At 48.7% G+C, this 112,629-nt stretch overlaps 4 protein-coding genes across 9 annotated transcripts; 2 read left to right on the top strand and 2 right to left on the bottom strand.

Moving 5' to 3' along the window:
• Positions 1–2,550: 2,550 nt before the first annotated feature.
• On the top strand, positions 2,551–29,970 carry EWSR1 (EWS RNA binding protein 1; the record flags this gene model as incomplete). Its single annotated transcript, XM_084253216.1, has 19 exons — positions 2,551–2,563; positions 3,028–3,168; positions 6,343–6,472; positions 6,629–6,680; positions 7,852–7,975; positions 8,397–8,414; positions 12,653–12,833; positions 14,835–15,002; positions 16,731–16,942; positions 17,875–18,055; positions 20,816–20,853; positions 21,388–21,420; positions 22,046–22,164; positions 26,359–26,488; positions 28,057–28,179; positions 28,597–28,759; positions 29,073–29,170; positions 29,508–29,760; positions 29,931–29,970. 19 exons carry the CDS (start codon positions 2,551–2,553, stop codon positions 29,968–29,970), a joined length of 2,217 nt encoding a protein of 738 aa, XP_084109342.1.
• A 6,953-nt stretch (positions 29,971–36,923) lies between these two features.
• On the top strand, positions 36,924–40,992 carry GAS2L1 (growth arrest specific 2 like 1; the record flags this gene model as incomplete). 3 transcript variants are annotated; one of them, XM_084253021.1, is made up of 5 exons in its annotated part: positions 36,924–37,556; positions 38,859–38,966; positions 39,066–39,162; positions 39,245–39,416; positions 40,638–40,992. In XM_084253021.1, 5 exons carry the CDS (start codon positions 36,924–36,926, stop codon positions 40,990–40,992), a joined length of 1,365 nt encoding a protein of 454 aa, XP_084109147.1. The 3 variants fall into 3 exon arrangements, with proteins under 3 accessions (XP_084109147.1, XP_084109146.1, XP_084109145.1); XM_084253020.1 differs by having other exon boundaries at positions 39,963–40,992; XM_084253019.1 differs by having other exon boundaries at positions 39,066–39,177; positions 39,963–40,992.
• Positions 40,993–41,770: 778 nt separating this feature from the next.
• On the bottom strand, positions 41,771–43,583 carry RASL10A (RAS like family 10 member A; the record flags this gene model as incomplete). Its single annotated transcript, XM_084254455.1, has 3 exons — positions 41,771–42,038; positions 42,319–42,443; positions 43,365–43,583. 3 exons carry the CDS (start codon positions 43,581–43,583, stop codon positions 41,771–41,773), a joined length of 612 nt encoding a protein of 203 aa, XP_084110581.1.
• A 10,252-nt stretch (positions 43,584–53,835) lies between these two features.
• Positions 53,836–87,373, bottom strand: AP1B1 (adaptor related protein complex 1 subunit beta 1; the record flags this gene model as incomplete). 4 transcript variants are annotated; one of them, XM_084253620.1, is made up of 21 exons in its annotated part: positions 53,836–54,149; positions 55,693–55,847; positions 55,942–56,028; positions 56,630–56,714; positions 56,969–57,098; positions 59,144–59,289; positions 62,540–62,683; positions 63,260–63,280; positions 64,140–64,341; positions 64,972–65,231; positions 65,715–65,813; positions 72,047–72,212; positions 72,567–72,682; positions 73,649–73,744; positions 74,230–74,350; positions 76,854–77,075; positions 77,327–77,517; positions 79,294–79,539; positions 80,334–80,469; positions 83,077–83,182; positions 87,337–87,373. In XM_084253620.1, 21 exons carry the CDS (start codon positions 87,371–87,373, stop codon positions 54,075–54,077), a joined length of 2,841 nt encoding a protein of 946 aa, XP_084109746.1. In that variant the 3' UTR covers positions 53,836–54,074. The 4 variants fall into 4 exon arrangements, with proteins under 4 accessions (XP_084109746.1, XP_084109747.1, XP_084109748.1 ...); XM_084253621.1 differs by lacking the exon at positions 63,260–63,280; XM_084253622.1 differs by lacking the exon at positions 63,260–63,280 and having other exon boundaries at positions 59,144–59,229.
• Between the last annotated feature and the right edge of the window lie 25,256 nt (positions 87,374–112,629).

Raw genomic sequence — 112,629 nt, 5'->3', positions numbered from 1 at the left:
TCTTTAGTTTTCCTCAGTCTCCCTCTTTCTTGGGGCTATAGGCTAGCCACCTTCCCTTTTCTAGATGACCCAGAGGGATGAGGCCAATGTGCAAGCAAATTGGGGAGTGGGAGGGGCAGAAAGGTTAAAGAGCTAAAAGGAGGAGTCCCACACCACGAGCATAGACAAAGTGACAGCCAACTGAGACAACCCGTTCCTCCAGCCCTGACCACAGCATCTCTGGCCCTAGCTCTTTTCACAGGAAGTTTGCAGTACCTACTCTCTGCTGTATATCCCTGGGCAAGTTTCCCAACTTCTGAGTCTCTCCATCATGTGTAAAATGGGGGTTAAAAATATCTCATAGGATGAGAAAAAGGAATGGGTAAAAGCAGGGTCCAGTCCCAAGCTCCTACTCAATAAATTAGCCGGCCTGGCTAATTGTTGGGCCACAGGTGGCCCAACAAGAGGAGACTTCATGGGGCCTCCCTGGTGGCAAGGGGTTAAGTTTCAGCGCTAACATGCTCTCACCACTGCAGCCTGAGTTCGATCCCCTGCCAGGGAGCTGACCCACATATGGCACAGCAGACCTCTCCTGTCACACCCACTGCTCCCCTTAGCAGTGTATTTCAGCAAATCTGCCTGTTCTGCTCCCCATTATGTCTCTGATGAATTCTCTCACCACCTCCCTACTCCGAACCTCTGACCTACACCCCAGTTCTATGCATAAATAAATCTTTTAAAAAAGAGGAGACTTTAACAGTGGGGGGCAGCTGCTTCAGCCTAGCTATTCCACACTCAAATGTGCTTGTTCCCTTGTCCATAAGACAAAGCTGTCCAGCCTCTTCCCAGCCCTTCAGGAATTCCCTCACCAGTGCAGGCCTGTCTGTTCCAGGACTCCCACTGAGCTGATTTCACAGGGCTGGAAGCAGGGTGCAGAGCGCCATGAAGAATGCCTCATCTGCAACCTTGTCAAGGTATGAAAACCTATCCTGCAGGATAGGTAGTTTCCTGCAGGAAAAATGATGAAAGCTTCTCTATCTACAACATCCTTCCCTCCAATTCCCCCAACAGGTAAACTCCTACTCACCACTTAAAACCTACTTCAGATGTCCCCTTCCATTCCTCTAGTCCCCCCACATCATGGTTGTTTTCCTATTTTTTTGAGCATCTCCTAGGCAAGTGGTCTGAGCTGGGAAAGAGGTCAGGGCACTCTTCACCCTCATTCCCAAGTTCCCCAGGGTGCTGGCAACACATAACTGGTGCTTTAAAAGTGTTCGCTAAAGTACACTACCTTGGCTCCAAGTTCCAATGAGAAAACTGATGTGAGTCTTGCCACTCTTGGGCCTAGGAAACTGCCCAGGGAGATTGGGTTGATTCCAGGAAGGCAGACAGACAGGTACCAGCCTTACCCAGAGCCAAGCCTCCTCCTGCACCCTCATAACCATTCCTTCCCCTGGGTACCTTAGCAAGGGTGAAGGATTTGCCCATGGCCGGACAGACTGCAACTTGAACCCTCTGGGCCTCAGTCTCGTCATCTATAAAATGGGGTAATGAATCATCACACCCTGCCTACCTTACTAGGAAGCCAGGACAGAAGGGGAAGACTAGGATGGGGAAAGTCTTCCAGGTGGTGGAGAAAGTAGGGGTGTCAGGGTGTGGGTTGGACTCAGCTTAGTGACTTTAGGAAAAGTGTAACAGGGTGGTCCCCAGGAAAGGGGGAGGATCCAGGTTCCCTGCCCCACAAATGGAGGGTGGAGCTGGGCAGGGGGAGAAGAAGCTGCAGAGGTAACAAAAGTACCCCAAATTCTTTGGGCCTCAGTTTCCCCTTCTGTAAAAACAAGGTTATTGGATGAAGAATTATTAAAAGGCCTTCTCCACCCGGACCGTTACTGGGGGAATCTCGGGGCCAGGCGCCGAGTTCGAGGCCTCCGGCCGGCTCGCCCCTCCCCCGCTGGCCCGGGCCGAGCTCCCAGGGTACTCACTGCGGAGCGCGCACCCGCCCCCGGAAGGCCCGGCGGGGGCCCCCGGCTGGAAGTCGGGACTCTAGTTTCCCGCCGAGGTCTGAGCGCCCCGAACTCATTCTGCACGTACTCGGGCGCGTGACTCCGGCTGACCGGCCAGCACGCACCCCTCTTCCCCGCCGGCGGCGGATTAGTCAGCAGTTGTTCTAGGCCCCGATCCCTTCCCCCAGTCCTTTCGCCGGCCTCCGTTTCCCTCCAAGGCAGGCTCTTCAGAGACGGTCCCTGGAGTCGGCGGACGTAACCATTCCTCACTTGGCCTCGTGCGGACGGTCCCTCCGGCTTGACACGGACACCCGGTTGCCGGGCGCTCCGGCCTCTTCGGTGCTATTTTGAGCCGCGCGGCACGTCCGAGGCTCTTTAGAGCGAATCAGACAAGTGTTGCGGGCGGAAAAGACGAGAAAGCTGTGGTTCATCCTTCTTGCCCCCCACCCCCGTGGCCTGGGAGGATGGTAGCGCCCGAGGTTGTGGGCTTCGCGCCTGCGCAGTGCGGCGCCTAGAAGGCAAGCGAGAGGGAGACGGACGTTGAGAGAACGAGAAGGAAGGAGAGAAAATGGCGTCCACGGGTGAGTGTGGTGGAACTGCGGTCGCGTCGGCGACGGCCGGGACACCCAAACCGGGGGTCGCTTGTCTCAGGGGGTGGTCGGGGCGACTGAGTGGAGTTGCTGAGAAGGGTGTGAGGTACCCGCTGCGGCCCGACGAGTTCGAGGGCCCGCGTTCCCCTCCCCTCCCCCCACCGGGCAGACCGGTTCTGGAACCTTCCGGCGCGCGGGGGGCTCGCGGCAGCGGGGGCGCGCGGGGCCGGCCGAGTCCTCCATTGTGTGGCGGCCGCCGGGTCCCGCGCTCCGGGCCGCCCGCCACGTGGGCGGGGCGTACGGCCTCCCGGGCCCCGCGTGAAGAGGGGGTTTTGTCAGGTCTCGAGTCCGACACCCAGAAACCGGAGGTGGGGGGGGGGGGATTAGAGCCGGCAGCGGCTGCTCGAGAGCGGCGGGCCCAGAGCCCCTGTGAATCTCCCCTCCCCCATTTCCAGGGAGGCGGTTCGCCCAAGGCGACGGCCTGACGGAGAAGCCCGAGGGGAAAAAAGCAAATAAAAGAGCCAGAATAGACATCGCAGATTTGCGAGCCGAGGGGCGCCGACCTATGAACGGGAGCCCCGTCATTCTTACGGCCTGTTAGGCCCGGGCGTCCGTGCCTCGGAGCTGCCCCCTCGGCGGGTTCCCGCCCAGAGCCGAACTTCTGCCCGAGTGGGCTTTGGACGGAATGTACGCGTCCCCTTTTGATTCCCAGTCGGCTGCTTCCTCTGGCTCTTTGGTTTTTACTATTATTAACCCCATCTCCATCCCTCCCTAAAAAGCAATTAGGCGGCTTCCCAGGGCCTTTTTTTCTTTTTTCAGCAAACGCCGAGGGAAAGCCGTTGTATAATAAGGCCAGCCTGGATCGCGAGGCCAGAAATCCCTACCGGAATAAATTTTCGGCCCCGTTGGCCTAAGAGAAACAAAAGGCCCGGGTGGGCATTTGAATTATATGCTTAAGCAATCGTCTCGCACGTTTCTTCTCCCTGGGTTAGGCCCACAGGCTTGTTTATTTCGTGAACTGATAGGAAAAGAAGGCGCGTGGTGGACTTTGAAAGAAAGCCCGCGGTGGGAACTTGAAAGAGATATTTAGGGTAGTCCTTGCTGCGGGTCCTGTGGCCGAGACTTCACCGCTGTGTGCGGCTAGTTCCGGCCCGAACCTGCGGTTATTGGTAGGGTGGGGCATTTTTTGCATTTCGGGGTATTCTTAGGCGGCCTAACTGAGGCTTTACGAACGGGGAGGCGCGGGTTGGGGGGGGGGACGGGACTCTGGGCCCTTCGGAGTTTTTAACTTGAAAAGGGTCCATAATCCAGTAATTTAAGGACAGATGAAGAACTCTCCACATCCGTGGTCAGTAACAGGCAGATAAACACTGGCTGTTTCTGATACAGAGTGCTCCTGGAAGAGAGGACTCTGAGCCCAAGATGTATCCTGATGGGAAATGGTTTCCTCAGAGTCCTCTCCACCTTCCTCTACCCTGCAGTGTTTGAATTTTGTAAGAGGGAGTTCTCCCTTCCTGCCTTCCTTGGGGAGTCAAAATGTGTAAGTTGAAAGTTTGGTGTGACTGGACATGCCAGTTTTTCGGTCTATTTTGCTTAAATTGTTTATACTGGTAACCATCGTGTACTGTATTAGAATTACAGTTACAGTTTATGTAGACACACAGAGGCAGACCTGGCTGGGGGACCTTGGGGAAGTCATGTAATTTATCTGGACTTTGGATTCCTTTCTTTCAGGATGGAGAGGTTAGGTTAGGTTATTAAGGTTTTTTTTAAGCCCATAACTTTCGGCCTTACAGCAATGCATTTTGGCTCCCACAAAGTTGCCCCATACCAACTACTTAAGTAGTCTAAAGCTCTAATCTTTTGAGTTTGGCTAGTCACTGTCCTAACGTTTCTAAAAACCACCATCTTGGGTAATGTTAGCAGGTTTTTCCTCATGTGTGTAATATACACGTGTATGTTATACATGTGTGTATCATGTTACGTATATGTCCAGTTTAACGAAGAATTACAGTGCAAATGCTCACAAAACCACCATTCAGCTTAAGAAATAGAACATTGCCAGCACTCTAAGGACTCCCTGGATCATAGTCCCTTCTCTCCTCAACCTGTTTTGTATCCCTTGTGAAGTTGGGTGTGCAATTTAAAAGTAATTGACCAGTGTATAACTAGCATTTTTTGAAGCCATAGAATAGCTTCAAATAATATAAGGTGTGCTTATAGATAAGTGAACATAAATTGTCATGAAGTAAACGACTTTCCTCAACCAAGCCAATGTGGGGCTAAATCCTCTGGTTTCTTAGATCAATGTTCCTTGTTCCATATCTGCTTTGCCAATTTTATGTTTTACATAACTGTTCTTTGTAAAAGTCTTATTGCAAACGCTGAACTTATATTCAGATATGTGGAATCATTTTTCTCACAAAGCCTCAACAAAATGTAGGTTATTTAGTTTCTGATGTCTCATTGATGTGTTTATTTTTTCAATACTACATTGAAGAAGTGATTTGCATGTACTTTTTATTTGCCACATAGATAGCATGATTTGTATTGCTAATTGAAAAATCCCTTTAAGGTTTAACCTTAAATGCCGTAAGATTGTCTTGAACAAATCGACTTGCTCATTATACATAACTTTGGGGCGGTTGGTTTGATATTTCGGGCTTCTGAGTTAAGAAAGGAAAGTAGTCAAGTGCAGTGTAGAAAGGTAGATAGACGAGCCACAGTACCAAAATGGATTTAGCAAAATAATCGCAAGCCTAACAAATAGTTGTGAGGTGGACTTTGAAGTGGGGGTGGAACCCCTCTGAGAAGAGTTAAGGTATCAGCCATTGCTTTCAGTGAGGGACTATCTAATTGGAAAAGAAAGGACCCTTTTGTTTGAACCTATTGGCGGTACTGTCTTATAACAGAATAAGATGTGTTTCTTGTGAGGAACAAAGAATTGGTCACAACTTTTTAAATTAATTTATATATGTTTAATTCAGCAGTGTTGTGAAAACTTCTTAACCTTTTTATTTTCTATTTTCAGTACTTGCAGGCACTACAGTCGACCAGTTTTTAGTTGTTGCTGGTGCATTTTCAAATGAGAAGGAAAATTATGAATTATGGAACGGTTTATTTAGAAAAGAGAAGAAAAATTGTGGCATCTCTTTTTTAAGTTGAAATCATGTTGAGTTTTAAAAAATAAAACGGTGTTGCCTAAAATCAAATTATTCCTCCAAATATGAAATGCCTCTCTCTGCCAATCAGGATTCTCCCTATGCTGTGCTTCAGTGGGATTTATAACAAAACTAATGTTTGAGTTAATTTACAGTTAGAGCCCTGCTACAGTCAGCTTACCCTTTAAAACACTAGATTGAGATGATGGTCCTCTTATTTTCTGTCATTCCATTTCACAGTCCTGCCAGGGGATTATTGTTAGTCTAACTTGTTAACTTGTGAGGGAGTGATAGAAAAACTAGTTTTTGAGGAGACGAAAATACTTAACAGTCTCATGTTAAACATTGTGATATTGTTGCATGCATTCTCTTTATATGAAGGTAAAATATTTGCTCTTATTCTTAGTTTTATGATGATGATTATGTATTTGAAAGACAGCCTGCTGTTAAGTGGAGTTTGTGGTCATGGGAACATTCAAAATATGCCACATCAGCTGATCTTGACCTCATTAGTATATTCATACTTTGAGTTTAAGTGACTGAATTATTTTTTTGTTTGGGTGTTGAGAGGTAAGAGGTACTCATTTGATCCTGTATTGTCCCCTATAGACAGATTAAAAAATTGGTCTTTCTACTGCCTGAACTCCTTTCCCCCTTTTCCTCTGCTGATGTCACACAATTTTCTCTCCTTGTTTCCTCTAGATTATAGTACCTACAGCCAAGCAGCAGCCCAGCAGGGGTAAGTCAGTCTTTGCAACAGAATTTAGTGTGTGAGGTTTTGTGTTTTTTTTTTTTTTTTTTTTGATAGTATGGAGCCCTTCCTATAGTTGTAGAGGATTTAATAATGGGATTTGAATGTTCTGTATTCAATCATTGCATTTAATTTCCTTTACAGCTATAGTGCTTATACCGCCCAGCCCACTCAAGGATATGCACAGACCACCCAGGTAATCTTTAAGAGAATTATATAACTGCATCTCCAAGTGAAATATTTCTAGCAGCCATTAAAATAATAGCTACCAGAGATCTGTTTTAAAAAAATTTAAGGAAAGTGGAAGTGACATGATAAATAAACCATCCCCAAACTGGGAATTGCTAGCTCTTACACCTAACGTGTGAAAAGATATTGGAAAAGTATGGCTAGTTAGCAATTCCTACTATCATTTCCTAGGTTAAGTGCCCTGCTGCATGCTTAGTCTTTGTATTTTATTATGAATGAACTTACTTAACTTAATTACATGAGAGTTGTGCAGAAGGTGTTACAACATTTCACAGAGGAAAAGATTGCAGTTTATAGACAATTTTTTAATTTGCAAGTGGTCACACAGTAAGAGGTGGGGGGAGGTCAGCTCCTTTGGCTTCTTAGCTAAGGAACACCTGAGCTTTTTTTCAGTACATGAGACTTTTAAAAACCTAGACAAACAAATGCTAGTAATTAACCTTCTGGTGTTCTCTTAGGCGTACCTCAAATTTTGAAATGATCCGTGGCATAAAATGGTTGTTGATAACGGCCATGGAGACATTTTAGAAGTACAGTATGGTGTTTGGCACATAACTGGTCAATTAGATGTAGAATATGATCATGCTAATATGGGGGGCGGGGGAGATCATTCCTTGCCAGATTTTAAGTATTGCTGTTAACCAAACTCAGGAGCTAGTGCTTTTACATTAACCTTGGGGCGAAATGCAGTGTTCAGGTCATTTTCTTGAAATGGTATTAATGATTCGTAAATCTTTGTGTTCTGTGGATATTTAGTATTCAAAATTATCTGACAGATTTTAGCCCAGTTTGGGTTCTCTTTGTTCAATATATTTTCCTAACATTTCTTTCAGCTGCTACACTAAGTGCTAGCAATTATATACTTATTCCCTTGAGAGTGTCTTGTTAACCTGTATAGTTTGAGTTGAGATTTTGCCTAATTATTTCAGGAACTTTTAAGTTCAGAAAAATATGGGTGGATTAGATAAGGGCAAAAAGCATTCATAATAACTGTGGTAACTTGCTGCCTTTTTTTTTTTTTTTAATCTTTTTAACTTTTGTTCTCCATTTTGGAGACTTAGAAGTCAGTCCATTTTATTGCTAAAATGAAAGCTCTCCCATCTATTTTTTTGGAGCAGGCATATGGGCAACAAAGTTACGGAACCTATGGACAGCCCACTGATGTCAGCTATACCCAGGCTCAGACCACTGCAACCTATGGGCAGACCGCCTATGCAACTTCTTACGGACAGCCTCCCACTGGTAAGGCCTGCCTTGGAGAAACTTGGGTCACATCAGGTTTCTTAAGGGTGTTTGCTTAAGATCCTTGTTACTTGTGTTGTCAAGTATATATTCTGATCCTTATTTCAGCTTTTGGGGACCTTTTATTAGGAGGCGCTTGCCCTCCTCCCCTGCCCCTTCTCCTTGAGGGATCTCGAATAGGATGTGGGTGGGATAGATTCCAAGGGAGATTTAAAAAAAAAATTTCCTCTTAACTATTTTATATAGTATATTGAATTGCCTCACCACAAAATGAAGAATTTATGAAAGGTTGTGCTAATGCTAAGAACTGGGTAAGAATGAGCCTTCTTAAACTGAACTGCTTAGAAATCAAACTGATTTTCACATCTGTTTGCTTCATCTGATAGTGTGCCCTCTACTTTTTGTTTTGTGCTTTCCACAGTAGAAGGGACCAGTACAGGTTTGACTATCCTGCTCACTCTTGCATGGGAAATGCTTTCCATCTTGTCTAACCTTGTAATGTTAACCCTTTAGGTGTTTTCATTTGTTTAACCCTCAAACTTTATAACATCACACAACAATGTGCTAATGGAAAACTGCTTTAGGTGCCATTCACAGATCCATGACCTTTTCTTTATGTGATTTTGGAAAGGTTTTGTTTTGTTTTACATTATTTTGTGTCAAGTCTTAGTAATTGTTCGTCCTCCCAAAGGTACTTCAGATGACTACTACCCAGCTGATTTCCCCCTACTCCCTGAAGGCTAGATTGCATGATTAGATTTATTTAGAGGAGCAGACTGCTACCCTGCATGTATTATGTTTGTCTGTTGGTTGGTTTCCAGTCCAGACACGTTTTATTTTTGTGTCAGTGTTAATGAATTAATTTTAATCTATATTATGCCTTGACTATATGTAACAGCCATTCCAGGGAGCTGAAATATAAACTGTTCTAATAATCAGAGTAAATTGTATCCTGATAACTAGAGTTGAAAGTGGAATAAGTGAAAATCTTAAAACTTTTTGCTCACTGCTATTAACTTTTCAGAATCTTTACCACGCCCTATCCATTCATGCCCATTTTTATTATTATAAAGGAATAGTTACTACAAAACCTTTAAAGTTTAATTCTTATCTACAAACTATTTTCATTTTTTCCAAGTTCATATGTAGTCTACCAGCTTTCAGTAGGGGAAAACCCATCTGTAAATTACCGTATTGGCTATCCTGGATTTGATGGGAAGTACTTTCTAGTCAATCTAAGTGGTACATATCTTTTTAGGGTGGGAAGTGTTTCAACTTCCTGTTGGTATTAGTTGAAACTATAGGAAAAGTTGAAACCTTTGAATCTATGGTTTGGGTTTTTAGCACAGAATTTTGGAATTGTGAGATAAACTTTATATTCACATTATTTTATTGATTTAAAGAAGTGCATTTGTAATTGACTTAAGTTTCACGTATATAAAATACTAATTCAATGTTTATATATGTTCAAAGTGGTTATAGTAAGTGTGGTTACCATCAGTCACCACATATAGTTGTTGTTTTTTTTTTTCCTGAAGAGAATTTTAAGCTTTCTCATATCAACTTTCAAATTTACACAACACAGTATTATTAACCATAGTTATCCTGCTGTGCATTACACGCTCATAACTTATAGCAGGAATTTATACCTTTTAACTACCTAAGCCCATTTTTAAAAAAATATATATTTTTTAAATATATATATATTAGGAGGGCAAGCGCCTCCTAATAAAAGGTCCCCAAATATATATATTTTTTAAAATTTATTTTTTATTTATACAATAGCTGGAGTACAGGCCAGAGGCGCAGGAGGATGAGCGGATTCACCAGAGACAGAGTAGGGAGCAGAACAGGCATATGGGCTGAAAGCACTGCTGAGGGGAGCAGCGAGCGCGACAGGAGAGGTTTACTGTGCCATGTGGAAATGTCCCTGGCTGGCTGGGAATCTAACTGGTGCTGCAGAGGCTGTGGACAGCTTCACGGCGCTGGGCTCAACCCTAATGGGGCTTCGATCTAGCCTTTGGAGTTCCTAGTTTCTGTTACAGGGACTTGTCATTTATGGGGGACGCAGTGGTCTTGCAAGCTTTTGAGAGTCATATATTCACATCGTCAAGATGTGGGCACAACAAGTGTGGGACATTCTAACACCAAAACCAGTAGCTTTGATGAGCAAGAGAGGGCATTTAATAAGAAGGATTGTGTAGACTGTCTTCCTTAATCCTCCCATCAACGTTTGGCATAAAGGAGCCAAAATTAAACTTGATGAGCAAACTGAGGCTGAAACAAAGTGGAGAACCTAACTGATACTAAGTAGATTTTGCTACTTTTTCATTACCTTATACTCAGAAACGTCATTGGATGATTACTATAAGGAATGTAAAAAAAAATAATTTAAACTTCATGAGAAAAGTAGCTATAGAAAGCTCAATTGGAATATAGTTCCTAAATTTAAGCTTTTGCTGTTCAGATTGAGGAAAACTTTGGCTTTCATTTTGTATAAAGCTTCTTACTGCCTTTTTCCTTTCAGGAAAATGGTGTCAGCACCTAGTAGTTATGTTGTCCTTGCTGTTGGTGTTTTTATTATCATTAAATCATTTTGCTCTTAATTTTTGCACATTTTGCTTCACTGCTTATGGAGATACTACAGATCAATTATAGATGGTCATATGAGGGGGTGTCTGTGTAGGAGTACTAAGGTAGGCGCGGTTAGATTCCAGTCACATTTAAACACTTGAGTGTTTTATATGGTTGACCTTAGGACTCCACAAAAAACTTTCAAATTAAGCAGTTAAGGTGAACAGCATGCCAACTGTAAAAACTTCCATTGTTTGGGGCTCCATGTTTTGTGAAATATGCTTTCGGATACATTTGAACCCCATACATTTGAGAAGGAAATTACTGGTTTTGGGTATAATTATTTTTAGAATTTCCCTGAAGTATTTGGAATGGCCAAAATTTAGGCATTATACTCTGCTATGAAAGGTGACATTTCCAGCTGTACAAAAGGAAGTTGATATTTCTTTTTGACTAATAAGTTGTGTGTATTGAGGATATGTTAGTCTAATTGAAATTGAAAGCCTCAGTCTTAAATGAGAGATTTGTTTTAAATACTGAAACTAAAAATTTTAATTTCAGTGCAGTTAGGATTTTTCTTTCATGGATATAAATTCTGACATTAGCCCCAGTTTTTTTATTATGTATACTCACTGACCATGAGTAGGAAGCAGTAGTGAGCCTATCAGGGGAGTTTATAAAACGTTTTATGGGCAAAGGACTCCAGTTAGGAGCTGCAGATTGGGACGTTTTTGTCATATTCCAAGCCCAAGTTCTGGCAGAACCAGAACTAGGAAGAGAACTTACCTTGTTCTACACACTTGAGAGTAGGTCTTTGTGACACTTAGTTAGGGAAATAGCAAAGGGACTCTAGGATATACCAGTATTGCTTAGCTACCCCAAAAAAGACCCTTTTGCTTGTGGGGGTAGTTTGATGATCAGCTTAGAATCTGTTTTATTATGTGAAAAACACTTGACTTTTAAAGGTTTTTCTTGGGAACATTAAGTTAACAGTAACTTGCCAAAAAAATTAAATAGGCTAACCTTTATTGGTTATACTTAAAATATAATTTGTAGTATAGTGTATATTATTTACATGGCATTTCAAATCTTAGATACTGGTAATAAGCCTTTTTTTTCAGTAGTAGTTGCCTTTGACAAAATTAACAGTGCTTAGAGTGCTCAAGGTTTTTTTAAGCTTTTTTTTTTTTTTAAGATTTATTTATTTATGCATACTAGAGCTGGGGTACAGGCCAGAGGTGTGGGGGTAGGGGTGAGAGGATTCACCAGAGGCGGAGTGGGGAACAGAACAGGCAGATTGACCGAAGTATACTGCTGAGGGGAGCAGCAGGAGAGTCAGGAGAGGTCTGCTGTGCCATGTGGGTCACTCCCTGGCTGGCTGGGGAATTGAACTCCTGCTGCAGAGGCTGCGGACAGCTTCATAGGCTGTGTCTTAACCCCTTGTGCCACCAGGGAGGCCCTTCATTCAAGTTTTAACCTCTTCCACCAAAAATTAAATACACATTCTCCAGGAATTCCAGTTTCCTTAATTAAGCATGAACTACCCATGGTTTGGTGTTTGGAGCAAAAAACAAACAATTACAAATTACAGATTTCAATGCTAAAACTAATTCCAGGATCATTATTTTGTAGCTGTTCTAGGTACTGTGTCATTTACCATTTACTTCCTTTTTGGGGAAATTCTATTCCAGCTTGAGAGGTTTTTGGTGGTTGGTTTTGTTTCTTTGTTTTAGTACTTATGTAAAGAAACTTGCTTAAAAGGCCTGCTAACAAAACTGGCATAGAATTGGCAAAAGCACACTTACCTACTATTAAAGTGGGTAGTAGGAATCCTGTTTTCTGTAGCATCCTTGGTCCCTTGTTTGTGTTTGGTTGTTTTAGATAAAAGAGACAGCGCTTTGCTGAAAACTGATACTTTCAGACAATTTAGGCTTTAAATATTGTTTGTTGCTACTCCTACTAAAGGGGAACTATTAACACTTAAAGGGGTAAAATACTATGGTGGTTAAAAGTAAGTAGTTTACAAATTGTTTTGTTAATGAGTTTGTGAATAGGGAAATCTCTGAGGAGCCAGAAATCTGATGTAGCTCTTCCTTGTTCTAGGTTATACTACTCCAACTGCCCCCCAGGCATACAGTCAGCCCGTCCAAGGGTACGGCACTGGTGCTTATGATACCACCACTGCTACGGTCACTACCACCCAGGCCTCCTATGCAGCTCAGTCTGCCTACCAGCCTGCTTACCCAACCTATGGGCAGCAACCAGCAGCCACTGCACCTGCAAGGTAAGGACACATTCATGTACTCTTAACTGGATTGTGCAGCAGGCCTCATACTTGCAGGAAAGAGAAAAGTTTTTCCTATTTAAGAGAACCCTCGACTTAATTCCTTTTTAATGATTACTCCCACATACTTAGTTTCAGGTATTTATTGTTATAGTAATATGCTAGAACATACCACAGGTATTCATCACTCAGAAATGGTACCATCCAGGGGCCACTGATTGTAGGTATAGTTTCAGAAAAGTGGTCTTTTGGGATAGGAAGAGGCTGTTTATTTACTTTGCTACATCCAGAAGAAAATTCAGTGTGTGTGGCTTCCCTCAGAACAGAACAGCTGATAGAATTGTACCTTTGATGCTTTTACCTTTGGTTTTATTGACCCTGTAAATGAGTAACATCTTTCTCTTGGGGAAAAAAAACATGTAGTTCACATCTATAGGTGGGGGGAGGGGGTTGTCATTAGCATGATGTGATTTAAAAATGGTCATGTGGTCCACTTGTCAGTAAAGTATGTATCCATTTTGTGAAGTTAGACATTGCTATTTAGATTTAAGGAATTAACATGTTTTTTTCTGTGTTACGTAGTGGTTTGGTAATGTAAATATCAAAGGCAAGTACATATTCTTAACTGGCTACCCCCACTAAGGGGTGAATATTCTGATAGATAAAGTTCATACTTTATGATTGATCAACTGGTGAATAAAGTATTACTACTTAACAGAAAATTTCAGGCTTTGCTTTAGGCAAATGCACATAAGTGGCTTCTGCATACAGTCTTGAAGGAACTTTGAATTCTGATTTGAAAGAAGACTTTTTAGGGAATAAGCGAAATCAACTTGTAACCTAGAGTTTTTGTCTGCTGTAGAGGTAAGAAATTAGCTCTGGCAAACACTCATGAAATTACTTCTAAAGTGCACAGTGAGTAATCAGAGCTAGTTGGTAGTTTACATCTACTAGACAGCCTATGCAGTATTTAGGTTTAAACTGATTCCTAGTCGGTCTCTTTCTAGTTGTAAGCTTTTCAGAGTTGTTACCAAAGGTTCCACATCCCACTAGAACTTCCATTGCAAAGATATACCCAAGCCATAGCAGGAAAGTTTTATATATTTATTGGTTTCATGAATCCTTTTTTATTTTTCTAATTTTTCCATCCTTGCCACTTGAAAACAGTTGTCAGTGATCAGTAATAGCTGCTCCTTTTCCGCTAAGAGTTACCCATTTGCACTCTTAGAGAAACCAGTACTTCCACATCCATTCTAGTCTGCCTGCCAATTCTTAGGACTTTGCTTAAAATAACACAAGCTCTGCTACAACCCTAGAGCAAAGTATTAGGCTAAGAGGTATTACAAACACCTGTATTTATTCCTTTTGGGCCCAGGAATGATTTTATCACTTAGCAAGAATATATCAGTTCTTCTGAGCATGATAGGAAAGAGTGGATGTGTGTGTATCTCTTCTCTAGTGTGCTGTTCCCATTATAAAGACTTTGAGGCAAGGTATATTAATTTATGGTTGTCCAGGTTAGGAAATGTTCAGGTCTGTTCTTAATAAATGAGAGACATAAATCCACAAATAGTCCAGATTTATAAATGCCAGTTGTGTAAATGTTACCTTAACATAAAACACTATTATTGTTGAAGTTCTTACTTTCTTCAGTAGTCCTCTTTAAGGGGAAAAAAAAGCAATTTCTTCCCTAACAAAGTACCTGCCCTCCCAGATGAGTTAAATTTTGCAACATAAAGCATGACCACCTCTTAATAGCTGTTACGGAATGAATGGAGCACATTGATGTCTTTCTATAGATATGATTCCCTTTCTTTATAAGAGTGTTTACTTCCAGCAAATACAATTGGGCTAACACTGGGTTTAATGCAGTTTACAATTGTATTTCTTCACAGGCCGGTCCTAAAGTTACATACTGCTCATAGATTGTAGATTATAGTGTTTTTACCCAGGAATTTTCTGATGAGAAACAGAGTCTCACTTTTTCATTTCTCCTTTTAGACCACAAGATGGTAACAAACCTGCTGAGACTAGTCAACCTCAATCTAGCACAGGGGGTTACAACCAGCCCAGCCTAGGATATGGACAGAGTAACTACAGTTATCCCCAGGTACCTGGGAGCTATCCCATGCAGCCAGTCACGGCACCACCTTCTTATCCTCCTACCAGGTGAGTATCTTTGTTCTTGTAGCCAATAGAATAACGGCAGGGTTTTTTTGTTTTTGTTTTTGTTTTTTGCCTGTTTTTTTTTCCCCCCCAAAACTGTTTACATGCTTGATTAGACTTCCTCACATGAACACTGTTAGATATCCAGTGATTAGCTTGACTATATATATTGTTACATTAAAACCTCAGTCCTGGATTCACCATAGGCAGTACCTGGCAACAAATAATTCTGCAAACAGGAAAAAAAACAACCATGTTGTTTTATATTTAACATAAAGACCATTCATTCATGTACCAGGCTTTTAGCATTTAGGTCAGGGTCTTTCCTTTTACCTACAGATTTGTTCTGCAACTAGTGTCTAGTTTTGATTTCTTTAAAATAGAGGAAGAACTGAAAATTTTCTCATTTAATTTAAAGCAGATTTTCAAATGAATTGTCTTAGTTTTGCTAGAAATAAAAGTTCCCTCTTTTACACTCATTTCTTATACATTGTACAGTAGATGTGAACAGGTTTAGAAACATACAGCTGACTGGGTAAGTGTCTCCTGTATAGGTTGGAGTAGCAGTGGACAGGCTTATAGTTCTTCCATAGAACCAACCTATAAGACTGAGAACAGTTAATCTGACAGGTTGAATTAGGTGTTAGTGAAGAAACTGTGTAGAATTCATACAGTTGTGGTAAGAATGTGCTGATGGGGTTAGTTTAATTGCACTTTAAAACTTGTTATTTTTTGTTTCTGTTATTGTAGCTCATTAAGAGTTTAATAAGCAGTTCTTTCATGTTTTATTTCTACATAAGGCTGTATCTGGTTAGTTTTGCTGTTTTGTATTGACATATCAAAAGATGAATATGGATCTGATCTTTCATACAGTGCTTTGAATCTTTGTCTATCTGTAATGCCCAGATTTCATAGACTTCAGGAACATGTGAAAGTTGGAAATGATGTATATATACACACATACATAGCAAAGCAATCTGAAACTGGAGACAAGAAAATTGTTATGTTTGTGTAAACACATACACTAACATTGTAGCCTTGTATAGTGTGTCATCACTCAAGGGATTTATTGGAGGCAGTTTTAGAACTGAGCACTGCACTTAACTGCTTCCTTTTCTCAATTCCTTTTTTGCTGAATCAGTTTTCTCCATGTACATGTGTACATAGTTTCCTTCATACAGGAAGTACCTAATCCCCCAAATTTGCCTTGAAATAGTTGAAAATAACTTTTAATTGGGAGTGGGTAATATAAGGGGAGTCTGGGTTGTATGGGTCTGTCATTGTAATACTTACCTCCTTCCTCCCATTTAGAGGTTTATTTGTAGTACAAAAATATTTGCATTTTTTCCAAAGATTTATTTATGCATATAAGAACTGAGGTACAGGCCAGAGGTGCAGGGGGTGAGAGGATTCACCAGGGACAGAGTGGGAAACAGAACAGGCAGATCTGCTGAAATACACTGCTGAGGGGAGCAGTGGGTGAGTCAGGAGAGGTCTGGGCCATGTGGGCCACCTCCCTGGCCAGTGATGGACCAACCGAGTTCTGCAGTGGCTGCCGATTGCTTCATAGTGTTGGGACTTAACCCCTTGTGCCACCAGGGGGTGCACATTTTAAATTCCAATTGTTGATACATAAAAGCCAACTGGTATTAAGCGTTTGTTACATGCTGTGAATGTCTAGTAGCAAGCCTCTCCTTCTAAAAAACTGTTTCGTTTTGTTTTTTCTTTCAGCTATTCCTCTTCACAGCCGACTAGTTATGATCAGAGCAGTTACTCTCAGCAGAACACCTATGGGCAGCCGAGCAGCTATGGACAACAGAGTAGCTATGGTCAACAAAGCAGCTATGGGCAGCAGCCGCCCACTAGTTACCCCCCCCAAACTGGATCCTACAGCCAGGCTCCAAGTCAATATAGCCAACAGAGCAGCAGCTACGGGCAGCAGAGTGAGTTACTAAGAGAGAAAACCAATATAAGAATAATTGGAGTTTCTGAACATGGGGAAATGTTTACCAAATGTTGACCTTTATTTACTTTTGGACTCCAGGATGCAGCTTTAGGGTATAACATCCTGTCTAACAACTTGGATGTCCCAATAAAATGGTGCTTTTTTGCTCACCTTAAGTTTTGTTAGTGCGCCTTGCAGAAAAAGAAATGTAACTCACCAGAAAAAAATGTTTTAGACTGCCAGCCCTGCTCTCTGGGGGAGTTACATACAGCATCGTATATAATGAAGTCAGTATTCCTTATGGCTTACCCACTCTAGCTCATTGAGCATGAGCAAGTAGCTATTGAAGATTACTGCAAATTTATAATAGTTAAATAAATTCTGATTTTGGTTTACATCGTTAGAGTAAAAAAAAAAAGTTCAGAATACTTAGCTTTATTTGTATGGCGTAATCAAAAACTATCATCACAATTTCTTTTTGGGTTTTCTTTTAATTGACTTTCATCTGTGATTATATAATGAGCAATGCTACTTGGTAGAGCCCAACTCTTAACAATATGCTAAAGCCCTAAAAAAATTCTGATTTATTTCTTGAGTGTAGTTTGATTCAGCAACTTTGGGGGACATCTTAGGTTATAAAAACCCTGCCAGCTGTTAGCCAGGGGGGCTTGGGTTTTTTTTGTTTGTTTGTTTGTTTGTTTGGGAGTAGCTTGTTCTGGGTTAATGATGTAAGGTTAGTTCAATCTTGATGAATAGAAGTTTTTGTTGAACTTAAAAGAGCCTATTAATTAGGGTACCTTATCAGGTGTAAAGAAGATGGTACCTTGGTTAGTGCCTTGGCAATTGAGAAATATGTTATTCAAGGAGAAAATACTGCAGGCAGTGGTATAAATGCTGGTCCATGGCTTACAAATGTGACTCTTTCCTCAGGTTCATTCCGACAGGACCACCCCAGTAGCATGGGTGTTTATGGGCAGGAGTCTGGAGGATTTTCCGGACCAGGAGAGAACCGGAGCATGAGTGGCCCTGATAACCGGGGCAGGGGAAGAGGGGGATTTGATCGTGGAGGCATGAGCAGAGGTGGGCGGGGAGGAGGACGCGGTGGAATGGGGTAAGAGCAAACCTTTTCTCCTTTTACCTAATTTTGTTTCATCCATAGGATTTTCAATGGAAAGAAGGGACTGAAAGACATTAAGAAATTTATTTCTACATTTCCATGGACAATCTGTTGAGCCCAAGCCATCTTTTAAAACATGGAAATGTCATCTTTGTGGCATATATTAAGTGGCAGTTTGCTTTTTTTCCTGCCAGCCGTCTTGTTGGGTTGGGGAGAACAAAGAATGACTTTGAAACTAGAGCTTTCAGTTCCCTTCATGGTTTCCAGAGGTCAAAGGCCTCTGTGGGTTTTAGTCTTGGGATGGAACACACACAACCCTTCTAACAACCCTTGGTTTTAACTAATTGCTTCTGAATGGTTGTCTTGAAATACCTGGTGTATATACTGAAGAAAATACGACTGTTTTCCACAATGTTTGTCCACAACTTGTGTTTGTTCCAATTTCTTGGAACTGTTGACCGTAATGATGAAGATCTTGGTATTATAATCCTTGAACCTCTGACCTGAGGTGCACCTGCTACACAGAACAATCCAATAGTTTTTGCAGAGTAATATGTATATAATTACAGGATCGCTTCCCCTTGGAGATATTGTGAAGCCTAAATCGGTTTGACCATTTTGGTTGATGGCACAATCTGGTTTAGAAAATTCTGTTGAGATCAATAGCATAACCTCACTACCTGTGCCTGTGCCTGCCCTTTCCCTCCCTTCTCCCACCCCCTTTCCCTTCCTGGTGTTTGTACTTTGACGAAGGTGAGGTATAATGTTGATGGTTAACATAATCCAGAAGGCTTAGTTCTGTGTGTGTTCTGTCCCTATATGAATTAGTAAAAAAGTTATGCAGAATGATACTAAGTATAAATTGGATTTGGTACCACTGTGGGTTCAAGGAAAAATTAAATGGTTTTTTTTTTTAATGGAAATAGACTTAATTAAACAGATGAAAAGTTTTAACTTTTGTATTAGCATATCCAGTAGCTATTGAAAATACTCTTGCATATTCTGCATAACTTAAAGTCTTCAGTGAAATCTTTATTGGAAGAAAGTCATTGTACAACATGCAAAAATTTATGAATGATTTGGCATAAAGTAAATTCAGTCTTATGATTCAGAGAATATCATTCCATTATAAAGGTTTCACTTCTTTATGGGTGTTTTAAAATAGACGTAGACACTTGAAATTACTATCATCACGTCTCCAATCACCTAGAATTTTTAGTATTTTTCATTTGCAAAACCAATTTCAAGTTTAATCGTTTTAATATTTCAGAAGTAATAATTTTACTAATTATGCTAGACTTTGTTAGTAGAGGGGTCCCTTCTTCCTGGATGAGAACTCTCTCCTGGAGCCATAGAAAAAGATCATGGCTTTTTCTCCATAGGATTTTCAGCAGACTGTGCAGCAGTCTGTTGGATCCTTTGGGGGCAGGGCAGGGGCATTCTCCCTCCGCTCTTTTTTATTATGGTGTGGTGATGGTTTTCAGTGTCTTCTGCAGGTAAGGCACTCAATGTTGTTAACATGCCCTTTTTCATTGCCTCAGTATTTTGATATTTTCATTGGCTGTTAAACGTGGAAACTTTTTAACATGCTTTGTCGCATTTATATGCTACAGGTTACAAAGTGAGAGCCTTGTATACACTTCAATACTTAAAAAGTACCCGTACTCAGTACTCAGCCGGCAGCATAATGAAAAGTGGGACTAGACACGGTGTCCATATGGAGAGGAAAAATATACATAGAATATTTTTAACAAAATGTTTTCATTGTATAAATGGAATCCTTCTGTAACTTTGGTAACTGCATACTTGTTGTTTGGTAATGAACCAGAGGAGGTATAATAATCTAGAATTGTATAACATTAAAGTGTAAACTTCTGTGTTTAAAGAGAGAGAACATTTTATGGTGTGTACTTTTAAAAAGGAAAAAAAGCTGCATGCAACAGCTTGAAATTGTATATTCAGGTATTAAAGGTGCAATACTGGTTAGCAAAAGCTCAGGGCCTCCCACTGAGGAGCTACCTGTACTTAATTTAAAAAAAAAAAATGCCTGATTTATATTCCCTTCCCCTTTAAAATCTGTAAGGCAGTGATACTGTACTGCCACCGTCATCATTCTCAACCGATATGTCTATAAAGTTGCACCCCCAGTCTGTCGAGCCTTGGTATTTGTTGTAAATTCTCTTTTCACAGCGATTGTTAAATCCACTAGTGCCCTGAAATATGTATGGCTTTATGCTGAAGATTGGCTGGATGCGTCCTCTGATGTGTGTTGTAGGCATTTCATGTGGTTGTCTCCTGCTTTATTATACTGTGACTTGTTAGGAAGCCCAGGTCCTCACTTGGCTCTCCCCTGGGAGAGGTTGAGGGTGCACCTTTATGAACATGGAAAGGTTCATCAGCAGCAATTATCCTGAAACTCCTCTGTACACCAAGGTCTCCCTGTTTTTCCCCTGATGGGGTGGGTGTTTGGGATCTATTATTCCCCTCTCACTTGCCAAGTATTGCACTATTAATACCAGCCCCCGAAATGAAAGAAATCAACCACACTGGTGTGTACAATCAGACAAGCAAGGTTGTATATAAAGGAAATTTGAGCAAGCTGCCCTGAAGAAAGGCATAGTGACAAGATGAGAGAGATGCATTGTTTGGAGATGTGTTTAGCCAGTGCCCTTCTTCCCCACGAGCCCCCCCAAGGCTCAGAGCGGTACTGGCTTTTAAAGGGAAAGGCCTTCATTTCTTCGTTTATCCCCCCAGCAGCGCTGGAGAGCGAGGTGGCTTCAATAAGCCTGGTGGTAAGTTTTTGAGTATTACCATGGATAGTGTTTAAAAAAATACAGTCAGTTTTTAGAAAACTATAATTTTTTAATAGTTTTCATAAATGGTTTAAAAATGATCTATACAAAAGAGACTAATGGGTACTGCCGGCATTGTCTTAGGGGTAATAAGGTTAACCTATGGTTACAAAACAAAGGGTAACTTGAAGTATTGAGCAACTGCTTCTGTAATAATGGGGGAGAATACATTTTTTTAATTTGGTTTATTTGGAGGAAAAATTTTGACTTAAATTAACACTAATTTGGCACATAAGAATTGAGAGTGTATTTGGTTAATGGTTTAAAAGAAAACCAGCAAAGAAAAAGCAAACCCTAGCAAACCTTTCACAAATGTTAAAAGGAGCACTGCTCCATTTTAGCAGTGCGGGTCATTTTGAATTTAATGAAGCCCCATCAAATGGTGGTGTAGTAGATAGCTATGTGTGTTTGTAAGGTTTGTAGCTTGCTAGACGTGCACTAATAATATCTCATATGATCTTTCCTGGTTGGCAGGACCCATGGACGAAGGACCAGATCTTGATCTAGGTAATTCTGAATTATTGAATTTTATGAATTTTACGTTGTGCTTTATATAAACAGTGCAGAAGTGAGTGCATGCCAGAGTTCAGTACCCTAATAAATGAATGCAGTATTTTTATTGTTTAGGACAATAAAAGTCTGGGGCAGTTTGGGCTTTTTTTTTTTTTTACCGCACTGTCTACTCATGATAGCCTTTAACAAAAGTAGACCAAAAGTCCCATGATATTCTTGTCAGCATGGTTGGTAGTTCTTGTTTCTTTTGTGATGGGTACCAATGAGCAAGTGACCAGTGGGTTATTATTTTTTAAAGATTTATTTATTTATACATAACAAGAGCTGGGGTACAGGTCATAGTTGCCGGGGGAGGTGTTCAGAGGATTCACCAGAGACAGAGTGGGGAGCAGAACAGGCAGATCTACTGAAATAAACTGCTGAGGGGGAGCAGCGGGCAAGACAGAAGAGGTCTGCTGCACCATGTGGATTACCTCCCTGGCTGAGAATTGAACTCATGCTGCGGTGGCTGCACAGTGCTGCGTCTTACGCCCTTGCACCACCAGGGAGGCCCCCCCAGTGGGTTATTAATCCCTTATAGATACGTGGCAGTAATTCCCTGTCTTATTTTCTCTGGAAGGCCCACCTTTAGATCCAGATGAAGACTCTGACAACAGTGCGATTTATGTGCAAGGATTAAATGACAATGTAACTCTAGATGATCTGGCAGACTTTTTTAAGCAGTGTGGCGTTGTTAAGGTAAGTTAAAGCATAACCATATGATCTAACAGAACTTCTAACCACAGAGCATTGTAAAGATTTTGAATTGACGTTCAGAGTTCTGAAAATACCTCTGATTTCTGGACATTTTGTGGTATTAGCACCTTAAAGCCCTTTCTCCTCCATCCTACCCCGCCCCCCCAGGCTTTACTTTTTTTTTTTTTTAAAGACTTTAATTTTATTTATTTATACAAGCACTGGGTACAGTCAGAAGCACGGGAGGGTGAGAGAATTCACCAGAGCCAGAGTGGGGAGCAGAGCAGACAGGGGGACCGAAGTACACTGCTGAGGGGAGCAGCGAGCGGCAGGAGAAGTCTACGCGCCATGTGGGACCCTCCTCCGGTGGCCCAGGAGCAGCTGGGGATCGAACCAGCACTGCAGAAGCTGCGGGCAGCTTCACAACCCAGCGCTCAACCACTGTGCCACCAGGGAGGCCCCCACAAGGCTTTACTTTTTAATGAAATGCTAACTATAGTCTGAACATACGTGATATCAGCCCTTTTTTCATAATTATGCATTGTTAGTTCAGTATTTTCTGTGAAATATAGTGAGCATTTATATATATATTTATGTCCCACCATAAAAAGTAGAGCTTTATGGATACCTTTGAAGTAAATTTACCTGGCATACTTTTTTTTTTTTTTTAAACCTACAGCCAATATCATTCTTTTTTTTTTTTAAAGATTTATTTATTTATACAAGCACTGGGTACAGTCAGAAGCGCGGGAGGGTGAGAGAATTCACCAGAGCCTACCTGGCATACTTCTTCCCAGTTTTATTCCTTCTCCCCACTCCTATACTGAATTTCATCTTTCCCTTTCTTCACTGTGTGGATGTATCCACAAAAATAATACTTTGTTTCATGTAATTTTGAAGAGCGATTATTTTGGCACTATTCTGGGAATAAACCAGGAACAAACAGATAAGAACCTTTAGCGCATATGTAAGTGGGAAACGTAATAAAAATGAATGAGGTGCTAAGTCCTCTGGAGGAAAGCAAGAAAGGCAGGAATATCATGAGAAATGGAGGGAGCACAACTGGTATTTTACAATAGCGGAGATAACAGCAAGGCGCAGGGTCCTGGGGTAGGAGCTTGCCTAGCAAGTTCAAGGTAGGTGGTATGACTAGAATGTTTTGGCTAAGCTACTGGAATGGTGGTGGGCCTGTTAATAAGATGGGGAAAACAGACGACAGAGATGGGGGCGGTAAGGAGTTTAGATCAGAAGCTCAAAAGTTTGGGGAGTCCTGAACAGACCATTAAGTTGTTTCTAGGTTGTTACTATTTAAGCCATACTGAGTGCATGTTCTTACATTTATCTTTTGGTACATGTTTGCACTAGTTCCTCTAGAATATGTACGGTTGATTTTTGTTATTCACAGTATATGGTTGCTGGAGACACTGAACATTGGACCATTGCTGCCTTACAGATAATAACCTTAAGTTCCAAAAACAACTCACCCTGGTAGATTGTTTTTTTTTTTTTTTTTTTTACAAGAGAAAAGGAGGTTCAAATCTGTTATGTGATTTGTCTAAGTTGGTAGTCAGCTTGATCAGCTGACCCCAGGGCCATAAGTACTTGCCTTATATTCCTGTTCCCTACAATCTCCATCTTCTAGTCATCTCTGGAGAGGCTTGAACAAAAGGGTCGAGTGTTGTCTTGCTCAGTCTCAGCTGGGAACACATTTATCAGGCAACTTAAAATGTTTACACTCTGCATGTCTGTAAAATAACCACAAAAGTGCCACAAGTGGTTTTGGAGTTACAAAAAAAATTTAACAAGTAGGAAAATACTGAACTCACAAATGGTGGGGGTTGACTGTATCCTGGAGAATTGCTGGTTCTAGGGTATGTGCATATTTAACTTAACAAGATAATAGTAGGACTGGAGCTTAGACTCCAGCCAGCATTCCTGTGATACCACATTCATCACATCCCTACTGCTTCTGAGAATCAACTGACTTTTTAACTTCTGATACCCTGGTGGAAGAAAATGGAAATGGAGTTTTCATTTGCTTGTCTTTGTTAGCAGTGCAGTTTCTGTGAAATCCCTGCCTTGTGTTTTGTGCTCATTTTTCATTGGTTTACCATTTATTGATTTACATGTTGGAACTGTCGTCTCCCACTCTGTGGTTTGCTTTTTTGTTCATTTTGGTAAAGACATTCTTTTAGTGTAATTAATCTTTTCTCTCTTTTCCTTGCTGGCATTTGTTGTTGTTTTTTTCCTCTTTGCAAGACATTTTGTTCCAGCAACATTTATTGGAAGATCCACCCTTTCTCCAATGGTATATAATGTTCGGCACATAAAAAATTTCACCTCTACCTGGAGCTGTTATCTCCACTTATTTAAGACTATATCTCCTTAAAGATCCTACAAATCTTTCCTTTGTGCTTTTTCTCCTATTTGCAAATCTTTTTTTAGTTTAACTTTTTATTCTTATTTTTTGGTCGCTGTTGTTGTTTGTTTTAAATGACATTTCCTGATTGGTGCAATTACATAGAGTTGATTTGGGTAGATCTTAAATTATGACATCTTTTTTTACTTGTGATGTATATATGATGTTTTAATATTTATTTATGCATACAAGAGCTGGGGTACAGGCAGAGGTGCGGTGTGGGGGGCTGTGTATGAGAGAGGATTCACCAGAGACGGAGTGGGGAACAGAACAGGCAGGCTGACTAAAAATACACTGCTTGAGGGGAGTAGCGGACAAGATGTGGGTTGTTCCCTGGCTGCCAGGGATTGAACTCATACTTCAAAGGCTGTAGGTAGCTTCACAATGCTGTGTTTAACCATTGTGCCACCAGGGAGGCCCTACGTATGTTATCAAAGTTTTTTCCTAGTTAAGTGTTTACCCTCAAATTTTTGTCAAAGGCTATTTTTAAAAATGTGTATCCCATCACTTATACCATTATTTTGCTTATTACTTTTCCATCTTTTTTATATGTCTTTTTTAAAAGCCCTGTTATAAGTAGACTGTCACTAATTAGATAAACATATAAACTTGGAACATTTGCACATTTATTACCAAAGAAAACACTTGAGTCTCTGGTGGTGTAGAGGTTAAGTCTTAGCAATATCACCACTGTGGCCTGAGTTCAATTCCCAGGCAGGGAGCTAACCCACATAGGGCTCAACAGATGTCACCTGCCTCGACTACTGCTCCCCTCAGCATTATTTTTTTTTAGATTTTTTTTTGTTAATTTATACATGCAAGAACTGGAGTATAGTCTGGAGGTGCGGGGAGTGAGGGGGATGTGAGAGGGTTCACCAGAGACAGAGTTGGGAGCAGAGCAGGCAGAAGTACTGAAATGCACTGCTTAGGGGGCCAGCAGGCGAGACAGGAGATGTCTGCTGCGCCATGTGGGTCACCTCCCTGGCCAGGGATCAAACTCAGCTGCAGTGGCTGCCAATAGCTTCATGGTCCTAAGACTAAAACCCCTGTGTCACCAGGGAGGCCCCTCAGCAGTATAGTTCAGTAGATCTGCATGTTCTGCTCCCCACGCTCTCTGGTGAATCTTCTCTCCCCCCGTACCTCTGGACTACACCTCAGTTCCTGTAGGCATAAGTAAATATTTAAAAACAGAAATCACATGATGCTATATTCCAGTGTGTCTTCTCAATCCAAGCTAGCAGCATCTGGTATTCATATGAAAAACTACTGATCTGTTCTAGCTCTGGAGGAGAAACTGCATGTGTTGTACTTAATCAGAAATCCTTTAACACATAAACTCTGTGAGCTGTACTTAATAATTCAAGGGTAATTTTTACTTAAGTCTCACATTACAGCATCAAAGCCTGACTGCCTCCTAAGATGTGTGGCTGCTCCCACTGCATACCTATTAATCTTGGCTTTGAAAATATTGGGGCAAGGATACCGGGAGAAGATGGCTAGGGAAGAGGTAGAGCCCATGCTTTTTTATTTTGGATAAAACCTTTTTCCCCTTTATTAAATGGGAAATACAGCAAAGTGTGTTTTTGTTGTAGACATTTAGGAAATAAATCACCCATAATTCCATAACCCAGAGGTGAACTAATACCCTACTGAATGTGTGTGGAAAACTACACTGCTTTCTACAATTTGAGGGACAGCTTTGAATTTCATAGGGGCTTATTTAAAAAAAAAACCTCGTATGTTTTAGTCGCAGCCTAATTTTACTATCTTGTATCTAGATGAACAAGAGAACCGGACAACCCATGATCCATATCTACCTGGACAAAGAAACAGGAAAACCCAAAGGCGATGCCACAGTGTCCTATGAAGACCCACCAACTGCCAAGGCTGCCGTGGAATGGTTTGATGGTAGGAGTGATAGGCTAATGAGGATGTGCTCGCCACATCACTAATGCTGCTTGTTCAGGGGCACACAAAGGGGCTTGTCACGAGTATTGTATGTGTAAACCGGCAAGTTGATAATTTTTTGACTGTTAAAAACATCCCACTCTGAAGTCAGTCTCCAGGGACAAGGCACAGGTGTATTCTACCTGTGTGTGGCTGTTGGACATGGCAGGAAAGAACAACTTGAGTGTCATACAAGTGAGAAGACCATGCGCTGCGCTAAAGGAGCACTAACTAGGTGGCTGTTGGGAAGCCGGTCTCTGTCTTCCCTTGGTCATGTGAGGGTCTGGTTGCTCACCCTGTATTAGGGGAGCTCTCTTAGCCATTACTACAAACCTACCGTGCCTAAAGCTGTAGTTATTTCTCTAAGCACAGACATTAGAAGGTTCAGAAAACCTTAGTCAATATACAGTTGAGTTTAAATACCCATAAACGACACTGACGTTATGAATTTTGCTTCACAAAAAAAATATCTTGAAAATGAAATGGGGCCTCCCTGGTGGCCTACAGGTTTAGTCTCAGTGCTGCTACCAGAGGCCCACTGCAATGGCCTGAGTTCTTTACCCAGCCAGGGAGCTAACCCATGTGTCGCAGAAGACCGCTCTTGTCTCTCCCGCTGCTCCCTTTGGCAATGTATTTCAGTAGATCTGCCTGTTCTGCCCCCCATGCTTTAAAAAGAAAGTTAGTTCTGGTTCTGTCTCAAGTCATTGCCTGCTCCTTTTTTTTTTTTTTTAAGATTGATTGATTTATTTATTTATTTATTTATTTATTTATACAAGAACTGGGGTACAGACCAGATGCGTGGGAGGGTGAGAGGATTCGCCAGAGACAGAGAGGGAAACAGGCAGACAGACAAAATACACTGCTGAGGGAATAGCGGGTGAGACCGGAGAGGTCAACTCGCCATGTGGGACCCTCGCTGGCCGGCCAGGATCAAACCAGCGCTGCAGAGGCTGTGGACAGCTTCACAGAGCAGCGCTCAACCACCTGCGCCATTGGGGAGGCCCTGCCTGTTTTTTTTGTTTTTGTTTTGTTTTTTTAAAAAATTTTATTTATACAAGTACTGGGTATAGTCAGAAGGGCGGGAGGGTGAGAGAATTCACCAGAGCCAGGAACAGAACAGGCAGACTGACAAAATACACTGCTGAAGGGAGCAGCGAGTGCTGCAGGAGAGGTCTGCGCGCCATCCCTCACCGGCAGCCAGGGATCGAACAGGCTCTGCAGAGGAAGCTGCCCAGCGCTCAACCCCTGCACCACGGGCGGGGTGGGGGGGTGGGGTGTGCTGGGCAAGGGTATCAGTGCAGAGAGTTTACTTTCCTCTTTAGGGTAAAGAGGAAGGTTTTTCAATATCTTGTAGGACATTTTTCTCACCTTGCCAATGAAGATCTTGGAAGATTCTGGGAGGAACACATTTGTTGCTGTGGGGATAATTGAGTTTGATAGCATGGTGGCGTTGGTAATAATGGAGTAGTCTGACCTTGTCTAATACTTTTTGGAGTTGGAGTAATTAATGTTCTGTTAACTTGTTCCAGGGAAAGATTTTCAAGGGAGCAAACTTAAAGTTTCTCTTGCTCGGAAGAAGCCTCCAATGAATAGCATGCGTGGTGGTATGCCACCCCGTGAGGGCAGAGGGATGCCACCGCCTCTCCGTGGAGGTATTTACTGGACACTTTCTCTGAGTTACTTGTTACCTTGAAAGTTGTTTTGTTTTTTGTTTTTTGTTTACACTTATCTTTGAGAAGTTTGATTTCTAGAGTGAAGCAACCTTGTTAAAAATTTCTAAAGGGTATGTAGCATCAGTAGTGCTTACTGAGTGCTAACAATAATTGTGGGAGTAAAAGTGGAGAACGTCATCAGTTTGATTGGTCAGAGACTGGAATCCCCATGAAGCTGCTGTGCCTGGGTTGCCATTTATTCTGCTATGGTCTCTTCACCACCTGCAGTTGTGGGGACTGAGATAAAGTACTTGGAAAGCAGAGCTAGGCCTTTGATTCTTTGGTATCAAGAACCTCTGAGAATGTTGCTGAGACCATCTCTGTGAATGCTGTTAGTGATTTTTTTCCTTATTTCAGGTCCAGGAGGCCCAGGAGGTCCTGGGGGACCCATGGGTCGCATGGGAGGCCGAGGAGGAGACAGAGGAGGCTTCCCCCCGAGAGGACCCCGGGGTTCGCGAGGGAACCCGTCTGGGGGAGGAAATGTACAACACCGAGCTGGAGACTGGCAGTGCCCCAATCCGTATGTACTTCTTGTCAGATTTATACCCTACATCCCACTCTACCCTCTTTCTGGAGAGGGCTGTGATAAAGACTTTCATGGCTCTTTGGTGGGGTGTATGGTCTGGACTTCTGAAGGTTTACAGACACTTTGCCTTATCAAATTCTGGTCCTGCAGATGCATTGCTGCCTGAAGCTGTGGCTTTAAAGCCATTTTCTGTGGACCATACCTTCATTGTATTTTACTGGAACCTAACGTGGTGCTAGAGTATAGCTTAAGTGTCACCTTTTTTGTTTAATTTCTTTCGTTCACTTGGCGGTTTAATTTTATGCAGGGGGTGTGGAAACCAGAACTTTGCATGGAGAACAGAATGCAACCAGTGTAAGGCCCCAAAGCCTGAAGGCTTTCTCCCACCACCCTTTCCACCCCCAGGTAGGTACAGTTCTTCTGAGGCTCCCTCAGCTTCATGATACTAAGCTGCTTAACTTGGTGGGCTTCGTAAGCTGCAGCGGCTCTCTGCTGAGAACCAGATGAGTGGTTTCATTCAGTGCATCCCTGGCACTGGACATTCGTAAGGTTATGATTGTGTCCCCACATGTAAATTATGGCCCATATGTTCGGGTGAAGTAAAGTGTGTGTTTCTACGCTGAGAAAAGCAAGAGATCATTGAGCCTCCTGAACGCCCTTTGAGGCATGTCCACAGAGCCTGTGCATCTGCCCCGTTGTCTTGTCAATCACCTATCTTCTCCTGTCCTGTCCCTTACCTCAGGTGGTGACCGTGGCAGAGGTGGCCCTGGCGGCATGCGAGGAGGAAGAGGTGGCCTCATGGACCGTGGTGGTCCTGGTGGAATGTTCAGAGGTGGTCGTGGGGGAGACAGAGGTGGCTTCCGTGGCGGCCGGGGCATGGACCGAGGTGGCTTTGGTGGAGGAAGACGAGGTGGCCCTGGGGGGCCCCCTGGACCGTTGATGGAACAGATGGGAGGAAGAAGAGGCGGGCGTGGAGGACCTGGAAAAATGGATAAGTATGTGATGGTGAAAAGCAGGATGGGCTACTGTCCAGCTCTTGCTAGGAGAAAGCAGGAAGCTCAGCCCAGGGTTCGGGATTAGTCAGGAAGGGGGTGGGGGGGGCTCTGTGGAGGGGCTGCCTTTCTCCATTTTAACCCAGTGGCTCCCTTTCTCATTTGCCCTGCAGAGGGGAACACCGTCAGGAACGCAGAGACCGGCCCTACTAGACGCAGAGCCCCCCGCAGAGCTGCATTGACTACCAGATTTATTTTTTAAACCAGAAAATGTTTTAAATTTATAATTCCATATTTATAATGTTGGCCACAACATTATGATTATTCCTTGTCTGTACTTTAGTATTTTTCACCATTTGTGAAGAAACATTAAAACAAGTTAAAAGGTAGTGTGCCGAGTTCTTTTCTTTCCTTTTAAAGATGGCTGTTTAACTAAGACTAAACAATGGGAACCCCTTGTGAGCATGCTCAGTATCATTGTGGAGAACCAAGAGGGCCTCTAACTGTAACAATGTTCATGGTTGTGATGTTTTTTTTTTTTAAATAAAATTCCAAATGTTTATAAACAGTCATCCTTCTCGGCCTCTGTTCCACAGTCACTGCTTGTCTGCTTGGGGTGTGCGTTGACCTGCCCACCGTGGGTAAAAAAAATTCAAGTATCAAAGTTTGGCTGCGGTATGAAAACAAAGTTGAGACGGCAGTGTGGGTCGTCGTGTTGCCAGCGCGGAAGAGGGGCAGAAAGAGAAGTCTGTCTTAGGTGCAGTTCCGTATCCTGAAATCTTAATCCCTTTAGCCCTAGATGGCAAAGACTTGTCATTCTCAAAATGTGCCCACCCTGCTTGCTGTGGCCTCAGGCTGCCCTTCCAAGAAGCCAGTCACATCCACCTCACCCCTAACAACCATGGTGCACACCCCCGAAGTTTACCACAACATCGTTTGGCTGCAGGCTAGTCCAGCCAGCACCCAAGCTGCCCAGTACCAGGGCTGTGGCCTGCCGGTGAGAGCTTTGCATGGAGACCCTGGCTGCCAGACCGACAGTTGCAACCAAGGCTAGGCAGGCGGCTACCTAGCACCCAGCAGTAGGCGCAAGAGATCCAGCCATGTAGGCACTGGCCAAGGACTAGGCAGCCTGTGGGAGCTACAACATCGCATTCAGAGGGGATCTCTAGAGTCGGGTGAATCCAGGAACCATAACCCACCCATCCAGTAGTTGCTGCAGGGAACATTAGGGGTCACCACACAACGGAGGGTCAAAGCTAAGGCCGTCCACAACCTGGGCCGGGAGCCTGGCCTCACCAGTGGGCATCACACCTGCCGTGAGTCCTGGATTCAGAACGTTGGTGTCTGGTTTGAAGCGGGCTTCCCGTCACGGGCCACGCGGCACTGGAGAGAGGAACGAGGTCCCCATCGTCCCCTCCCCCCATGGTGGTAGAGGACACCTGCCCAGGCCCCCGGACTTCACTGAGCCAATGGCATCCTTCACAACTGTCACGTCACTACAGTTGGCCCTGAACACAGACGCGAACAGTACTCGGCTTTTTACAGGCAGATTCCACATTCACAGATTCAACCAACCACGGATCAAGGCGATCAAGGCGGGGGGCGGGGGTGGGGAGTGAAGGTGCGGTTCTAAAACCAATCCTCCCAGGATACCAAGGAACACACACTTGGCAGAAAGCCGAAAATTTCAAATTTCTCAACTGTAGGGCATCTGGCACATGGTAGGTCTCCGCAACAAAGATGCCTGACCTGGAGTCAGCGCATTCCCAGAACAGTCCTCCTCGAATCCCAGCTCCGCCACCCACTCTCCTGAGGACCCCAGTTTGGCCTTGGTAAGAGGGTGCTCCGAGGTGACTCTCCACTCCCTCAGGTCACACCCCTAGACTGCCTTGTCCAAGGGTCCACTGCACTTGTCCCATTTTACAGACGGTAACAGGCTCGAGGAGTTCAACCATCTTGCCCAATAACCAACAAACGGCCTGTGCTGAGTCTGACGCCTGTGTTCAGAGCCCTGCAGAGCAACAGAGCGGATAAAAGCAGGCCTCACGGTCCTGCGCGGTTGCTGAGCGCATACATCACTTACCCTCTCAGCCTTGGGTTCCCCGAATTGTAAAGAGCACGCAAAAGCAGCAGACCTCAGGATTATTTTAGGATCAAACCTCTTAGTATCCAGGCCAGCACTTAAGTGATCCATCCCAAAACCTGTGATCCCCGCCCCACCCGTGCTCCCCTCCCCTGGGGTCAGCAGTTCCGCACTTGGGAGTCAGTCTCGACTCTGCCCTCACCGTACATTCACACCTGATTGCTCAGAATCCAGTATCCTCACCACCCCCACTGCCACACCAGGCTGCCTCTCCTGGCCCGCCCCACCACATCGGCCTCCTAAGTCAGGTCACACCCCTCCTCCGCTCTACATCCTTCCGGGCCGAGGCCCCGGCCTCCCTCAAAAGAGGCGTGGCCCACAAAGCCTGCTCAAGCTGTCCCAATCCCCATCGCCGCCTCCCTCCCCCATCTTCCTCCACTCCAACCTCAGGGGTCTCCTCATTCTTTTTATTTTTTTTAAAGATGTATTCATTTATGCATACAAGAACTGGGGTGTAGGCCAGAGGTGCCAGGGGGTGAGAGGGTCCACCAGAGTGGGGAGCAGAACAGGCAGATTGACCGAAATACACTGCTGAGGGAGAAGCAGGCGAGGCAGGAGCCGTCTGCTGTGCCATGTGGGCAGCTCCCTGTCCGGGAATCGAACTTGTGCTGCAGTGGCTGCGGATAGCTTCATAGGTTGTTATAGAGCAGCCCCGATATTAAACGGGTTCCTGGCTATGGGTCCTCACCCGCGCGCTCTAAAGGGACTTATGAATACTCTACTACAGACACACATAAAAAAGGGTTAATAAAAGGTTTATTTACAAGAGAAAAGGAAATAAGGAAAATGTACAACTCAGGGAGAAAATAGGGAAATAAAGTCTTTAATGCGTCCTACCCGATCCGACGACCTGGAAACCCAAAGTCACTCTCAGAGCTGGCCGGACGCTGCGAGCTGGTGGAGAGCCAAAATCCACCTGGCTGCCTAACCCCACCCTCAGGTCCCAGCCACCTTCCCTTGGGTGGTGACGGGATTTGGAGTTCCCAGTGTCTGGCTTTGACCTGGGGTGGGGGTGGAGTCCACAAAGCCTGTATGGAATTAGCTTTGGGACATCCTTTTCCCCCTAATAATTCCCCCCTTTCACTTGTTGCCACCATTTCCATGGTGATGAAGATCGAATATATGGAGGTTGGGATGCAGTCTCAGATGAACATTTTGTCAGGTTTAAAAGGGGGGATTGTAACAGGGTGGTCCCCAGGAAAGGGGGAGGTTCCCTGCCCCACCCAAGGGAGGGTGGAGCTGAGCAGGAAGAGGAGAAGCAGCAGAAGAGACTGAGGAAGGAAGCAGGATGGAGCCAGGAGACCTGGAGGAGGCGCGTGGAGCCTAAAGACACGTGAAGAAACTGCGCTTGTCTTTTGGTCGTGGACTGGGTGACACAGATGTGGGTGAGACCCGTGGGGAGGTGACAATGGCAGCTTTTATCTTGATGTTGATTTTGCTCTTTTCCTTCCGGGCTTGTCCGCTTGTTTGTGACCCTTTTCTGTGGGTCCCCACTGGAAGATGCTTTAGACTTGTGGCAGGCTTTGGGGCCTTGCTCTGGGCCAGTCCCATTTGGATGGACTTTTACCCACGAGGGGACGGGTAACTTTGGGTGCTTGATTTAGAAACTAGACTCTTTGCCTTACCTGTATTGTTTCCTAGTTTTATTAAAGTTCCTTCCCATTAAAGTCTCACGTGTTTTGTGTTGATGCGGCGGATGGCAGAACCCATTCAGAATAGACAGGTTTGCGGGGTTTGGGCTGCCCCTCTCCCTGCCCTATAACAGTTGCATCTTAACCCCTTGCACCACCAGGGAGGCCCTGCTCTTATTCTTGAACACACCAGTTTCGTGCCCACCTCAGGATCTTTACACTAGCTGTTCCCTCTGACGGAAATATTCTTCCACAGAACCACATTACCCTTCCTCACATCCTTTCCTGGTCACTGATTCCAAACTGCAGTCCCATTCCAGACCCTCCTTTACACCCCACTTGTCCCCCTCACCTGATCCCACCCCGCTCTTGTCCCCAGTAATTTTTTCCTGTTTTCAGGCCAGGTGCAGCCTTCCCACCAGACTGAATCCCGAAAGCTGGTTTTGTTTCGCTCCCTGCTTTTTGTTCTTGGTTTCCAGTGCCCAAAAAGACTCAGCGCACAGGTTCCAAAAAGTATATTATTCCGATCACAAATTAGCGGCTTTCCGGGCCTCCCAGGTGGCGCAGCGGTTGAGCGCTGGGTTGCGAAGCTGCCCGCAGCCTCTGCAGCGTCGGTTCAATCCCCGGCTGCTCCCCGGCCACCGGAGGAGGGTCCCACATGGCGCGCAGACCTCTCCTGCCGCCCGCTGCTCCCCTCAGCAGTGTACTTCGGTCCTTCTGCCTGCTCTGCTCCCTGCTCTGGCGCTGGTGAATTCTCTCACCCTCCTGCGCTTCTGACTGTACCCAGTGCTTGTATAAATAAATAAATAAACCTTTTTTTTTAAAAAAAAAAACAAATTAGCGGCTTTCCCCACTCTGCAGTGAGGGGAGACGCTGCAGCACGACCTGTATCACCTGGGCACCCCGGGCACTGGGCGAGAGCACATCTTTTGAAAGATCGTGAGGAATCTGTGAGATCACACATGTGCGCATCCTGTCACCAGGAGGTCTGGCACACAGTAGGTCTGCTCCACAAAGATCCATGATCCTTGAATCTGAGTATTCCCACAACCGGCACTCAAATCCCAGCTGCACCAGCTGCTCTCCTGGCTGAATGCCAGTTTGGGCTTTATAAGAATGTCCCTCATAGAAGTGACTCATCAGTTTCTTCAGATCAAGGTCACAGAGCAAGACCGGCACACAGTAAGAGCTTCATTAAAGCTCTCAGCCCTAGGCTATTGTTTGGCAGTACCCCTGCACCCCACCCCCAAGGCCCCTCCTGACAAGCAAGGCTGCCACCCAACCAAGCCTGGCTTTCCAGTCCCGCCCAGCCAGCAGCAGCAGGGGGGCAGGATTTCCCTCTCCGCCTGCTCAGCAACCTCCTTTGCAGTTTGAAAACAAAGCGGGTACAGGGTATTAACCCTCCCACTCCGACCAGGCCTGGCTGCTGCTTATTCTCACCCCCTATTCTGGATCCCACAGGGCACCAAAGTGGGACCACGAGAGTGGTCTCCTGGCCTTGCAGGCCAGAGGCCCAGGTGGCAGACTAGCGGGCCTTGCCACCTGTCTGTCTACTCCGCTGAGCCTCAGTGTCCTCATCTGAGAAATGGGTTCCCTTAACTTCAGGGTTAAAAATAAACCTTCAGGGGGCCTCCCTGGTGGCTCAAGGGGTTAAGCATCAGCATGACAAAGCTGTCCACAGCCACTGCTGCGCGAGTTCGATCCCTGGCCAGGGAGGTGACCCACCCGCGCAGCAGACCTCTCCTGTCTCTCCCCTCAGCTGTGTATTTCTGCCTGTTCTGCTCCCCACTCTGTCTCTGGTGAATCCTCTCACCCCTGCATCTCTGGCCTGTACCCCAGCTCTTGCACGCATAAATAAACAATCTTTAAAAAAGAATCAAAAATAAATAAACCTTCAGTGAGAGCTGCAGGCTGAGTGGGCATAACAGGGGCCGCCCTCCCCTCGCCCCGAGGCCGCAATACCAGGAGAAAGGTCGCCACCCTCCTTTATCTGGCCTAGCAAGGGCCACACCAGCCGGAGGTGACTTGGCAGCCCCTGACCCCTATCGCTTCCTGAGCGCATTTTGGGTACAGGCCATGCGGGCCACCCCCAGCCCCCCTCCCACCCCGAGGCCCCTGCTGGGGAAGGGTGTGCAATTAAAAGGGCCCAACACGCCCCTGCCGCCGCCGCCGCCCCGCCCAGCCCAGGAGCCCGGAGGTGGACGGGACCGCGGGGAACAGCCTGGCGGGGAGGGCCGGGCCCGCCCCTGGGTCTGCGGCTCCGGCTCCTCCTCCATCCCCGCCCGGCCGGCCGGCGCGGCGGCCCCTTTAAGAGCCCTTGGCCCCGCCCGCCCCTCCGGGCCCGGATCCGAATTCCAGGGAGGCGGGGCGGAGACGCGGGCGGGCGCCGGCAGCGGCGGGACCCGGAGCGCCGAGACTCGGGCGGCGCCTCCCGACGGCGGCCCGGCCCGGCTCCGGCCCCCGCCGGGGCGATGCTCCCCGAGGCCGCGGGATGAGCCAGGTGAGCCCGCGACCCCCAGCACCCCTGCCCGCGCGCGCTGCGGGGGCCCGGGCGGCCGCGCCGGGCTCGGGGCCGGCTGTGTGACCTTGGGCGGCGCGCGCCCTCTCTGGGCCCCGACCCCGCGCCCGGCCCGGCCCGGCGGAGGCCGCGCTGCGCCCGCGCCGCTCCCGCGTCTACGGCCGGGAGCGCCGGGGAGGCTTCTCGGAGGAGGCGGGGCCTGGCCCCTGCCCGGAATCAGCTGCGTGGCCCGGGGGCCGGACTCTGCCCCCATCGCCCCGCGGGGCCCGGCGAGCTCTGGCCGGGCCGCGCCTCGGTCTCCTCATCTGCGCAATGGCCTCTCACGGCGCCCCCAGCCCCGGCCGCGGCCTGGCCTCACTGTTGTGACGCTGTGATCATGACCGTCCTGCGGGGGGCTCAGGGCGCACCTGGGAACTTGCAGGAGGAGGTGGGAACCGCTCCGGCCCTGCGCAAGGGCGCGCACCCCCCGGGAAGGCGGGACCCCCACTTGCTCTCCAGTCTTCGGGGAGGCGCGGCGCTCTGGGGCTCAGCTCCTCACCGCTCACGTAGGGCAACCAGAATGGGGGCCTCCCTCCTGCAAGTTACCCAGAGTCCCCAGCCCTCAAAAAAGCCAAAGAGCAAACACCTGTGACACTAAGCCGCTGATGACAACTGCCGTCGCGTCCCAGGAGAAAGGTAAACCGTACCCGTTCACAGACCAGACGGAGCCCTGAGCCACAGGGGCGCCGACCGCGTGTGCTCTGGCCCGGCGTTTGGCACCAAGTGGCCCGCAGGTGCAGGTGGTCAAGAGCTTAGTCTGATCTGAGCGCTCGCTCCCGTCTCATGGCAACCCTGACCCGTGTCCCTCCCCACAGTGACTCCGCCCGGCCTGGGCATGGCGGACCCAGTGGCGGGCATCGCAGGCTCGGCGGCTAAGAGCGTGCGGCCATTCCGTTCAAGCGAGGCCTACGTGGAGGCCATGAAGGAGGACCTGGCCGAGTGGCTCAATGCCTTGTATGGCCTCGGTCTGCCCAGCGGTGGGGATGGCTTCCTGACAGGACTGGCCACGGGCACCACCCTGTGCCAACATGCCAACGCCGTCACGGAGGCTGCCCAAGCTCTGGCTGCTGCCCGCCCGGCCCGAGGGGTGGCCTTCCAGGCACACAGCGTGGCGCCCGGATCCTTCATGGCCCGAGACAACGTGGCCACCTTTATCGGCTGGTGCCGAGCGGAGCTGGGTGTGCCCGAAGTGCTCATGTTCGAGACGGAGGACCTGGTGCTGCGAAAGAACGAGAAGAGCGTGGTGCTGTGCCTGCTGGAGGTGGCGCGGCGCGGGGCCCGCCTGGGCCTGCTTGCTCCCCGACTCGTGCAGTTTGAACAGGAGATTGAACGAGAGCTCCGCGCCGCACCCCCGGCCCCCCAGTCCCCCAATGCTGGGGAGGACACCGCCGAGACTGCCACTGCACCAGGGGCCCCCGCCCGCGGGCCCCGCATGACACCCAGCGACCTGCGTAACCTCGACGAGCTGGTGAGTCCCCTGCGGTGGCTGCTCTTTCGGGGGCCCCTGCTGCTGTGCACTGGGAACGGGACAGCGGACCAGGTGCCCGAAACTGATTCGTGAACCTCTTAGGGCCTACCCTGGTATCTGCAGGACAGCCTGCCCCCGGAAAGGGCGCACGACTTGAGCTACAAGGGAATGTCCGGCCCTAAGGACACATGTAGGCCAGAGAGGGGGAGGTGCTAGGTGAGGCCACACAGCACAACTAGCCTGGGATAGAACCGGGGCTCCACTGCATGATCTCCCCCGCTTTTGTGTGCATAATCCAGATAAACGCCGCGCATTCCTTCGTCCAGGGGGGCACGATTTGAGCCCCTCTTCTATGCCTCCCTGCCAGACAGCTGCATCCCCATCACGGGGTTCAAGGTTGAGTGGGCACCTATGCCCAGGACAAGCTGCCAGGCTCCCAGAATGCCTAGCGAGCCCCCAGGGCTCTGCACACATCACTTATCTGGGAAGCCAAGCCCAGAGGCGCTGCTGCTGGGAGTGAGAAGCCCCGTGAGGAGCTGAGCTATCAGCTCTCCCCTGAGCAGAGGAGCTGCTGGACCACCTACTCCCCCAGGACCGAGGTGTCCCTGACACCCCGGCAGCCGGGCCAACAGTTTCCTTCTTATCAGGCGATTAGGACTATGATGTGCCTGTCCTGGAGGGGGGTAGCCAGATGCCTGTGGGCAGAGGCTGCCAACCCCCCGGCCGCCCTGGGCCAGGGTCACTTGAGGCTCCACCTGCTCATTTTCTCCGCCTCGGCTGTGGTGAGGAGGTGGGTAGAGCCGCCCACTTTGCCAGCCTGGCAGCTTCCGGCTTGGAGACTATGTTGGCAGATGTGGGCTCTCAGGGCAGGTGGCCTGTGTGTGCATGTTGTGCCCACGTGTCTGTGGCACCCCCGCCTGGATGTAATCCTGCCCTTGGCACTCATGTCCCGTGACCTGCTTCCTGTGGGTCTCAGCCTCATCCGCGGAGTCGGGGAAGGGGAGTGAGGGCAGCTGCGGGGCTCCTCCCGGCCCACGGGCTGCCGGATGTACCTCATCAGGGGCCCAGACCTTGGCCTGCCTCTGCCTACCTGCCCGCCATTGGTCAGCTCCCTGTCTCCCCACAGCCGAAGGGAAAGGAAAGCTGGTGAAAGGTCGAGTGTGGAGGCCGGACCCAAGTCTGGGGCAACAGTCCATGCCCCTGTTCCCCAGAAGTTACTTCCTCCTGACTCAGAGTTGCTGATATCAGGCCCCAGGCGGAGGGACTTGACCCTGACCTCTGAACTCTCTTCTCTGTTCCCAGGTGAGGGAGATCTTAGGCCACTGCACCTGCCCAGACCAGTTTCCCATGATCAAAGTCTCGGAGGGGAAATACCGCGTGGGCGACTCCAGCCTGCTCATCTTCGTGCGGGTAAGAGCAGGGGCTGCTCCAGCAGGCAGGCGGCAGCCCCCGCAGTGGGGCTGTGCGCCCACAGAACGGGCCGTGACCTGTTCCCGGCGGCTCCCGCAGGTGCTGAGGAGCCACGTGATGGTGCGCGTGGGTGGCGGCTGGGACACCCTGGAGCACTACCTGGACAAGCACGACCCTTGCCGCTGCTCCTCCACAGGTCGGGGCCGGTGGGGTGGGGGCCGGCAGGGGGCGCCCTCTGCGGTTCCCCTCCTCATAGGCCGCCTGTCCTCTCCCCACAGCCCACCGCCCTGCCCAGCAGAGGGCCCGCACCTTCTCCCCACAGAGGGTGTCGCCCGTCCCCAGCCCCCGACCTGGTAGCCCGGTCCCCGGGGGTGAGCGTCGGGGCTCCCGACCGGAGTTGCCACCCGGTAGCTCCCGCGCCTCCAAGGACGGGCCCGACACACCACTCAGGTGAGAAGCAGGACATGAGGTCCCAAGATGGGGATGGGGGCGTCTGCCCTGGCCTGGATGACAAAGGAGCCTGCGCTCCGGAGTGACTCACACCCTGGGAAAAGTTCCCGTGGGTGGGGGCGGCCTGGCTTCCCATCTCCATGGCAACGCAGCCAAACCAACAACACAGCTAGGGCGGGGCTCAGGGGCTGGGCGACGGCCAGTCCAACCCCGCTTCCTTCTGGCCTGCCCAGGGGAAGCCAGAGGCCTGGCCAGGGGAGCTTAGGGCCTGGGAGGCCTTGCTGCTTCCGCTGCCTTGGCGTGGGGGTGGCCTGGCTGCAGGAAGCTGCTGCAGAATCTCTCACTTCTCCCTGGAAGTCCCCAGGAAGGGCAGAAGCCCAGGACGGCCCCCACCAGCCGCCCCCCACCACCACAGGTGTCTTCCCACCCCCGCTAACCACACCACACCCCCGCCTGCTCGCTGTTCCTCTCCCTGCCCCCGCCGCAGGCCCAGGCCCATCCTCTTTCCGTGATTCCCCATCTCTCTCTCTTGTTTCCCTACCCCAGGCCCCGGGACCAGCTGCCCCCTCACCCCCGCTCCCGCCGATACTCCGGGGACAGCGACTCCTCAGCCTCCTCAGCCCAGAGCGGCCCCCTCGGTGCCCGCAGTGACGACCTAGGCACTGCCTCTCAGAGAGAACGGACCAGCCGGCGGCTGACCACAGGCACCCCGGTCTCCCCGAGAAGGCCCCCAGCCCCACGCAGCCAGTCCCGAGACCGCCTGGATCGGGGGCGGCCCCGTGGGGCCCCAGGAGGCAGGGGAGCCCGGCTCTCAGCCCCCAGCCCTGCCCGGCGTGCCCGCAGCCAGAGCCGCGAGGAGCAGGCTGTGCTGCTGGTTCGAAGAGACCGAGACGGGCAGCACTCGTGGGTAGCACGGGGCGGGCGGGGCTCAGGCAGGAGCAGCCCCCAGACTCCCCGTTCCCACAGTCCCGCAGCCCTCCGGCCTCCCCAGGGCTCCAGCCCCAGTCCAGAGCTGGGCACCACACCGGCCAGCGTCTTCCGCACACCCCTGCAGCTGGACCCGCAGCAGGAGCAGCAGCTGTTCCAGCGCCTGGAAGAGGAGTTTTTGGCCAACGCCCGGGCCCTTGAGGCTGCAGCTGGCAGGACCCCCACTGGGCCGGCCCCTGACCCGGCTCGGGCCCCAGACCCTCCAGCTCCTGACTCGGCCTACTGTTCCTCAAGCTCCTCCTCTTCGTCCCTCAGTGTCCTGGGTGGCAAGTGTGGCCAGCCCGGGGACTCCTGCCGGATGGCCAACGGGCTCCCTGCGCCCCGAGGCCCAGCCCTGTCTAGCTCTTCCGATGAAGGCAGCCCCTGTCCTGGTGCAGGAGGCCCGCCAGACACACCTGGGAACTTCCTTGCCGGCCTGGAGCCCCCGCGGACCTGGGCACGGGGCCGGATGGACACACAACCAGACCGAAAACCCTCACGCATTCCCACACCTCGGGGCCCCCGACGCCCATCTGGACCCATGGACCCCGGGGCCTGGCATGCCCTGCACTCAGTTACCCCCAGGAGCGAGCCAGACTCCTGGATGTGATGGACCAGTTCAACTGCCCCCCGAGTCCCCGGCCTTCTCCTTCTCCTTGTGGCCTTAACCCCTCTGCATCAGGGAACCGCCCCCCCTTCCCTCTTGGGGACCAGACCTCACGGGACTAGAACCCTCGGGACCACGGCACAACGGGACTTCCTCTGTACATTCCGGTTGGGGGTGAGCGTTGCTATTTAATTACTAATATTATTGAATGCCTTAGAGGAGGCGGGGCGCCTGGTGAGGCCCCCGCCTATGGGCCCACGGCCCTGCAGAGCCTGACAGTAAAGTTTTGTTCCAGTCCCTTGTGTCTGCTTCTTGGGGCCATCACACTCTTTGGGGGGCCCTTATTTCACAATGGGTTAACTGCCAGGGGCAACACTGGCAGCTCTCCACACCGCCCATTCCTGGAAGGCGAGGGACACTTGAACTGTTTCCCCTTTTATTACCTCCTGGGAGGTGCGACTTAAGAGTCTGTGCAGCGAAGCCCCAGGAGCCATCTGGGAACCTCCAGGTTCATTGCCAAGTCCCTTCCGCGCCACGTGTCTTGCCCCAGTGAGGTTCCAGAAAGCTCTGATCTTGTCCAATGGGGCCGAGGGCCTGATGGGGCCCAAAGAGGTTCCAACAAAGGCCCGTAGCCGCGGGCGGGACTTGCTTCAAGCAGGGCGGAGACTCTGCCCCGTCCAATCCGAGAGAAGTTGGGCAACCTTGTCCAATCCGGGGCCCGGGTTATTCAATCAAATGCCCACAAACCTCCCCCCGCCTCGGGCGGCGGCGTCCAATTCGGTCACATGAGGCTGCAGCGCGCCGGGTGCAGAGCCCCCTGCAGGCGCAGGGCCGGGTGTGCGGGGCGCGCGCGCACCAGGGCGCAGCGGAGCAGCTCGCGGAACAGCCGAAGCACGTGCCAATTGTACTTGGCGGAGCACTCGAGGTAGCCGCAGCGCCAGCCCCTGCGCACCAGGGCGGCCAGGGCGCGCCGAGGTCCAAAGCGTAGTCGCTGCCGGTCCCTCTTGTTGCCCACCACGAGGATGGGCGCCTCAGGCGCGCCTGCCGGCCTGGGGGCCAGAGAGGGGCGAGAACAGCTCTGCCGGGGGTCCCGACGCCGGAGAATCCCCCCAGTGGGTCTGTGCGCTCGGGAGCCTCCCCCCTGTGGCCAGCAAACACCTGAGCCGCGCGGCCCGAGGACCCTACACGGCTGCAGCCTCACCAAGCACAAAGGCCGGACCAGGCAGGCGGAAGCCCACGAAGAAACACCCACCCACGCTCCTCGGGCCAAGGCCGGGCGGCGCGGCCGGGCAGGCGCCCCGCTTCTCCCCACCCCAGGCTGCCCCCTACCTGTTCTCCGCGATGCGCTGCCGCAGCGCCTTCACGTAGTCGAAACTGTCGGGGCTGCAGATGTCGTAGACCAGCACGAAGGCGTCCGTGTCCTGCAGGCTCCAGCCCTTCGGGTCTGTGCACTCCTGGGGGCGGGAAGCCGAGTTTGCTGGAGCCCCCAGCGATGGCGCCGGCACGGTGCGGCGCCCGGACGCTGAGCCCGCACTCCTCGTTGGCCTCGGGCGCGCCCCCCGACCCCGGTGTGCTCGCTTCCCCAAGCGCTGCGGTCCTCGTGGCCGCCAGGGGGAAAATGACCGAGCGGCCTGAAGCCCACAGCCCTCTTGGCGCGGGGTGTCCACGCCGCGCGCCTGCTACCTCCCCCCGCGTGCCCCTCCAGCTTTCCACGGCGCAGCGCCGGCCAGGCCCCGCCCCCCCCGACGCCCGCTGGCGACCACCCCTGAGGCTGGTCGGGGCTCGCCGCGCCGGGCCCTGATGGGCGGCAGCTGTGCGCCTCAGGCGCCCGGGCCCCCGCGCGCGGGGCTCTGCGCCTGGAACGCGCTCGCCGCTCCTTGAAATTGAAAACCTCATCCATCCTGCCCGGCTCGGGTTAAATGGCAGCCCCTCCAGGAAGCCCTGCTAAATCCTGTCTTCTCGGTCTTCGTCTCTCGGGGGGACCCAGTTCCAAGGACTCGAGGTCTATCCTGAACTTCGCAGATTATTAATAAAGTGGTTTTTTTGCCCCAGGTCATGGGAAGGAGAGAATGGCCTCCCTTGAAAGGATCCCCTTGAGTCGGGCCCTAATTTTTGCCCCTCTGCTCAAGGGGTGTCCGAACACACCTCAGGGCGCAGGCAAATATAGAGGCTTCCCTGAGAAAAGCCACCTTGCAAAAGCACCCCTGGCAAGAGGGGGTGAAACACACACACACCAGGACACGCATTCACCCTCCAGTCCGTGAGCAGGTGGGCACCTGCGGCCTCTGCGTGGTCACACACGTGTGCGCCGCGTGCACACCTCCCCAACACACACGTTGCCACACGCCCCTGCCCACCCCTAGAGCCGCTGCTACCTCCAGACCCCCGGGGCTGGGACCGGTCCCAGCCCCGTCGCCGTCGCGGATGCTCAGGTCGTACACTGCGCCGTCGAGGAGCACCGCGGGCCGGTAGAGGCGCGGCCCGTCCGTGGGCCGGTGGCGCTCCGGGTAGTCACCGAACAGGAACTGGCGGATGATGGCCGTCTTGCCCACCCCCGGGGCGCCCAGCACGGCCACCCGCAGGCTGCCGCCCATGGCCCGCGCGCCCCGCGTTGGGAAGCCTCATGGGCCGGCGCCGCGCGGAGCGCCCCGCGCGCTCTGCCCCTTGCGCCCGGGCCTCGCCGCGCCCCCTCCCCCCGCCGCGCTCGGGCGCCCCCGGAGTCCGCAGAGGCCGGGCCCGAGGAGGGGACGGGCGGCCGGAGGGCAGGCGGCCCGCTGAGCAGGCTGGCGGCCGGCGGCGGGCGCGGGAGCTGCTCCGGCGGGAGCCGAGGCTCGGGCGAGAACAGACCCTGCGCGCCCGCGCACGCACCGCCTCCGGCCCGCAGCGCCACTGAGGGCGCCGCCTGCAGCACCAGCGCCGGGGCCCGACCTCCCAGCCCCGCGGGTCCCGCGGCGGAACGGGGCACCCGGGCGATGCTGCCTCTCAGCGTCTCGGTCCCTCCGTCCCTCAGGCGCCTGGAGTCGCCGCCCCTGTCGGCGGCGGGAGCGAGCGAGCGAGCGAGCGGAGCCTCCTGGAGGCGGCGATGAGGTAACCGCCCGCCCCTCCCGCCTCCCCGCTACCCGCCGGGACGCCCCTCCCGGGAGGGGTCGTGGGAAGGGAGGGCGGCTGGGGCTCCGGGAGCCGGGGAGGGACCCAGCCCCCTCTGCGAACCGCGCCCCTCTCACCCGCTCCAAAATAGAAGTGCCCGCCGCCCGCGCCGCGCCGCGCCCGCGCCCGCGCGCTGCTCCCAGGCCGGCACCAGACAAAGCCCGGCCTGCTGGAGCCGGGCCGCCGGGGTCGCGGGCGCCCCGGCTGTGTGACCTTGGCTGAGTCGCCGCACTGCGCTGGCTCTGCTCCGGCATCCATCGTCCAGCAAAGGCGGACACCGTTTCCTGAAAGCCTACTACGTGCCTGTTCTAAGTTGTGCCTTAGTAATGTCTGTAGCATTACGTGATCCTTGAATCTGCAGCCTCAACCTGGTATCTCCTTTTGAGAAGCGAGAAAACCGGCCAGAGGGAACTCTTCAAGATTGGGGGTGGGGCTGTGGCCCCTCACCCCCAAACTTGTGATCCCCAGACCTCCTATCTTCCTCCTGCCCACAGGGTAAATGGCCATCATTAGTGGGCAAGGAGGGGGCACAGGCCCCAGTTCACACCAGATCACAGCAGCCGGGCTCCAGCTCAGCCCCTCTTCTCTTTCCCAAGAAGACAGAAGATGCAGACATTGGTCAGCACCACCTGCGTCTCTGCTAAGGCCAAGATTTCTGCCTGAGGCTTCACCTGTAGCTTTCCTCAAAGCCATGCTGCCCCCAGATGAGACTCCCCAAACTCAAATCCCCTCTCCTTGGAGCCAGTGAAGTTCTTTCCCTGTCACAGCTTGGGAGTCTGGGTCTGCCCAGTGCCCCCATCCTCTGCCTCTGCTTGCTGCCTCCCCTTTAGCAGAGGCCCCCACATCTCTCACCAGATGCGCAGATGCTGGGTGAAATGCACACACATCTCTGTTTCTGTGCTGACCAAGTGAGACCAAGAGTCTCACTTATTTCTCTCTTCAACAAATATTCCTAGTGTCACTGCTAGCCAGGATACTAAAATGGATTACTAAACAGTCCTGCCTTAGGAGAGAAGGTTCTAGAACACATGGGATCCAGGAACTATAAAGGCACAGTCCACATGCAGGAAGCAGAGGAAGAGCTGAACCATGAAGTGGGGAGGGGCGCTTTTTCCAGCGAGAGATGGTGGCAACCAGAGCGTGTGTCTCCAGTGTGTCTCCAGGTGTGTTGTCATCCTCCCATGCTGGATCAGGACACTGGTGTTCTCTCTCCTTCTCAGCCACTAGGGAACTCAGAGCCACACCTACGACAGCCTCTGGCAGGCGTTCCAGGTCCCAGTAAGTCAGGACCAACTGGCTTCAGCTTCTTTACCTGCTGCGGTTTTTTCCTTCACCTGATTTTCACCCACACTTTTTATCTTCCCAGACTTCTATGTTTTGGAAGCTACCTCAGTACCTCTGGGGAGCAAGGCAGAGAGTAAACTAAGCCCCCATCCCTTTTGATCCTCAGCAGGCTGTGGGGCTGACATTAAGATGGGGATGGTCTTCCCTTAGGCTCGTGTAGGGCCAGTCCCCTGCCTGGAGCGCCCTCTCTTATTGCTCCTGACCATTCTCGAGTACCCGTTTCAGGTGCCCTCCCTCTGGAAAGCCTTCCTAGCTTCACTTTCTGACAGAGTGCCCCCTTCTTGGACAACAGGGCTTTGGGAACTGCAGACATGGTGGTGCGTGAGGCATCTCAGGTCCCAGCATGATTTCTCAGTGTGTCGTTCCAGGGTGACAGAGGACACTGTGGACAGGGATTGTCCTACAGCCTCCACAAAGTCCTGTGAACTCCTCAGGTTGGAAAGTCTTGCATTAGCTTCACTAGCATGGGTTCCATTTATGAAGGACCTGTGGTGTGCCAAGTCCTGACCACAGCTGTGTGCTCAGTGAGGCTCAGAGGGATGCAACCCTTTGCCCCAAACTGTCAAGCAGGAGAGAGGCAACACAGGGCCAGAAACTTGGGCCAGCAACCCAAATTCTTGAGGAGCCCAGCTTCATCTGGGCTTCAGGGTGTGGTCAGTGGAGACTGTGGCCCTCTGGGGAGGAAGTCCTTGTCACCATCGCGGGCTGAGCTGAACTGTGACAAAACTAGATAGCGCTCGTGCCAGGCTCCCCGAAGACCAGCAAGCCAGAGAACTTAAGCTGCCTATCTGCCTAGGAGGTAAATTCTGAAGTTTCTCTCATTGGCCCCCTCACTCCATTTGCCAAGGAGAGGCAGCCAGGATGCTCCCATGCCCTTTGCCTGCTCCCCCCCAGTGCTCAGAGAACACCCACCCCACGAGCAGCCAGGCATCTCCTTCAGCACGCAGGGACCGGCTCTGGGTACCCTGCCTGCTCCCCACGGCTTATGAGGGAGACAGATGTGCAGCCAGGCCCAGACAGGTGGAAAGAGCAGCACTGAGCCAGTTCAGACCTGGGGGCTGAGGACACCCAGGGGAGGCACCAGCCTGTCTACAGATGGGCAGTCAGGAAGGGCCTGGTGACACACCTAAGCCGATTCCTGAGGGATTAAGCTGCAGAGGGTGGGTTTGGCAGTGGTTGAGGAATGGGTGGGGCAGGTACCAAGTGGAGGATTGTGCATCCCCCACTTCATTGCCCACGCAGCACCAGCCAGCTGGACATCCCCCACCATCTGACCTTGGCCACGCAGCTTCTTCCCAACTGGCCTGGTGCTGCCCCTTCCCTGGGTCTAAGCACCCTGGACTCTCCCAGCTCCCAGGGCACTCACTCTGGACTGAGTCCTGGTGGTCTTTCCCAATTGTTCAAGCTCCTCACCATTGCCCCCGCCCCAGTATCTCCCCTCCCCGAGTCCCGGGTGGGAGGTTTTCCTACCGCTCAGGTGCTTGGCACCTCATGGGTCCATGGTCAGCGTCCTAATGTCACCAGCTGAGTGCAGCTGGTCAGCCTCCCAAAGGCCAGGAGTGTCTTCCTTATAGCCGTCAGTAACAAGAAGGCAGCACAAGGCGGGGCTTCCAGGCCTCTGAAGCAAGATTTCTTGCAGTGAAATCTCTGGGGGAGAGTCATCTGTGCAAGCTAGTGAATCACCTGAAGACTCAGTTTCCTTATTGTAAAGGGGATGACAATGGTCTTGGCTTCATAGAGTTGTGAAATGAAATGAAAAAATAAGACAATTTAGCTGAAAGGTGGACAAAATTTGTACCTATAAAAATTTCATTTTTATATGCAAATAGACCCAAGGTGCACAGCCTGAGGGAGGAGCAGGCATGTTTCAGGGTGCAGATGCTGGAACGTGCACATCTCCTAGCTCTGTCCACTGAGAGGGGCCAGAAGTGCCACCCATGAGCGACAAGCACCCCCCATGCCCAGATCTTAGTCACCGAAAAAGGGAACGAGGCTACTTGGAGAAATGGCTGCTGTAGGGCTGGGGCAGGACAAAGCTGACCCGGAGTACCGCATGTGCTGGGAAGTGCACAAAAGAAAGAAGGATGTGGGCCTCCCCGATGGCGCAGCGGTTGAGCGCTGGGTTGCGAAGCTGCCCGCAGCCTCTGCGATGCCGGTTCGATCCCCGGCTGCTCCCCGGCCACCAGAGGAGGGTCCCACATGGCGCGCAGACCTCTCCTGCCGCCGGCTGCTCCCCTCAGCAGTGTACTTCGGTCCTTCTGCCTGCTCTGCTCCCCGCTCTGGCTCTGGTGAATTCTCTCGCCCTCCCGCACTTCTTTTTTTTTTTTTTTTTAATATTATCTTTATTTATTTATTGACATGCTTTATTTATTTATTTGTTTGTTTGTTTGTTTTGTTTATACATGCACTGGGTACAGTCAGAAGCGCGGGAGGGTGAGAGAATTCACCAGAGCCAGAGCGGGGAGCAGAGCAGGCAGAAGGACTGAAGTACACTGCTGAGGGGAGCAGCGGGCGGCAGGAGAGGTCTGCACGTCATGTGGGACCCTCCTCCGGTGGCTGGGGAGCAGCCGGGATTGAACCAGCGCCGCAGAGGTCGCGGGCAGCTTCGCAACCCAGCGCTCAACCGCTGCGCCACCGGGGAGGCCCCCTCCCGCACTTCTGACTGTACCCAGTGCATGTATGAACAAAACAAACAAACAAATAAATAAATAAATAAACATGCCTCTATAAAAAAAAAAAAAAAAGAAAGAAGGATGTGGGAATGTCAGAGGGACTCAGCCTCCTGAAAGCGCTCCCGATGGCCAAAGCTGGAACAATTTCAACAAAATAATGTATTTTTGGATTAAACCCAAATTATAAAATAAATATCCATGAGTCCAAATGGATATAAATGACTGAATAAATTAATAAAAGCAAAGCTTCCTTACAGAGTCCCACATAGTTCAGGGAGCTTCTCCTTCCCCCCCCCCACTGTCTCCTGCGGTGGGAAGAAGCTGCTGACCCACAGCAGCGGGCCAGGCTGCAAGGGGGTGCGAGCTACAGGACGGTGACAAGTCATGCTGCCAGCACGTGCTGGTGGGCAGGGAGCGTGGAAGGGCCCCTCCTCGGTCCTCTTCCCAATCCCTCATAATCCCGGCCTAAGGTCATGAGAAGAGATCAAACAAACCCAAATTGAGAAATGGCCCATGAAGTACTGACTGGCACTCCTAGACATTGTCAAGGTCACGAAAAACAGTATCTAAGAAACTGACTCAGACCAGAGGAGACTGAGACAGGATGACAACATGGGACGTGGGATCTGGGAACAGAAGGAGTGAAACAAGTGAAAGCTGAATCAAGTCTAGAGTTTTGTTTCACAATTATACATTATGTAATTTGTTATTTTACAACACAAATATATTTCTCCTTTTTTGATGTATCATAAAAAGTAATATTGGTATCCTAAATGTATTTTACACATAAATGGAAAAGAGCCCATTTACAATAGGAAGCCAAAAGAGTAAATATTCATGAACATATATAAGAAGAGTCATGCAGGAACTTGTACATTAAGAAAACAAAATATTACAAAGACCTAAAAGAAAGCATGAATCATGAATCACTAGAAGATCTATTCCTGTATGGGGATATAAAGATTGATATTATTATTGGCCTCTTTATAAGGATGTCAACTCCCCATCAGTTATTATAAAGTTGATGTGATCCAAATAAAAATAAAACCGTCAATTAAAAAGGACAAATTAGTTCTAAAGTTCAAATGGGACAAAGCAGGTGAAGAGAGCATTGGCACTATGAATTATGAAGATTTAAAAGCTCAATATATTTTTAAAAACATGATGTCTAAAGAATAGACAAATTCCCTGTTCAGAACAGAGTGCAGAAAAGCACTCACATAGAAGTGGAAATTTAGTGTGTGTGATAAAAATGACATTTCAAGTTTGTGGGAAAAGATGAATTATTCAGTAAATGGTGTGGAGACAACTGGGTAACCATCTGGGAAAAAGAGAGTTGGATTCCTATCTCACTCCTAGCATAAAGCCCAGATGGAACAGGACAGAAATGCAAAACTAAGATCACACAAGTATTAGAAAGATTAAAAGAAAACTATATAAAAAATAATTCCAGTATGGAAAAATACAAAGAAATAATAAGACAAGGAGAAAGGATGATAAATCGGTAAGAACCCGGCCTCTCTGGTGGTGCAAGGGATTGAGATGCAAGCTGTGAAGCTATTGCAGCCACTGCAGTAAGAGTTCAATCCCCCGGCTGGCCAGGGAGCTACCCCCATGGCACAGCAGACCTCTCCTGACTCAGTTGCTGCTCCCCTCAGCAGTATACCTCAGTCAGTCTGCCTGTTCTGTTCCCCACTCTATCTCTGGTGAATCCTCTCACCTCCCTGCACCTCTGGCCTGAACCCCAGTTCTTGTATGCATAAATAAATAAATCTAAAAAAAAAAAATCAGTAAGAACCAATAACCATATCCAAAAATGGACAAACTATGTAGACTGCTCACAGAAAAGGACACACAAATGGCTCAGAAGCACAGAGGCGTGTTTAAGACACAGATAACGCCAGTTTCCACCCGTCAGTTTGGGGCTCATAGATACACGGGGGTGGGGGGCGCGGGGGATCAGGTATCTCATTCCTAGCTGGTGGGAATATAAATTGGAGAATTTTTAGCAACGGTTATCAAAATGCCAGATGCATCTACATTTGATCTAGTACTTTCCACCTGAGGAGTTTCCATAGGTACACGTCTGCTTTGCAGCGTCACCGAGACAAAGCACGCTGGGCGTTACGGGACACGGTACATGATGGCAGCTGTTTTCCTGCCTTGGAAAACCACTCAGCTGTAACCAAAATGCACAGGGATGCTCCCTGCAATGGATTGAAAGTGAAAAAAGCTCCAAGATGATGTATCCCATGTTGCTATGAAATGGACAAAAAGGATGAAAAGGAAAAAAACCGTAATAGATCTTTGAAAAGTAATGTTGATTCCTTTGGGTAGAGGGATAGAATTTTCACTTTTTTTTTTTTTTTTGCCTTTTGGATTTTGAATACATTACCTTTTCAAAACAAGAACTAACATTTAAAATGTAAGACGGGGTCTCCCTGGTGGCACAAGGGGTTGAGTCGCAGCACTATGAAGCTATTCACAGCCACTGCAGCACAAGTTTGATCCCTGACCAGCCAGGGAGCTACCCACATGGTGCAGCAGACCTCTCCTGTCTCACCCACTGCTCCCCTCAGCAGTGTGTTTCAGTCAGTCTGCCTGTTCTGCAGCTCACTCTCTCTCTGGTGAACACTCTCAACCCCTGCACTTCTAGCCTGTACCCCACCTCTTGTGTGCATAAAGAAATCCTTAAAAAAAGATAAAATGTAAGATGCTTATGTTTTCTACTCCAGCAACTCTGGGGCTGGATCCTAAGCTACATTTGTGCCCAGGAGCAAGGCCATATGTAGGACTGAGCACCGATGCTTGCATCCAAAGTGGATGGAAAAGCCTTGTCCATCAGCCGGCACTGGCTAATGGCAGCTCACGTGCACTGGGGGCGTAGGGGGGCGCTTTTTCTATGAGGGAGCCAAGAAATGCAAATGCTGGCAGCACATCGAGTGGGAGTATGTCCCCACCTGTTTGGTAAATATCTCCATGAATTTGCTTGTATACATGCATGGAATATTACTGAAAATCAAAGTCTAGAAACAAATTCTGCCTCTAGAGAGGAAAACAGAACTTTCTGCGAGAAGGGTGGGTAAACTCTATTCTTGGTATGGCTTCTCTTCTAAATTCTTAAATCACTCTCTCCAACCCCATCCCTCAAACCCAACAAAAACAAAGCCAGCAAACCGTTAGTCAAAGATAAAAGATGTAAAATGCAGTCACACCGCAGATGCAGTGTCTGGCACAGAGGGAACCAATCGGGTCCCTGGGTATTTGCTGGACCCTCAAGAAATAACTGGTTACTGTTTTGAATTCCGAGACTGGGGGCCGGGGTTGATGCTGGTGATTGGTCAAGAGGTGTTAGGCCCCGAGAGCCCTGAGGCCTGAAAACATCAGGACGAGCAGTGCCACATGAGGGGGAGGAGGCACACGATAGGGCCACTCTGAGGTGAGGTGGGGACAGGGAAGCTGAAGGGCACAGATGGACACCGCCACAACACTTCTGCTGCAGGCCTGGCTCCATTTCCTTGTTTGCCTGACACAGTGATGTGGTAAGACCTGGGTAACTGGGGCGAGGAGGCTCTCTGCCTCAGGTTCTGAGTATACTAACACTTGGCTGGGTTTCCTCACAACTGGTATGTGGGAGGGAGAGGGGCAAAGCTCTGGCAATGTCCCTCCCTCCATCCCGAGGCCAAGCACAGCTCAGAGGGTGAAACTAGTCTTCCCATGACTGTCCAAGGTCCCATCTGACCAGCCTTGCTCATCAGCTCTCCTCCTTGAGCCACAGGCTTGCTCTCAGGCCTCAATCTGCCCGCTATCACACCACTGGGGACAGCTATCCTACAATTAAACTGTTCCGCCCTCAGAGGCAGAGTGGTGGGGACAGTAAGTTCCCAGAGGCCCTAGATCGCTGAGTGGGAAGGGGCGGGGGTGGGAGGTGATGCGGCAGTGTACTCACTGGGTGTTTGAAGAGGGAGCAAGGCCCCCAGCAGGTCAGGGGTGGCAGGCAACACAGCAGGCCAGGGTGAGAGTCTTTCTTTCCAAATGCTCAAAAGCCTGCTCCTCTAGTTCATAGCGGAGGGGATTCCAGCTGCATCAATACAGGGTCTTCTGAGTCAGGAACTTTCAGAGTGCTGAGAACTGGGGTTGTCCCATCAAGGGCCTTGGTTCATTCTAGACTGGTCCCTAAGACAGCAGGGTCATACCCCAGGGATCACAGGTGGGGCAGTAAAGGATCAGGTACCCCTGCTGGCATCCAGCAGGAGGGTCAGGCCCTTTTCTTTTTATTGCCTGGGCAACTCAGAAGGCAGCAGTGGCGTTGAGCTGGGTGCAGGGAGCAGCTGAGGCTGAAATAGGGTCAGGGCTCCTAGCATAAGGCTGAGAGACACCAGCCAGAGTCCTGAAACACTTAGAACCTGCTGGCAGCTCGGCCAGTGGAGCCCATCCCAGGGTTTGTCTGCCCTCCCTGGGAGCTAGGCTAATGCTGGGATGGGGAATACATGGGTGTCCTCAGTGGAGACTGGGAAGCAGTCAGCTAAGTACCCACACCCAGTCAGCCACAGATGCAGAGTGGGAAAGAGCCTGCTCAGACAGGCCTGCCCACTCCACCTCCCCCACAAGTGCCCCCATCACAGCACCTCCCATCGCTCTCAGGAGCCTCCCCAAGAAAGGAGCTGTGGAAAACCCCTCCCATCCTGGCCAACATCAAAGACTGGGGTGGAATTAGATCAAGGGCAGGAGGCCACTCAGCCCCAGAAGTCAGTTCTCCAGAACAGAAGGGAAGGCTCAGTCCCCAGAGTGCTAGGGAGGTGCCGGGCTCCTGAGCCCTTGACCAGAGGGGACCCAGAACCACCACCCGGAAGAGCCTCAGGACCTGACACACTGGCTTGGGACACACTTGATGTCATCATTTTTATTCAGTTTCTCTTTTTGAAAATAAGAGTAAACATACAATATATATTCTCTATTTTTATATATTAGATATAGTGACTGCAAGGCTCAGAAAACCACCCTCAACCACTTGGAGGCAGTTTTCAATTCTGACATTTGGTGGTGGGGGGGAAAAAAGTGTCCATGATTGCCAAAAGCAGAATCTTTCTTTATTATTAAACAGCAGTAACAGGAAAACCTAATGCTCGGTCAGACACAACTGAAACTGGGGAGGCCAGGAGAAGGGCAGCAGTCACTAAGGAGAAATCCCAAAGAAACCCCAGGCGGGAAGCACCCCGCTTGCCCCGTGCCCATCCCTCAGCCCCATCTCTGCTCCAGAAGCCCAGGGGACACCAGGGAGTATCACAGGCAATGCCAGTCCTCAGGGGCGGGCAGGGGCTGTGTGTAACTGTCAGGGGAGGAGCCTGGCAGGGGCTCCGGGAGCTTCGCCTAGTCTCTCCCAGCCCAATCAGCACTTGGGAGGCTGCAGCCCAACTGGAGGGACTGCAGCCTGGTGGATGCAGGGAGGGAGGCTAGGGGTACAGGCCCTGGGCTACCCAGTCCCTGACAAAACAGCTCTCCTAGAACCACACCAGTGGGGCCTGGCACGGATCATGCCACAGGAGGGGGCAGTGAGGAGGGCCCCTGACACCAACCCCAGGGAGTCTGAACAGCAGAGGGGCTTCCCAGATGGGGAGCCCTGGGCTTTCCCCTTCAGCTTCTGCGGCTGTTCTGACTCTGTCTCCTTTGGTTCCAGCCTCACCTGACCCTAAATGTCAGCAGCAATGGAAGAGGGGAGTCTGTGACAGGTACACTGAGATTTCACTCTAGGAAGGGTGCCGCCCAGCCCTGAGGACCCACGTGGGCCCTTTAGTCAGGACCAGGGAGCCCTGGGGTGGCTAGGAGCCTTGCCCGCCCTCCCAGGAGGAGGAGGTGATGCTACCCCACAGGGGCTCCTCGACAGGGCTGGTAGAAGGCTGGGGCAGGTGCTGGGCAGGGGTCTCAGTTCTTGAGGATGGTCTCATAGGCCTGGTACACATGCTGGGACACCTCCGACGCTCGACACTTCAGGGACAGCTGCAGGGGAAGACAGGTGGGGGACAGAATGCTCATTCCCAGGGCTCCTGGATGGGGAAAGTATTTACCGGACCGGGAAGGAACTCAGGGGAGAGATGGGGGAGAAATGGGGGAGCGTGTTGTGCACACGTGGCCTGGTGGCAGCAGCAGCTGTGCCTTCGGCAGGTGTGTGGTGGAGCAGAGGCGGCCGCCACAGCAGCCGGGTGTGAAGCAAATATACTTGCAGCCCACACACCAGCTGTCAGCCTAGCACCCAGCGCTAAGGCAAGCAGCGTGAATCATGAGGGAGGCTGTCAGAGAGAGCCCTGTCCCCCACACTCCCCGGGGTGGGCTGGGGTCCCTGAGAAGGCACAGGGGCTAAGAGGTAGTCTCTGCTTGGGAGATGCCGGGGTGCTGAGGGTTCTTCCTGGTTTCCTGTACAGGAAGCAGGCATGTCAGAGACTTGGCTTCAGCTCTCACTGCGATGTGAGCCTGGAGAGCACAGGCAGAGAGACAAGTGCCACCACCCTTCTGCCAAGATCACTGCTTCTGGAGGGTGCAACTGGGAAGGGGGAAGGGCAAATGGAGCTCAGGAAGTCAGCAGCGGTGGCCACAGGGGGTCCCTGGTCTCCCTTTAAAGACCTCTGCACTGTGTGTGTGTTGGGAAGTTGGGATTCAGCTCCTCAGTCAGGGCCTCCTGGTGAGGGAACACTGGGGTATCAGCAGTTTGCCCTCCTGCGAGCATTTGTGTCTGCCTAGTCTGGGGAGAAGCGGGGAGGAGGTAAGGCCAGAGTGTCAGGGTCCACTGGAGCCAGGCCAGAAGATGGGGTGTCTAAAGTATGGCTGGGTAGGGATGGACGGGAAAGAGGAAGAGAAAAGCAATTGCTAACCTCTAAGTCCTGCACCGCGGGCACCAGCGGGGAAGGTGGGCATGCAGCAACCAAACACAGGGAGACGGAAATTACCACCACCGAAGCCACCGCCGCAGCCTCCACCCACTGCAGTGCCAATGCTGCCTGCGGGGCCCAGGGAGCAGCATCTGGAGGGCCATGCCTGCCAGAAACTTGGGTGCAGGGGGGAAAAAGCAAAGCCCGGGGCTCTCCGGGGGGCTGGAACAGTATCACGGCCTCCAGGACAACCACCAGCTATTGAGGTCATGTCCTGACTGGGGCCTGACTCAAAGGCTCGAAGGATGAGCTGCTCAGGATCCCAGGCAGGGACTGAGTCAGGGGGCAGCAGGAGGAGGGCAGCCTGAGTCCAGCGATGCCACCTCACAGGTCCCAATTTTACAGAATCTTCTAGTCCAACTCACTACCCTGAGATGCCGTTTGGTGTCTTATCTGAGTACCTTGACAGAACCGAGTGGGACTACTTGTAAGGTCCCTTCCAGGGACAGAATTCTGACACTCATTTGTGCCAAATTTGAAGGGACCCCAGCCTAACTGGGCTGGTGGTGTCCCTCAACTGAGCCTACCCCAGGCCTGGGAGGTGGGGAGCAGGGAAGACTTCCCAGAATAGGAAGCCAGAGGCCCAGGGCTGGCAGGGCAGGAGTGGGGGCCCTCACCGTGAAGCTGGGGTTGCCTGGCTGGATGCGCAACTCTGCCAGCACCCAGATGCCATTGGTCAGCTTCAGGGACTGGTACAGCATGTCCTGGCCCTCCACGTTCCTCTTGGCAACCGTGAAGATGTTGCTGCTCTGCAGTCTGCTGCTCACGGCCTCTGGGGGTCAGACAGCCTCCCCGTCAGTGATGGGGGAGGGTTGGGGGCACAGGCAAGGGGCAGTGTGGCCAGAGGTGGAGTGGGGGATTCTCACCCGCATTGAGAGGGCAGTCTCTGATCTGGAATTGAGCTTCATTTTCATTGGGAATGTCCTTCCACGTGGCCAGGAACATCTGTCGGTCTGGAGGGTGAGTGAGGTGCGGGAGGAGACAGGACCCTGATAAGCCTGTGGCCTCACTTCACAACACTCAGAAAGTAAAGGGTCTGAGGTGGGAGATGCCACCTTCAAGTTGAGGACAGGCATGGGCTCCTCAGTCCCTCCTCAGTTCCCAAAGACCCAGAGCTTCCAGCCTCTGGGCATGAGACTTCACCTCCCCAGCACCTGCAGCTGTCCTCCCGCTCTGTGCTGAGCAGTCTGCCTTACAGGACTTCTGTGGTGACCGAGGGAAGAGGTGACCAAAGTGCTCCATGAAGCACAGGAGTGAGCCGTCCACACTGAGATGACAGGACCCTCAGGGGTTCCAACCAGGGCACAAGAGATGAATACCAGGCATATGGCATGGCATTGAGGCAGAGAGCCCGTGGGACAACTGTAGAGGCTACAGGCAAGTGAGATGCAGGGCAGGAGAAAACCTAGACAGCCTCTCTGCCAGGCCAGAGCTGGCTAGACAAGGTCCAGGTAAGTTGCCGCTCGCTGCAGGCTCTGCAGAGACTCACAGATCCATAGTGGGGCAAGCCAATCCATGTGTTCCAGGGACCTCAGAGGCACGCATATTACTCACCCATCTTCCCATCTTCCCCAAAGAGGATGTGCAGCGGGTACAAGGTACTGAAGTAGAAGACATCAATGTTGTTCTTCACAGCCACCTAGGAAGAAGGGATTCGAGGTCCCTGGGTCCTCTGAGGTCCTGGGAAGGGCCTGCTCCCTAAATCCCCCACCTCAACAGGTTTCCTCACACTCCCTCCCTAGCAACCACATCCATCATTCCCTCTGACAGGGTCTCTCCTGCCAAGAACAGTCCTCTGATGACACCAGCTGGACCCCAGGCATTTCTACCTGGTCCCTCTCCTGGGTTGACAGCAGGTAAGGACTCGGGTATTGGGCCCTGCCCAGTACACACCTGGAGGTTGTTCAGAGGCTCCATCTTCATGACTGAGCCCACTGTGGTGAGAGGCAAGGAGATCTCCACAGTCTGGTTAGGGCTGAGTGGCGCATGGACCTGGAGGGGGGCGGCGGGAGCCAGGCCAAAGCTGGGGAGAGAGAAGCCCCACAGGGATGGCAGGGAGAGCAAGCGCTGACATAGGATGGCAGGCTCCTCTGGCTTCAGACTGAGGTAATAAACCTCTCCAGCAAATCGGCCTCACCCCAGCCCTGGGCCCATGTCAGAAAGACCTCCTCTCCCAGCCCTCAATAGCCATGTGAACATGAGGAAAGACGGCTGTAGGCCTGAAGCCCATCTCTGCTCTTCTCTCTCCTCTGGGCTAGGTGTTGGGCAGGCCCAGGTGAGCAGTTTTCGTTTTTTTTAAGACTTATTTATTTATGCATATAAGAGCTGGGGTGTAGGCCAGATATATGGGGGTGGGGAGGGGTGAGAGGATTCACCAGAGACAGAGCTGGGAACAGAATAAGTGGATGTACTGAAATACACTGGTGAGGGGAACAGCGGGTGGGACAAGTCTGCTGAGCCATGTGGGTCTGCACCCTGGCCGGGGATCAAACTCGCTGCAGTGGCTGCGGATAGCTTCATAGTGCTGAGATTTAACTCCTTGAGCCACCAGGGAGGCCCCCCAGGTGACCAGTCTTATTTTGTCCTGCCCCTAAGGGGCTCCATCTAATACCATGGGCCTATAAGGTGCTTCTAAGTCAAGAACTCTGTGACTGCCCAAGTCTCTGTTGCCAGTCCCCTTCTCCTGGGACGGATCCGAACACTCCAAGTGAGAGAGCCACTAGGTTTGACTGTTCAGGCCAGAAATGGCGAGGCCACATGAATGCCAGAGAAAGGTTCAGAAAGTCTTGTTTCTCAGAACACAGTACATGGGCAAGTGAGGAAGGTCCCCATGAGCATGAGAGACACCCAGCCATAGGCTTTAGGAAGATAAGTCACAACAGCATTGACTGGGGCCATGAACTGAAAAATGAATGCTCACTGTACCAAGCTGGGCATTTGATATTATACCAACTCTTATCCTCATAAAAACAGCAACGGGTCTACATTCTCTCATCTTTCAGGAGATGGAGACTCAGGAAGGGGCAGCCCATGCCCAGACCCTATGGGGTGAGTGGCACTGCTGAGATATGAAGCTTAAGTTGCAGACCCAGGGTGTGCTCTGCCCATGATGGCAGCCGGGCCCACCTGCGAGACAACATGGGAGTCAGACCCTTGTGGCCCAGGACTCCAGGTGTTCCTGCAAGCTACATCACAGCCCACAGTGTGACCTGGGGCAAAGCACTTGCCTTCTTTGAGCCCAGGTGTCATTACCCCTGAAAAGGGAATAATGGTATAGACCTCACTGGGTCATCACATGGCTCAAGTGAGGCAACACTTCTAAAGCCCTTGGCACAGGGCCTGCTACCCAGCAAGTTTCCAATACACACTAAGTTTGTTATGAATGATCATGGGTGTCACTCCTTAGAGCCTGGAGTGCTTCTGTGGCCTCTAGGGCCACTTGCAGTAAGTGGCTGCTGCCATCCTCTCTGGTCTGAGGGTTAGGTAGGACCCTCTGGCCCACAGGGTCTCCCTGAGGAAGCAGCCCCTTCAGTCAACTTCTTAGAGGCTAAGTTTGCTCATCACTAGAGCCGCTCAGGAAGAAGAATCATCAGGAGGGGCTGCTTGGGTTCCCCAGAGAGCCCTACCCTAGTTCACCTGGTCCAAGAAGACCATGATGGTGCCAGACAGGAGACCTTCCCCACTGACCCCTGGTGCAGGGGAGCTGGTGAGGTGAGAAGCCAAACCTGCCACCACTCTGAGGCCGTGTGTCATGGTTTACTCTTTGGCCACATGGAGGAAGCCAGCAGGTAGGGCCCTGAGATGAAGAGGAGGATCGGAGCTCCTGTCAATGTGGGGTGCTTGCCAAAGGTGGGTTCCTAGAATGGCGCTGGGATTTTTGTCAGTAAAACACTACTTTGTAGTGGAGGAAGGCAAAATAAGGACAGATGCGCTAGAGGTCGGGGGAGGATGGAAGGAGTGGGAGAGGCAGGGGAATGAGTACTTTAGAGGTCTGGCCTGAGTTGGGGTTGTGAGCAGTACCCATCTTCACCAGAAAAAGAGACACCAGGCTGGCCTGGGGGAGCTCACCTATTGCGATTGAACTGGATGGCAAAGTCAGTCATGACCTGTAGGGCCTTGTTGGTCAGCTGTAGGTCCATGGAGATGGAGCCCACTTGGCGGGTGAAGGTACCCGAGATCTCCAACCCCTTGGCCTTCATGGCCGGGAGCCAGACCTGCAGGGAAGAGAGTGAAGAAGGGGCTGGGATGTGTCTCTTTCTCTCAACTCAGCAGCCTCCTGAGTGTCCTTTACCTCAATCTCTCTCTCCTAAAGGGGACTCCTGGATTTGCTGCACCTGCCTTTTCTCCCAGGGGACGAGGAACAATCCTACATGACCCTCCCAGGGACACTGCCACAGTGTAGCTGTGTATGGTATGTCCAAGGATCGAGCTGAGTCTTTGGAGGTCAAAGAAGGAACTCAGGAAGTAGGACTGAGGAGAGCAGCGAGACAAGTGGCCCTGCCAGCTTTCTGATGACCCAAGGAGAGTTGAGGGCCCAAAGGCATCCTGGGCTTGGGCCAGAGTCTGAAGCCACTCTGGCTGTCACAGTCTGTCCTCTCCCGCAGAAGGCAGAGCTGGCTTGAATTGTACACACTGACCTGACCAATGATAAGTGCCTAAGAGGACCCCTTGTCTGGCAGGCTCTTAACTGCTTGGTTACCCTTGTGATCTGACTCAGCTCCAGAGCCACGGCCTCCAGGAAGCTTACCTGACTCCCTCCCTATGTTCCTGCCACAATGATGTGACAGCAGATAAATGGCAGCTTGTGTGTCTGTCTCCCCTGTACCCAGTCAGCTCTTTGTGGAAAGGGTTCTATTTTTCTGCCTTTACATCTTTTGACTTGGAATTTGGTAAGGAACCAGTACCAGGTAGTGTTTGCTGAGCAACACCGTAAAAGATTCTTACAGAAGTGGCTCTGTTACCCTGCCTGACTACTAAGGTGGAGACCTTGCCTCTCAGAGAGGGTGGGTGCATAGGGTCCAGTGTAAGTTCTTAGACACAACTAACCCTCAATTCTACTGCAGGAACCAGTGAACTGTCATCATCTACCAGTCCAAACACTCGAGTAACTACAAGGTCTTGCACAGAGTGCCTCACCCCCCCCACCCCCGACCAGAAGGGCTGGAGAATGTATTTACCCCACAGGTGAGGTGGGAATGTGTACAATATGAGACTATCAAGAAATGCAGATGACATACCTACACTTCTGAAGGGGGAGTACACTCACGTCCTGGAACCCTCCCGTGACTAAAGCAGTAATCCTGCCAACGCTGCAAATACTCCTCCTCCGGGGCAGCTTGCCCTGATTACTCCTGACCTGGGGATCCCCTCAACTCTCACTTTCAGCTCTCACTGTAGGTACAATCACCTGGCCACCACTAAGACAAAGTAGCAATGATATCTGCTAAGATGAACACACAAGCAGAGGGCCAGCTGATTCTGACAACCTATGACACTAAGGCAGGCACATAGAAAGTTCTCAAACACTTCGTGTCAGAGTCATGCAGGAGTCAGGAGTGGAGGCTTTGGTACAACTGCCTGCTTTCAGTTCCAGATGCTGTCAGTTAACAACAATGTGACTTTAGGCAAAAGCACTCAGATTTCTCAATTTCAAAACGGAATTAATAGCACCACAGCTGCCAGGAGGGTTTAGTAGGATGGTGGCTGTGCCACACTCATGCAGCCCCTGGCCCAGAAGTGTGCAGCTGCTAGCATCAGGCCCGGGATCTGGCCACCACTGCTGCAGGTGCAGTAGGCATACCCAGCGAGGTCAGGGCAGGGCACTGACTCATAGCTCCCTAGTCGAAATGAGGTATCACTGCGTCCCTGAATCACAGCTGCATCCTGCTCTGGGAAGGGGACCTCAGAAGAGAAAGAAGGGCTCTAGCTAGAAACGAAGATCCAGAAGAGACAGATACAGTGTCTGACCTGAGTGCTGTGAGGTGATCTGGCCAGGCCCATCTACTCTGGCAGCTTCCTTATTGCTGAGGGTATGACCCACACCGTGCCCTCCTTATGCCAGGCCTCATGTTCTCACAGCCCAAACTCAGTTCATCTTCCTCTAATCTCAACAAATGGCCCCTCCCTCATTACCACAGCCAGAATCCCCTAAATCATCAACCCCTAAAAGTTGCCATGCCTACCGTCCAACCTCGCCTCCACTTCTAAAGGTGTCCTCCCTGTCCAGCACACATCAATTCCTGCCAGTCTCTTCTCCAGGCTCCTTGCTCTACCCTTTCCAGCCTGCCCTCTACATTGTAGTCAGAGTGATCTATCTCAACTGCAAATATGTTTTGTGTCTGCTTAAAACCCAAGGTCTCCGCGGCATCAGGACAGAAAGCAAAACCTCACATCCTGGTGGTGGTCAACCTCACAGCTGGTCCACCGGCTTCCTTCTCCCTACTCTACCCAGGAGTCTCAAGAGGTACTGCCCCTAGTAGCGCAGGGGGCACTTACAAGGTGTTTATATTGCCCAATGAGGGGAGGCACTATGGTTAGTGGGCTGGGGTCAAGGGTGCTGGATGTACTGCCTTGGGAACAATGGTTCCCATAAGGAGTAAGTGTCCAGCATTCCCTCAAGTATTTTCTGCATGTTTTCAATATGCCCTGAAATTGCCAGGCACCCAACCATGTTGAAAATCAAGGGATGCCTGTTCTTTATTTTGTTCGGAACTTTCCTGAGGGCCAGTCATCAGGAGGTACCACTGGTCACAGCACTCAAGACACACCAGTTACAAACACCAGCTGTAGGTGTGGTGTCATGGTGACTCTGCACTGCTGCCCATACCTGACGACCCCATCACATTTCCTGGGGCGGGCATACCAAGCCTTCACCACACTGAAACACATGACCCAACTTTCTTCCTTTCATGGGTCCTTTATATGCAGCGATAGCATCTTACTGATTGTCTTTAACTTTACATGCACAGGTAGGTTGTGTAGTCCACAAGGTGCATTTAAGGACAGGGAAGGAAGGGGGCAGCATTACCCATTATCAACAGGGGCAGTGTGTTGTTGGCACCGAGAATCACTGTTCTAACTAGACAGGCCTTTTGCCAGCTACCTGGAAGGTGCTGGGGGCTCTTCCTCCCTTATCTCCAGGCCTCTCCATAGGTTGTCATCTCTTCCTCAAGTCCTCTCCTCACTTCTGCCTTGGCTAACTGTGGCTTGATCTGTAGGCCTGTGCTCCAGTGACACCTCCACTCTGGGATGCCTTCCCTAGGCCTCCCAACACCTGATTTAGCATCTCTTCCTCAGTGCTCCTAAAGCCCCCAGTTGCCCTCAGCACCACACTGGCACACTGCTGCTCCTGGAGTTCATCCCTGCTGGCCTGAGCTGACGCCAGGCAACAAGGCACTTAAAGATCCTACATGTCAGTCTCTTAACTTTCTCTGCTTCTGCCACAAGAGAAGGTGCAGTGCTTACTGCTTTAGGGGCCACATATGATCCTGACAAGGTGCCCACGCCGCTGGTCAGGTCAAAGAGGTCACTCAGGCCACTGCCCATCGGTGCTCCTAGGTTGGCTGGTACTGCTGCTGCTGGGGGTGCTGTGAAGTTGGAGCCCCCAATCTGGCAAGAAAGAGAAAGGGGTCAGAGGCAGGCATTAGAAGTTGGGACTTTAGGGGCTCAGGATGAACAGGGCTATCTGGCACTTTAGAAATAAGTGGGGTAGGACAGGATGGGGCACTGCAGAGCTGCCTTTGTATCAACCCTAAGTTGCAGAAACAGGCAGTAAGTTGGGTGAAGAACAGGCCCAGACCTATTGTACCCTGTATGCTTCGAGTCTTACAGGTGACCTCTGGGAAAGGGCTGGAGACACTCACAAACTAAACTCAGCCCACAGATTAAAGGTACACCTGAGGGTCTAGATGGAAGTGCAACCTATAGGATGTCAGAGGGGGGCCGTGGGGACTAAGAGGGTCGGCCACATTGTTAGCGGGTGGTGAGGGCAGTGCAAGGAATTCATGGATGTAGGGCCCAGGGGTAGCTAGATATCAAGTGGTCAAGGCACAGGTTGCCAGGACGTTGGACGGAAGGCCAGGCTCAGCAGGAAGGGACTGCTTTGACATCACCCATCCCTGGGATACTGGGCCAGAGCTCTCAGGAGCACGGATGAAGACTTGATGACACAAGGTTGAACCATACCCCTTCAGGCTCATCCCCCATCTCCAAGCAGAAGCAGGCAGGGTGAAGAGAACAGGCAGCCACATGCAGAGAGAAAAGCCAGGAAAGAAGACAGAGAGAGACAAGAGAAAGGGAGGGAAAGAGGGAGAAGATTAGTCACTGCTGCTCCATCTGAGATGAGTTGGTGTAAGGCAGTGCTGGGCCTACTAGAAGCCAGACCACAGGCCCTGTGAAAGCACTACTCTGACCTCACAACCTTACCTCCCACACACACCCTTACCCTCCTGCCCTGTGCCACTGCTCAGACCTTCCTGCCCTTTTCCACGCCACACTAACTGCCAGACTTCTAGCCCTGTGTCACATCTTGGGGACTTCAGCCAAGTATGGCCAAGTGACAGCGGCTCTGCTGCCCCCTCCACTGATTAAAGCCCTACCAGCTGACTAAAGAAGTTCCAGGGAAATACCTGGCTAGTGTCACCACCCCCTTTCTCAGAGGAGGAGGCTGACCCTGACCTCTCTCAGCTAGGTCTGCTGAGCTGCTGTGTCCTGCCTGTGCAGGGTCAGGGTTGCGTGGGCACAGGTTTGGCTCCTCCAAGCCTTACAGGCAAAGGTGACTCAGTGAAAGGAGTTAAGAATTACCCTACACTGCCCCAGGCTTCACGGGGCTCAGTGGCCCAGCAAGGGGCCGAGTCCTGCCACACAGCAGCTGTGCATTATTGGAGGTAAGGCAATCTGATGGCTCTAAGCCTGTTTTCTCACCTATACGCAGGAGTTACATGATCACCTTCGCAGGCAGATGTACCTGAGGTCCTTGGTTGGTGCCTGGCACAGAGAGGGCATTCAATAATTGCGCCTCTGAAGATGATTATCAATGTCATCTAGAGTGGGGCCCAGGACATACCAAGCTGTCGAGACCACCGCCAAGTAGGTCCACAGCTCCCATCTGAACTGAGGAGGTGGCCAGGGGAGGGCCGCTAACTGGGGGGCCAAGGTCCAGGTTGAGGAGGTCGCCCAGCAGGTCACCCTGGGTGGGGATGACATCTGGCTGTTCACCGGAGGGTGCTCCAGCAGGGGCCGTCTCGGGGCTCTCTGCACTCTCACTCCTACAGGGATACAGGAGGGAGAGGGTCAGAAGCTGGTTGCAGGGAGATTCAGAGTCCACAGTCTCCAGGACCCTCCCTCAGGACAGGTAATGAGTCTCCTCATAAGTCCCAGATGGAGGTTGTCCATGCACCCCACCCCCTTTCTCCCCACTGCCCTTCCCAACCCTGGTCCATCTTCCCTGCTCCCCAAGAGATCTAGCTTCATGGAGATGAGGGGAGGGAGGAGTTAGCTGTGCTTCCATCACTTAGCCCACTCTAAAGAGAAGACTGGATGCCAGTCCCTGGAGGACTGGACAACCAGGCCAAACTAACCAGTGGCACCAGAGGAAGATGAGAAGGGAGCTCTGGAACCACAGAATTAAGTCTGCGTCTAGTTCTGCTGGCTATGGATCCTGCGCAAGGCACTCAAGTCTACTGTCCTTGTTTGTTAAATGGGAACATCTCTCGGCTCTGTTGTTAGATCAAATGAGGTCTCTAGTCAACATCCGGTGTGGAGTAAGCATTCAATAAAAGGTCACTAGAGTGTAATTTTTTTCAAACTTAGGTCCTGTCAGGGATTATCACATCAGGCCTGAGCGCCTATTTTGCTTAACTATGTAACCGGTGAGGAGACAGGCCCACTTCACTCACGAGGCGGTGCGGGGTGGCAAGCTCTTATGTACAACGCCCCGGCCTCCCTCCACAAAGGCGCTGGGCGGCTTGTGGTAGACAGAGGCCAGTGTGCCGATGTAGCAAATGAGCTCGTCCAGCAGTGTGGGCTCAATGAGGTCTGTCTCTTCAGAGATGAGTGGTTTCTCAGCCAACACCACCTCCTTGGCGGCCACAGGGTCCGTGGAGAGCAGGCGCCAGTAGATGTAGCCCCGGTCCCTCAGGTCTGGGTTGTCTGAGTCCTTGGGGATTGATGAAAAGTCCATGAAACTCAGAGCAGAGCAACTGGGAGAGGGGAAAGGAGGAGCCCTAACCCATAGCCATGTGGTCTGATCTGAACGCCTCCATGAATCTGCCTCTGAACTGCTTAAATGGACAGGATCCAGCACCGTGGCTGTCCACTCTCGCCCGGATTCAGGCAGGCTATAACTGCTCTTGTCTCAATTCCTGCCTCCCCTCCGCAGTCTGCACTCCCTGCCCCCCATACAGACCCTCAGGTCCTCCTGGACTTTCCTCTCCTCTCCCATTTTCAATCTGTCTCGACTGACCCCACTTCATGATTTAATTGCAACTGAGTTTCCTGAGTAGGGATCCTGGATTACTCTGGAGCCTGTAAACCTCCAATGGTGCCAGTCTTGGGCAAGACAAGCACGTCTGGCTCCTTGGACCAAAGTGCCCCCTGTGGGGGCCTATGCCAGATACAGATGGGAAGCTGAGGGGCCCACCTGAGTGGCCAAGCTGAGGACCTGCTGCACCAGCTCCTGGGTCTCTGTTGGCTTCTTTAGAAAGAGCTTCACAATAGCTGTCAGCAGCTGCAACTGGACCTACAGGGAAGCAGAGAAGACACAAGGAATAAGTGTGAGCTTCATGAGGGCACAGATAAGGAAACTAAATGAGGGCTTCAGAGAGGGAAAAAAATGTTCAAAGTCCCTGGAAACCAAGGCCAGCTACCCTGGAATTGGGGTTGGTCGTGGAACTCAGGCTAAGGCCAGCAGGAGGTGTTGTGCTGCCAAGCAGCCCAGACTTCAATATTACCTCTCAAGAAAGGTAATACCATTATACTACTGGCAACCTCAGGCAGGTCAGGGGCAGATGCCCAGTACTAGGGTCCCAGAAACCACAAAGTTCTGGGACCTGCAGTACCTTAAGGAGCTCACAATTTTAAAAGGCAACATGCATGGCTGGTATGCCTCTTAAAAGGATTTTTTTCAACAAGCTGAGGTGGTACCAGGGAAGGCCCAGGGGAGTGGGCTAACAGGGCTCACAGAACCAGCCCCTGGTCGAGCAGCAGAGCTTCCACCAGAGAGTGGGAACAACTCCTGCCCAGCCTTCCAGCAGCTCCCCCTCTCACCTAGCTGTTGCCTCAGCCTCATCTATACCTCCTCACACCTTGGATCTCTTGCTGACCCCAGCCCATCCCCACCTGGCTTCTACAGCCTTCTGGACCCCATGTTTGGTGCCAGCCCACAGGATTAGAAATGTTTCCTGTTACTGAGCTCTCCTATGGACAGAGCCCTTTAGGACAGGGATGGTATCTGTCACTGTTGTGTCCCTGGTTATTGTTCAATCTAGTGCCTGGAGAATAGCAGGCACTTAAAGAAAATTAGCTAACTTAACCACACCTCTGGATGATCAATTCACTGCACATAGTCCTTCCTCAGTAACATCTCATTTTTATTAGGATCAAGAAGGCAGCCTGAGGCTTCTGAGCCAGGGCTGTGCCAGGACAGGTCTGCGGCAGAAAGGCAGGAGTGGGGCTGGCAGCACCTCCCATGCCTGTCTGACAGGAAGGCACTTACAGAAATGAATAGCTTAATTACCCTTGTGCATAGGCAGTCTGACAGCAGGAGGCAGAACACAGGGGATGAGGTCTGTTTCTGGGATTAAGTGATTCACTGTCCCTGCAACTTGATTACACACTGGCCAGCAGCTGAGCAGCAGTGGGCTAGCTGTTTCCAAGGTAGGAGGCAGCCTGGGGACTGGCTTCCAGACCTGGCTCCAGCCCCTTGATGGGTGGTAGAGAAGAGGGCATTTAGCCTCAATCTATGAGGGAAAGGTGTGGCCTCCTTTAGGTAGTTTTTTTTTTTTTTTAATAAATTTTATTGTTATATTCCCCATACAATTGCAGCCCCCCCATTCTGACCCCAATCCCTCCCCTCCCGCCCCTGCCCCCCTAAAAGTGTCTCTGGTTCATAGTTTTTTGTTGATTTTGATTTTCACTTTCTTATAGTTATTCATTTTCCTGGTCCCTTATTTAAGTTTTCTAGATTCCTGCTATGAGTGAGACCATCCGGTATTTTTCTTTTTCTTTCTGGCTTATTTCGCTGAGCATGATCCCTTCCAGCGCCATCCATGTTGCTGCAAATTGCATGTGTTTATCTTTTTTGAATGCTGAGTAATATTCCATGGTATATATGTACCACATCTTCTTGATCCAGTCATCTATTTTTGGGCATTTGGGTTGTTTCCAAAGCTTAGCTATTGTAAACAGTGCTGCTATAAACATAGGGGTGCAGGTGTTCTTTGGAATTGATGTTTCTGTGTCCTTTGGGTAAATATCCTTTAGGTAGTTTTTATGGGCTCTGAAAACAGCAATTTTTGGCAGTTTACTTGGAACTAGAGTTAGAATACATCTCATCTAAACTCTTGTTCATTACTTCCCAGCTAGGGGACCCTGAACAAGTCACCTCATGTCTCTGAGTCTGCTTCCTCATCTATAATATGGCTCTAACACCTCATGGGATAATGAAACAGATGAGAAAACAAATGTCATCATCATGTCGACATTTATCATTTGTCGTCATCATGACGGCAAAGAGCGGTCATCATCGCCTGTCATGACGATCACGATCACCATGACCACCGTACAGGCACTTTCAACCACTCTCTCCAATCAGGTCAGTTGGCCGCCTGGACTCACTCATCACAGTCAGGTCTGCTTGGTGGCCTAGGAGCTCTGGCTACAAGCCCAGCTTCCCCATCCATCACCCTGCCCCATTGTCCTACATGTTTAGGTGAGCCCTCCTGCAATGCTGCTGTCGCCCTTGCCATCCAATGGGCACCATGCAGCTGGGCAGCTATACTACCCTGGTCAGCTCCCTACCCCTGGCTAGAAAGAGGGGTAGCTCAATAATTTAAAATAAATTCCCAAATTGCAAAGTATTAAATATTCTTATTAAAGCTTTGAACTGTGTTGTGCACTCAGGAGACAAAGGGAGCAGGCCATTTAATTACAACATGACCACCCAGTTAGCTTACTGAGCACTGAAGCAGGCAGTTTACACATGTCCTCTATTACGCTTTGGAGGAGCCCTGTGCTAGAGACAAGGAAACAGGGTGGGGAGTTCAGCACGCTTGAAGGCCTACAACGAGAGAAGCCTAGATTGGACTTCACAGTCCTGTTTCATTTCCCCATACCAGACTCCTGCTCCGTTTCTCTTTGTTCAACTTTTTTTTTCCCCAAAGATTTTTATTTATTTATGCATACAAGAACTGGGGTGTAGGCCTGCGGTATGGAGAGGTGAGAGGATTTACCATAGACAGAGTAGGGAGCAGAACAGGCAGATCTACTGAAATACACTGCTGAGGGGAGCAGCAGGCAAGACAGGAGAGGGGCACCTCGCCATATGGGTTAGTTCCCTGGCCGGGGACTGAACTCATGCTGCAGTGGCTGCCAACAGCTTCACAGTGCTGAGACTTAACCCCTTGCGCCACCACGGAGGCCCCTGTTCAACTTCTTTAATGCTGGCTTTTTAGCAGGCTTTGCGGAGGAAGGAGTAGGTGTAAAGATATGCTCTAATATATGAGCAGAATCACCTATCATAGGACATCCTCTGCAGGAATCCTGCGTGAGACTTGACTGGGAGTACAGAAGCCATCCAGGCTATGCTTTACTTCTCACAGACAAGAGAGAAGAGGCTGGTGTGGTGAAGTGAAGGCAACCCTGGAGCTGGCTGGCAGTTGGACCTGGCAGGCAGCAGTTGGGAGTGGGTGTTGGTGGGAAATATTACTATTACTTTGTAATGGACATCTGCTACTTTTGCTTGCCCAGAATCTACTGTCTTGATGCTAACAGAAATCCTGGATTCACCCTTCTCTTCGCCTCCTTCAATCCAGACACCAGAATGGGCATGTGACTGGCCAACTGGAGTTACAGGTTCAGGATAAGGTGAACAGGCCTGGACTGTTGCTGAATACTGGGGAGAAAGCAATTTTAGGAGCCACTAAGCTAAGAGGATATAACCTGAAGTGTTGACCATTTGTGGCTGCCACCTATGGGAGAAGCCACCCCAAGGAGGCAGAGATAGCTCAATATCACTGTCTGAGAACCCTTACCCAGGGTTGCTGGAAAGGAATACAGTCTCTGGACTTGCCCATTACAGGAACCAGCTGGTCTCCTTTTTTGCCTGGATCAGTTTGCGTTTAAACCAATTCTGACAGTCACCAAACTACTATTAGTGATTTCTTAATAGGGCCTTGGCAAGTATTCAGGACATGATACAAAGCATCCCACTTAAGTAACAGGATGAGAGGAAGTCTTATGACTCTCATTTTGTAAAGGAGGAAGCTGAGGTTCAGAGAAGCAGAGGATTTTGTTGTAAAAGTCACCAAGCCAGGAAGGGAAAGAAAAGGGGCTTGGGCTCTGTGGTCTCTGATTCCAATGCCTTGATCTGCCAGGTTGCACTGTCCCAAATAGACAGTTAATATTTCTGTGGTTACAGACATTTTATAAACTCTTGTGTATGAGCAGACAGTTTCCAGTGCACAGAAAAGGGAAAACAAATGAAAAGATACTCAACCCCATTCAGAACAGAAATGCAAACCAAAACTACACTGAGGTATCCCGTGTTACCCATTTGATTGATAAAAATAAAGTTTGCAGTTACACTAGGTTGAAAAGGAATAAAGATTATCCACATCCAAGACAGGTGTGTAAACCTGCAACAATCTCTACACCAAGGGAACTCAGGGAGTGACCCAAGTCTCTAGTGTACAGGCACCCTTATCCAAACATTCTGTGGGTAAGACTTTATTTATTTATTTATTTTTAAAATAATACATTTCCTTTTTTTTTTTAAAGATTTATTTTATTTATACAAGAACTGGGGTACAGGCCAGAGGCACAGGATGATGTGAGAGGATTCACCAGAGACAGAGCAGGGAGCAGAACAGGTAGACGACCAAAAACACTGCTGAGGGGAGCAGCGGGCAAGACAGGACAGGTCTGCCATGCCATGTGGGGATCTTCGTGGCCGGCCAGGAATCGAACCCGTGCTGCAGAGGCTGCGGACAGCTTCACAGTGCTGCACTCAACCCACTGTGTCACCGGGGAGGCCCGGGTAAGACTTTATTCTTCAGATATATTTGTGGATGTACTTATAAAGGTATGCATAGCAGTGTTGTTTAAAAGAGCAAAGCATGGGCCTCCCTGGTGACACAAGGGTTAAAGTCTCAGAGCTATCATGCTATTGCCACTGTGGCCTGAGTTCTATCCCCGGCCAGGGAGCTGACCCACATGGCGCAGCAGACCTCTCCTGTCTCGCCCACTGCTCCCCTCAGCAGTGTTTATTTTCAGTCAATTTGCCTGTTCTGTTCCCTACTCTGTCTGTCTCTGGTGAATTCTCTCACTCCGCACACCTCAGGCCTCAGCCCTCTCACCCCATTTCTTGTATGCATAAATGAAAATAAATCTTTAGAAAAAAAAAAAGAGCAAAGCACTGACACCTAAATATCCATCCGGGGGGCTGATTAAATAAAGTATGGTACCTTTACGTGAAGAACTCTTGGGCAACTGTGAAACAGCAAGAAAGGGTGTCATAAATTAATAACGGTGTGGTTTTAGATATATTTTTAAAGGAAAAAGAAAAGGGGTTGTATAATTTGAATCTGTTGCTACTGATAGTGTTTAAAATAAATAAGATAAAAAATACATAGTCGATCATTATTGTGGGGGCCACATTTGCAAATTTGCCCACTTCCTAAAATTTACTTGTTAACCCATACAGCCTCATGGTTATTTGCAGATTGTGCAGAGCAGTGAAAAATTTGAGTTGCTTGATGTACACATTCCCAGTTAAGGTCAAGCAAAGTGATGCTCTGAGTTTTTCAGCCCTCCCTCTATAACCAAGTGTCCTTTTCACAGTCTTTCTAGTGCCACGTCTTTTTTTCACATGCTGGAGATTTTCTTTCTCATATTTAAAATTGCTTTCAAATATAGTGCTCAAGTGGTGTGTAGTGTTCCTAAGCACAAGAAGTCTGTGATGTATTTATAGAGAAAACACACTTATTAGGAAAGCTTCGTTTAAATGAGTTATAGTGCTACTGGCCTCATTGAGATCAATGGTAATGAACAAATTATATTAAATAAGGTGTCTTTAAGTAGCTGGTATTGACCAGGTGACAAGAATGTTGTGACCAGAGCCTTGTACAAAGCTAATTTTACCTTTCTCCTAAGAACATGGTTCAGTACGTGTTTATTTAGTATTTGTGATGACTTTATAGAACCATGAGTAATGAGAAACACTGTATATGTGTATATATGCGCACGCGCGCGCGCGCGTGTGTGTGTGTGTGTGTGTGTGTGTGTGTATCTGCTGGTGCGTTTCTAAACTATCTCTGGATAAGTAAATAAATAATACTTGGAAGTACTCCCAAGAAGCCAATAAATAATATTCTGATCTCTGGAAGAAATGGGCAGTGAGGAAAGCAATGGAAAATAGATTTTTCACTATTACTTAAAAATACTTCTGTATTTTTAAAATTTGAACAAGTCAATGTACTGTCTCTCCAGAGATAAATATGAAATTGAAACAAGCCCAGAAACTTTTGCCTGCCTTCAATGCACACCACACATCAGTCCTCACACATCCCCCTTGGGGGATGGGAGGTAAAGAGGCCCTCTCTGTCACCCATATACCACTTCTCAGTCTGTGCACACCATCAATGCAGTTAGGAGGGCAGGGTCCTGAGACATGCTGGCCTAGGGAAAGTCTTCTGTGGAGGATGGATTGCTCTGGTGCCAAGTTGCCAGTCATGAGTTGGCTGCTTGACAACTCACCTGTGTGCTCTCATCATGGAAGCCCTCGAGGAAGCTCTCCAGCAGCTCATCTGCATTGTCAATTCGCTCAGCATACTCGCCCACAATCCAAATCATGGCAGCCCGGGCCTCGGGTTCATCTAGGGAGTCCAGGTTCTCACACAGTGTGGCAATAACACTCTCGTACCTGAAGATCAGGGCACAATTGGCATATGAGCAACTGAAGGAGCCAGGGCAAGCCTAGGGAGGCCCATCAGGGAACAAAAGAGGCAGGCCCCTGGCAGGGTCTTGCCCTACAAGACCTTGAAAGGGTGGTAAATAATGGGATTTGAGTTTTCATCTGTTACAGTTTTCTTATTTTGGTGTAAGGAGCAGAGGATAGACAGTTCAGGAAAAATAAAACAAGAGATTTCTTTTGAGAAGACTATTTGTGGAAGGAAAATAAGGAAGTGGGGAAAGGTTCCTTCTTGCTTTTCCTTCCCACCATCTCTGGCCCCAACAGAATTACATCACGCTCTCGCTGGAAGAAGCAGGCACGTACTTGTTTGGGTACTTCCGAAAGATGTCCTTGATGACTACGATGGCTTCCTGGACCACGTAGTTGACCTTGGTCTGGATGAGATCCAGCAGTGTGCTCACACAGCGCTCTGCAGATTGCTGTGTGAGGAGAGTGTGGACAAAGCCCTTGTATCCACTGCCAACAGAACCTCTAATGACTATACCTTGGCCAAGAGGTCAGTCATGCCTTGCCCAGAGAACATTATCCCAAACAATGGCGGAAAATAAGTACAAGATGATGGCCCTAGAGTGGCAGGGATACAAGGTGACAGAGTTGGACTGAGAAGGCCAGAGGCAGAACTTCTCATAATGGGGAGTCCTTGGAGTTCCTCTAGGTCATCCCTGAGGAGAGAATGACTATGGTCTAGTCTGACCCTACCATACTTCTACTTGTTTCCCAAAGTGGGCCCCTATGACCAAAAACACTTCAAAAGTCTCCAGTTGGACCAGTCCCTATCTCCCAGTCATTTTTATTACAACTTGCTGCATTAATGCTTTTGTGGGAAAGATTCTCTGGATGTCATCACAAGTCCCAAGGGAAAACACCTCATGGGTTAGGGTTGGGTTGCCTGACTGTGCCAGGATCCCACATTTAAGGGCTCCATTTAAGGAGTCAAATTCAGTGAATGGGAGGGAAGGAATGCCAGGACACAGGGGTTTGGATGGCCTGTGGGAACTTGGAGACAAGTAGCACATGTACAGTTGAATCATGAAACTTGCCAAAATGTTAAACAGGCAGAGCCCCTGCCCAGAACTCCACAAAGTTGAAAGTCTACTCTATCCGGGCCACCACCAGTTTGACCCACTGTTTTAGCTAATGCTGCAGGAGAACCCATTATTATGATGGGTGAATTTCATATATGGCAACTCAAAGGTCTAAAGGTTACAGAGTGAGAAGGAACAACCAAATCTGCACATGGGTGCTGTGGGGGCTCCAGTTGGGGCCCTTAGGCCTTTCTGGACTGCCAACAGCTGGTAGATTCTGCTAGAATCAGACTGGTTTCCTAGTTTCAGCTTCCTTTCCCTCCCTACTCCCCTGTCCAGGACATAGTCCCAGAGCCTCACCTCCACCTTGATGGCGCAGCGGCCAATGGCTCGAACAGCCTTCCGCACAAAGTCCACATCCACTTCTGTTGCATATTCTTTTAGCTCTGCCAACACCTGTGATCCAAACAGAGAAGATGGGGTTTTGAGGAAGACAGATCTTGTTCTTCGGGCCATCCTTTCTTTTCCCAGACCCGAGATCCCAGAGCATTGTGGGCAAGCATAGATACACCCAAAGGTGCCTAGAAAAATGAGATTCTCCCTCTTGCTCAAAGTGGAAGGCCCAAGGGAGGCAGCGAGATGTCAGGTGACCCAAGAGGAAAGTAGGGAAGGATTAATTGGCAGGGTTGGTCAATCCTTATTTTAGATTGATCTAGCTAATATGGCTACCTAACCACTACTTTTTAACAGGTAGATAATAATAACAGGGAGAACAAATATTTTTAGTAGAAAAACAATAACAGGGAGAGCAAATTTTTTAGTACAAAAATACCAGTTAACATTTGCTGAGTGCTTGCTCACAGAGCCCCATACCCCCAGACCGAAGGAGCTTTGCTGTCCAACACCGAAGCCCATGCACTTGGCCACTGTCTTCTGCTGACCTGGGCAATGTTGGCCTGAGAGGCCAGGCGGATCATGATGTCCAGCTTCTCCAGCTTCACGTAGATGGGGTCATTGTACTTCACAAAGAACACCTTCATCTCGTGCTTCAGGATCTCAGGCCTGGGGGTGAGACAGGAAGGCTCAAAAAGCAGTAAGCCCTGTTAGAAAGCCCCCTCTATCTCTACTGGGACATTTCTGGGGTCTGAAGTAAAGACTGACAGCCAAAAGAGCAACCGCTACCACAGATGCATGCTCCTGTGCAGAGGGCCCACTGGCCAGCCAACAGGACCACTCACATTCCAGGAAGGTGAGAAGAAGGATGAGAAAGAGGCAATTCACAGGTGATAGGCCTAGGAACCAGACAGCTCTACTCCCAGAGCTTGTGACCTCAGCCCTGTTTCCTCATCCATGAAATGGGACTAGCATTGTCAGAAAAGAGCTACCATTGGAGTCCAAGTCTCTAGTATTAAAGAGGCCTGGTGTCTGAGCACTCAGTTTTCAGAAGCGGCTACACCATTCCCTAAGTCATAAAGGTGGTTAATTGTGCAGAGACTGTACAAACAGTATGATCTCTGTTTAACACCCACTTCCCTTTGGGGAGGCTAGAATTTTGGTAGGTGCCAAAATTTTACTGATTAGCCCCAGTAAAAACCTAAGTTGCTGAATCTCAAATGGGCTCCCCGGGCAGAAATATCACTTGCTGTTGCATTTTGTTGCCAGAGGAGGAGTGTGCTATGTGACCCCCAATGGAAAGGAGGGAGTATAGGGATCCTGCACATGCATTCCTCCAGACTCTACCGGTGTCTTTCTCCCTATGACCCAGCTGTGTGTCCTTACAACACTGATAACAAATCTTAGCCGTGAGAACTAAATGTTGATTCCTGTGTCTTTCTAGTCAATCACTAAAGGTGAGTCCTTCTAGTTAATCACTGACACCCATGGAAAAGGACTGTTCAAGAATTATATAGAAAGTATCTAGTATGATCAATGCCTGCCTCAGAGAAGGCACTCGCCATACAGTTGTCACCAGCCAAGTACTTCCAGCCCTCAACTGGCACCATATGCCTCATTGTTTTTAGAGGAGGAATCCTGAGAGGTGGAGGGGCTTGCACCAGGGCACATCTAGTGTTAATAAGGCCAGGAGCGGGCCTCCCCGGTGGCACAGCGGTTGAGCTCTGGGTTGCGAAGCTGCCCACAGCCTCTGCGGCGCCGGTTCGATCCCCGGCTGCTCCCCGGCTGCTCCCCGGCCTCCAGAGGAGGGTCCCACATGGCGCGCAGACCTCTCCTGCCACCCGCTGCTCCCCTCGGCAGTGTACTTCGGTCCTTCTGCCTGCTCTGCTCCCTGCTTTGGCTCTGGTGAATTCTCTCACCCTCCTGCGCTTCTGACTGTACCCAGTGCATGTATAAACAAACAAATAAATAAATAAATAAATAACATGCCTCTATTAAAAAAAAAAAAATAAATAAGGCCAGGAGCAAGATCAGTCGCCCCTGACTCCTATTCCTATGTCCTTCCCAGAAGACAAAGGAAGGCAGAAAATAAATAGGGATAGATGGTAAAGGGATAGTGAATGAGGTGGGGTGGTCCCGGCAGAAGAGCTTAAGTTGTGCTCAGTGGAGGAAGGCAGGATTCCAAGCTGGGCACCAGGGAAGCTTGATTTCTACAATCAGAACTTGGCAAAAGCTGCCCATCTATATGTTGGGATTGGGTTAGGTGGGGCCTTGGCAACAGTGTCAAGTTCTTAAGAGATTTGCCATGATAAAAATAGCACAGGGAACTCTTTGTGCTGATCAGATCTCCAGGTCACTATACCTTACTAAATCTATTATGAATCCCTAAGCTCAGTTCTTTGGTTAGACACTCAAAGCTTTCCTGTATTTACCTCACAAACCTTCACAAAATTCCCAATTCCACTGACATCTATGGGCCTCCAAGAGTGTCCTAGGAATCAGAATGATGCTGTTTTTCAGTTCCAGCCTTCAGATACCAGGTGCTTTCCGCTAGAAGCAGTGTCTTACTTCTGCAGTCATTCCAATGGGGAGGAGGGAAATATGCTGCAGTATTTGGAAAGACTTTGACATACCCTCCCCTGCCCAGGACCAGACACAAAGTTCATGGGGCCTTACCACCTTAGAGTCCTCCAACCTAATGGAATTTTACCAGAGCTATGGACCCTTTCCCCAGAAAAAAATGTGTGCGTGCACACACACATACACAATCTTACACCTTGTTTAGGAGAGCTCTATGGACTGTGCAGCAATTCACTGTTCATGGTTAAGTACCACCATACTAGCTTTTTTGGGGTCTGCTACTGGGTTAAGCTGGTGAACCTTAGCCCTACTGACAATCTGGGCTGGGTAATTCTCTCTGTGTGGGAGGGGCCGGTCTGTGTACTGTAGGATGTTGAACAGCATCCCTGGCCTCTACCCACGATGTCAGCAGCACCTCCTCACTTGTGACAATCAAAATGCCTCCTGAGAGACAAAGTTGGCCCTGGCTAAGAACCCCTGCATTAAACTATTGTTGGAGACTTCCTAGACTGAAATAGGTCAGTTTCCCCTCAGAGTCTCTTCCCAGCAGAAGGTCCCCCAGGAGCACACACTGCACATGTAGTCCCAGCACCTTTTCTGTACGATGAGGTTGATGTTGCGCAGGGCCACATACTGCAACTCAGGTTCGGCTGATAGCAGTGTGACCAGGGGCGGGGCCAGCTTCTTGAGCAGTGTGCCGTAGTAGTCCAAGTCCTTGGACAACATCTCCATGAACTTCATCAGTACCTTCACAGCAGACAGCACCACAGCAGAGTTGGCATGGGAGAGCCTAGGGGTGACTCGCTCACAGATGCTGGGGTTTATTCCAAGGGGGGCAAACAGGAAAGAGAGACAAGGAGAAACATCCTGTCTTTAGTTATCAAGAAAGTATGTCTTTTATAGGAGGAAGATCTGGATCCTGGTTTCTGCTTACTGCTAACTAACACAAGCAGGTTAAAACCACTCTGGGCCTAAGTTTCCTAGAGGTCTGAGGTCCATCTCTTGGTTGGAGCCCCTCAAAGACCAGGTCTGACCTGGCTGGTAAGCAAGGGACAACCTGCTTACCTCTGGGCCTCCCGGTCATCCTTGGGTGCATAGTTGGCCAGGCAGTCCAGGATAAAGATCTGGCCCCACTCAGTGCACTCATTCAGGGCTGTCAGCAGCTTGTTGATGGACTGTGGGTTCAGGTCGAGCAGGTTGCTGCTGGGATGAGACTCAGCAATCTCCGAGAGGGCAGCCACAGCATTTGCCACTACCTAAAAGGAGGGAAGAAGTAGAGGCTGCGGGTGCCACTCAAAGGCCAGGGGGCAGTGGACTAATGATGCTGGTTCTTTAGAGGCTGAATATCGTGAAAGGAATATTAGACCCAACAGGCAGTATCTGAAGCCTCGAGAACCACTCCAGCATCACCCTACTGACTTCTCTGTAAACTGGAACTAAAACAAATGCACCCACTATTAACAAAAAAGAGGCAAAATAAAAACCAAAAATGATTGAGTCCAAGTGCCTGGCAACAGAAAGCATTTTGAATCACCTAACACATAGCCCCTGTCTACCAGCTACAATAGCTCAATTTAAGGGTTGCCAACTGTGCTTCTCAGAACCAGAAGATTCCTGCAGAATCCCTTAAAACTGCCAGGAACAGATGGGGACTGGAGCACACAGGGGCTTGCCAGGTAAAGCTCCATGGGTGATAGCATTTCTGTGGGACAGAGTGGGACAGCTGGGCCAAGGGGTTTGTGCATTTCATTTTAAACAGGCCCTGCTGCCAATTTATAATCTTTTTTTTTTTTTTAATAGAGGCATGCTTTATTTATTTGTTTGCTGGTTTGTTTGTTTTGTTTATACATGCACTGGGTACAGTCAGAAGTGCGGGAGGGAGGGTGAGAGAATTCACCAGAGCCAGAGCGGGGAGCAGAGCAGGCAGAAGGACCAAAGTACACTGCTGAGGGGAGCAGCGGGTGGCAGGAGAGGTCTGCGCGCCATGTGGGACCCTCCTCCGGTGGCCGGGGAGCAGCCGTGGATCGAACCGGCGCCGCAGAGGCTGCGCGCAGTTTCGCAACCCAGCGCTCAACCGCTGCGCCACCGGGGAGGCCCCCTGCTGCCAATTTATTTATTTATTTATTTTTTAAGATTTATTTATTTATTTGTTTATACAAACACTGGGTACAGTCAGAAGCGCGGGAGGGTGAGAGAATTCACCAGAGCCAGGGCGGGGAGCAGAGCAGGCAGAAGGACCGAAGGACACTGCTGAGGGGAGCAGCGGGCGGCAGGAGAGGTCTGCGCGCCATGTGGGACCCTCCTCCGGTGGCTGGGGAGCAGCCGGGGATCGAACCGGCGCTGCAGAGGCTGCGGGCAGCTTCACAACCCAGAGCTCAACCGCTGCGCCACCGGGGAGGCCCCCTGCTGCCAATTTAGAACAAATTTTAAACAAACTGCTGCCATTGCCACATGAGACAGGAGTTCCTACCCAGCCATGTTCTGGTGCCCTCTTTTCTAGGCTATTCTACTTCAAGGTGACCCTCTATATTCCTGAAAAGATGTGGGGAAAGGTAAAAACATCTCACATTCAGAGCTAACAAGAGTCTGGGTGAAAAGACTGAGAGACAGTGACTAGAATGGGAAGGAGGGGCCTCCCTGGTGGCACAGTGGGTTGAGCGCAGCGCTGTGAAACTGTCTGTAGTTGTTTTCCTGGCCGGCCAGGGAGATTCCCATATGGCGTGGCAGACCTCTTCTGTCTTGCCCACTGCTGCCCTCAGCAGTGTGTATCGGTCCTTCTGCCTGTTTTGCTCCCTGCTCTGTCTCTGGTGAATTCTCTCACCCTTTTGAGCCTCTGGCTTGTACCCTGGTGCTTGTATAAATAAATAAATCTTTAAAGAAAAAAAAAAGAAAGGGAAGGAGGGCACTAATCTTGATTACATGCCCACTGCTATACCAGTTCACAGTTTAAGTTTGGCAGAGGGTCAAACCAAGATCTTCCTAAAGCAGGTTGGGAAGAAGTAGAGGTAGCATAGTGGGTACCAGCAGCTTACCATGGGGTTAGAGTCAGAGATGAGGTCTTTAAGGGTGTCAAGAAAGCCCTGATCCTCTACCAGCTGGGCGTTGATGTCATGGAGCTTGGCTACACACACAGCTGCTGTCTTGCGCACATATGGGTCCTCATCCTTTAGGCACTTCCGGAGTGGCTCACACAAGTATTCTGTGATCTTGTCAACTCGGATGCAGCCCATGGTCCGAACAGCCAGGGCTCGGATGAGGGGGTTGGGGTCTTCGCAGTCCTAGAAGAGGAACCAGTCATTGGCTGGGGGCAGGGGTGGGCTGAGCCATCTGCGGCTCCAGACTCCTCCTTGTCCCAGAGTTCTGAGCAACATCTGATAGTTGCTGTGGAATCTCCCATTATCTGCAACCAATAGCACCAAAAGTAAGTGCTACGTACAGGCCTGCAGTACTTGCCAGGAGCCGTGCTAGAGCTCTGCACTGTTGCCTCTGATCCTCACAGTGGACATACTGTATGACCCCATTTTACAGATGAGGGAGCTTAGGCTTTAAGGCAGGTTGGGAGCTCGTCCAGTCAGAGTGGAGTTGTGATTTAACTCATATTGATCCAGTACCACAGACCTCAGTCTTTCCACTGTGTCACAGAAACCCTTATTTGCCCATATCTGCGCTCTGATGGAGATAGGGGAGCTCAGATTCTAAAGGTGTCCAGAGATTGCAATTGAGTCCCTGCTTGCTTATCAATCTGGAGAACCTAAAATGCAGGAAGGGACAATTTAGAAGGAAAACACAGATGTTCTTGGACATTTGCCAAACCCTATCCTGGCAAAGGATGAGGGCAAAAGCTCACCCTAGGGGCATTCATGTATCTATTATCAGGTATTTATGAACATAACTTTGGGGGTTTTTTGAGACTGGGAGCCCCCTGCTGAAGGAGGCGGCCCTCAGGCTGGTAGGAGGCCTTGGAAGGGAGCCTGAGTGTTTCTCCCAGGGACACTGTGCCCCACAGCAAGAGATCGAGGGAAAATGGAGCAATAAGCCCCCATATACCTGCTCCCTCCAAGCTCCTACTCACCTTCACAAAGGTGTTGACGGCCATGATGGCCATATCGGGTTGACTCTTGGCATAGTTCATCAAGTACAGGTACACCAACTTTTTCAGCTCCAGATTGTCTGTCTGCATACAGTTCACCACATCAGGGAAGAGGGCACTAGAAGGTCAAAGAAAGGAAGAGGCACCTAATGGGGGTGGGAAAACAGTAGGTAGGAGGGAAGGAGAAAGGTAATAGAACTTCCTAGTAAAAGGAAGAGCAGAGCTATGCTCTATAGCTAACAGTAACACCTATTGGTGGAAATGGAATTCCAAAGGATGATTTTTAAAGCAAAAAAAAAAAGCCCTGTTTTCTTTTCACAGGGTTCAAACCTGAGCTCTGGAGCCCATGAAATATAGCTCAAACCCAGCTTTCCCTCTTCTTAGCTTTATGAAGTTGGGAAAATTTCTTTATCTCTGTTTCCATTTGCAAAAAAAGTACAAATAAAATACCCCACTTCACAGGGCCCTTTTGATAATTAGAGAAACAATACACTTAAAAGTATTTGGTCATTGACATCTGAGAGGTAGTAAATAAATGAAAATGATTGTTTTCCCCTTCTGACTTTAACACGGCCCCTTAAATTGGGCTGCCTGTCCCACAGGGTTGTAAGGAAATAGAGAAGGCTGTGCTGAGTTAACAAGGTTGTCAACTCAGGCACCCACTTGGAATTCGCCCAGTATATATGCAGCATGCACTTACACCAGGCTTGGTGCTGAGGGCTTTACATACTTGATCTCATTTAACATCCCTAAGAAATCAGGGTCTTATTCCCATTTTATAGCAGCACCACTAAGGTTCATAAAAGTCAAGTAACCTGCCTGAGGGGCCAGGTCTAACTCCAAAGCTCATACTCAAGACTGCTGTTATACTGGGTAGAATCCCTCCTAACATGGTACTGATAATCTCAGTAGCACAGGTCCCTTGAGATGTAAAATATGGTCAGAGATGAATTTTTTGTCTCTGGAATTCCCCTCTCAGGTCTTGTGATTTTTATGGGCAAGGAAATGGTAACCAGAGACTTGAGAGGTCAAAGTGAACGAATTAAGCCCCACAGGCAGGAGTCCAGTTGGTAATTAAAGTGATGCATCACCCTGGAAGATGACACAGGAAGAAAGGGAGAGGTGACACCACTGATGAGACTGTTTTTTTGGGTCTGTCACATCAGCTTATTTGAGACGCTTATTTGAGACGGAAGAACAAAGATGCTTCCTCTAGGAGAAGGTGACACCATTTTCCAACAGAAGGAGAGCGGTTTTGTCTGGAAGGAGCCTGACTTGAAAGGCGACCCAGCTTTCCAGTAACTACTGATCCATTTGCCACTCTGTCTTCAGCAGGTCTCTCTGCATAACTGTTCCTCCTGTGGCACTGTTAGGAGGAGCCTTACTAAGGATGGCAATGGGATCGGGCAATGCATGGAAATGTCCGACTAGTGACATCCTGCCATGGGACCTGGATGGGGAGCTGGCTCCACATCTGCAATCAGGCCTACACAGAGTGGGGCTGTGACCATGAGGTCAGCGAGGAGAGTGCACAGGTAAAAGCACCCTGTTTTCAGATTCCAGAAGGGCCAGGTGTGAGCCTTAGTTCTGTCATTCATCACATGACCACTGGGAAGACATTTTACTCTTTATCTTGTTGCTGCTAGAACTGCCCAAACATATCTGGAATTGTTCTGCAGACTCTTAAACACTGTACAAGTGCTAAGTTGTAAGACTATCCGTGGGGACTTTACAACATAGTAGGCAGGTCAACACGACTACACATAAAAAGAGGACAGTCTAGAAACAGTGTCAGGGGAAAGGAACACGGAGCAAATGCTGCATGTTCAGGGCAATGGACTGGGGGGATGAAGGAAGGCAACACAGAGACAGTGAGTCAGTTGTAAAAGATGGAAAAATGAGGAATCGAAAAAGAGAAAAACATTCCAGGCAAGGGAAAGGCATGAACAAAGGTATGTCAGTAATTCTACACATGGTCTGCTCTGGCAATCAGATGCAAACCAGAGGTTGCCAATGGGTGACAAATTCAACAAGTCCCATCAGCAAGCAAGTTTTACTCAGCTAGTGTTTACTTGTTTGTTTTATGTCAGCTGTCAACCTGAAACAGGGAGATCTAAAACAAAAATTCCAGAATTCCCATTCTTCCTAAAAACTGAAAGACCTGGACACATGAGGTTCATCTTCCCCAGCTTACAGCAACCATCTGGACATGTCACATCCACTTTATTGCTTGTTGCCTTTTTTAAAATTTATTTTATTTAGTTATGAATACAAGAACTGGGGTGTAGGCCAGAGGCGCAGCGGGTGAGAGGATTCACCAGAGACAGAGTGGACAGATGGATCTACTGAAATACACTGCTGAGGGGAGCAGCAGGCCTGACAGGAGAGGTCTGCTCCATCAGGTGGGTCAGCTCTCTGGCCAGGGATCGAACTCAAGTTGCAGTGGCTGGTGATAGCTTCATAGCGCTGAGACTTAACCCCTGCACCACCAGGGAAGCCCTGCTTGTTGCCTTTTCAACCTAGTTCACTTTACTCACTCCAGCAAGTGGGTGTGTGACCGCTCTATAAACAAAACCTTTGTGTTTGGAATGGAGGCTTGGGAAGGGAGCTAAACAAGGGGAAACACAGGTCCCTAGAGATACCCTAAAGGAAAGATCTGAGCTAGATCCAAGCTATAAAGCATCCCTCTGGGCCTCCAGTTGTTGTCCAGCCTATTCCTGCACACCTGACATCTTTGCCAACGGTCATTGATGCAATCACTTTCTTCACCGCCTCCTTCTTCTTCTCCTTCTTGTCACTGTTGAGCTCTGCCTTCAGTTCGAAGATCTCGCCTAAAAAAGGAGGCAGGCATGAGCGATCCATCTGCACCCTGCCAGGGGGTGATTCCCAGCCCCCAACTTCCAAAAGAATTGGAAGAGGCAGGTAAGACACGCCATGCTGCCAGCTGAGGGCAGCTTTAGACCTGGCCTCAGGTGGAACAGGCAGCAGAGAGAAATTGACTGTTTGGAGAAGAATTATCAAGATGGAAACTTGCAGGTCACATTGGACTGAGGAGAGAGGAATTGCGGAAGCTACAAAGGTTCTGAGGAAGACAGAAAGTGTGGGGGCAGGTCCTGCTCAGCCAGACAACTGAAAACATACATAGGAAAAAGCAAAGTTCTCTTGACCCAAAGTTCTCAAGGCAGCATGTGATGGAATCTAGGAACTTAGTTTGAAAGGAGAGGGAGGATTTGCTTGCTTCTCACACGTAGGCTCTTCCTGTTTTCCTAGACCTCCAGTAAAAACGGCTCACTCAGGATTTCACTTCCTGAGCTACAAGTGGTTGCTCAACTCTAAAAATGGGAATTCAGCTGCCCTAGAAGAGCTCTAGCAAGTAAACTATTTTATAGATTTGATGATCTGGAAGGAGCAAATGCGGAAACAGGGCTGCTGAAGGCCTTGTCATGGAGAGGAAGCCTCCTAGTAACTTCAATAACAGGTTGAGAGGGCAGACTTTAGAGTCAGGCCTCCAGCCTCAAAACAACCACAGCCAGCATTTCCCAACCCTTCCTGTAAGCCAGGTGCTATACTAATTTCTTCCTTACAACAATGCTGTTTTCCTCCATTTTACAGATGAGCAAATGGAATAAAAGGTTCAGTAACTTGCCTAACTGGTCTACCAGCTCCAAAGCCCATGTTCTAAAATCTGATGCTGAGCCTAACCCAGTTCATCACTGCTTCTTTGAAGCTGTTTCTTTGTATGCTCTACCTTGACCAGCATGAATTCTCTCACTGACCACTCAGGTGCAAGGCTCATCTCAGAGCTTGGCCCTCGGGGTGACCTTTGTCTTAAATATCTCTTTTGTACAATGAGAATTCCCAGTTCCCTCTTAAATTACTTGGGGTGGGAGAGAAGCAGACTGGGGTGGTGGGGGGAGGAAAGGGAAGAAGAAGAGTGGGGTGTGCTAAAGATGTTCCAGATGGATTTACAGTGAGAAAAAGAAAACTAGCAGGTTTATATCATGACTGAACACTGTATTCAGCCAAGAACTTGAGATGAAAGACAGCAAATAAGGTTCATTAAGAACAATCATGCAGCATAGCCCAGGGCAAGAGCACGCTGAGGCTACTGCTCAGCAGAGCCAGAGGAATCTGTAGACCTAGCAGTTCAAATTCAAGGGTCTATAGGGTTAAACCCTCCAACAGACTGTGAGGGCTGTTTCCCACTATAGGGTCCAACAGACCTTGATGAGTTTGACTCTGGGACCTGCCATGGGGCTTTCCTCGCTTTGCTCAAAGTCTTAAACAGTTTCAGTGTAACTGGCCATGATGGATTGCTGAGGCCTGAGTCACCCCGGCCCCAAGAAGGCTGGTAGGGTAAACCTGGCCTCCACCTACTTCCAAAGCCTCCTTCCTCTAATGGGCCCCAATCCACTCAGTTACCAAGCCTATACCCTCAATCACATACAAAGCACTAGGTTTTCCACTACATGATTTGCACATCAAAGACATCTTTACAGACACATCACCCAAAGCAGTGATAGTGAAGGCAAAGATCAACAGCTGGGACTACATCAAATTAAAGAGCTTTTGCACAGCAAAAGAGACAATAACAAAAACAAAGAGAAACCCCACCAACTGGGAGAACATTTTTGCACCCAACACTAATGATAAAGGACTGATCACAAAAATCTGCAAAGAGCTGATGAGACTCAACAACAACAAAGAAAATAATCCAGTCAAAAAATGGGCAGAAGAGCTAAAAAGAAACTTCTCTGAAGAGGAAATGCAAATGGCCAACAGGCATATGAAAAAATGTTCAACATCACTTGTCATCAGGGAAATGCAAATCAAAACTACCATGAGATACCATCTTACACCAGTGAGAATGGCACATATTAAAAAAACTAGCAACAACAAATGTTGGCGAGGGTGTGGAGAAAAAGGAACTCTTCTGCACTGTTGGTGGGAGTGCAAACTGGTCCAACCACTGTGGAAAGCTGTGTGGAGATTTCTGGACCTACTAAACATAGAGCTTCCATATGATCCAGCAATTCCACTCCTAGGTATTTACCCAAAGGACACAGAAACATCAATTCCAAAGAACACCTGCACCCCTATGTTTATAGCAGCACTGTTTACAATAGCTAAGCTTTGGAAACAACCCAAATGCCCAAAAATAGATGACTGGATCAAGAAGATGTGGTACATATATACCATGGAATATTACTCAGCATTCAAAAAAGATAAACACATGCAATTTGCTGCAACATGGATGGCGCTGGAAGGGATCATGCTCAGCGAAATAAGCCAAAAAGAAAAAGAAAAATACCGGATGGTCTCACTCATAGCAGGAATCTAGAAAACTTAAATAAGGGACCAGGAAAATGAATAACTATAAGAAAGTGAAAATCAAAATCAACAAAAAACTATGAACCAGAGACACTTTTAGGGGGGCGGGGGCGGGAGGGGAGGGATTGGGGTCAGAATGGGGGGCTGCAATTGTATGGGGAATATAACAATAAAATTTATAAAAAAAAATAATAAAAAAAAAATAAAAAAAAATAAATTGGAGTATAAAAAAAACAAACAAACAAAAAAAAACAAGGATATGGGGGGACAAAATGTATTTTTTATGAAAGGCAACTTACTGAAGGCCAATAAAAAAGAGTTTTTCAAATAAAAAAAAAAAAAAAAAAAAAAAAAACAAAGCACTAGGTTTCCTCTATACCTAATCCCACCACCCCATGATGACCCTGCTGTTCTCAAGCACCATCATCACTCATTAGAGCTGGTACTGGTCTTCCTGCCTCCCCTCAGTTTCACATCCTTCAAATTTTCATTAGGATCAGTCTCGGACCTTCCCTTGATTAAAACCATCATTAATGCCAGATTTGAATCCTGGTCTACAGACACTGGCCTCAAAAGAATGCCTACCAAATCCCTCATCCCCAAAGAAACCCCAATTTACCCAGCACTAAATCCCCTTCCTCTAGGATCTGCCTTATCAGGCCCTGTACAATTGGTCTCCGTACATCTCTCCAATCTTCCTTCCATCACTCTCTTCAGGGTTTTGTGCTCAAGTGCTTTTCTACCCAAATAAACCAAGAGTAGAGTGCTCACTGCTCTTTTTTTCCCACTCTTATAACCCCTTTTGCCAGATAGTTCCACCTCGGGTCCTCCCACAGTCCCTGCCCTCTGGTATGATTACTACCTAACACAATGGACATTCTCTCTGCTGAACCTCAAGCAAAGCCAGGTCCATGGGTCTGTCTCCTCCACTGCACGTGGAAGGTGCTCCATAAGAACTGGCTGCACTAATAAAATGCTTAGCGAGCAGCAGACTTCAGATCCTGTTAAGCTGACCCAATAACAGAGACTCTTCATCTGCTGAGCAGCCACTGTGTGTGTCAATTTCACGTGGAAGGAAGGAGGTGGAAGGAGGGGGTCTGTCATAAAGATGCTTACAGGGTTAAAGTACATTTGTCAGCCACCACGACAAGCTCCATTTCTAGAAAAGCAGAATAACAATATCCAACAAAAGACAAGGTTAGCACATTTTAGTTCAGCAACTCAACAGACTAATACTGAGTTGTTAAAACTTGGGAAAATGTTCATGATAATATCAGATGAAAAACAGGATATAAACTCTGACTTCAACCACATAAACATAGGCTCATGGAAAAGGACCAGACACACAAAGTGCTGTGGGGTTGCTGATAGGATTGTGTGCACTCTTTCCTCCAGGAAAAAAATCATATTTAACGTTTTTAAGACATGGAGAACAAAAAAGGGCTTATCTACATTTGTAGTTCTAAAAGAAGTGGTAATTTTGTATATCATCAGAGTTTCATTTTCTGTACCTACAAGGTTAAAGACCCTGGGTAATTCCCACTACTTGCTGCCAGGCCTCAACCCCAACACTACTCCCTACTTCCAAAGGAGTAAGCAGAAAGTTCCAGCAAGGAACAAAGAGGACAAGACCCCATAATGAAATAAACAGTACCTTTTTTGGTCGTGGTGAAATATTTTGAGTCAGTCATTTTGGTCCTTTATCTGTGGCCAGTCTCTGTAAGACAGAAGAAAAGGATGACTTTCAGTTGTGTTCCATTCCATTTTCAGTCATGGAGCAAGGAGGAGGAGGAGAGAAGTAGCCAACACACATGTGGTATGGGAAGATAGCTTCTTATCGCTTTACTGGGCAAATGAACTGTTACATAATAGGTGATCAGATTTTGGGGGGAAATTCTAAGGAATCTATCAAAGTTCTGAATATGCAAATCCTCTGACCCAGAAAGTCTACTTCTAGGATCACTCTATCAGAAATATCAAAACAAAGATATAAGGGTTTTACTACGGACCATCCATACAAATGCATCACTGGAAATAAAATGCCCATCAAAAAGGGAATAGTCAAGGGTCTCTCTGGTGGCACAAGGGGTTAAGTCTCAGTACTATGAAGCTATCCACAGCCACTGGAGCTCCGGCCAGGGAGCTACCCACATGGTGTAGCAGACCTCTCCTGTCTTGCCCGCTGCTCCCTTCAGTGGTGTATTTCAGTCACTCGGCCTGTTATGCTCCCTACTCTGTCTCTGGTGAACGCTCTCACCCCCTACCCCACCTCTGGCCTATACCCCAGCTCCTGTATGTGTAAATAAATCTTTTTTAAAAAGGAGGCGGGGGGGACAGTCAAATATTTTGGAAGAGTTCACAAATTAAAAAGCATGTAACTATCATAGTTACAGCTACCCCTTCATGGTGCTCACCGTTCCCAGCACTCTTCCAAGTATTTTAGCACAAGTCATTAAAGTCTCACAGAGGTACTATTCATTGACTCATATAGTCAAATGAACTTGAGGTTTCTTCTTTCTCTGAACTTTTCCAAGCTTCTGAAACAGTAATATGCAATGTTCATCCCTAGAGAGGACTAGACTCTATATACTGCAGAACTCCAGAGTATTTCCCAAATCTAACTGACCAGATTGCTTAAAGCATTGCACGACATCTCCCTGTGCAAAACTCATAGTGTAAAGTGCTGTTCTAAGGCAGTAAGATGAAGTACCACAGCCACCTTGTTCATTCAAAAAACATTTACTGAGTGTCTACTATATAACCTCAATACCTCCTCTTGGGCAACAAAGATGAAAGCAGCTACACAGGAGGCAAGTGTCTGTACCCTGGATACACGGCACAGGTTTATGGGATTGTTCTAATGTTTAAGGAGCTATCATTATTTACTGAGACTGTATTAAAGTCAGAGGCTTTACACACACGATCTCATTTAAACCTATCAATAAGGCAACCACTTTCAAGCCCATTTTTAGAGATGAGGAAACAGATGCAGTGATGTTACATAACTTGCCCAAGATCATATGGCTTATAAATGGCTGGGCTGGGAGGCCATCTCAGGTCTACCTGAGCTCGGCACTATGTTCTATTAATGAAGAAATTCTGCTTCCCCTATCTGAGAGAGAGAACAGAGACCCGAGAGTGGCTAAGGACTCAGTCTCAAAAGCCATGAGATCTTCAAAAGCAATCTTCTAGTCCTAGCTATAGTTTCACACGGTACAGAAAGCCACACAACACAGACACGTGAATGGAGAAGACTCAAGTATGTAATCCATTCACATCTTTACTTCATTACGGTGTGGGAGCCAGATGAATGATACTGGTGGCAAGGATGTGAGCGGTCAAGGATGATTTCAAAAGTATCTGGAAACGAAGCCAACATAGCTCTCCTCCAGTCCAATTGTTTTTTCTATGCTAGCATAGATTTTGGTTCAGTAATCAATGGGAAACAAGAATGTACCTCTCTTGGGCTGCTTTAACTCCTTTGTGAATCCCATTTGAATAAAGGAATGAATGTCTTGCTCACAAAATGGTCTAAAGACAAAAGACACAATTCTACTTTCCCTCTGCCATGCAAGGCTGAAAAGGGATCATAGCACTTTCCTATGGAAGTTGCAGGAAGGAGGAGAGACTGCTGCATCTGATGATGCCAGTCCCGCAGTGGGGGGGTCTCTACTTGCCAATCCTGGCAGCAGGAGTCAGAGCGGGCTATAGACTGATCCACAAAGGGAAGACCCACGTCCACCTGGTCTGCAGCTCCATTCATGCCCCCTTCTTCATTGGCCCAGGGCTCTGCATGTGGCCAGTGTTCAACTGACAGCTGCTGAAATGAAAAGGGCCACTGAAAATCCCATGCCTGATTGCTGACAGTCACGTTATGCAACTACATAGCATTTGTTTCCTACAGGAGTTTCCTTACAATAAAAACACATTTTTTTTTTGAGTAAACATAAAGCCATTTTCTCAGAGATACCTCACCAACCTAGAGGTTCCTTTTGGTAAATAATGAGCAGGTAAAATAAGATGTGTCCCAGAATAAAGGCCTGCATGGTTTCAGAAGTTAAGATCTTAAGAACATAATTGGCAAAGGTATGCAAAATAGGAGGGTACCCTGCTTCTCAAGGTTGTTTAGTCTAAGAAGAGGGATTAATGGGGCCTCCCTAGTGGTGCAAGGGGTTAAGCACCACACTATGAAGCAAATCTGCAGCCTCTGCAGCAATGAGTACAATCCCCAGCCGGCCAGGGAGCAACCCACATGGCAAAGCAGACCTCTCCTGTCTCGCCCACTGCTCCCCTCAGCAGTGTATTTCAGTCGCTCCTTCTGTTCTGCTCCCCACTCTGGTGAATTCTCTCACCCCCCAACCCCCACCTCTGGCCTGTACCCTAGCTGTGGTATGCATAAATAAATAAATCTTTAAAAAAAAAAAAAAGAGGGGTTAATGAAGGTCAAAGGGGCTAAAGATCACAGGGAGAAGAATCTCAGAAAGTAATATATAAACCACTCCAATGTTAAAACTAAAAGGAAATCAAAGTGAACAAAACAAAAACTACTTTAGGTGTCTAAGTTCAGAGCTGCCCAGGAATTTCTTTTCTCAAATGGTGAAGACGATCAGGGACTTTTCCCTTATCTGCAAGCACAACACAATATCTGGAGACTCTAAATTCCCGGAACCCAACTGGCTGGTAACAGATCTGTGTTGTCTGTAACTGACCAGCTGAGGGAAGAGTGGGAAAGCTTCTTTTTCGGAAGATTAGCAAAGCGCTGGAGCTGCAGGGTCAGCGAGTCAAACCAGAGTGACTGATACCCCTACGCTGTGGACACCTTTCCTTTCATAGGTGCTAAGCTTACCTCAAACTACCACCCAGTGCTGATGCTGGCTGCTTTTCTTTTCTTTTTTCCTTTTTCACATATCCCTCTGCAGAGGGCCAATGGGACTGGATGGTGCAGAAACCATATCCCCCTGAAGCTGTTTTGCATACAGGAAATTAAAAGAGGTAGGGAAGATGGCGAGAAGTGAGAATACTTCTGCAAAGCCACTCCAGAGCACAGATTAAAAAAACCTCACTCCACTGAGAAAAATCACTTGAACCTTGTTAATCCACTCAGGGTGGCTATCTCCTTGTGCTCTTTCTCCACAGTTGCCTCTCAGATGTTAGTGCAAGAGAGGGTTTTCATCCTCTCTACGAGAATGGAAAAATTCCTACATCTCAGTTCTAAAGCAGCTCAGACTTGCAGATGCTTTTCCCAGCATTGCTCAGCAGTTGCCATACATTGCACCCCTACTAATGGAAATCAAGGAGCTAAGACCTCCTTCTTCCCCTTCTAATGGAAGCTAAAGGAGCTAAGACTTCGTTCTTTGATGAATCTGATTGTGTACATGAGCCACATTTGAAAGCAGTCAGTCATTTGGTAAGAAAAAGCTTAGGGGCCTTCCCTGGTGGTGCAGGCGGTTGAGCACAGTACTGTGAAGCTGTCCGCAGCCTCTGCAGCGCGGGTTTGATCCCGGCCAGCCGGCGAGATTCCCACATGGTGCGGCAGACCTCTCCTGTCTCGCCCGCTGCTCCCCTCAGCAGTGTATTTCAGTCAGTCTGCCTGTTAGGTTCCCCGCTCTGTCTCTGGTGAAGCTTCTCACCCTCCCGCGCATCTGGCCTGTACCCTGGTTCTTGTATGCATGAATAAATAAATCTTAAAAAATAAAAAAAAAGCCTAGGACTTGGATTCCATCTTTGAATGGTCCAGGGTACATAAAAAAAGCACTTATTAGAGGGAATTTTTGGTTTGAGAACTGCTCTGGCACAGGTGATGAATCACTTTTACTAAGGAGACGGCATTCTAGGCTGGGATACCCCGCAATTTCAGCACTTATAAGATGAAGGAATGACTCAAGGAAATGGTGCAAGTCAGAGGGGCACATCTGGACAGACTGGTTTTGTCATTAGGAGATACTGCTGCTGCCCCAGTCCCAGGTCTTCCCACACCCACACTACTCAGACAATGACTTTGATGCCACAATCCCAGGACTAGTTCCTATGAAGCTTCACCTTTTTAAAGAATCCTGTTGACATGCCTGCTTCCTACTGTGGCCAGGGTTAAAGAAAAGGAATTGTATAAAACACCTGAACTAGAGTAGCTTTCTCTCACGTGTTCTACAATTATTGAGAATCACTGACATTGCCGGGGTCAGAAATGTAATGTAATCTGAGTGGAAAAATGAGATACTAGAAAGGAAGGAAAGGGCAAAACTTTCATAAAAATATTCCCAGCTATGGACTGAATTTTAGCTACAAGAGTTAGGGATAAGGTTTAAGGAGTTTAAGGGGTGAAAAGTCCAGAGGAAATCAAGCCTTTCTGAGAATGGCACAAAATCATGAAGTCTTAAAAGAGCTATGTGTACACAACTACATAAAAAATCAAGTTTTTCTGCAGGTCTCCCTGGTGGCATAGGGGTAAGTCTCAGCGCTAGCAAGCTATCCCTAGCCACTGTGGCCTGGGCTGGGTAGCTCACCCACATGGCACAGCAGACCTCTCTCTCCTGTCTTGCCCACTGCTCCCCTCAGCAGTGTATTTCAGTAGATCCACCTGTTCTGCTCCCCACTCTCTGTCTGGTGAATCCTCTCACCACCCCCACACCTCTCGCCTATACCTCAGTTCTTGTATGCATAAATAAATTAATCTTTAAAAAAAAATAAAAAAATGGATGCTTTAAAAAAAAATCAAGTTTTTCTGCATGGCCACAAATGTAATTTAAAAGTGAAGGACATAAGATAAACACACACAAATTTTGCATCACATTACAGCCAAAATGTCTATTTTCCTTAATATATAAAAAGCGACTACAAATAGGAGAATGGCAAAGTATGTGGGCCAGCATAAAAAATGCAGTACAGGTGCCTCCCCTGGTGGCACAGCGGTTGAGCGCTGGGTTGCGAAGCTGCCTGCAGCCTCTACAGTGCCGGTTTGATTCCTGGCTGCCCGCGAGGGTCCCACATGGCGCACAGACCTCTCCTGCTGCGCCCACTGCTCCCCTCCGCAGTGTATTTTGTCAAGTCTGCCTGTTCTGTTCCCCACTCTGGCTCTGGTGAATTCTCTCACCCTCCCGCGCTTCTGACTGTACCCAGTGCTTGTATAAATAAATAAACAAATCTTTTTAAAAAATGCAGTACAATAGCTTAAGTTTACAAATAATAAGGGAAATGGAAACTGAACCTACAATGAAATACCATCGATCAGTTACTAGACGTAAACACCCAAAAGTCTGATAACACTCTATATTGGTGCTGATGTGAGCTAATGACAGTCTAAATTGCTACAACCACTATAGCAATTTGGCAATAGTTATCAAAATTGCAAATGTACTTACCCTTAACCTAGCAATTTTGCTCCTAGGCATTTATTCTTGTACAAGAACTATGTAAATAGTTACTCATGCAGTATATTTTGTAACAGCAAAATATTGCAAAGACCTTAAATGTCCTTCAATTGATGAATGGTTTAAAAAATTATGGCACACGTGGAAAACTATGCAACCATGAAAAAGGCAGTTCTACATGTGCTATATGGGACACTAAGAGATTAAGTGAGAAAAGATGTAAAAAGTGCATGTAATATACTATCATTTCTGTTTTAAAAAAGGAAATGTGAATAATAATAAAACATAAAAACCCAAGGGTTTACAAATGCATCTACTATCCTTGAAAAGGTAAACAAGAAAAGTTAGCAGTGATTTCCTCCAGAAAGGACATGGACTACCAAGGGATAGAGAGACTGACCTTTCATCATTCACCTTATCTTGAGAATTTTATATCCTGTACATGTATTACCTCTTTAAAATATAATACATCTTAGAAAATAATGTTGCACCCCAATGGGTTCAAACAGTGCCCATTCTTCAGTCTCAGCTCAAATACCACTGCCCAGAGGAGGATTCTCTGGACCCAGAGAAGCAGAAGCCTACCCAACATTTTTCTCAATCATATCGTAGACTCCTCCACAGCTCTTCTCACAACTCAATTTTGGGATCTAGCTGATTTAATGCTGTCAATCCTGTGAATGGCATTATGCTTGTAATATTCCAAGATGTGGCATATCCCAGCAAATGTTTGCTGGCAAAATGAATGAAAAGACAGGTTCCCAGAGACACTACAGAACCAAGAGCCCATAATAGATCAAGACAAGTGGATTTCCTAATGAATGCCAGACAGTGATGACTGGGCAGGCCAGAAACAAGGCTTTGCAGTTACTTGCAACAAACATGGCAAGGCTGATCCAATGCTAAGACTGCTGGCAGGAAATCTAGCTTTGCTATCAAAAGCTGTGTCACCTGGGCAAGTTCTTCCTTATCTAGATCTTACTTTCTCCAACTGTCAAACAAAAGAATTCAAAAAGATCAATGGTTTTTAAAGACACCATGCTTTTTAAACTGTTTAAAAGTGGAAATTCTCTGGTTGAAGTAAGGTTGGGGCACCTAGAACCTGGCTCATTCCACTATGCCCACCTCTCCTCCCTACCAGGAGCCCTTTAGACAATGACAGATTAAGTTCCTCCCACAGCTCATGGTCTATGATTCCCTTGTTAGCTGAGGAACCCATTTCCTCAACAATGAGTGTCCTTCCCAAGTTATTAAAAAAAAAGGACATACAGCAGGATCATTCTCAAAGCATGACAGAAGATGTTTCAGGGGACAAAAGGGAATACAAATTCAGAACGCATCCATGGCCAGTAAACTTTATTAAGTCTTCAGTAGGAGGGAAAACAGTAACAAGCTAAGCAATTCCCCAAATGGCCAGTCAAGGGCCAAGGAAAGGACTTTTCTAGTCCTAGGGCAGTGATTCACCTCAGGGCAGCCTACGCTCTGCAATCAGATGAGAAGCACCAAGGTGGTGGCACTAGCACAGCGCAGTGCACACCATCAGCATTAGTGAAATTAGCCAGGGAGACAACCAGTGTTGTGATATCAGTCAAATACAAGGCTTTAGGAAAGGAAAAAGGGATATCTGACAAGGTCTGAACCATCTCTGAATTCAGGGTTACTCAGACAGGGAGAACTGATCCCTGGAAGTCTGTGTGGCTGGCTTCCAACTTATGTGGCTGAAAGTGTCACTGTTAAATCCCTGCCTGAAGAATAGCTGTTCAGAAACCTGAGCTCCAAGGCATGTTAGTCCCAGGAGAGTCAAGACTAAAGTAGGAAGAGTAGCTAAAAGGGGCTAGGGTGGTGCCACCATTTTTTCTTTACCTGGGACAGAAAAGCCAAACTTACATAATACTATGTGTTTTGTTGTTTCAATTCTGTCTCTAGAGCAGAGGTAGATTCATTTCTCAAATATTCCTCTACCCTATGTCATGCTCTCGATTGTGTCCTTGCCACCATGAAGCTTAGAGGATAAGAGACACTGATTTTACTCACCACCCAGTAATTCTACTCACTACTCCTCACCTGTCCTCTTAGAGAGGAAAAGGTCCTCACAGGTAATTACCAAACTTCACTTTAGTGAACAGGATACAGGGAAGCAAGTAAGGCCAACCCAAAGATTAAAAGATGAGCTAGGGCCAGGCCTCCCCAGTGGAGCAGCGGGTTGAGCGCAGGAAGCTGTCCGCAGCCTCTGCTGGGTGGGTTTGATTCCCGGCTGGCCAGGGAGATTCCCACATGGCTTGGCAGACCTCTCCTGCCGTGCCCACTGCTCCCTTCAGCAGTGCTTTCAGTCCATCTGCCTGTTCTGCTCCTCACTCTGTCTCTGGTGAATCCTCTCACCCTCCTGCACCTCTGGCCTGTACCCCAGCTATTGTATAAATAAAAAATAAATCTTAAAAAAAAAAATGAGCTAGGGCCTCCCCAGTGGCGCAGAGGTTAAGTCTCAGTGCTATCACCACTACAGCCCAAGTTCGATCCCCGGCCAGGGAGCTGACCCATATGATGCAGCAGATCTCTCCTGTCTTGCCCACTGCTCCCCTCAGCAGTGTATTTCAGTAGATCTACCTGTTCCGCTCCCACTCTGGTGAATCCTCTCACCCCCTCCCCAATCTCTGGCCTATCCCCCAGATCTTGTATGCACAAATAAATAAATCTTTAAAAAAATCTTTAAAAAAAAAAAGGTGTCAGCAATAGAGAAACTGTCAGCAGTAGATTTCAGACTTCTGAGACAATGTCTCAAAAATGATGTCTCTTGAGACATCAAACTTTGGCTTTTTAAAGTCAATTCAGGGCCTCCCCGGTGGTGCAGCGGTTGAGCGCTGGGTTGCGAAGCTGCCTGCAGCCTCTGCAGCGACAGTTCGATCCCCGGCTGCCAGGCGAGGGTCCCACATGGCGCGCAGACCTCTCCTGCCGCCCGCTGCTCCGCTCAGCAGTGTACTTCGGTCCTTCTGCCTGTTCTGTTCCCCGCTCTGGCTCTGGTGAATTCTCTCACCCTCCCACGCTTCTGACTGTACCCAGTGCATGTATAAATAAATAAAGACAATCATTTAAAAAAAAAAATAAAGTCAATTCAATAATGATGAGAAAATAAGCAGTGTTCTTTGGGCTTGGCAAACAAAGGTGTCAGGGGCAGAAGTAATGGCAAATGGATGTGAATGGTGGACCATATCTATGTAAAAAGCTTCAGGTTTAATTCTCACAATAATCTGTGAGGAAGGTACTGATCACAAGCTTACAGACAAGGAAACTGTAGCCCAGAGAAGCTAAGGCATTTTTGTCTGGAATCACACAGCCAAAAAATAGTAGCACCAACACTCTACCCTTGCCCCATAACGAGGCTGTACATGCCCTACTCTGCCCAGTGAAGCAACTCTTCCTCTCGGGATGTAGCCCTGGCAGAAACACACATACTCCAAGCTAAAGGGCATGTGAAATATGTTGTCACACATCCCTTCAGAGTCCCTTGAATGTTGAATTACAGGTTAATTTAAGGCCAGCCCATCCAGTTTGGACAAGAATGTCAGGTTTGGTAACCTGCCTAGTGAAAGTCTGTCTGGATGAACTTACTGAGTTACTGGCCTCCTGGGATTTGGATGAAAACTGAAATCCATTAGCAATTAAAGCCTCAAAATGAAAAGGGATTAAAGGTAGGCAAATGCCCGAGTCTCTAGGACCACATGCCAGTTCTCAACACATACACAGAAGTAATGCATGGAAAGGTCTGCTGCCAAGAAAGAGAAAAGCTCCTCTGGACTTAAAGGACCAAAAAACCAAAACCAAAAAAAAAAAAAAAAAAAAAAAAAAAAAACAGGCAACAGGGGCATCTTCTGAACAATACTTAAACTAATGAAGATCAAAAGGAGACCCAAGATTATAGCACAAGGCTCCTTCTGATCTCAGTCTTCCCACCTATATTACCAGACATTTCCCAAAGATCTGTCCAGTTTCACGACATCCATTCAGCATGCATGATGGCGTGGTGCGCAGCAGCTCTGACACCGGAATGGCACCCCACACAGGAGCAGGCAAAAGGACAGCCTCTTCCTGCTGGGCTTTCAGATTCCAAGGTCCGGTACAGGACTGCGGATGAACAAAACAGTGACCATGTGCTCCAGATCTACTGCCACCAATGCTCAGAGGAAGGTTCTGGAATGGGAGCAGCATCAAGGGAAGCCCTCTTAGATGAAAGATGGGTCAGACTTGGAAAGGGAGGAGTGAAAATGTGGAGAAGACACAAATGCCAATACAACAGGAAAAAACTGAGACTAACTAATCCACCACCAACACAGATTGGGAGAAAGTCTCTGTGCTAAGTTGATTTATAGCCCCTTTAATTCTTTTTTTTTTTTTTTAAACGATTTTTTTTTTTTTTTAATAGGGGCATGCTTTATTTATTTGTTTGCTGGTTTGTTTGTTTGTTTTTGTTTATACATGCACTGGGTACAGTCAGAAGCGCGGGAGGGTGAGAGAATTCACCAGAGCCAGAGCGGGGAGCAGAGCAGGCAGAAGGACCGAAGTACACTGCTGAGGGGAGCAGCGGGCGGCAGGAGAGGTCTGCGCGCCATGTGGGACCCTCCTCTGGTGGCCGGGGAGCAGCCGGGGATCGAACCGGCGCCGCAGAGGCCGCGCGCAGTTTCGCAACCCAGCGCTCAACCGCTGCGCCACCGGGGAGGCCCCCCTTTAATTCTTTAATTCTCGAGGTAACCCATTTAATTCTCAAGGTAACCTTTAATTTAAAAGTGAGGAGCTGGAGACACTGAAGGGAGGAGTGACTTATCCAAGCAGGTGCGTTCAGGAGTCTGAAACCACTGCCGGGTGAGAAGGCAAGGCCTTGGAAGGGAAAGAGCAGATGAGGTTACACGTGGAAGGGTACAATTCAAAGATGGCCCTGGGTGCCAGAGTGTGTTAGATTTTGCTGGCAATAGATGCGAAGGTCCGGTCAAATGACAAGTCTCACACTGGCAAGCATCTGACACTGCTCAACAGTCCCTCCTTGAAAACACTTTCTTCACTTGGATTCCGCGGTGCTCTCTGATTTCCCTTCTACTCACTGTCCAAAACTTCTCAGCAGCCTTCTCTTCCTCTCCTTCACACTGGAACGCCCCAGGCTCAGGCACCGTACCTCTTCCCTTCTCCATCTCCACTACTTCACTTCTTTAGAGATCTCATTCAGTGTCAAAGCTTTAAATATCTTATATGTGCGAACAAATCAAAACTTTACACCCCCAAGCCCAACTTTTCCCCTGAACTCCATCTCACATATCAAAACTGCCTAACTGCTAACAAGCAGCTCAAACTCAACATGACAAAAACTGACTTCGGGCTTCCTCACTACCCCAACCAGTTCATCCTGTAGTCTTTATTATCCAGTTACTGCCATCACCATCCTAAACAGGTTCTTAGGCCAAAACCTTCAGTTACCATTGACAATATACTCTCATATCCCACATTGAACTGATCAGCAAATCCTGTTAGGTCTAGTTCAAGTGAATCCAGAATCCATGAAGCAGCTCCTCACCAGCTTCATCACCTCCCATTGAGACTGCTACAAAGCTGCTTCTGTACTGCATCTGACAACCCACCTCAGCAACTGCTAGAATGATCCTATTAAACAGTTAGATCAGACACTAGCATCCCTCTGCTCAAAATCCTCCAGTGGTTCCCCCTTCAGAGGAAAAGCCAGAGTCGCTACTGTGGCCTCATGGTCTAAAGGCTCTGGATGAGAATCATAGCCCCTCCTATCTCTCCCCCACACACCTGCCCCACCATGACCTTTGAATTCTTCTCTCTGTTCCCCCATCACTCCCTCAGTTCCAGCCACATCAACTGCTTTGCTGATCCTTTAACACAACATGTATGTTTCCACCCCATCTCCTTTGCACATAATATTCACTTTGCCAGGGAGGCTCTATCTCAAGTCATGGCTCAGTCCATCTTAGCTCAAATGTCACCTTTTTTTTTTTTTTAAAGATTTATTTATTTATTTATACAAGCACTGGGTACAGTCAAAAGCACAGGAGGGTGAGAGAATTCACCAGAGCTAGAGCAGGTAGCAGAACAGGCAGACTGACGAAGCACACTGCTGAGGGGAGCAGAGGGAGCGGCAGGAGAAGTCTGTGCGCCATGTGGGATCCTCTCTGGAGACCAGGGATCGAACCGGTTGCTGCAGAGGCTGCGGGCAGCTTCGCAGTCCAGCGCTCAACCGCCTGCACCACTGGGGAGGCCCTCAAATGTCACCTTCTTAATGAGGCCCTTCTCTGATCATTTCATTTAAAATTGTGAACATCCTAGGGCCTCCTTGGTGGCGCACACAGTTGAGCGCCGCACTGTGAAGCTATTCGCAGCCTCTGCAGTGAGGGTTCGATCCCGGCCGGCCAGCGAGAATCCTACATGGCGCAGCAGACCTCACCTGTCTTGCCCGCTGCTCCCCTCAGCAGTATGTTCCGTCAGTCTGCCTGTTCTGTTCCCCGCTCGGGTTTCTGGTGAATTTCTCACCATCCTGCACATTTGGCCTGTACCCCAGCTCTTATATAAATAAAATAAAATCTTTAAAAAAAAATTGTGAATATCCTCTATCAATCCCCACTATTTCCTATCCCTTTCCTCCCTTTTTTTCCTTCAAAGTCCTTATCACCAACATATACTATAAAATATATTTTAAAAAAATAATTTTTAAAAATTGGGGGGGGGGGTTCCCGGGTGGAGCAAGGTGTTAAGACGCAACCTATGAAGCTACCCGCAGCCACTGCAGCATGACTTCGATCCCTGGCCAGGGAACTAACCCACATGGCGCAGCAGACCTCTCCTGACTTACCCGCTGCTCCCCTTAGCAGTGTATTTCAGTAGATCTGCCTGTTTTGTTCCCCACTCTGTCTCTGGTGAATCCTCTCACACACCCCCACCTCTGGCCTGTACCCCAGTTCCGTATGCATAAATAAATAAATCTTTACAGAAAATTTTTAAAGTATTTTTATTGTTCTGCTTTTTTTCTCTTTCCATAATATAAATTCCCTGAGGATGAGAATTTTATCCATTCTGTTAACTAATGTATTCCTAGCTCCTAGCCTGGTACCTGGCAAATAGATGCTCAAGAAAGAAATGAATGACTAGTGCTCAATTCTCCTCTTGGAGAAATTTCACGTTTTGTAAACCACCCTCAGAGGAGAGCAGCTTCCCAACATTCCAGTCACTGGGTCTGCTGAGATCAGAGATACATCTGCTCTGGCTGTCATTTTGACAAAATAACCAACAGTTATTTTGACAAAACCAAAACTGAAAATGCCAGACCCCCTAGCTCATTTCATAGTGAATAAGTGATAATAAAAGGTTGTTAAATAATGTAATTAAAGAACTGATAAGGTAAAATAAAAAATGATGAAAAGGAAGAAAGGAGAAAGGGTAGGTCAGGTAGCAACATCTCCATCAGAAAATGAGGCCAGATCACCATGTCCTGCTCCCCCAGGCATCAGCTTAAAGAATGACCTGAACTGTGGGAGGTGGTGTGGTGGGTTGGGGAGGGGGAAATCTGACACAGGCTATGAGGTGAGCACAGTTAGGCCCTTCCCTCTGCCTGTCGCCCTAGTCTAGCCCACAGGGCTGCTTCTGTGTTGCTCCAACTACCTGGCTCTTCACTGCCTTTACAATTATGATCTTCTGCAGGGATTAGCCTTTCCAGCTGCAAGCATGGCTGCTCTCCTTTATCCTTCAAATCTCAGCTTAGACAACATCACTTCAAAGATACCTACCCTGCACTCACTACCTTAAGTAGGTTTTTTCTGTTCCCAGCCCCCAGTATTCCTATTCATAAGTCATCTAGCACTTCCCACTGTCAGAAACAGGTATACACAGTGAGGTTTGGCAGTGAATGAAACTGACAAAAATTCTTCCTTTCATGGACTTTATATTCTAATGGGGGACAGGGACCATAAATAAGATTAATAATGAAAATATATAGCATCTTAGATCTACCAATAAATGCTATGTAGTAAAAGAGTAGGAAAGGAGGACAGAGGGTGTGGGGGAGGAAAAGGTTGAAATTTAACCAGGGAGGCCACAGAAGACTGCCTTGAGAAAATGACAGGTGGCAATGTCTGAGGAAGTAAGCCTGGCCTCCTTGAGGAACAGCAGGGAGGAGACGTGAGAATAATGAGCAATGGCGGGGTAGGGGAAAGAGAGCCGTGAGGTCAGAGGAGAATGAAGGCAATCTTCCAGGTCAAGGTGAGATCTCTGGTTCTTACTCGGAGTCCGCTAGGAGCAGCCGAAGGCTGTGAGCAGAAGTACTGACACTGCCTAACATTTTAACGGGTCCTGGCTGCTTTGCCCATTTTTCTCATGGCGTATCAATTTTTCTACTAATGGTGTTTTCTATTTCTTCTTTGTCTCTCTTCCCCATTAGAATAGACTGGGCAACCCAAGGGCAGAAATTATGTCTAGCTTGTTTACCTATCATCACACTTGGCCCAGTGACAGTTCCATAGCAGGGCTCAATAAATATGGGATGAATGAATGCTGGACTTACGAAGCTTTCGTCCTCGATGTTTCAACACCGAGTCACTCAAGCCTCAGAGATCAGAGAATGAAGGCCACAGAAGTAATTTTTTTTTAAAGATTTATTTATTTATACAAGAACCAGGGTACAGGCCAGATGTGCAGGAGGGTGAGAGGATTCACCAGAGACAGAGTGGGGAACAGAACAGGCAGACTGACGAAATACACTGCTGAAGGTAGCAGCGGGTGAGACAGGAGAGGTCTGCCTCGCCATGTGGACATCTCCACGGCCGGTGGGGATCTAACCGGCACTGCAGAGGCTGCGGACAGCTTAACAGTGTGGCGCTCAACCACCTGCGCCACCAAGGAGGCCCCACAGAAGCAAATTTAACAGCTGACTGCAACGAGTTTTTTGTCATTCCATTCGCATAAAGATTAAGACCCTAAAAGCAATTAGAGTGTGATAAAAAGTATTTGCCATCCTACTCTATTGCTCTACAGAGCTCAGCTGTAAGAAAACTTTTCTGTGCTGAAAACAATACTGAAAGGTTGGTTTTAATGTTTTTTGAGAACTGGGCCTCCCTGGTGACCCAGGGGTTAAGTCTCAGCACTACCACCGCGATGGCCTGAGTTCAATCCAGGCCAAGCAGCTAACCCATGATGCACCACAGACCTCTCCTGTTTCGCCTGCTGAGCTTCTTAGCAGTGTATTTCAGTCGATCTGCCTGTTCTGCTCCCTACCCTGTCTCTGGTGAATCTTCTCACCTCCCCCACCCCCACACTCTGGCCTACATCCCAGTTCTTCTATACAAAAATAAGTATTTTTCTTAAATAGTTTTTTGAGACCTGAGTAGCACAGCAGACCTCTTGTCTCACCTGCTGCTTCATTCAGCAATGTATGTCAATAAATCTGCCTTTTCTGTTCTCCATTCTGTCTCTGGTGAATTCCTTCACCCCCACGTCTCTGGCCTATACCCAGCTTCTTCCCCACAGCATTTGGTGGCCTGTCCAGGGATGAATATGAGGAATAGGGTGTGAGGACCCCTTATTCCTTCTTTTTCTAAAAAAAAAAAAATAAAGTTTCTGAGAACTGATTTCCAAATCTAAGCTCTTCAAGCTCAGAGTCCACAGAGGAGACAATAACCTGGGAAATCAGCAGACCAGTGGCTAATGCACCCAGTTGATGAAGAATTCTGGGCATTCTGAAGTCAACTAGTCATACTCCTACCTTAACCAAAAGAGTCCTTTCACTTTCAAAGAGACCCTCTTAGTAGAGACCACAGGTCAAACCCAAGGCTAAAGAACCAAAAAGCATGAGTCTTAGGAGCCTAGACCCACAGTCAAACCCCCTTTCAGCTCCATAAAATAACAAGCGACAATCCATGAACAAAGAGTTGGGAAAGAGAAGGTGGCCCCAGCAAGTATGACAAGGGCTCTCCAAGGATCTACACAAATGGAGAATTACAATGTTATACACCTGAGGGATTTGTGAAGCTAAAACAAGTCAAAACATAAAGCTCTCAGCAATGCCAGCCCACCAAGTGCTTCATAAAACAATCAGCCACTATTACTACCACACAAGGAACACAGCTGCTCCCCAACTCCCAGCTCTTTGGAGGTTCTGACACACTCTAGTGGCTGACTGGGTGGTATCAATAGCAGTGTGAGAGATGTTAATCCCACCACTGGTCAGATTTCTCCCAATTCCTCTGGGGTGATAGGAGGATGGATAGATCTAGAAAGTGCTTTGAATTCCTTGGGAGTCGAGGGATACTGGTAATTCAGTGCAATATTAATCAGTCACGAAACATTTATTGAACACCGACTGTGTCAGACATTCCACTAAGTGCTAGTGACATAGTTAAGACAAGTGCTCTCCAAGGGTCAAGAGCTGTTTACTTAGAAGACAGCCAGGTAAACAGACAATGACAACCCACTATGATCAGTGCCACAGGACATCAAGGATGGACATTTAGCTCAGGCCTGCAAAGGTGTGGGGTGATCAGATGGGAGGTATCTCTTAGGGATTCAGCTAAGCAGCTGGGAGGGGGTGTGTGTGACAGAAAATGGTGTACTGGTTGTGGTAATAGCACAAAACAAAGACACAGGAATAAAGACTTGGGACTCTGCAGACAAGCAGCTGAATTTGATTGGCACTTGAAAGAAAGTGAAAATGTGAACCAGGAGAGGTGAGGCAGAAGAGTCAAGCTAGGTTCCAAGCCCAAAAGATCCTGAATGCCATGTTAAGGAAAGCAGGCTTTATTTTAGCCTGAGGACAATGGGTAACCACTGATGGATATCAAGAAGGACTTTTTTTTTAAAAGCATCCCCAAGAACTTGCAGAGAGATATTTCCTCTCCGGAGTTATTTCCTCTCTGTGCTAAGAGAAAAAGAACACAAAATTATTTCTGCACTGTGACAATTTATCAATTACCTATCTTAAGCAAAAGACCTGATCAGAAAAACATATATCTTCAAGAAACAAATGCTCCTCAGCTTTCAAAAATATATCAAAGTATTAAACTCATTACCAAATCATGTTTACTCACTGTCAGGCTTTGGTGCCAAGCATAGATGTCTTCTGGGAAGTCAGTCAAGAGGCAGTCTTGAGCAGTCAAGACAAGCGACAGTTTCAGAGGATGACCGGAAAAAGATGAAAGCTGGACCAATGGACTGAACTTGATTTGAAACACTTTTAGGAAGTGAAACAAGAAGGGTGGGAGTTGTACATAAAAGTCTGTTTGCAGAAGGAAGTAAAAGTAACACCCCACCAGGTTGGCAGCTTTCCTCAGACACAGGCCCCCAGCAGGTCCCAACTGGCCCAGAGTAACAGGCTATGCACACTCCCTCATCTAACCCTCACATGCACCAATATTGGGAGAATGAAGGGGGTGGAAGGCGGTGTTATGATTTTAGGGCTGAGGGAAGGGAGGCCCAGTATAGGTAAATTGTGTAGGTCACACTACCAGGAAGCTGCTGAGCGGGTTTGGAAACCCAGGACTGACAGAGTAAGGGAGTACTTTTTCCATTATATCACTGACTCCTTCAAGTCATTCAGGGTGAAGCCTCTGCTTGACTCACACTTAGCAGAAAATCATCATACAATCCCTAAGGGTCTGGTTCTTTGAGAACTAGTGAAGTTACTCTTCAAAGCAGTTTCTAAAAAGTCGGAGAAACCTGGTGAGCTCAACTCAGGCCAGGCATGGATGCTCTGAGCTCTGCTCATATTGCTACCATCTGTGACAAGTCGCTTCATCTCAAATCCTCCCTTGGAAGGGTGGGGATAAGGTGACAATATTAAGTTTCTGTGACTGCGACGGAAGTAGAGCAGATCCTAGCGTTTAAAAATCAGGAAAAGGTATTACAGTAATACTTATATCACTTTCTTCAGAAGCATGTGGAAACCTTCATGAGTTCATTAAGGTTCCTTCCTAACACTCAGGAATGGACAGGAGGATGGCAGGTCTTCCGTGTGCTGCTGGCAGGAAAACTGAGGCCGAATTGGAGCAAGTGAATGAACACAGCTTGTCTCTAAAAGCCTAGTCCTACTACTCTCTGGCCATCAAGCTACCTCACCATCTCCCAGGCATGATGTACTCTCCTCAACCAAGTCGCCATGGTGCTGCACATTTCTCAGAGAGGCACAGACCTTTCTTTCTTCAAGAACTTAGGGCCAACAGATCCTGGGGGGAGAGAGGGGGCTAGGTTCCTCACTTTACTCTAAAAGGAACTATCAAGAGAGGTTCTGGATAGTCTTAAATTAGCGTCATGATCTCTTTCACAGTTCCCAACAGTCAGAAAAGGCTTCCACTCTTTCCCTGAAAGGTAACTCACTCAACAGCCTGCAGGATTATTTCATCTTAAAGAAAGTGAATCAAACGCCGCTTAAGAAGATTAGAGAAGCAATAAGGTGACATCGTCACATAGAGGTATTAAATCGCCTCACACCCTCAGCCTTGCTCCAGCCTCTCATTTGTTTCTCAAGTCCCAGGAAGTCTGCATAGGAACCCTGGCTCTGCCTATGTGTGATTTAACCTCTCTGAGCCTGTATCTTCCTTGATAAAATGGGAATAACAACCGTAGCGACCTCACAAGGGTTGCTGTGAAGTTTAAATGTGGTATTGTAATTAAAGTGTTTAGCACAGTGCCTGGTACACAGTCGGAACGCAACAAACAACAGTGAGCCTTTTCGGCAGCAGTCAGCATTATTCCAGGTGTCCTTATTCAGTTAACTAGTTCGTGAGGCGCCAACGGACAGGCCAAGCCCCAGCCTACCAGCAGCAGGCGGCGCCGGGCCATTTCTTGAATTTTTTTTCTTTTAGAACCTTGGCAAAGAGATAAGGCCCTGAAGGACGAGGAGGCCTCGTCGGAGTTAGAAACCAGAGGCCGAAGAGGAGTTTCCCCTCCGCCCAGGGGCGGGCTCCTGGGGGCCTAAGTCTAAGATCTCCAGGACGCCGCCCAAGGAGGGCTGCAGAGCTGGGGCGCCTGGGGTGCAGCCGGCGGCCAAGTGGGCGTGAATGAATGAACCCTCAATGCTGCCGCCTCACTCAGGCCTGGGAAGCCCCTGGCGCCCCTCTAGCGCCCCGTCCTTTCCGTGACCTCTGACCCCTTAACCCCTTCACCTCAGACCCCCGACTCCCTACCCCATTTCTTCTCCTGCCTCTCCGGGCTTCCCGCTTCCTCACCCGCAGGTCGTCTCGGCTCCCGGCGCCACGGCTCGGCTGGGCAGCAAAATGTCCGCGGCCTCCGCCTCCTGCTCTCCGGGCGCGTCCGTGCCGCCGGCCGCTCCGAGCCCCGCGGCTGTCACCTGCCGGGCGGAAGTGAGCGGCCCGCGCCCGGGCACTTCCGGTACACGCACTACCTGGGGGCGGGGTCAAGGGTGAAACCCGGGCGGGGCGGGGGTGGCTGGGAGGCGGGGCTAGGAGGGGGTGGGGCCGACCTGAAATAACCCCGCCCCCGGCCGGCGCTGCGGCGCCGCGGGCTCGCGTGGAGAGCGGGGAACCTCACCAGGGAGGCGGGGGTCTGGGGGGGGCGAGGGGGAGGGAAAAAAAAGAAAAACTACCCAGCTAGTTGCTAATTTAACATGCATGGAGAGTAACCTTGAGGTTCCCCACTTTTTCAGCCTTTGAGAATCCCGCCTTTCAGGCGAAGACATCACGGCCTCCAAAGGAGAATTTCATCATGTCCCATTTCCCCTCTGCTGCGTCGGCCAGTCCACTCCCGGCTGTGGTACTGTTTACTTCCTCCTGTAATTTCTGATCATCCTCTTTAAAATATTGCTTGAAGGCCTGCCTGGTGGCGCAGCGGGTTGAGCGCAGCGCTGTGAAGCTGTCCACAGCCTCTGCTGTGCCGGTTCGAGTCACAGCCAGGGAGATACCCACATGGCGCGGCAGACCCCTCCTGTCTCGCCCGCAGCTCCCCTCAGCAGTGTTTTCGGTCCGTCTGCCTGTTCTGCTCCCCGTTCTGTCTCTGGTGAATCCTCTCACCCTCCTGCACCTCTGGCCTGTACCCCAGTGCTTGTATAAATAAATAAATAAATCTTAATAAATAAATATACAAAAAATTTTAAAAATAAAATAAAATATTGCTTCATTTTTTTTTAAAGATTTATTTATGCATACAAGAGCTGGGGTACAGTCAGAGATGCAGTGGGCAGGAGGATTCACCAGATACAGAGTGAGGAGCAGAACAGGCAGATTGACTGAAATACACTGCTGAGGGGAGCAACAGGCGAGACAGGAGAGGTCCAATGCGCCATAACTGATTTAGCTCCTTGGAGGGGTTCAAACTCAGGCCCTAATGGATAGTGTGATAGTGCTGAGACTTAATGCCTAGATCACCAGGAAAGCCCCATTCAGAATTTTTAACTCACTAAGATATTGGGGAAACTTTCCTAAAATAATGTTATTATGTGGTGCTTTCAAATATCTGCATACCATTGTTATGGATGGTATCACTATTCTCCAAAACAATGCCCTACAAGTATTAGGTTAGCAATCTTTTAGCAATGTAAAGTTTACTAATAAGCTTACAGCCAGTCTGTATAGTCCATCTTGAAAGGGAACCGCTACGCAAATAAAATCTTTCCTGTTTCCTGCTAAAAAGTCATAGGCCTGATACAGTAAATAATGCAAAGTAAGTGTAAATAAAAAGTTTGCTTCCTTAATAAGCGTATCTATTTTTTTTTTTAAAGATTCATCCATCTATGCATACAAGGGGCACAGGCCGGAGGCTCGGAGGTGTGTGTGTGTGTGTGTGTGTGTGTGTATGTGTGTGTGTGTGAAAGGATTCACCAGAGACAGAGTGGGGAACAGAAGAGGCAGGCCGACCAAAGTACACTGCTGAGGGGAGCAGCGGGCGAGGCAGGAGAGGTCCGCCACACCATGTGGACAGCCCCCCGGCCGGGGATTGAACCCATGATGCTGTGGCTGCAGACAGCCTCAAAGGTTGTGTCCCAACCCCTTGTGCCACCAGGGAGGACCTTAATAAGTGCATCTAAACAAGGTTACATTTTAACAAGGTAGGACAGCTAGCCAGGCTGATTGATCTCCCAGGCCATCCTCCAATATCTACATCTTTCCCCCATTTGTCAAGAATTTTTATGCTAACTGATCAATGTTATCAGTGTAAGATAGTTATGTATAAAAGAAACCCTTTGTCTCTAGACAGGTGCTCAGACCTTACGGGACTACCCAGGTCTGAGACTTCATGCATGAGTAATAAAACTTCTTCTCCTGAAGCACCGCTTGTTCTTCCCTTGCCTGGGCAAAAGGCTAAAATTTATTTCTGCAACAATCTTACCTAAATATTAGTATTTTAATATTTAATATAGTTTACATTTAATCAGACCCAAATTTTTTTTAACGATTTATTTATTTATTTATACAAGCACTGGGTACAGTCAGAAGCATAGGAGGGTGAAAGAATTCACCAGAGCCAGAGCAGGGAACAGAACAGGCAGAATGATGAAATACACTGCTGAGGGGAGCAGCGGGTGCGGCAGGAGAGGTCTGCGCGCCATGTGGGACCCGGTAGCTGGGGATCGAACCGGTGCTGCAGAGGCTGTGGGCAGCTTCGCAGCCCAGTGCTCAACTGCTGTGCCACCAGTGGAGGTCCCCAAATGTTTTTTTTTTTTTTAAGATTGTATTTATTTATTTTTGCATAGAAGTACTGGAGTGTAAACCAGAAGTGTGGGGGGTTTGAGACGATTCACCAGAGACAGAGTGGGTAGCAGAACAGGCAGATCTACTGAATACACTGCTAAGGGGAGCAGTAGGCAAGACAGGAGAGGTTTGCCATGCCCTCTGTGTGGGTTAGCTCCCTGGCTGGGACTCAAACTCAGGTGGACATGGTGGGCCTTCATGGTGGTAGCGCTGAGCTTTAACCCCTAGCCCCCAGTGCTTTCAGAGGCCCCAAATGCTTTTGACAAAATGTTTCATTGTGAAATGATGATAGACTTACAGGATATTACAAAGATTGTACATAGAGTTCCATGTACCTTTCACCTGCTTCCCTCAATGGTAAAATCTTATATGTTGTTAGTGTAAAGCCAGGAAATTGGCATTGGCACAATACCATTAACTAACTTTACAGATCTTATCTTGTTTTTAAATTTTTTTCTGTAGTAATCAGGAAACAGATGGAATACTTTTATATCTACATGCCATGGTCCATGTGCAATGCACAGCTTTCTGAAGAAACTACCTTTCCCTGATGATAAATCTTGGCAAATGCCATCATTCCATTGGCAACTTCACTGGAAAATAAACTTTCATTGGGAATGTAACATGGGAAGGAGAAGAATTAGCCAATAAAACAAATCAGCCAAAGGCAGCAAGCTGGAGAGCTTATGAGTCAGTGGCAAGTTAGTGGTACAAGCAGTCAGAATTTTAAAATTTCCCAGAAGACACGAGTAACAGCATGGGTTTGCTCAGGAAGGATATCCTGGGGAAGGTGGCATTCGTGCTAGGCCTTGTCCAAGGAAAACAGAGTTGCATAGGCTGAAATGGAAAGAAAAGGCAAGCCAGCGACAATAGTGCAGAGGCAAGTAGCCCTCACAGGGCCTCCAGGCAAGGAAGCCAGGCTTCTCTGTCCTGTGGGAGGCATTTCCTTCCCAACCTCTACTCTGAACGTGACCCTGGGTTGGGTACTAGATAGATGGGTGAGGCAAAGGTCCTGCCCTTACTGAACCTATAGTTTGTCTGGAGAGGGTGACCGAACGGCACACACAAATGTGACTGGTGCTATGACAGGAGATGTGTTTGGGGGCAAAAGGAATCCAGAGCAGGAACTGAAGCTCTAGCCCCAGAGGAGGCATTTGAATCTGGAACTGCCAAACAACAAGGAATGTTTATGGAGTGCCTATGTTTATGGCTTGCCAGAGGGCCTCATTTGCACACATCAGCCCCATTTATTGGCTGGAGGTGGGAGAGGAGGAAACTGGAACTCCAAGAGCTAAACCAAATAGTATGTTAGAGGCAGAGCTGGGGAACTGGTCCCAGACCCCCATTACATACACTCATAACTCCCATTCATTTACCAATCATATGGGGGAATACAAGAACGAACGAGATGTGGCACAACTTCTCCGTGGGGATACTGTTGAGTATAGCAGAGACAAAGGGACAATTATAACAGCCAAGAAGGACCAGGGATGCACAGAAAACTCAAGCACCTAACAGCCTAGAAAAGTCAGGGGAGGCTTCCTGAAGGAGGTGACATCCAGTCTGCACTGTGAAGGATAATATTACACTAACAGTTACCATGAACTGTACTGTGCTAGGTTCTCCCACGTATTAACTCACTAAACTCTCCCAACAAGTCGAGGTTCCCTAACTGTCCCCAAGCAATGATGAGAAAACTTAGGCTAATTGGCAGAGCTGATTTCTCTCCCACCTCCCTGTGGGCTGGGCCTCCTCTCCCACAGCTTGGCTTGGCAGGAGGGCTGAAATATAACACTAGCAAGAGAAGGCACATCATGGCAGAGGCTGAATTATTCACCTTATTAAGGTGGGAAATTAGAGCAGGAAATAGGGGCTTCTTAGGTAACTTTCCTAGTCACCACCACCACCAAATCCAGCTGGACACACTGCCTGAGTCACACTCACAAGTCAAACTCTAGCTATTGAGGCTGGAGCAGACACACATGCGCTGTGAGCAGCTTGCCCTGGCCAGCTGACTCACCAGGAAAAGTCCCTGCATGGGAAAGGCAGAGAAGAGTCAAGGGTGGCCAAGGCCCCCTGGAGCGACAGCCAACTTCTCCCCCAAGTACTCTATTACTAACAATAACATCACCTCCTGACAGAGGAGGAAGTTTTTAAACTTTTCTCTGAGCCCTGTTCATTTTCTACCTGGCCCTATCAAGCTGGCTAATGCCGGACAGGCCTGTCCACCTCTTTGGTCCCCAGTTTCTCCTCTGAGAACCGCACATCCATCATGAACCAAACACCATTGTCTGGGCTGGTCATTCTTCAGTTCATTTAACCCTTACCATCCTCAAGGAGTGGGTGCTACTTTAAGCCCCACTTTATAGATGAGCATTCTGAGGCCCTGAGAAATGGAGGCATGTTTCCAACTTCACAAGGTTAACAATGGGCCTAACTAGGGTCCCGGCCTGGGCTGCTGACTGCAGAATCCACGCTTTCCCCTTCCCCCACCCTTAACTGGTTCATGAAGTCTTATCTAATCGGAGGAAGGTTGGGAGCACTGTGGTGTCCTGAAATGAGCCAGGACCTGCCGCTGATGCTATGTGACCTTCAGGAAGTTCTTTCTTTCTGACACAGAATCTCAGAGAGCAAGTCTTTCCCTCCTTCCACATTGGTGCATTGGTGCAGCATAAATAGATGTTGAACAAACGACGTGTCATTTCTGTCTATGTCCACTAGAGGGCAAACCGGCACCATTATTGCCATGCTGCCCTTCAATGTTACTGTCCTACAGGCAGCCCCACCCCATGCCTTCTCTGTCTCCGCCTGCTTTCTAAATTCTTCCTATGTGATAACTATCCCTGTACTTCAATTTTTGTTTTCTTGTTGTTTTTATCCTACAAATTTCTAAAAGTTGCCTCATATCCTTTCTGGAAAGAGGCAGGAGGTCACCTGTTCTCACTAACAATGAACTCCAGTCTCACACCAGCTCAGGGTAGGCAGCTCCATTCATAGGTGTCCCCCTAGGCTAGGCTGGCACAGTTCCTGCGAGGCGGTCATCCGGACCTGTAGGTTGGCTCAGCGATGTGGCTCCATCTGTTACACCTTGGGCAGCTGGGGGTTGGGGGGTACAAAGCTGAGTTAGTTGCTGCCTGTGATACTCATGGGGGCTAAATTCATGGGGAGGTCTGAGGCTATCATCATGTGGGTCAGGGAGGCTGGAGGGGGCTGGCGTCAGTCATATGGATTTCTGTTACTCCTCCACTGCTGACCAACTGTGTGATCCACTGACCCCTGATCAGGCCTCTATTTCCCCATCTGTACAAACTGTGTTTGTGTGTTGGGGGAGAGGGGGTGATTCACTGGACAATCAATCAGGTGGCCTACAGCTTACCAGTAATAACAGTGATGCTGGTGGTAATGATGATGGAGGTTCCATTTTCCAAGAATCATCTCCCTTAATCTTCATGGTAATGCCACGGGGTGGGCACAGATGTCATCTGCATTTCAATGGTGGACATGGAGATTCATACAGCTGGAAAGTGCTGAGCTGGGAAGGGGATAATACAACTGGAAATAACCCAGCCAGAATCACATGGCCCTTGGCTTAGATCAAGTTCTGCCATTTCTAGCTATGTGACCCTAAGCAAATTACTTGCCCTCTCTGTGATTCTATCTCTTCTGGTGACACTTCACAGGGTTGCCATGAGGACTAACAGAGATAATGTCCAACATCTGGTATGAGGGAGCACACCACAGACATCAATCATTGTTCCACACTAAACACATTATCTGTGACCACAGTCCATTTGAACCCACAGCCCCAGCTCTCCACTCTGGTAAATCCCTGCTGAAACAGCAGATGAAAGGCTGACTGAGTTGAGGACTCTCATTTTGTGACAGACTCAA

This window comes from Talpa europaea (assembly GCF_964194135.1).
Source record: "Talpa europaea genome assembly, chromosome: 14".
Classification (NCBI taxonomy): domain Eukaryota; kingdom Metazoa; phylum Chordata; class Mammalia; order Eulipotyphla; family Talpidae; genus Talpa; species Talpa europaea.
Note: the sequence above shows the minus strand (reverse complement) of the source record. Positions and strands in the feature narration are given on the sequence as shown.